Genomic DNA, 121,896 nt, shown 5'->3' on the forward strand with positions numbered 1-121,896 from the left:
TTCATAAGATGGGGACGGAGCAGATAGAAGATTAGTATTAGGAAGAGAAGAATTAAGAAGCCTCTTGGGTTGCTTAAGACCTCACTTCTCTCATCCAAGAGGATCCCAGCATCTGAAGTTTCCGAACAAGGTGTTACGTCCCACCCATCGACGTGCATAAGAATCATCTATTTTAGACGTATCACATTTCGTCCTCACTTTTCCATTTAAGAAATTTTATATTTACTTTCCTCAGGTGAGAACTGCCCATGCTTTAGCTCTTAGATAGACTTTTTAAATACCCTACTAATGCTTATCAAATGTTTATATACCTTAACAGAGATTTTGTTAAAAGGTGGGTGCTGATTCAGTAGTCCTGGTTTGGGGCCTGAGATTCCCAATTTCTAACAATTTCCAATGCTGCCAATCCACAGACCACATTTTGAATTGCAAGCCCCTAGAGTGATCTTTTTTTTTTTTTTTTTTTTTATTTTTTTTAAAGATTTATTTTTATTTATTTATTTCCCCTCCCCTCCCCCGGTTGTCTGTTTTCTGTGTCTTTTTGCTGCGTCTTGTTTCTTGTTTCTTTGTCCGCAGCAGCACGGGAAGTGTGGGCGGCGCCATTCCTGGGCAGGCTGCTCCCTCCTTCGCGCTGGGCGGCTCTCCTTATGGGTGCACTCCTTGCGCGTGGGGCTCCCCTACGCGGGGGACACCCTGCGTGGCGCGGCACTCCTTGCGCGCATCAGCACTGCGCATGGGCCAGCTCCACACGGGTCAAGGAGGCCCGGGGCTTGAACCGCGGGCCTCCCATGTGGTAGACGGACGCCCTAACCACTGGGCCAAAGTCCGTTTCCCGTGATCTTAATGTTAAAAAAGAGAACCTGCACCACACAGCACTGTTATGGGTATGTGCAAACATGTTTATGGATATTGAAAATAAAAGGGTAGGCTAGCTGCCATAGAATAAAAAGTTTTGTAGAACTGTACTTGCAGAAGCAGAAGGGCGTTTTGGTTAAGACATGAGATCCTGAAATCTGACAAAATTTATTTCAACCCACCAGTGTCAATACCGATGATCTACATAACCTTGGAAAAGTAACATAACCATTCTAAGTATTTGTTCTTTCAGCTGCTATGGGTAATAATATTAGGTTGAGCCATATGAAATTGACATTTTCAGTAAGTCTGAAATGGTAAGATATGACCAATTTCATGAGGCTCAACCTAATGTCACCACCTCAAAGAGTGGTTGTGAATTTTAAAATGGATAGCATATGCAATATGGCACTGGGACACAGAATAAGAACACAATAACTTCTAATACTTATTAGCTTATTCTTTATTCATATCATGTTTGTGTGCATACATGCATTTTTTGTCTTTTACCATCTGGAAGTTTCTCATGTTTTTCTTTCATTCCTTGTTTTTCTTCCATTCCTTGTTTTTCCTAATTGTATAGGATTGTGGCTAAAATCACTTGCCATGGAGTCAGACTGCTTGAGTTTGAATCCATCACTTACTATCTGTGTGACCTTTGGAAATTTAGTTGACATCTCTGTGCCTCATAGGATTGTTGTGGTATTAAATGAGCAAAGTAATAAGTGCTTAGAACAATGCCTGACACATAGTTAATTTTATACAAGTATTTAGAGAGAATGATAGAAAGTTTAGAAAGAGACAGAGAGTTAAGTAGATTAGAGAGATAATAGATAGCTAGATATAGAGATTTCTGCCTCTGACTGTCTGCCTACTCTTCCTCTAATTACCCATTGATAAATGAATAATTCTATTAGCCATTAAAAGCAAGTCAGTAAAAGTTGAATGTTTTCCCCTTTTCTCTCATTCATTTTAACATTGATGGAGAAAGAAACCATAGAAATGTAGAATCTAAAATCCAAAAGGGAGCATAGCTATAATCTAATTAAATTCCTTCATTTAATTGTTTAGAAATTAGATATATAACAAAATGAAACTTCTTTCCAAATATGGACATAAATGACTTGGAAGAGAGGTCCATGAACTCTCCCTGAACCATCTCGCCTCTCTTTAGCTATACCCTAAACTTCCTACCAGGTACAATCAGTGACAGAATTTCCTGGTTTCAATTTATTTTCTCTATACTTGTAATCACCACTCTCTGGGTAAACAGCAGATTAGCCAGTGCACCTTTTAATAAAGCATTGCCTGGGAAGTGGATGTGGCTCAAGTAATTGGGCTCCTGTCTACCATATGAGATGACCAGGATTCGATGCCCAGGGCCTCCTGGTGAAGGCAAGCTGGCTCATATGGTGAGCTGGCCCATACGGAGTGCTGGCCTGTGCAAAGTACTGCCCCTCTTAGGAGTGCCACCCCACGCAGGTGTGCTGGTCCATGTGAAGAGCTGGGCACAGCAAGATGACACAGCAAAAGGAGACACAGAGGACAGACAGACAATAAGAGATGGGGCGGATCAGGTTGCTGAGGAGGCGCAAGAGAATGATTGCCTCTCTCCCACTCCAGAACGTCCCAGGATTGGTTCCTGAAGCTGACCAATGAGAGTACAAGCAGACACAGAAGAACACACTGCAAATGGACACAGAAAGCAGACATGGACACAGAAAGCTGACAATGGGGGTGGGTGGAGGGGGTGGGGGGAGTGGGAGGGGAGAGAAATAAATAAAATGAATAAATCTTTTTTTTAAAAAAAGCATTACCTGTAGTTATATTTCAGGGCCTGCACAATTTATACTCATGGATGGCCCCAAAAACTCAGGATCAATCCAGGCAGATTTTAGGAATGTACTTACTTGTTGCAGCTTATAACTGCTGCAAAGAGACTGTCTGGACTGGAGCCCATGTTGAAATGGCAGACAGAGTCCCAGTAATTCAGAACTAGGACAGTTTAAGGCATGGGTAGGAAATATTATCTCTTCTTAATAATTTTGTAAGAGACAAATATGGCTCAGAGAATAGTAAATTGAGGGACTATTAATGGATAGGCAGTAATAGTTGAAACTGAGGAGGAAAATTATATTTGGCTACCTTGGGTGGGAGTTAATTCTATAAATAAAACACATTCCACAAAATTATATCAAAACATATCTTACTTGTATTACTTACTTTAGAGCTAGAGGATTTATCCTGGACTTTTACTCTAGGTAGAATACTAGAGTAGTCTCAGCTGCTGGACAGAGATCTTTAGCTTTAAAAGGGCAAAGAATTTCTTCCACATAACAGAATATAACATGCCTAGCTGCAAGGAGAGCTGGGAAATGGGTCTCTAGCTGGACAATCACTTTCCAGTCAAAATTCTATTAATGTCAAGAAGAAGAGGACACATAGTGAAGGATAGTGCATATAAGGTTAATGGAAGAATACCCCAGTGAATCACAATGAGATTTTTTTTAATTGGGGAGTAAAAAACAGTGAAATTAGTTCTTCCAATCCCACCATTCCACTATTATGGTTTTTAATGAGTGTTTCTAACACACATTGACCTTCAGTGTTTCTTATATCCCATAATATTTATTCCTACCAGTCTCTTCAGTGATTTATTATTATTGATGTCTTGTGAACACTTCTTAAAGATACTCAATTGTTCTGAGTATAATGCAAAACTTGAAAGATAATTAATAAATATTTATTGATATGAAGCAAATGCTTTTGAGCCAGAATCCATCCACTATGAACAAGATGGAAGAGCAGCTAATATGCCAATAGATACTAGATTTTAATAATTTACAAGTAGTACTGTACTAAATAGGAGCGAAAAGAAAATTAAAATCAGTAGCAATTTGGACCACAGCGTGAGTTGGTCCAGGAAAGTAGCAAAAGCAAAAGAGAACTGAAACTGTAAAACTCCTAGAAGAAAACATAAGGAAGTATCTTCAGACCCTTGTTTTAGACAATTGTTTCTTAGACATTACACCAAAAACTCAAGCATCAAAAGTAAAAATAGAAGTGTCAACACAGTGACATAAATCCCAATTCCCTGAAAAAGCCTCCCCAGAAATTTAGCAAATAAAATGACAATTCCCATTTACTCAAGAACTCTGGAGGACATTAGAGACTGGAGAAGGACTCCATAAACTCTGAGTGGAAGAAACAGAAAAATCTCAGGTAGGAAAGTTCTATCCCAGACTGCTGGTTGGTTCCCATTTGCCTCCCCCTCACTAGGTCCTGCACAGTTTGGAAATCACACAGAGGTAGCACAGCCCAGGTACCTCCAACTGCAGAGCGAGATTTAAAGGTACTCACATTAGGGAGTTGAAGCTCCATGGAATCCAGGCACAGCGACCTAAGCCCTCAGAGAACAGGACTGAACACTAACTGCTGAGGAGTGCTGCATACAAGAGGCGCACCTATTGCAAAGGCAATTCTGAGGGGGAAACTTTAGCCCTAAATTCTTATATTAAAGAAAAAAGAAAGAGCTAAAACCAAAGACCTAAGTTCACATCTGGAGGAACTAGAAAAAGAACAGCAAACTGACCCCAAATTAAGCACAAGGAAAAAAATAGCAACAACTACAGAAGAAAACAATAAAATTAAGAATTAAAAAATAGAGAGAATTAATAAAACCAAAAGTTGGTTCTTTGAGAAGATCAATAAAATTGACAAACCCTTAGCTAGACTGACAAAAAAAAAAGGAAAGATGCAAATAAATAAAATCAGAAATGAGCAGGAAAACATTACTACTGACCTCACAGAAATAAAAAGGATTGTAAGAGGATACTAGGAACAGCTATATGCCAACAAAGTGGACAACCTAGATGAAATGGACAAATCACTAGAAACACATTATATTACAGTTCTCTAGGGAAACAGAATTGATAGGAGAATATCTGTGAATATTATGAGATTTTATAAAAATTGTCTCATGCGACCACAGGAGTGCAGGAATCCAAATTGCATGAGGCAGGCTGCAAGGCAGGGACCACCACGATGAAGGTTCTTGATGAGATCCCCAGGAGAAGGTAGTTATCTGAAGTAGAGATGGGAATTCCTTTCTGAATACTGAAATTACTTCTCCTTTTAAGGACTTCAACAGATTGCAAGAGACATCTCATTGCTAAAAGCCAACTCATCAGTTGATTGTAGATGTAATCAGCCATAGTTGCAATTGACTCACTGATGGTTTAAGTTCATGAAATATCTTTGCACTACAATTAGTCTAGTACCCTTGCTTGACCAAACAGCTGGGCACAATTACCTGCCAAGTTGACACATTAGCCTAACCATCACACAACTGAGCCATCTATACTGACTCTAGAAGAAAATAGAAGATATCAGTAGACCAATTATAAGTAAAAAGATTGAATCAGACATCAAAAACCTCCCAACAGGAAAAAGTCCCAGTACCAGACGAATTAACAAGTGAATTAACAAGATCATTCCAAGAACAATTAATACCAATCCGGCTCAAACACTTCCAAAAAATGGAGAAGTAAACACTACCTAACTCATTCTATGAGACCAACATCACCCTAATATCAAAGCCAAATAAGGTACCATGAGAAAAGAACATTACAGACCAAATTCTTTTCTTAATTTAGTTTGCCAAAGGACTGACAATGCCAGAATATGTTGACTTTTATAAAGCGGACTTATTTGGGGTAAAAGCTGATCGTTTCAAGCCTATGAAAAGTCCAAACCAAGGCACCATCAAAGATGCTTTCTCACTAAAATCAGCAGCCATGTGTTGAAGCAAGACGGCTGCTAATCTCTGCCCAGGGCAGTATATACCCAGGAGACTTGAATCTCTGGACTGTCCATGTGCCATCTGGGCCCTGAGCTTCCCCAGAGCTGCAACTCCTACTATCCGGTTCGTTGGACTTACCCAGGTCAGCTAACAGGGAGGTGAGGATGGCCAACCACCATACCAGGAAACTGAGAGTGCCTACAACTGCAAACAGAAGAACCACATCCATCAACCATATGGAATCTAATTCCTTTCTCGATATAGAGGTGGAGTGGACATCACCATCCCAGGGTCCACAGGATGGAGGAATAAAATATGGATTAGAGTGGACTTACTGGTATTTTACTATAGAACTATTATAATTAGTAATATAAGAAATTGAAGCACTGATATGAAGAAAGTGCCCATGGTAGTTTTTGAGGGCAGGGAGAGGGAAGAAAAGATGTGATGTGGGGGCATTTCGGGACTTGGAGTTGTCCTAAATTATATTGCAGGGACAGATACTAGATATTATATATCGTGCCATAACCCACTGAATGGACTGGCGGAGAGTGTAAATCACAATGTAAAGTATTTTCTATGCAGTTCCACGGTGCTCCAAAATGTATTCACCAAATTCAATGAATGTGCCACAATGATGAAAGAGGTTATTGGAGGAGTGGGTGGGCTGGGGTGTGAAGTATATGGGAACCTCTTATATTTTTTAATGTAACATTTTTTGTGATCTATGTATCTTAAAAAAAAATACAATTTAAATAAATAAATAAAAAGAAAGAAAGAAAGGAAAAACTTAAATTGAAGAACATTTTGTGTTCATGGATTAGAAGACTAAATATCAGTTATATGTCAATTGCACTGAAAATGTTTTGACAGTGTCAATGCAGTCTCAATCAAAATTCCAACAGCTTATTTTGCAGAAATGGAAAAGTCAATCATCACATTTATTTGGACATGTAAAGGGCCCTGAATAGCCAATAATACATTGAAAAAGAAGAACAAAATTGAAGGACTCACACCTCCTGACTTTAAAATGTATTACAATTTTATGTAACATTTATGTAATCTAAATAATTTTTAAAAATAAAAAAAAAAATTTTTAATGTATTGCAAGTTACAGTGATCAAAATAGCATGATGCTGGCATAAGGATAGATATATTGACCAATGGAATTGAATTTAGAGTTCATAAATAGATCCTCACATCTATGGCCAATTGATTTTTTACAAGGCTGCCAAGTCCAGTCAACTGGGAAAGAATAGTTTTTTTCAACAAATGGTGCTAGGGGAACTGGATATCCATATACAAAAGAATGACAGAGAACCCCTATCTCATACCATATACAAAAATGAACTCAAAATGTACAAAGACCTAAATATAAGAACCAAGACTATAAAACTTCTAGAGGGAAATGTAGGAAAACAACTATAGGATCTGGTGTTAGACAATGTTTTCTTTTTCTTTATACCCAAAGTACATGCAACAAAAGAAAAAAATAGATAAATGGGACTTCCTCAAAATTAAAAACTTTTGTGCATCAAAGGACTTTGTCACAAAGGTAAAAAGACAGCCTACTCATTGTGAGAAAATATTTGAACAGCATATATCCAATAAAGGTTTAATATCCAGAATACAGAAAAAATCCTACAACTCAACAACAAAAAGTCAAACAATCCAAAAATGGGCAAATGACTTGAATAGATATTTCTCTAAAGAGGATAAACAAATATCAAAAAGCACATGAAAAGATGTTTAACATCGCTAGTTACCAGGTAAATGCAAATTAAAACCACAATGAGATATTTCATACCTATCAGAATGGCTACAGTTAAGAAATCAGAAAATTAAAAGTGTTGGAGAGGATATGCAGAAATAGGAATACTCATTCATTGCTTATGGGAATGGAAAATGGTGCAGCTGCTGTGGAAGAGTGTTTAGCAGTTCATCAGGAAGCTAAACGTAGAATTACCATACGACCCAGGAAGCTTGCTACTAGGTATATAACCCAGTAGAACTGAAAGCAGTGACTCGAACAAATATTTGCACATGAATTTTTTTAGATGAATCCTATTTTTTCTTTTTTTTTCATTTGTTATCCTTTTTTTTTAAGATACATAGATTGCACATGAACCTTTATAGTAGCATTATTTATAACTGCCAAAAGATGGCAGCAACTCAATGCCCATCAACCAATGAATGGATAAGAAAGTATAGTAAATACATACAATGGAATATTAATAACTAAAAAGGAACGAAGCTCAGATAAATGCAACAACATGGATGAACCTTGAAGAAACATGTTGAGTGAAATGAGTCACATACAATAGGAGAAATATTATATCACTTATATGAAATAATAACATGCAAATTCATAGAGTCAGAAACTACATACACGTCACCAGAGGCCAGAGTGGGAATAGAGAATGGGGACTTAATGCATAATTGGTGCAGAGTTTCTGTTCTGGTGATGAAAAAGTTTTGGTAATGGATGATAGTGATCTACCCACTGTGAATGTAGTTAACACCACTGAATTGTGATCTGGAAGTGGTAAAATTAGAAATTTTAGGTTGTATGCATGTGAGCAGAATAAACATTTTTTAAAAACCATAGGATTATACATCACAAACAGTGAATGCTAATGGAAATTAGGGACTATTGCTTCATCAATTGTAACAAAAGTACCACATTAATGCTAACAATATGGAAAACTGTGGGGGGGGGGAGATAGGAATCCTATGATAATCTATAATAATTACAGCTTATTCTGTAATTCTACAAATTTCTTAATTAAAAAAAAGCAAAAGAGAAATGGTAGCCAAATACAACATAAGAAAACAGATGTGGAATTGAAGAAGTAAAATGCAAATAGCAAAACAAATAGCAAAGCAAAAATTCACTTCAATGTGAAACTTGAGTAATACAAAATTAATAGTTGCCAAACCCTAAATCAAACAAAATCCCAAGTGGATAAACCACGTTTCAAGAAAGAAAAGGCAGATTTTGGATAGATTGCCCACTTTGATACTAACTTGCCATATCACTCCTTTTCTATCCACTGCTGATTTTCTGGCAATAATGTCCCTTGGAGTCCCCCAGTAAGAGTAAACTGAAACAGAGAAAGGGTGATTATAACCAAGAAACCATAGATGGAGGTAAATAAGGTAAAAGGATGAAGGGAAAGGATAAAGTAACATACACTAGAGCAGTTTAAAACCAGAATGACAACCAAACCAAAGAAATCTTCATGAAACAATGGCTGAAACAGTGTTTGCCTATAGTGAAAACAGATTGTCAGACAACATTTGAATTAATTAAATGAAACGAAGTGAAATGGAGTGAAGTGAAGTGAAGTGAAGTGAAATAAAGCAAAGTTAGAAAAGGAGCTGGAACATGGGAACAAAACAAATGGCAATGGCTCAACATTCAATGTTGGAATGAAAAACAAACTGATTTCAGAAGAGAAACATTCACAGTCAAATAAAATAAGAAAATAAAACAGCCATAATAGCAAATTTCTGATTCCAAACATGGTAAAATAACCAAAGTTGCAATGACAAGGGTGACATGAAACCAAGCTAAGGCTTTTTTAAAATATACTATTATGAGGGATGATTTGAGAAAAAAATTATTCAGATATTTTTAAGCAGAAAGTATACCTACTTCCTCTTGTTGGACTGCATGGAGTTGTGGAACGATAACTGAATCCTAGCTTCAGTTCTGACAATGACAATTTTTGGCTAACAGCAAGTAAGTTAATCTCCCTCACATACAGAAAAAAATTTTAATGTGAAAAATATATGAAACAATAGAAACACTCAATGTAAAATGAGAAGTTGCAATAAGATTCAATGAATCTTCAAATAAAAAAATGACTTTCATGTTGGCACATCTTTGGCAAGAAGCTGATTTGGAAGGCAATAATCTTGTCCTGTTTATTTAATCAACTCCAGATTTTCTTTTTCTGACAAATATTATTTCCAACTACGTGAATAGTGTGTTTCATTTTATTAATAACATTCTATTGATATTATTCAGTATTTCTGTTTACTTTACAGTGATATCCAAAACTTAACATGAGCCAGGAATTATGCTATGCCAGGAACACTTATCTTTTCAACTACCCCACACAGTCATCATCATTATTATTAATCCCATTCTTCACATGAATTGTTATTATTCCCACTTTATTAATGAGACCCTAAGGTTAGAAATTTAAGTGATTTGACCAAAATCACATAGCTAGTCACTGGAGTGATGGAATTAAAACACAATTTCATGACACTATTCTGTCTCCTCAAATTATCAGGATTATTTTTTAATTTAGAAAAAAAAATTACTGTGCAAATGACTAACAAAAAATTAATAGTTATATAGTTAAAAAGACAACAAAACCAATAGAAAAAAAATGGATAGAGTATATGAAGAGGCTAAAAGTATATGAAGAGCAAATCCAATGGCTTGGAAACATATGAAAGGTTCTCAAATTCACTAGTAGACAAGGAAATTCAAATTAAAGTAACAATCAGATTTACCCAACACCCATCAGATATGCAAAAATAAAGAATAACATTCATTGCTGGTGGGGATTGGAGGACAGGGAAAGGTGTTGTCACATATTGCTGGAGAAAGTGTAAATTGTCTTAAGATTTTGGGACATAATCAACAGCATTTAATAAAGCTTTGTTTTAAGTTTCCCAGCAGCTAAAACAAATGCCATATAATTGGTTGGCTTAAATAATGGAGATTTATTGGCTCACAGTTTTGAAGCTAGAAGAAGTTAAAAATTGAGGTGTCAGCAAGGTGATGCTTTCTCCCCAAAGACTGTGGCTGCCTGCCAGCTATCCTTGAGCTCCTTGACTTTTACATTACAGGACAATGCATATGATTACATTTTCTCCTTTCCAATCCTGCTCTGTTGTCTTCTAGCTTCTTGGTTCCCTTGGTTTTCTCTCTCTATGCCTGAATTTCATTCTGTTTATAAAGGATTCCAATAATCCAGATTAAATCTCAACCTGATTCAGCTGGACCACACCTTAACTGATCCTATTTACAATAGGGTCCCGCCAGAATGTGGATCAAAACCAAGAACATATCCATACTGGAGGGCGCAATTAAACACATCACAGTCTGCCCTCTGTACACTAAAATGACATGCTCTTCCCATTTGCAAAATGCATTCATTCCATCACTACATCCCGAAAGCATTAAGCCAGTTAAAACAATGCTAAGCACATGGTAATAGTCTGTCCTGGGGCAAAATTCCTGTTTTGATAGATCTGAGGACCATAGGAAACATGTTATCTGCTTCTAGCATATAGTAGTGTGCCAGGAATAGGATAAACATTGCCATTCCAGGAGGGAAGAATTGGAAGGAACACAGGAGTCCTGTGTCTGGAATAATTCTGAAACCAAACATGACAAACTCCATTAGATTGCAAAGTCTGAGAGTCATCTGTGGCTTGGTGCTCTGTCCTCTGGGCCTGATGCAGTGGCAGCCCAAACCCTTCCAAGCACTTGCACAGCAGCCATGCTCTACCAAACACTGGGATTTAAGTCCCAGGCTCTCTGAGCATTAGGGTAGTGGTACTTTCCCAGAACAATGGAACACAAGGCCCACCCTCTCTAAGCCCTGGAGCCTGTCCCCTCCAAGTACAGGGTGGAACTGACCTTTCCACACACACAGATGGACATGCACTCTTGGCCCGAGGAGATCTTTCTGGTCCAGATGTTTACTTCCATGGTTCTGCCTTCAAAGTCATTCTTCCTTCAATTCATCTCTTCTCTGTCCCTTTCAGTCCAGGCCAGCAGTGGTTCTGCTCATACATATTTTGCAAAAACTCTTGACGTTACATGAAGTTCAATGGGGTCAAAACCATTGAATAAAGAAATTTCTTCGGATTCTTCCTGGGTAACTGCACTTCCAATCCTGACTTCAACTGAAATGCCTTACTGGATCCATGTTCAGCCACACCCTCTATAGCAAATGAAGCTCAGTTAAACCCTCCCATAGGGCCCTGTCCTCTGGGAACTCACTTCCTGAAAGTTCAGGGAGTTGCTGATAGAATCACTTTTAGCCCTAGTCTCAGAACACTTCTTGGGAAAATTTTCAAAATCATCAATTTCTGGTTTCTTTGTGCTTTAGAATGTAATTCTCAGCTTATTCCTTTCCTCTCACATTTTACTATAAGCTGCAAGGAGAAACTAGGCTTCTCCTTCTATACCTAGTTTAAAAATCTCCTAAGCTAAGTATCCAAGTTTCTCACCTTGAAATTCAGTTTTCATTGAACATTACAACACCATTTCACCAAGTTCTCTGCCACTTTACAAGGATCACTCTTTTTATTCCAATTTCCAAAGATGCATTCATTATTTCCTTCTAAGCCCTTTTTAAAAGCACCTTTGAACATCCATTTTCCACTAACAATCTCTTTAAAATGGTCTAGGCTTTTTCTAACAAGCTCCTCACAATTCTTCCAGCCTCTACCCATTACCCAATTCCAAAGCCAATTACATATTTTCGGTAATTTGTAATAGCAGCACACCAGTTTCTGATACTAAAAACCACTTTAGTTTCCTAGCTTCTAAAACAAATACCATACAATGAGTTGGTTCAAACAGTGGGAATTTATTGGTTCACAGGTTAGGAGGCTTGTTTCTTACTGGGACCAGTAGCATTTTGTCTGACCAGCAATCCCTGAGTTCTATGGCTTTCCCATCACATGGTGATATCCTCTCCTTTCTTTTCTGGGCTTCCTCCATTCTGTTGACTTCTAGCTTCTTGTCTCTGGATGCCTGTGACAGTTTGAGTCAATTTTATGAATCCCAAAAAGAGAAAAATTATGTTTGTAAACTAATTTGTTCTTCTGGATGTGATACCCTTTGATTGTATTAAATTCAGTGAGGGGTCTCTGATTAAGTTTAATTGATAAATTCAGGGCTTCTGATTGAGCTATGTCAGTAAGGCATAACTCAGATTGAGTCCCCATACCCTTAGTGGGTTAATATAAACAGACATTCACTCAAGAAGACACATGGGAAGAAAGTGAGCTCTGTCATTTTTGATCCTGGTGTCCCAGGGAGAAATGAGCCATTCACCTGATAGCTTATAGCTGATCTTGGGAAGAGAGCCAAGACTGAAATAGGAAACCCTGAGAGTAAAGCCCTATGCCTGCCTACAGCTGAGATTCGGGATCTGGGCCCATGGAGCCTCAAGAGGAAGAGGAAACCCAGAGACGAAGGCTGAAAACCCAGCAGAGGTCAGCAACCATCCTGCTTCAACATTTGGCAACTGACTGTGAGAAAAGGCTAGACTCTGTAGGGCCTTGTAACTGTAAGTTTTTACCCCAAATAAATACCTTTTAGAAAAGCCAACAGATTTCTGGTACTTTGCATCAGCACTCTTTTGGCAGACTAATACAAACTACCATAACTTTTTCTCACTATTTCTGAATTTTTTCTCTTTCTAAAGGTCTGCAGTAATTTAGATTAAGATTCAACGTCATTTAATGGGCTCACACCTTACTCAAAATAACATCATCAAGAGATCTTATTTGCAATGGGTTCACACCCATAAGCACGTGAATCAAGAGCCAGAACATGTCTAAATTGGGGTACATAATCTAATCCACCATAAAATCCAAGAATTAAATCATATTTAATGCTTTTCAATAGAAGAAAGGTCAAATATATGATGCTACCTCCACACGTTTTTAAAAAGTGAAGTGGAGCTATACTAGAAATGTTGGAAATATTTCCACAGGTATCATGTTTATCTAATAAAATCCCATTAAAAAATCATTTTCCTGGGAAGCGGATTTGGCCCAACAGACAAGGTGTCTGTCCACCACATGGAAGGTCCAAGGTTCAAACCCATGTCCTCCTGACCTGTGTGATGACCTGGCCCACGTGCAGTGCTGATGCATGCAATGAGTGCTTTGCCACACAGGAGAGTCCCCGCGTAGGGGAGCCCCACATGCAAGGAGTGCACCCCGTCGGAGAGCTTCCCCACATCAAAAAAAAAGTGCAGCCTGCCCAGGAATGGCACCGCACATATGGAGATCTGATGCAGCAAGATGACACAACAAAAAGAGACACAGATTCCAGGTGCCACTGACAAGAATACAAGTGGACACAGAAAGACACACAGTGAATGGACATAGAGAGCAAACAATCGGGGGGCGGGGCAGGGAATGGGAGAGAAATTTTTTAAAAAATCATTGTCCCAAAAAAAGGGTTTTGGCATTTTGAAACTTTTGTGGACCCTAGAAATATTGTTCTTAAAACTAACCCATTCCAGTGCATGTGAACTTCTTGTAAGTGGGAACATTGAATTAAATTACTTTAGTTAAAGGCCTTTGATTAGACTGCAGGACCCAGGGTAGGTCTTAATCTTCTTACTGAAGTTCTTTATAAGTGGAAGTATAAAAAGCCACAGAGAGAAAAAAACCTGCAGAGACAGAAAGAAAGCCTCCAGAAATTGAAAACAATGAACCTAGGAGACAGAGAAAATCCACAGAGAGAGGAACCCAGAAGCTGAAGGCAATGAGGCTCAGAGGAGAGAAGAGTGGATGCTGCCATGTGCTTGATCTCCCACAGCTTCAACTTGGGGAGAAAGGGTCTCCTGATGATGCCTTGATTTCCACACTTGATTTCCATGGCCTCAGAACTGTAAGCTTTTAACTTATTAAATTCCTGTTGTAAAAGCCAATGCATTTCTGGTATATTGCTCCCAGAAGCTTTTAGCAAGCTAAAACAAGGGCTCTCTGTGTAAAAAGGAAGAGCATGAAGAAAGAAAGGAAGAAAAGAAGGTAAAGGAAAATGGGACTAGAAAAAAATGAAGCCACTGTAATTTTTCACACTAAAAAATAATCTCTGGTCCATTACTAGTAGTGGAACTAGTAGTCAGGAAAACACTGTGGCAAGAACAAGCTCAGGGTGGGAGATAAGGAAATAAGTTTTAGACATGTTAGTATTGAGATGTCAATTACATACTGAAAAGGCAGATGAACATAAAAATCTGATGTTCATTGGAAGTGCTGGCTGAAAATGTACATTTGAGAGATGTAATTTACAGATGGCATATAAAATCATGAGACTGGATGATGTCACCAATGGAGTGAGTTTAGATAGACAAGATGAAAATTTAAAGTTGAGGTTGGAGTGTTGAGAAAGAACGATTGAAAAACTTAAAAGGTGTGGCCAGTGATGTGGGAGGGAAACCAGAAGAGTTCATATTCTGGAAGTCAAGAGAAGAGAAAGTCAAGAGAAATTTCCATAGCATATTTGTTTGTAGCTCTTGATTTTTTAGTATTTAGACAGTCCTTCCTTTTCTGAGGCTATAAAAAGAATTATTCAAAATACTTAGTAGTGTTACTATTTTATTATTCACAGTCATATTTTTATAATACTTTGGAATTCATCATGGTGTGTGCATTATGACATATGGATATATATATATATATTCAAATGAAATATATATATGTAGTTTTCAAATGATTACTATCTTATGTTCCTTCTTTTCCCCACAGATTTGAAAAACCATCATTATCATATTCTAAAGTTCTATATATAAAGTTCCATGGACCTCCTATTCTGTTAAGTAACTTTCTTTCATACAGGAGCATCACATTTTATAAATAATTATAGCTTTAAATTATGTTTTACATTTGGCAATAGCAGTCTCAAGTGATCTTCCTTTTCAGTTGTTCTTGGTTATTTATTTTTCCACATGAACTATGGAATCATCTTATCTAGTTCTTGAAACAAAGGCTAAAAAACATTGAGATAATGTTAAATTAATAAACTAATTAAGAAGGATTGACATATTTACAACTTTGATATTCATAGCAAAAAAATATGATGCCTTTCCATTTGTTCATTTGAACTTTTATGTCCTTCAGAAGAATTACAATCTTCTTCATATAGGTCTCAGACATCATTATTAAGTGTATTTAGAGATGTTTTTACCTTTTTCACTACTATTATAAGTAGGATCTCTTCATACCTTTCAACTAATTTCTCCTTGTCAATATAAAGGTGATTGATTTCTAAAGACTAATATTGTTCTGGAGAAGAAATTAGCTCTAGACTATAGGCTGTTCTAATTCTGCCTAACAAAGCTAATAAAGGAAACCTAAAAAGAATCAAACTTTCCAATTAACTTAATTGGAAACTTAACTAGTTCCAAACAATGCTCAAGAATATTAATACAGGGAAACGGACTTGGCCCAGTGGTTAGGGCGTCCGTCTACCACATGGGAGGTCTACGGTTTAAACCCCGGGCCTCCTTGACCTGTGTGGAGCTGGCCCATGCGCAATGCTGATGCACGCAAGGAGTGCCGAGCCTTGCGAGGGTGTCCCCCGTGTAGGGGAGCCCCACACGCAAGGAGTGCGCCCGGAAGGAGAGCCGCCCAGCGTGAAAGAAAGTGCAGCCTGCCCAGGAATGGCGCCGCCCACACTTCCTGTGCCGCTGACAACAACAGAAGCAGACAAAGAAACAAGACGCAGCAAAGAAACAAGACGCAGCAAGAACAGAAAACGGGGGGAGAGGGGGAAATTAAATAAATAAATAAATAAATCTTAAAAAAAAAAAAAAGAATATTAATACAAAAATACCAACTCCTAAAATTAAAATCAACAATATGTCACATTTAAAAACAGTTACTAAGCATGCAAGAAAGAAGGAAAATACCATCTATAATAACAAGAAAATTTGACCAAAAGGCATAAATCCAGAAATGACAGAGATGATAAAATTAGTAGAAATGACAACAGTTACTATAACTGCATTCCATATGTTTAATAAGAAAAAGAAAAGATTGAGTTTAACAGAAACATATAAGATATAAAATAAATTCCCAAACTTCCAGAGATGAAAAATGCAACATCTAAACTTAAAAAAAATAAAACCGACTGTATGGTAATAGCAACATATTAGACACTGCAGAAGAAAAGAATGGTGAACTTGAGGAACTAGTAATAGAAACTGTTCAAAACTAAACGCAGAAAAAGAAAACACTGGGGAAAAAAAAGAAAATAGATGGTCTCATCACAATGGTAATGTAAGATATCCCCTGAAAGAGCTTTCCCAGAAATTTAGTGAAAAAAAATGATAAATCTCACTTGTTTATAAGTCTGGAAGAGACTGGAGAAGGAGTCTACAAATGTTAAATCGAAGAAACAAAAAATCTCAGGTAGGAGACATCCATCCCAGATGCCAGTTGATTAATGATCCCCTCCCCCTCATTTGGTCCCACACAGTTTGTGAATCACTCAGAAGTATCTTGGCACCACTCAGCAGTGATTTAGAACTCCATGTATATCCAGGCACAGGGATACAAGTATGCAGAGACCTGGGGCTAAAAGCAAGTTTCCAGGAAGTTCCACATATGAAAGGACCCCCAAGTTTGGGGGCAGGCTATGATAAAAAGGCTAGTAAGAACTGCTGTGCTTTACTCAAACCAGCTTCATTGGTTGGACCACCTAAAGGAAAATGGACTTTTCTGAAGTGACACACCTGTCTGGAATGACCCATCTGGCTCTCTGGGGTAGGATACCTTAATGAGGGATAAACTAGAGACTGAAAAGCCTCACAGAAGGAAAAAAGGGTTTCAACAGAACTGCTGTAAGATAGGACAGGTCCCAGAACTGAAAAGTATAAGGAAAATGAGGCACTAACTGAGAGAATTTAAACAAATCATCAGAGCTGTGGAGAAAAGTCTGCAAAAAAAAAACAGAAAAAATGAAGATTCCCAGAAAAGGAACAGAAGGAAAGAGAGCTCTCCCCTAGAGCTGAAGCAATTGCACAAAGAGCAGACTCTTGGAAACAGGTGTAGCTCAGTGGTTGACTGCCTGCTTCACCTGTACATGGTCCCAGGTTTCAATCCCAGTTACCTCCTAAAGAAAAAGAAAAAGTGCAATCTTAAATTTGCACTCTATATCCAGGGCAAAAAAATAGATGAAGAGCTGAGAAAATCGAATGGTTAAACGTGGGGTATTCTAAAAGTCTAGAATAAGATAGACCAATCATCAAAAAAGAGCTTTGACACAAAGCCAGACAATAATAAAATCCTAGACAAGACGAAAAAATGGACCTTCAGAGTTAATTCATCAAGGTAATCAGACGCCTAGATATTAGCAAAAATTACAAGCCATACTAAGAAACAGTAAATATGATTCAGTCAAGGGAACAAATTAAAATTTCAGAAGAAAAGAAGAATATAAAAATAAATTTCAAACCCATTTCCCTAATGAATATAGATGCAACAAATATATAGATGAATGAATATAGATGCAACAAATGAATATAGATTCCAACAAAATACCTGCAAATCAAATCCAACAGCATATCAAAAGAATTATACATCATGATAAAGTAGATTTCATCCCAGTTATGCAAGGGTAGGAAACAAGGAAATCAACACATCGACAAAATGAAAGAAAACAAAAACATGTTCATTCAATGGAAATGGAGAAGAAATATGACAAAATTAAGCATCCATTCTTGGTAAAAACACTTAGAAAAACAAGAGTAGAAGGAAACTTCCTCAACACGATAGAACCCATAGCTAACACCATACTCAATGGTGGAAGACTGAAAACTTTCCTGCTAAGATTTGGAACAACACAAGGATGCCCAGTCCATGCTGCTGTTGTTGTTGTTGTTTTAATTTATTTAAAAAGCATGGTAGAAAGCAAAGGCAGTCCCCCACTACCACAAATTATGGAGTAGAGTTTCTTGCATCTGGGGCTATCGCAGGCGTCAACACGTCCAGAGTGCAATAGATAAGCTTTGCCCTGGGGAATACCACCTTTGTGATTATGGTATCTTCCCTGCCAGGAATTATGTTATTGTTTTTTTAAAACTGTACTGGAAGTTCTAGACAGAAATTTTAAGCAAAAATAAATAAATAAAAGTAATCCAAATTGAAAAGGAAGAAATAAAACCTTCCTATTTGCAGATGCCATGATCCTCTATATAGACAGTGCCAAAAAATCAGCAACAAAGCTACTAGAGTTAAGAAACAAATTCAGCAAAGTGGCAGGATAAATATCAACATGCCAAAATCATTGTGTTTCTATACACTAGTATTGAATGATCAGAAGAAGAAATTTTAAAATTCTAATTACAATAGAAAGTAATAGAATCAAACATTCAGGAATACATTTTTAAAAGAATGTAAAGGATTTATACATAGCAAACTACAAAACATTGCTAAAAGAAATTAAAGAAGACCTAAAGAAATGGAAAGACATTCTGTGTCAATGATTGGAAAACTATGCATATTTTTTATTGTTCTTTTATTTTTATTATATTTTTTGTTTATTTTTAAAAGATACTTAGACTACACAAAATGTTACATAAGAAATATAAGAGATTCCCATATGCCAACACCTCCCTCTTTTCCCCACATTAACAAATTCTTTCATTAGTGTGGTACATTCATTGCAACTGATGAACACAGTTTGGAGCATTGCCACTAAACGTGGATGATAGTTTACATTGTAGTTTACACTCTCTCCTACTCAATTCTGTAGGTCATGGCAAAATATATAATGGCCTGTATCTGTTATTGCAATGTCATTCAAGACAATTGCAAGTCCTGAGAATGTCCCCATATAACACCTCTTTTTCCCTCTCCCTGACTTCAGCACCTCCAGTGACCACTGTCTCCACATCAATGATCTAATTTCTTCCATTCCTAGAATCACAATAAGTCTATAGTAGAATACCAGTAAGTCCACTCTAGTCCTCATTTTATTCCCCAATTCTGAGGATTCTGTGATGGTGATGCCCACTCCAACTCTAATTGAGAGGGGGTTTCAATCCCATATGGCTGATGGATGGGACTCTCTTGCTTGCAGTTGTAGATTCTCTTGGTTCCTTGGTGTGGTGGTTGTCCATCCTCGCCTCCTTGTTAATTGTCCTGGGTAAGTCCAATGAACTGGAGAGTAGGTGTTGCATTTCCACTGAGGTTCAGAGCCAGCAGGCACATGGGCAACCCAGAGATTCAAGTACACCTTGGATGTACACCTACCAACTCCAGCACCAACTATAGGTTCAAATAAAAGGGACAGAGGAGGCATGGGTAGAAAAGGCACATCTGAGTCCAATTCAGTTACACTCAGGAGCACAAACTGCAAAGTAGGGTCCACTGGCAAGGCACCAAACTCTAGAGTTATCTGCCATGACTGTAGGACCTGGGTGTCCTGAGAGCCCTTCAGGACCCCCACTATTTGGGATAGTATCTATTTTGGCAGTCTATGAGATCCTGCTGAGACATGCATAAACATTACCTCTCTGATGACCTTCTGACTCACTTTGAAGTCTCTTAGCTATATAAACTCATTTGTCTATACCATTTCCCCCTTTTATTCAAGGTCTTTTTCCAGTTGCGTCACCAACCAGTGCTTCACCAACCAGTAATCCCTTGGTGCCAGGGAGGCTCATCCCCAGGAGTCATGCCCCATGCTGGGGGGAAAGTAATGCATTTATGTGCTGAGTTTGGCTTAGAGAGAGGCCATATTTAAGCAACATGGAGGCTCTCAGGAGGTAACTCTTAGGACCTTACTGCACTAAGCTGAGTTGCAATTTCAAGAGCAAAGGCTCATAAGCATAGTCATCATATCAAGGGCCCATCAATGAACTACCCTTCTCCACTATTCATTACCTCTGTATTTGGGGGATTGTTACTATTCCATTAGAGAAATGTAGCAGAGCTCCCCAGGATGGGAATTCAATATTCTTTCAGTTGTTGTGTGAATCTTTACCCATTGTGGCAGTACCCCACGAACATTTGAACATATTTATATACCTTATATATATGCCCAGGTGAACTTCCTTTTATGTATCCCCCATCACTGACACCCCACACCAAAGATCTTCCCCTGCCATAGCTGTAACCCTTCTATGATTCAAAATTTTTCCAAAAATGAAGCCAAGAATATCACCAAATACAATTAATAGGAAAATGAAATAATAATGATAGATTTAAACATAAGAAATAAAATATATAATAATTTAGAAAAACTGAAACTAAAATAAAGTTTTTAAAAATTGTGTTATAAAAAATAAACAAAATAATTTAAAAAAAATTTTTTGTGGTTTTGCCTGTCATCATTGTAATATCTGTTGTCCTGTATGTACAGTGGCATTTTCTTCCATTTCTTCCCCAGCATCTTACTTTTTTTCATTTTGTCTTCAAAGAAGTTTTAGGTCACAGTAAAGTCACATACAGAATATAGGGGACTCCCATATACACAACATCCTACCCTTTTCCTCCTTCCCATATTATTAACCTTTTTACCTGTAGATAGTACATTTGTTACAACATATGAATAAATATTGACGCATAGCTACTAACCATGGTCAATTGTTTACATTATGGTTTACATTTTAGACGATAGACTTTTATAAATTTTTGATGGCCTGTATCCATCATCGCAAGATCACACAGAACACTTCTCTTGCCCCCTATTACCCCATTTTCCATCTATTCTATTCCTCCCTCCCTCTCCCCTCAGGGTCCACAGCAACCACCAAGCTTCACTCCTTAAAGGACAAGATTCATAGATACTTACAACAATGTTGAGGGCTTGACACACTTGTCTGTCCTACCATATTAGGAACTACCCATGCTCCTGAAAGACTCCCTCCCCTATGTTTGAGAACATATCCGGCCTCCCCAGGATGAGAACCCAACTCCTTCCTATTCATTATGTGGGTCTCCACCCACTGATACAACACACTATGACAAAATGATCATTCACACATTCTCTAGAAGACTGCATCAGGTGCACCCAGTCTCAAATGCCCCCCCCCATCCAACACCCTATACTAGTAACCCTTCCTTGTCATATTGCCAAAAGCACTTTCTCAACGTTGTAATTTCAGCCATGTACCCACCAATCCCCAGTATGCACCTGCTCTCTCCCCCAACCCTCTCCCCAATTCCATAGAAAACTATGTATCGTTAAGGTGTCAATTCTACCCAAAGTGATTTACAATTTTAACACAATCCCAATCAAAATTCTCACAGTCTAGTGTTGGAAAAATTAATTATCAAATTTATTTAAAGGGTAAGGGGCTTAAAATAACCAAAACCATCCCCGAAAAAAAAAAGAATGAAGTTTGAGGACTCAAACTTTCTGACTTTAAATGTATTACAATCTACAGTAGTCAAAACAGCATGGAAGGGAAAGGGGCAAGATGGCGGCAGAGTAAGGAACTCCAAGAGCCAGTTCATCCTACAGGGTAGTTTGTAATCAGCCAGAGCTATCTAAATCACTGGTTTGGGGGCCAGGAGACCAGAAGAACATCCTGCAACATCCTTGGAAGAATGAAAGGAGGAGACTACACATCTGCAGTGAAGATTGGTGAGTAGAACCCTCTGTACTGTGGAGGCTGGTGACCATTCTCTGCTGGTGGCACAAACCACCATAGGAACTATTCCCTGGCTGGAGTTGAAAGCTCCATTTCCTAAGAGGAGAAGGTGATCAGGCACCAATTTCAGCTACTGATTAGTAAATTCGGCTGGCTAAAGTTCAATCATAAAAACAGCTAACATTTAACCTGACCAAGTTGGAAAGAGGCCAGTAATCTCCATTTTAACTCTGCCCCTGCATGAGGGAAAGCAGAGCTGATTGAAAATCACAGTGAAAGTAGGAACCAGTTTCCTTCCACCCAAGTCAGTTTGCAGCCCTAGCCCACCTCCAACAGGAAGGAAGCTGGAGTATCTTCACTAGTCTCTCTGAGCAACTGCAGGTGCTTTCAGCATGCACAAACTAGACTGGACATATCTCTGCCTCCAGTAGGATAGGAGGGAAGTGGTGTTTCCTTAACCTTTCTGAGCAACTGCAGGCACATTAAGCCCACACAAACTAGAGTGTTGGGTACTATGTAGTTCCATGACAAAGCAGAATTAGCAGTGCTCCCTCATACTCTCCAGTCAACTGAAGGCACTTTTGCCCCAGATGAACTGGAGTGTTGGACACATCTCTGATTCCACCTCTGCCCCTGACAGTGCAGAAGGAGGGATAGTGAACCTTCAGCCTCTCCAGGCAACTTCAGTCACTTTTGGCTTGCATGGACTAGATTGCTGGGTGTAATGGAGGCTCCATTCCCACAACTGGAAGAGAAGGAGGAGGGGCAATGCTTCTTCAGACTACCTGGGCAACAGTGGTCAGTTTTGACTCATGCGACTTAGTTGCTGTCCACAGTTGCAGCTCCATCCCCACCCCAGGTGGGGAGGAAGGGGCATGGAGCTTCATTGGGTTCTCCAGGCAACTACAGATAGTCTCAGTCTGCATGGCTTGGATTACTGGACAAGGTTGAGGCTCTCTTCCTACCCCCAGCAGGGGATAATGGTAGGAGAAGCTTCATCATTCCTGGGGCAATGTAGGTAGCTTCAGCCTCCACGGCTAACCACATCCGGAGCTCCAAATCCTCAACCAGCAAGGGAAAATGGGCAAGAAACAGATAAAAAAGAGCTGAAAAAATTCAAATTGGCTAAACATGAGCCACTAGAAAGTTCCAAATTAATTTGAGCCAAGTACCAAAGAGGGATTGTAACACAAAACCAATCAAATAGAAAATCCTAGACCAAAGAAAGAAAAGCTGCCAAGAATAAATAAATCTAGTAAATTAGATGTCAAGAAAACAACAAAAAATTACCACACATACCAAGAAACAGGAAGATATGGCCCAGTCAAAGGAACAAACTTAGCTTCCAGATGACATAATGGAGTTTAGATAGCTAATCATAGATGTTCAAATAAATCTTCTTATTAAATTCAATGAGATGGCTGGAGAGATTAAGGACATCAAGAAGACACTGGATGAGCATAAAGATGAATTTGAAGGCATACATAGAAAAATAGCAGATCTTATAGGAATGAAAAGCACAGTAAATGAAATAAAAAATACACTGGAAAAAGAAAAAGAAAAGAAAAGAAAAAAACAAGCTGAAGGCATATAACACCAGATTTGAAGACAGGGCCTCTGAAAGCAAACATACAAAAGAACAGATAAAGAAAAGAATGTAAAAAATGAACAGGGTCCATGGGACTAAATGATGGCAAAAGACACACAAACATACATGTCATGTGTGTCCCAGAAAGAGAAGAGAAGGGAAAAGGGGCAAAAGGAATATTTTAGGAAATAATGGTAGCAAATTTCCCAACCCTACTGGAAGACATAGATATCTGTGTCTATGTCATATCTGACCTATCCTATCTGTGTCCATACTCCTATCTGAATAAATCTGAATAGGCTACTCCAAGACACAAACTAATCCGAATGTCAAATGCCAAAGATAAAGAGTGAATACTAAGAGCACCAAGAGAAAAGCAATTCATCACATTCAAGGGATGCTCAATAAGATTAAGTACTGCTATCTCATCAGAAACCATGGAGACAAGAAGGCGTGATATAATATAGTTAAGATACTGCAATAGAAGAACTTCCAGCCAAGAATCTTATATCTGGCAAGATTGTCTTTCAAAAATGAAGGTGAGTTTAGAATAGTCACAGATAAACAGAAACTGAGAGAGTTTTTAACCAAGAGACTGACTTTGCAGGAAATACTGAAGGGAGTGATATAGCCTGAAAAGAAAAGACATGAGAAGGAGGTTTGGAAGAGAGTCTAAAAATGAAGATCATATCACTAAAAGGAACTAAAATTATAAAAAGAGTGGTGAAAACAAGATATGACAGATAAAACTCAAAAAATTAAAGTGGGTGAAGTAAGAAATGCCTTTAAAGTAATAACACTGAATGATAATGGAATAAATTATCCAATCAAAAGATACAGACTAGAGGAACAGATTCAACTCAGTGGTTGAGTACCTGCTTCCCATGTACAAAGTCCTAGGTTCAATCCCCAGTACCCTCAAAAAAACAAACAAGCAAACAAACAAAGGAAAAACAAAACAAAAGACACAGACTGGCAAAATGGATAAGTAAATATAAGCTATCTATATGCTGTCTGCAAGAGACTCACTTAAAACTGAAGGATACAAATACATTGAAAATGAAAGGCTGGAAAAAGATATTCAATGCATGTAGTGATCAAAAAAAAGTTGGAGTAGCTATGACAATGTAGATGAAAGGGAAAAATTCCTAGGAACATATGAACAACCTACACTGATCCCAGAAGAAATAGAAGACCTCAGAAAACCAGTCACAAGCAAGAAAATTAAAACAGTCATCAAACAACCGCCCAAAATGAAAAGCCCAGAAGTTTTCACAGGTGAATTCTACCAAGTATTCAAAGAACGTTTTATATCAATCTTACTCAAACTCTTCTAAAAAATTGAACAGAATGGAATGCAACCAAACTCATTCTATGCAGCCAATATTACCCTAATACCAAAGCAAGATAAAAATATTATAACAAAAGAAAATTACAGACACATTTCTATAATGCATATGGATGCAAAAATCCTCAACAAAATACTCACTACTTGAATCCAAAAACAGATTAAAAGAATTATTTGTCATGATCAAGTGGGTTTTATTCCAGGCATGCAAGGGGGCTCAACACAAGAAAATCAATCAATGTAATACATCACATTAATAATTCAAAGAAGAAAATCACATGATTATCTCAATTGTCATGGAAAAGGCATTTGACAAAATTCAGCATCATTTCTTTTTTTTTTCATTTTTTCATCATCTTTTTTTAAGATACACAGATCAGACAAAATGTTACATTAAAATATATAAGAGGTTCCCGTATACCCCACTCCCCACACACCTCCGCTCCTCCTACATCGACAACTTCTTTCATTAGTGTAGTACATTCATTGCATCTGATGAGTACATTTTGGAGCATTGCTACACAGCATGGATTATAGTTTATGTTGTAGTTTCTACTCTCTCCCAGTCCATTCTGTGGGTTATGGCAGGGTATATAATGTCCTCCATCTTCCTATGCAATATAATTGAGGACAATTCCAAGTCCTGTAAATGCCCCAATATCACACCTCTTTTTCCTTCTCCCTGCCTTCAGCACTTTCATGGCCACTGTTTCCACATCAATGATATAGTTTCTTCCATTGTTAGAGTCACAATAATTCTATAATAGAATACCAGTAAGTCCACTCTAATCCATATTTTATTCCTCCATCCTTAGTACCCTGGGATGGCGATGCCCAATCTACCTCTAAATCTAGAGGGGCCTTACATCCCACATAGCTGATGGATGGGATTCTCCTGCTGCCAGCTATAAACTCTCTCAGTTCCCTGGTGTGGTGGCTGACCATCCTCACCTCCCTGTTAGCTGACCTGGGTAAGTCCTACAAACCAAATAGTAGGTGTTACAACTCTGCCAAGGCTCAGGGCCCAGATGGCACATAGACAGTCCAGAGATTCAAGTCTCCTGAGCATATGCCAACCCAAGCACCAATCACAGGTTCTGTAAAAGTGACAGAAGAGGCATGCATAGAGAGAACACAACTGAGTCCAACTCTACAGCATCCTTTCTTGATAAAAACACTCCAAAAATAGGTATGGGAGGAACTTCTCAACATGCTAAAGGGCATATATGAAAAACCACAGCTAACACTGCGCTCAATGGAGAAAGATTGAAAGTGTTCCTGTTGAGATCAAGAGCAAGACAAGGATGCACACTGTCACCACTGTGGTGTAACATAGTGCTAAAAGTTCTAACTAGAGCAATTAAGTGAGAAAAAGATACAAGAGGTTTCAAAATTGGAAAGGAAGTAAAACTTTTGTTATTTCAGATAATATCTTCCTATACCTAGAACATCCTAAAGAGTCTAAACAACGCTACTAAAACTAATAAATGAATTTCAACAGAGTGGCAGGATATAAGATTAATATGAAAAATTCAGTAGTGTTTCTATACACTAGTAATGAATAATCTGAGGAGGAAGTCAGGAAAAAAATTCTACTTACAATAGTAAGAAAAATAATCAAGTATTTAGGAATAAACTTAGCCAAGGATGCAAAGCAGTTGTATTCAGAAAACTGCAATGAATCGCTAAAATAAATCAAAGAAGACCTAAATAAATGGAAGAACATTCTGTGTTCATGGATTGGAAGACTAAATATCATTAAGATGTCAATTCTACCCAAAATAACACACAAATTCAACAGCATTTTTTAAAAAGAAATTGAAAACCTAATTATCAAATTTATTTTTAAGGGTAAGAGGCCCTGAATAGCCAGAAACATCTTAAATAAGTTGGAGGACTCTCACTTTTGGGCTTAAACATATTGCCTAGCTACTATGGTAAAAGCAGTATGGTACTGGCATAAAGATGGACATATAGAAGTTTTGATCCTAGAGCCTGGGAAGCAAGCACCCAGAGGAGCTTGGTCATGAGGAAAGAGAGAAGACCCCATTAGACACAGCAGAGGCTCCTGGAAGAGAAATGATCTGTTCACCTTATAGTTTGCATGCAGAGACCAAAGCCCTGAGCAGCTGAGCCCAGAGAGAATCAAGCCCCAGGAGAGATATGACACTTAACCTAGCCTACAGCTGATATTAGAAGAAGCTTGGACTTAACCTAGCCTACAGCTGATGTTAAAGAACCTTCTTCTTCTTAAGAAGAGGAAGGCTGAACACCAGCAGCCATCTTGCTCTAACATGTGGCAACAGACTTTACTGAGGGAAGTAACTTATGCTTTATGGCCTGGTAACTATGGACTTCTACCCCAAATAAATATCCTTAACAAAAGAAAAAAAATAGACCTATAGACCAATGGAATGAAATTGATGATTCAGAAACAGACCCTCACATCTACGGCCAAGTGATTTTTGACAAGGCCGTCATACACACCCAGCTGGGGCAGAACAGTCAATTCAACAAGCGTTCTTTCATCAATGTCAAAGAAGGTACTATATCAATGAATAGGTTCAATAATAAAGGAGTATAGGATTTTTTCTTTTGGACTAAGGAAAATGTTCAAAGGTTTACTGGAGGCAATGACTGCACAACTTTGTGATAAAAGTGAGAGCCACTGAGTGAATTCTTTTGATAGAAGGTGCAAGGTATTGGACTGTATAATACAGTGAGCCATGTGATGGAAGATGGACTGTGGCTAAGAGTACAAATATGAAAGTGTTCTCTCATGATCTATAACAAATGTACACTACTAATACATAGTGTTAATAGTAGGGCGTGTATGGAAAAAATATGCCAATTGTAGACCATGGAACATAGTTAGTGGTAATGGTCTGATCATGTTCTTTCATAATCTGTGGCAGGTGTTCTGCAACAATGCAGAGTGTTGATGGCGGGATGGTGTGCAGAAATTCTGCACATTGTGCATGATTGTTTTGTAGGTTTACAGCTTCTCTAATAAAAAAATGAAAAAAAAAAACAACCCAGCATGGTACTTGCATAAGGATAGATATATTGCCCAATGGAATTGAATTGGGAGTTCATAAATAGACCCTTACATCTATTGCCAATTAATTTTTAAAGATTTATTTTTTATTTATTTCTCTCCCCTTCCCCATTCTCTCCCCATCCCCTGTTGTCTGCTCTCTGTGTCCATTCGCTGTGTGTTCTGTGTCTGCTTATATTCTTGTCAGTAGCACCAGAAATCTTTTTGTTGTGTCATCTTGCTGCATCAGCTCTCCCTGTGTGCAGTGCCACTCCTGGTCAGGCTGCACTTTTTCACACTGGGCAGCTCTCCTTTCGGGGTACATTCCTTGTGCGTGGGGCTCCCCTACGCAGGGAACACCCATGTGGCACAGTAGTCCTTGCATGCATCAGCACCGCACATGGGCCAGTTCATCACACGGGTCAGGAGGCCCTGGGTTTAAACCCTGGACCTCCCATGTGGTAGGTGGATGCTCTATCCATTGAGCCAAATCTGCTTCACCAAATAAGAATTTGATGTCTTCTTCTTCCAAGGTCACTCTTCTAGATGACCAGAGGTTCATTCAAGTCCTGGCTGTACTCCTGACTTGCAAACTGAGCAAACTGATCCCTTTTTGCTGTCCTTCATTTTCTCACTGAATAATGAGGGTTGATCTTTGTGCTACAGTTCTCACAGTATCTCTTAGTATTGTCTTCAAAGCTTACCAGAATAAAATGAAGGCTGATTAAGGGCTGACCACAAGCCCCTGCTGTGGTGGTCTCCAGCCTACCTTTACATACCCTACTCCAATCTCCAGTTCTGCATATGCTTGTGTGCACACACACATACACGTAATGAAACTGAGCTATCAGAATTTTTCATGATGGACATCTGGAAACCAGGTTCTCTTGAAGCTTCCTCCCTTCCTCTGTACCTGCTATGTCCAACTTCTCCATAATCATTCCTTAATTTACTGCATTCCCGAGAGCCATCACTGAGCTCCTTGTTCTTATATCCAAAGGCCATTTCTCTGACTTTTATCCTACCTCATCTCTCAGCCACATCTAACATGGCTGACTATGCTCTTCTCCCTGACACTTACCCTTCCCTTGGTTTTCATGCCACCGCATCCTTTTAATTTGCCTTCTACCTCTCTGGCTGCTCTTTCTTTCTCAGTCTCTATTGATGGCATTTCATCTTCTCTCCAGCCCTTAACCATTGGTCTTCCTTAGGGATCTATGTTGGTCCCTCTTTTTCACTCCATATACTCTTGCTCAGCCATCTCAATTTTTCTCAGTTTTGACTGCCATTTACGTCCTGATGACACCCAGATCCCTACTTTGTATCTACATTGGACTCATCTCTTCCTGCCTACTGGGCATCTGTAAAGACATCTCAAACTCACCATGTCCAAATTTAAACTCATCACCTCTCTCTGATATACCCGCTCCCCCTTCCTCCCAGCCTTCATGAACCTCCCCATGTCTTCCTTTTCACATGCCACTCACTCACTTACCACCCTCTACTCTCATTATTTATGGAACAGCCTCCTCCCCCTCCCCTAACCCTAGCACAGTACCTGGACCTTAGCAGATTAAGTTGAATTTTGAGGAAAGCCTTTTCTTTTTTTTAGCTTAAACATCAGGAATTTATTGGGTCATAGTTGGTTTATATATATATATATATATATTAGATATATATTTTTTATTATATATTTTTATTGAAGTATATCATTCATACATGAACACATATAAACAATAAGTGTATAGTAAAGATTGCAAACTTAACAAAATAAACATACATAACATCACACAGGAGTCTCATACATCACCCCTCCACCAACTCTTTGCATTGGTGTGAAACATTTGTTACAAACTATACAAGAGCATTGTCAAAATATTACTACCAACTATATCCCTTATCTTACATTTGGTGTATTTTTGCCAGTTGATTTTTGACAAGGCTGCCAAGTTCACTCAACTAGGAAAGAATAGTCTTTTCAACAAATGGTGCTGGGAGAACTGGATATCCATTTGTGAAACAATGGAAGAGGACCCCTATCTCACAACATATATGAAAATTAACTTAAAATGGATCATTTTGTTTATTACTATTATTATCAAAAATGAAAATGCTATAATGATGACTGAGGTGATGAATGCACAACTATGTGATTATACTAAATATCATAGATTGTTCACTTTGGACAAATTGTATGCTTCACTAATATGTACATGAAACTGATTTCTTTAAAAAATGGGTCGATGACTAAATATAAACGGTAGGGCAATAAAATTCCTAGAGAAAATGTAGGAAAGCATCATCAGGGTTTTGTGTTCAGCAATGGTTTTATAGACTTTACACCCAAAACACAAGCAACAAAAGAAAAAACAGACAAATAGGGCCATCTCATACTTTAAAACTTTTGTGCATCAAAGAACTTTGTCAAGAAAGTGAAAAGACAACCTACTCAATTGGAGGAAATATTTGGAAACCACATATCAGATAAGGATTTATTGTCCAGAATATGTATTTCATATGTATATGTATATGTATATGTATCAGATAAGGATTTATTGTCCAGACATCTCACAACTCAACAATAAAAAGACAAAATATCCAATGAAAAAATGGGCAAATACTCAAATAGATATTTCTCCAAAGAGGCTACACTAATGGCTAAAAGGCACATGAGAAAATGCTCAACATCACTAGGGAAATGCAAATCAAAAGTACAGTGAGATATCTTCTCACCCCTCCTAGACTGTCTGCTATTAAAAAACCAGAAAACTGCAAGTGTTGGAGAGGATATGGAGAAATAGAAACACTCATTCATTGTTGGTGGGAAAGTGAAATAGTGCAATTGCTGTGGACAATAGTTTGGCAGTTATTCAGGAAACTAAATATAGAATTACCATATGACCCAGCAATCCTACTACTAGGTACATACTCAAAAGAATTGAAAGCAGGGACTTGACAGATATTTGCAAACTGATGTTCATGGTGGCATTATTTACAATTGCCAAAAGATGGAAGCAACCTAATGCTCATCAATGGATGAATAGCAACAAAAATCATAAAAGAGCTCTTTATGAAACAGCATGGAAATATAGCTAAGATATAGTGCTAGTAGACTAAAAGTGGGCTCACAATATTGCATAACAATGTTGCCATTTGAGTCAAAATAGGATATTGATCTATACATACACATATATGTCATTTGTTCATATGTATAAACATAGATAAGTGAGTATATTTGCATACATAAATATGTATATATCTGGAAGAAAACACAAAGGATAACATTTAAATAAAGGTTTATAAAGAGTTATATTGTTTTGAATGCATATCTTTGAAAAAAAAGATACGAATGGAAGTGATAACACCAAATTGATAATAACAACTACAACTACCTTTGGGGAGGAAAGTTAATAATAGGATTAAGGAATAATACATGGGGACATCAACTGTATCTGAAATTCCTTTGTAGGTTTTTATTTTGATATAATTTCAAACTTACTTAATAATTGCAAGCCTAGAACAAAGACAAATATATGTCTGTTTTATAATTTCACCTATATTTTTTTTATTTTTCAATTGCTTCATCGTTTTTTTCTCTCCCCTTCTCTCTGTATAAACACACACAAAACACACACCCATATACAAATATATATATATATATATTTCTGAGTCATTTGAGGGCAGGTTGGGCACATGGTACTGCCCCTATAGTCCTAAATAATAACTACAGTACAAAAATCAAAATCAGGAGACTTAATATTGATGGGGAAAAAATTTGCTAGGCTACAGCCATTGCATTTGTAATATATTTCTTTTTTAAAAATCTAAAGAGAACATGGCAAAATGTTAAAGTATTGGTTGGCAGCAGAGATACAGATATTACTCTCTACAATTTCTTTGTATATGTTAAATAGTTCCTATTTTCTACAGTATGAAACATAAAGATATTTGAGTGCATCTAATAATTTCTTCTGGCCCATTTATTCAACAGTCATTAATAAATATATATTACCTATCAACAATGGAGACCAAAAAAATTGTAGAAGACAAAATTTCTGGCATTCGGGAACTTGACAGGCTTCATTTTTGCACCTTGTAAGATACTTAACCTCACTCTGCATCTGGAAAGTATGACTCATGAGGACTACTATTCCAAGCCCTTTGCAAAAGCACATAAAATTGCCTGAGGCTGCTCATTACTTAATTGCTCTGGAATATTATTTCTCAGGTGTATTTGATGTTGCACACTCCCACTGAGACACCTAGTGGTGGGCAGTTTTCTCTATCTGAGAATGAAAGAAGACCTGTAAACTCAGCGTTTGCTTTTTAACTCAGAAAATTCACAGCGGGTCTCTCCCCAAAGACTCAAGGGCTCTTGTATAGCTCAATTGCTCTTTAAATCATCCTAGTGAGGTATAAAGAGGAATCAGAACGTGTAAGCAAATCGCCCTGGGTGAAAGTCAGAATTATTTGCCCTCATTTCCTGAATCCTTGGTTTTATTTCACTGTAACTAATATTTGCTCAATACATATTAAATAGAACCAAGTTAAATCAAGATATGACTATAGGCAGTGTAGTAGTCCTTAAATAGAATGCAGATACAAACATTGCAATAAGAAATTTAATGCATAGATCTGAAATCCTCAAAATTATTTTTTTAAAAACTATTGTGCCCTAGAAGAAATCCCTTAAGAAAAACTCAGCAATAAAAAAGCTCTGACAGGGGAGCAGATGTGGCTCAAGCCGCTGAGTATCCACTTCCCACATGGGAGATCCCAGGTGCAGTTCTTGGTGCCTCCTAAAGAAGACAATCAAACAATGAGCAGACAACGAGCAGACATCGAGCAAAAACAGGTTGCACTTCCGCACGTCTCAACAGGAGCTCAGAGATAGCCAAAGTAGATACAACCCAGGTAGTGGTGCTCCTGAGGGCTATGGAGACAGGCAGGTCCTACAGTCATGACAAATGGCTCTGGAGTTCAGTGCCTTGCCAGTAGGCCCTATTTTGGAATTTGTTCTCTTGTGTGTGATAGAGTTGGACGCAGATGTGATCTCTCTACACATGCCTCTTCTGTCACTTTTACTGAACCTGGGTTGGTGCTGAGGTGGGTGCATGCTCAGGAGACTTGGATTTCTGGACTGTCCCTGTGCCGGATGGGCACTGAGCCTCAGCAGAGTTGCAACACCTACTCTCTGATTCGTTGGCCTTACCCAGGTCAGCTAACAGGAAGGTGAGGATGGTCAACCACCACCCCAGGGAAATATGAGTGCCTACAACTGCAAGCAGGAGAATCTCATCCATCAGCCATGTAGGATCTAAGCCTCCTCTCAATTTAGAGGTGGAGTGGACATCACCATCCCAGGGTGCACAGGATGGAGGAATAAAATATTGATTAGAGTGGACTTACTGGTATTCTATTATAGAATTATTGTGACTCTAGCAATGGAAGAAACTACATGAACGTGGAGACAGTGGCCACGAGAGTTTCTGAGGGCAGGGAGAGGGAACAAGAGGTGTGATATAGGGGCATTTTCAGGACTTGGAATTGTCCTGAGTGATATTGCAGGACATTATATATCCTGCCATAACCCACTGAATGGAGTAGGAGAGAATGTAGAACTATTATGTAAGCCTTAACCCATGCTGTGTAGCAGTGCTCCAAAATGTATTCATCAAATGCAATAACTGTGCCACACTGATGAAAGAGGTTATTGATGTGGGAGGAGTGTGGGGGGGGGAGTGGGGGTATATGGGAACCTTTTATATTTTTTATTGAAACATTTTGTGTGATCTACGTATCTTTTTAAAAAAGATAATAAAAAATAAATAAAAGCATTTCCAAATTGACAAAAAACAAAAACAATGAGCAGACAACAAGCATACAAAGCAAAAACAAATAACAAGCAATGAGCAAAAACAAACGAGCAGCGAGGGGATGTGACCCTAGCAGTTGAGTGCCTGCCTCCCACATGAGAGGACCTGGGTTCAGTTCCCATGCCACCTAAAGAAAAAATGAACAGACAACAAGCAATGAACAAAAACAACAAGCTATCTCAGTGAGAGGAAAAGAAGTTCTGGCATTTTTTGAGTATATATGGGAAAACTAATGTAATTCATTGTATCAAAGAAGTTTTAGGGGTTTAGAAAAAAAGAAAATATTCTTCACTAAATTAAATTACAATGAAGATTAAATTGCTACACCTTTCTAATAGGAAAAATACCCATGCTACAATTATATGTATCTATTTTCCTTCAAACAGGTAATAGTAGCCTATATTATCTGAGATTAGGAGATATTGAGGTACTTTCCTAGTTTTGTAAAATAATAAAGTACAAAGCATTTATTTTTATCTTTATTTAAAAAGACAGTATCTACATTTCAAAGGTATTTTTATTAGAGAAGTTGTGGGTTTACAGAATCTTCATGCATAAAATACAGGATTCCCATGTACCATCCTATTACTAACACCTTACATTAGTGTCGTTCGTTTGTTCCAATTGAGAAAAGTACATTTTTATAATTTTACTATTAACTATAGGTGAGGGTTCTTGGTTTGTGTTGTGCATTTCTGTGGATTTTTTAAAAATTCATGCCAGTAACATACCTACAACCTAAAATTTCCCCCCTTTTAACCACATTCAAATATATAAGTTTGTACTAACAATTACATTCACGATATTGTGCTACCATCATCACCATCCATTACCAAAACATATCCATTGTCCCAAATAGAAACTCTGTACATTTTAAGCCTTAATTCCCCATACCCTACTCCCACCTTTTGCCATGGTAAGTGATATTCTAGATTCTTTCTGACTCTAAGAGTTTGTGATTCTAATTATTTCTTATCATTGAGATAAAACAGTATTTGTGCTTTTGTGTCTGGCTTATTTCACTCCACATGATATATTCAGGATTCCTCTATGAGGTCACATGTATCAGAACTTCATTCCTTTTTAAAAGGGTTGACTCTTATTCCACTGTGTGTATGTGCCACATATTGTTTATCCATTCATTGGTTGGTAGAAATTTAGGTTACTTCCATTGTTTGGCAATTGTGAATAATGCCACTATGAACATCAATGTGCAAATATTTGTTCAAGTCCCTGTTTTCCATTCCTCTGGATATATAATCTACAAGGGGAATTGCTGGGTTATATGGAAATTCTATATTTAATTTTCTGAAGAAATGCCAAAGTGTCTTCCACCACAGCTGCACCATTTTCCATTCCCACCAGCAATGAATGAGCATTCCTATTTCTTCACATCATCTCTAACATTTGGAATATTTTTGTTGTTTTTTTAAAAACAGTAGCCATAGTAGTGGGTATGAAATTGTATCTCATTGTTACTTTGATTTGCATTTTCCTAATGACTAATGATGTTGAGCATCTTTTCATGTGCTTTTTGGCCATTTGTATATCTTCTTTGGAGAAATTTCTATTCAAGTCTTTTGCCCATTTTTAGTTAGGTTGTAAGTCTTTTTGTTGTTGAGTTCAAGGATATTTTTTGTATATTCTGAATATTAAATCCCTAACGGATACATGGTGTACAAATCAAAAGACAAAATACGTCGTCATTTTACTCTCATGATAAAGTCCTTTGATACACAAAAGTTTTAATCCTGATGAAATCCCAATTACCTATTTTTATTGTTATTGTTGCTTGAGCTTTTAGTGTAAGGTCTAAGAAATCATTGCCTAACACAAGTTCCTGAAAATGCTTACCAACACTTTCTTTTAGGGGTTTTATAGTTTTGGCTATTACATTTAGGCTTTTGATACATTTTGAGTTGATTTTTATATGAGGTCTGTGGTAGGAGTCCACCTTCATTATTTTTCAAATTAATGTCCAATTTTCCCAACACCATTTGTTCTACTTCTGCAATTGAGTGGTCTTTGTACCCTTGCCACAAATCAGTTTGCCATAAATGTGAGGGTTGATTTCTGAGTTCTCAATTCAATTTCATTGGTTGATATATCTGTCCTTGTGCCACTACTATGTTGTTTTGATTACTGTGAATGTCATAAATTTTAAGATTGGGAAGTGTGAGTTCAACTTTGTTGTTCTTTTTTTAGATGGCTTTGGCAATTCAGGGTTTTCACAAACTTCCAGAGAATATGATGGTTAACTTTTCCATTTCTGCAAAGGTTGATGGAATTTTTCTTGGGAATACATTGGATCCGTAAATTGCTTTGGGTAAAACTGACTTAACAATATACAGTCTTCCAATTCATTACCATGGAATGTTCTTCCTTTTATTTAGGTCTAATTTGATTACTCTTAGCAATGATTTATGTTTTCTGTGTATGAGTTATTTACATCCTTCCTTAGAGTTAATCTTAGATATTTGATTCTTCTAGTTGTTATTGTAAACAGAATTTCATCTTGATTTCTTCTTTCAATAGTTCATTACTAGTTAGAAATACTGCTGGTCTTTGTGTGTTAATATTGTAACCTCCATGTTGCTAAATTCATTTATTAGCTCTAGGAGCTTTATTATAGTTTTTCAGGATTTTTTGTATATAGGCTCATGTCATCTGCAATCAGGAAGGTTTTATTTTTTATTTTCCAATTTGGGTTCCTTTTATTTCTTTCTGGCTTGATTTCTCTGGCTAGAACTTCCAGTTCAATAGTAAATAATAGTCCTGACAGTAGACATCTTTTTCTTGTTCTTGAATTTAGAGGGAAAGCTTTCAGTCTTTCACCAATTGTGTATGATGTTAGCTGTGGGTTTTTCATATATGCCCTTTAACATGTTGAGGAAGTTTCCTTCTATTCCTAGTTTTCTATGTGTTTCTTATCATGTAGATTTTTTAAAATGTCTTTTCTTGAAGGAATCATGTGCATTTTTTCCCTTTCATTCTGTTAATGTGGTATATTACATTAATTGATTTTCTTGCATACCTGGAATAAATCCCACCTAGTCATGGTTTATAATTCATTAATGTGCTGTTAGATTCAGTTTGTAGTATTTTGTTAGGGATATTTGCATCTATATTCATAAGAGAGGTTGAACTGTAATTTTCTTTTCTTCTTGTAATTTGCTTTCTTTCTGGTGATGCTGGCCTCATAGAATGATTTAGGGATTGTTCCTCCTCTTCAATTTTTTGGAAGAGTTTGAGCAGGATTTGTATTCATTCTTCTTGGAATGTTTGGTAAAAATCTCCTGTGAAGCCATCTAGTCCTGGGATTTTCTTTGTTAGTTTTAGATCACTGAGTCAATATCTTTACTAGTTATTGGTTGTTGAGATCTTGTATTTCCTCTTAAGTCAGTTTAAGTAGATTGTACCAAAAAATACAATACAATAGTACTGCCACATATAATTACCCAAATGGTTACTTTTATCAGAGGATTTTATTATTTTATGTCCCTTTGAACCACAGTTTAGTGTTCCTTCCTTTTAGTCTGAAGTACTCCCTTAACATTGGTTGTAGGGCAGGTCTAGTCATGATGCACTCCATCAGCTTTTGTTCATCTGGGAATGTCTTAATCTCCCCCTCATGTTTGAAAGATAGTCTCATCAAGTATAAAATTCTTGGTTGACATTTGTTTTCTTTTTGCACTTTAAGTATTTCAATCCACTCCTTTCTTGCCTACATGACTTCTAATGGGAAACTGGCACATAATGTAATTGGGACTCCCCTGTACATAACATTGATTTCTTATTGCAGCTTTCTGAACTCTCTCTTTGTCCTTTGCATTCAACAGTTTGATCAGTATGTGACCGGGCATATTCTCTTCAAGTTGATACTGTTTAGTGTTGTCTGGGCTTCTTGGATGTGCATATTCATGTCTTTTGCTAAATTTGGGAAGTTTTCTATCATTATTTCTTTGAATAGTCCTTCTTCTCCTTTCTCTCTTTCTCCTCCATCTGAGGCATCCATAATTCATATATTGGTATGCTTGATGTTATCCCATATATCTCTTAGGCTATTTTTGCTTTATATAATTTTTTTTCCTGCTCTTTAGCCTGACTCATCTCAATTGTCTTGTTTTCAAGTTCATGTTTTTTCTTCTGCAAGCTTCAACATGCTGTTGAAACCCTCCTGAGAATTTTTCTTTTTAGTTATTGTGGTCTTCAACTCGAGTAGTTTTGCTTGATTCCTTTTCAAAATTTCTCTCTCTTTACTGAGCTCCTCATATTGCTCATTGTTTTCCTGATATCCTTTAGTTTTTTTCTCTGCATCTTCTTACATCTCCATGAGCAATTTTAAGAACTTTTTTTTAAGTTTTTGCCTGAGATGTCCACAGTCTGTTCTCCTTCTTGATGTTTTCTGGATTTTTGGCCTCTTCCCTTAAATAGGCCATTATTTCCTGTTTCTTTGTTTGTCTTGTAATCTTTTGTTGCACACTGTTCATTTTAATATTTTAGCAAGCTAACTTTGGGATTTATTCCCTGATATGTCTGTTTCTTAAGTTTGTAACCAGGTGATTATATGACAGAGATTTTCTTGAGCGTCAGCCCTCCTATCAGGAAGGTCCCTCCAAGGAAAATGCAAAGTGCAGGGACCTTCCAGTCTTTTCAGGGCCTGCCTGGGTTTATGCTTGCTGTTGGCTTTAGGAGTTCCTCCTGTTTACAGGAGTTTCAATGCCCCTTCTACTTCTCAGGAGACAGAACTTCTCCCTGTCAGGGTGTTCCATGCAGGACTTAATTCAAGTAAGCCTTTGCCCTGGGCCACCTGCCTCAATTGTTTCTTACACTGCCTTTGTTGTCTCAAGTTACTTTTGCCTGAAGGGCAAATATGGGCCAGTGGGTGGGCAACGGAGATGTTGAAAAGGAGTTTCTGAAGCCAGTCTTACCCATCTGGAACCAAGATCAGGAACCCACAAAGGGATGTGTTGGCTGGCTCCAAACTTCCCTGGAAAAGGGATGAAGGAGAGGCTAAGAGCACCAAGAACTTTCTCTGCGGCTCCCCAAATCTTCACTTTAATGACCTGCCCAGCAAATGCAGTCCTTCAAAAGTCCTCTGAAGCTCTGAGGAAATATACTGTGTTCAAGTCTCCCAGCTACCTTTATCCAGGGTGGACTGGAACAATGTCGCACTCAGGGCCAGGCCTCCAGTGATTCACAGTAGCTAATCAAAAGTGATCAGCATTTTCCCATACCCACCCAGAATCATAGGGAAAGGGAATTTTATGTGCCCTTCTGGCACCAACAAGCTATGCCACACAGACTTCAGTGGGGGCTGGGCACAGTAACAATCCAATGACCGGTATTTACCATCATTAGCCAGCTTCTTCCTCCCATTCTTCCCTGGATGCTGTACAGTGTTCTACCGGTTTCCAGAATTTTCAAAGTAGTTAACTCAGACAGAACTGATTCCTGGAACTTCTTACTCTGCCATCTTCCCCCCTCAAATGCATTTTCAAAAAACTGTTCCTACAAGAGACTTAGGAACTCTTGGGATTTTGCATGTAAAATTAAACAATATTCTTTAGTACCTGGTACAAATTAGGAGTTCATACTTTGTGCATGACCAAGGAGCTTATAACATATTGATGAAGAAGGGTGAGAAGTCAGAATAAAAGGGAAAAAAATACCTGATTGAAAATCATGTTGGAATTACAAATTTGGGGTCATGGGGTCCTTATACACTGTTGATGATTTTCTTTCTGGATAAAGTGAATAAAGTGTAAACATTATAGAAACAGTGATGACCAAACCTATTATAAGGTTTAGTGGTGTGATTCTCTAAACTGGGAATCTATGAACTTTTTCTATAAAGGGCCAGATAGTAAATAAAAATTTTAAGTTTTGTAGATCAGATGGTTTCATTCACAACTATTCATATTCATCTTCATAGTGCTAAAGCAGCTGGAAGCAATACTGTAAATTAATGTAATTGGCTGTGTTCCAATAAAATTTTATTTACAAATACAAGCAGGTGGGAAGGCTTTGGCTGACTGTCTGTTCTAAACTTCCAACATCTTTTTCTAGGTGATAGTCCCACCTGAAGACAGTCTCCCCATATTTCTTTGTTCAACTCTTCCTAACTTTCCACAGTCTCCTCCTTTTCTGGTTCTTTTTCCCTCTGCCAACAGCATGAATTTAGAATTTTCTGACAGCTCTTTCTCAGAAGCTCTGACTGGCTCTATGTGAAGAAATAGATCTTAATGAGACACAATTACAAAACTGTTATTAGGGACTTATGTTTAAAACAAGACGTTCTTAGGGTGGTTGCTTAATCCAGAGGTCATTATTGACTATAACAAGATTCACCATATGTGTGATCCCAGGAGGGCCTCAAACACACAATAAGAAATAAGCTAATGGCCACCACTTGACTCACATAATAGTCACTTTTCTTAAGGCCCTTCTAGACATGAGCAATAACATTTCAACTATTAAACAAATTACACAATAGAATCCAGTAGGTGCATAACTTTCTTGCAAATCCTGGCTGATAATATTACTAGGAAGAGTGCCCTTGAAAAAGAGGAAAGAGTTGCAGAATTTCCTATAACTCATATTTTTTGCAGTTAAGGCAAAAGCAGTCTACATTTCTCTAAAAATTAGAATTTAATCTTATACCAGGAACCACCATTTCCTGTGCAAAATTTACAGTTTTGCACATAGTGTGAAGACACAAGGTGGACACAAAATGTGAGCAAAATGTGAGCAAGGAAATATTAGCTGCTGGTTTCATATGATTACATGCCTGTGACTAATTGTAGGTAAATGTATAAGAAAGAAGACCCAAAGGTAACAAATAACACACTCAAGCTGGGCAATTTTAGGAAAGTTTAATAAAGGGATTGTTTACAAAGGGTATAAGTAGGGAAATCAGCAGTCATAATATAATTCATTATTTAACTTGTAACATTTTTGAGGGTAAAAATAAACTTTATGAATAATTTATGCCAGGACAAAGAATATAAACTGGGTCTGGCCCAGTCAAACTCTAACATTCGTAATATTGCAGTAGTACCCCAAACTAGCAAAAATAAGGAGATGTTTTGTCATCCTCAGACCTGAAGAGGCAAATGGAGAGCATCGTTAACAGAACCCAGAAAGTAGCATGATAGAAAGGCCAACGAACAGAAGCTGGGACCCTCAGTAAAGGAACACATCCAGTCTATGGTGAATCAACAGAGAGAGAGTCAGTGAATTCAAATTCCAATGTCACTGGGCTCCTACCTTCACTGGTGAATCCAAGCAGAAGCTGGAGGGCAAGGGAGCTTGTTGATGCAGTCCTTGTGGGTCAGCTTCTGGGGGTATAAAGTAGAATCAGGAGGGAGGAGAGTTTATCTGGAGGGGAAAACAGAAGAAATTCAGCATAGTAGATACCCTTGCAGAGGTACCCCCAAATGAAACTCTCCTTCAGCTCTGACCTCTTCTGCAAATCTTTTAAAGCAGTCTAAAAAAACCCAATTCCTATTTTTTCTCGAACTATCTTCTCCCTATTCGTTTCCTATTAGGTTGTAGAAAACCAGTAAAGTAAGCAAGAGTCCTCTTTTATCCTCTGCTGGCTGAGGGTAAGAATATCTTTACAGAGGAATAGGTGCAAGCACTAGATTTCCATGCTTATATCTAACTTCCTTCACTCTCTAATTAAAAAAAGATTTAGCAACATTTCTGGGAATAGAACAGAATTAAAGGGATATTTTTCACATTTGTCATAGGAAACGCCTTCACCCCACCTTCAAGCCACAAATGTGCCCAGAAGATCTTCGAGAAATTGTTTGCTTGAGTACAAATACATAATGCAGAAGAAAGGGCCAAAATGGATAAGTAAGGCACTCTTCACAAACCATAACTGGCCATTTCTTAGACCATAAATACTATGCCCAACTATGAACAAGGTGGGCAGAATATCAAAAAATAATGTCTACCTCTACAAAGTATGGCACTTCCTTTCTGCAGGAGTAGAAAGCGTAACTTTCTTTCTGCATGAAAACCAAAAGGTGGATTCTAAGGAAATCTACTTTACTTCCAGGCCCCATTGAACCCCCTTCTGCTGAGGAAAGTCCATGGTCATACTCACTCAGATATAACCAAACTAATATTGTACCATTGTCTTTTCTTTCTCCATAGAGAGAGCTCTCCCCCATTCCATTGATAACCACCTACACATCCTCTGATATCCCTTCCAGTTTTTAATTTCCATTGATCCTATTATTTAATCTGGTAAACATAGAAAACTTTTTTTTCTGGTTACCTGGATCTATTTCTTCAAACCCAAACAGAGTTTTGAATGGGAGCTAAGCTGCTTTAAGTATTCAGGACAGTTAAAAGAAGAGGAGGAAATGAACAAATTTTTCATTAAAGGGAAAAGAAAGTAATACAAAAGAAAGGGACCTAAAAATAAAGAATTATATTAAAAGGTTAAGAAAATTAATGAATTACAGTTATTTTCAGTGAGGAGAAGAGAAGAGAGAGCTGTGTAATGGGTCATTTTATGGCCCATCTCATGTGTGAGATTATCACTTAAGCTCCCTGAGTAATCACAGAGTACAAATGATCTCACTTCTATTTCCTACAATTTGGAAGATACACTCTTCTTGACCTAAACAAGTAGTTCCCAACCTGTGCATGCAGATACCGGTCATACCTGTGACATTTAAATAGATGGAAAGAGAAAAAAAGAAGTCCTTAAGACTATCAGGAATTTTCACAGCGATTCTCTGAACTGAATGTTGCCCCAGGAGATGCATAGGTGTATTCCAGGAGGACGGTAGAGAAGAGCTAGAACAAGAGATCTTTACGGAGAGATTCTTAAAATAGGGAATAATGTGCTCCCTGACAAAGATCTTCATAGAAAGTTGAAGATGTCATCAACTACAATGTGAACTATAATCCATACTAAGTGGCAATGCTCCAATATGTGTTCATCAACTGTAGCAAATGTACCACATTAATGAAGGATGTTGTTAATTTGGGAAAGTGAGGAGGGTTAGAGAGTGGGGCATATAGAATCCCCTATATTTTTTATGTATCATTTATGTAATCTAAGTATTTTTTTAGAAAATTTTAAAAGTATATATATATATACATATGTATATAGACGATGCTTTAACCTATTGAAGATTTCTTGAGTATATGTTACATATAGCACATAATACTGAGCTCTTTGGTAGTTATCAAGATGACCACAGGCCTAGAAAAATAATGCCTTCTCCTAATGAACTGGTATGCTGCAGAACCCACCCTATTCTCCCATTTGTCATGTCTGTTTAGAGGCTCAAAAGTAACATTGAGCTCAATTGTCCAGTTCTTAATGTTTTTCTCTACCCTTCCTTGCCCCTGATCTTTACCTTCTTTATCGCCTAGTTCCTTTCTTTTACCTTATGGCATCAATGTACTTATTGCCAGTCACTTCAAATGTTTTGAGTGAAAAAAGGAAATGGATACTTGACAAATCAATTTTTACAAAACATTTTCTGCTTCTAGAGAACTTGCTGTCTGATTTTTTTAAAGGGTCAAAAACATTATTGAAGTATTACATTATGTATGGAAACCCTCAGAGGGAAACCCAAAGCATAGTAAAAAGGAGAGAGAGAAGGGGAAAGAAAAGGAGAAGGGAGATCACATCCAACCAGGATTCCACTTTTTGGAGATGTGAGATATATATTGAATGACAGGAGAATGCCAACATGTGCCAGATTAAGAAGAAAGTTGAGGACATACTTGGTATTAAGTTCAGATACTGTTTGGTAGAAGTCTAGGAGAATGGAGGAGGGAAGGCTGAAAAGACAGCTTCTGGGTAGTGGGCTATAAAGGTTAAGTCAACTGGGATCTGCCATAAATCTTTAAGCAGAGACATATTATAATTGAAGTGATCTAAGAGGTCACATAATTACAGATGAGGAAACTGGGAGCCACAGAGACAAGTGGTTAGCAGTGTGTTTAACAGGCAGAGGCCTTCCGGGATGCCTGAGGGAGGACAAGCACTCTGAATGCCTCATCTCTACAAAGGGTGGCATAGATCACAGCCATTGCAATGTTTTCAAGAAGGGAGGCAGCCAGTTTTACAAGTCCTTAAAATGTGAGAGAAACCTCAGTGCGGGTCCGTTTTCTCCCACCCCTGCTCTCATCAGCAGTCAAGAGATGTACGTGGTAGTTCTAGTGCAGATGTCTCATGCTCTGACCCTGCAGCAAGACTTAGTCTGCAGAGGGCGAGTGAGGTGATGGCAACAGAAGCAACCACCTTGCCCCTTACTTTGTCCTCCCCCACACCTCCCAGGAGCTATTCAACCCAGGGAGGAAATCTGTGTCTTTAGCATATATTTTGCCTATTCAATACCCAGCTGTCGACCAAAATCACCTCAGATGTCACAGCAGATGAATCAGGCTCTGGCGTCATCCCGCAGCACGCCGGGAAGTTCGGGGGGATGATATGGAAGGGGAAGAGGACTCTTTTCCGAAGGATGCTGCCATGACATAAGCCTGAGACTTTGTCGGTTCCGGAGAAGTTTCTCTCCGAAGCCAACGGTGAATCAGCGGCTTTCCAACACTCCTGGTATCTCGAAGACATTTTATCCAGTCTCCAGTCCTAACACCAGCGCATTGGGTCCAGCTGTTCTTATGCAGCTGTTGAGAACATTCTAAGAACAAAAGTTCATCCCTGACTCGAGATTTCCGCTGAGTCTGTGTCTTTCCCGCTTCCCTCCCATTCCCCACCCCCCATCCCCTACCCCCGTCGGGTGTCCAGGCTTCGCGGGGCCTGTGACATTTGCTAGGGCTCAAGCGGGGCGCCTGCCCTAGCGGCTCCGGGACATGACTCCTAGGAACTTCCCGAGGACCAGGGCACTGCAGGATCTGACAAGCTGACGGGGAAGCAAGAGGAGGGAGTGAGGGGGGCTGAGTGTCTAGAGGGCCGAGGAAGCGTGGGCCAAGCTCGGGCGGAGCAGGGTTAACCCCACCCCACCCCAGCATCCGGGTGGAGGTGTGCCTTTCCTCCCTTCAACTCTCTAAGGGCGCTGCTGGAGTCCAGAAGCCGCCTGAGACATCCTTTGGGGCGCTCTCGCGACCTCACTTAGCGCTCTTAAACTCCCTCTTCTGGGTCAAAAACAGGTTTACGAGTACAAATCCAAGCCTGTCACCCCGCTGCTTCTTGCTCCTAAAACTGGTGCGGGCGATCAGGCCCAAGGTGACAAGTCGTTTAGACTGCGCAGCGCCGGGCTGGATGCCTGGATGCCGCGCGCACTGAATGGTGCGCCGCGTCGGGACTGGCTGCGCGCTGGACAGCACCTCCGTTGCGCGCTCCCGGCTGTAAAACGCACCGAGCGCTCTAGCCCCTATCCTGGAGCCTGGCATCCGCGCCCTTAGGCTGGTCTTAAGAATGGAACTGTGAAGAGGCTGACCGCTCGATGACGTAGTTTCCGAAATTTCTTAACACCTTTAGAACTTGCTAAAGAGGTCCGCGGCCTCAAGACACTCCCAGTCCCTGGAGTGGCTTTCCCAAAATTGAGAAGGCGCTTTGGAAAGTAGGATTTTTGAGGGTGAGGCCCATCAGACCTTTATTAATTCCTTTCAACCTCCTACTGTTCTGGCCGGTATTGCACTTTTAATGCCTTCACCTGTGCTCACCCTGAAACCCTGAGTCTGCCTCACCCTCCAAAGTATCCAAAGTAAACACTGAGGTTTCTCAGTAGCCAAGAAGGATAAAAAGTACTAATTGAAAGTGCTCAAAGGAAGTGCTCAGAGAAGTTGTATAGGACACTGTAAGAAAAGGGCAGGCCATGGAAACTGCCTTTTAGGACAAATATGCATCTTTGGAAGGTGAGGGAATCCTTTTAGGAGAACACAATGAGGCAAATATCAAGACTTCGCATCAAAAAGGGGGAAGGTGAGGGAAATTCCTGATGATTTTACTAAGTTTAAAATTTCATAGATTTAGCTGACCATACTTTTTCATTCATGTCATCAATTCAGAATTCTATAAAGGGAGAGAGTGACATGGAAGAAAATCATTGGCCTAGGAGAAAAGAGCCCGTAGGCGTTGAGGTATTATATATGTGGAGACAGAAAGCTCTGGAGCATTAGGGAGACACTTCAACTTAAATCAACAGCATGGGTGAATATGGACCTCAAGTGGACTGGGAATGTGAGGCAGAGAGTGCTCCCTGGGCAACAGCCCCTAAGGCAGGCCTTCCGGATCTAAACAATTCTGTCTTGGAGGAGAGAGTTTAGTGTAAAACTGGGGTGGATGTGTGTTTCCAAGTACCTTGCCTGTTTTTTACTGTTTTTTCTGTCAGTTTTTTTCAGGGAGATCTTCATCTTGCAAGTGGCAGGGCTGGTGCTAACCTACAACTTCTCTGATTGTGACTTTGAAGAGATTAGAAAGGAATATGACAAAGTCATTTATCCAGTCCTGGATGTATATATAAAACAGGTAAGTGAAGAAATGTTTGTTTTTAACAAATGTATTCCCATTGAAGGTATAGGCATACAGACACACAAACTACAACTTAAATTTTATGGAAAGAAAACTAATTTTGGAAAAAAATCATGGCCCAGCATTTTGTCAAGATGTGTTATAAGTGATATCCAAATATACTGGTTTCTATAATAACCTTCTAGAAATTGGCATGTTCCAAGTGTGCAGATGCTAATGGGGAGCAAGTAATGATAAGTATCACATCATCCATCAGGGGTGGCTACTGTCTTCTAAAGTGCTGATCTGACTGTGCAGTAAAAAGACAGAGTGGGTAAGGGATTAAGAAAGAAAAAAGGAGTAAAAGAGAGGGAATTCTTGTGAGCTAGGCACTAAGGAGTGAAGACAACTCAGGGCAAGCTGCACTTCAGATTTTCCTGTAGTGTTCTAGATGTTTCAAGATGCTATTATGGAACTCGGTGTGCTTAGGATTTTTAAATATGCAGTAATTATCATTTTCCTGATTATTCTAATTTCTGGGTAGAGTGTGCATGTGTGAAATGCATGGATGGCAAGTATGGGAATCTGAAGAATGGCATCATTGCTACATGTGTAGCCCTACAGGTGTGCCTACTTGGAGGGCAGGAATCTCCATTTGGGACCAGGACCCTTTGATGTCCAGTTTTCAAACACCAGCCAGCACCATCTGTAGACTCTAAACATTTCACTAGTTTGTCAAGGCGCAAGGACGAGCGAGATGCATAGGAAACAAGTACCTAAGAGAAACGGCTTTCAGAGACCCTCCAAAGTCTTCGTATTTAGAAGCCTTTATCCTTGCCATTAAACCTGTAATTTATCTTCTCTTCCAGATCGAAAGTACCAAGTTCAGCAAGCCCGACTACTGTAAAGACTGGGTGAGTAGGGTGCTCAGTGCTGCTGGCTTTCTCCAGAGAGTTGCCAGGAGATCGGGGAGGAAGGGTTGGGGGGGATCCAGCCGTGTGTAGAGCCGGGCTGGGTGTGTGAGCTCCGCGCCAACGCCGGCGGGCTAGGGGCGACTGGACTGTCAGCACTGGTTGCCAGAAATCTCCAGAGCTGTGCCCGCCAGCTTCGGAAGCCGCTTGTGTCGAATTTAAGGGGAGGAAATCTTTCCCGGATGGAGCGGGATTCCAGGAGAGCCTGTCCTCCCAGGAAGAAAGGCAAATCGAGAACTGGGACTAGGGGCGACGTCAGGGACGCCCGGGCCTCGAGCCTACGCGCTGGGCGCCGCCTCCTGGCCGCCGCCTCCGCCCCGAGGCTTGGAGGAGCGCCCCCGATCTCTGCTTAACAGTGTCTGCTTTTTCCTCCCCGCCTCTTTCCGACTACGCGACGATACTCTCGCAACGCCCTTCCTTCCTTCTTCCGTTGATCTTTCCCTTTCCTCAACCATAACCTCTGCCTGCCCTTTTACTCAAATGGTTTTTGTTGTGTCTCTCATCTCTTCTTTAATTCTTGCCAACTCTTTCTCCCCCTTTTCTCCCCCCCCCCCCCGTTTTTTTCTCCTTTTTTCGTAATCTTTGCTTCCCTTGAACAGCTGGATTGCCTCACTAAAATCGTAAGCGTTACCTTCAATCCTACCCACGGCTGCACGTCACTCGCCAAGGAAATTTCTTTTACAACTAATGCCACCCTAACTCAGCACTGCCCAGACTACGCTAGAAGTCAGGTAAGCCCGACGCGCCCGACGCTCTCCTTTTACTGTCTTAGAGCTAACCTTAAATTAAGCTGGAGCTTGCTGCAGAAGACATTCTATGATTTTTATTCGGGTTTTATCCTGTGAAGAGCAAATGAGCTGGGCAAAAGTCCTAAGTCATCAATTAGTCCCATATGGATGCCTAGACAGAACCCCACCTATTTTTAGGGTTCTGATTTTGTTTTGGCTGAATTATGGTTCTAAACTTAAGGGCAGTGTTTCAGGGTATACTCAGGGAGACTATATTAGAATATTCTGTCTCCCGGAGCATGGAAGGATGTTTATCCAAAATGCAGATTTCCAGGGACCCATCTCAGACTTTCAAAATCACAATCCCTGGATATGGGGCTCCTTAAGAGATTCTTATCCATTCCAAAGTTTGAGCAGTACTTCTTGGGTTTAATGATTGTGTGCTCCTTTCTTAAAATGTTAAATTAGACATTGTTTCTACCCTATATTTCCTTTTTTGCTTGTGTGGGTAGTATGGCTGACCCTTTTCATAATGGAGTTTTGCACATGCAGTTACATGCATTTGAATAAATGTGTAACTTTAAATATGGAGATGGTATAGTGAAGACTTAGGGGCAGGAACTCTGGAGGCAGCCTGCCTGACATTAAATCCTAGTACCATCACTTCTAACTGTGAAAACTTGGATAAATTTACTTAGCAAATGTATGCCTCAGTTTCAGCTGCAAAATGAGGATTATATTTGTAAGACCCATATGGGGCATTGATGAGAAAGAATGAGTCAATATATGTAAAAGCATTTGTAAGAGTGCCTTGCGCATACAAGTACTCAATAAATATTTCTTTCAGCAGGCAAGTAAAGCAAGGAATTTGTCTTCATGATGAAAATTTTAGAAGGACAAAGGGAGACAAGTGTAGATATGTATGGCTGCTGCTTATTAATCTTTTGTACTCTAAGTCTGAACACTCTGTGTCTGTGTGACCAACGCTGCCAATTTTTATGGGTCAGAGACTGAGGCCATAGGGTGACTTGGACTGAACATGGGTTGAAATTCAATACCAGGCAGCCATGTGAGAAACCTCTTTGGCTATATGCCATCTTATCAAGGAGGCCCGAGCATATCTACAGATAGAGTTCTTCTATATAAGAAGAGCACAGGAAGCTGGCTAAATCATGTTCACGAACAACTTGTGAGAAAGGGAGAGTCTGGGGTCATGGATTAAGGCCCACTCCCAAGCTCAAAGGAGGGGTATGAGAATAATACTTACCTTATTCAACAGATTTTAGACTAATATTTTTGCTTAGTAACGTGGCGGACCCTAACAGTTTGAAGACTGTTGTCTAGGAGGTCCAGGCTGTCACTACTCAAGGTTAATTCAGGCAAAGTAATACACCAGAGTGTATTGGAATCTTTTTTTAAGTTTAGACTCCTCTTTAGAATAAGCTTCAAGTGTCATTTAGGCAGTAGTTTTGCTTATGGGGGGGCACTTTTGGTTCAATTAATAGAAGAGGTTTCTTTAATGATGTCTTTGAGGAGTTCTAAGATTGACAGGAAGTTCTTATTCTTGAGGAACATGTGATCTTATCAGAGAGATAATGAAATCATCAATTTTTCATTTGTTTAGTTATTCAATAAATATTCAGTGCTTCTTATATATGATACTATGCTCAGTGGTATAGGGAATATTTATGGTAGAGTAATAATTTTTTAAAAAGTGCCAAATTAAGTAATACACACTTGTAAGCACTAGAGGAGTTTCCAGAAGAAAGGTCTGAGAAATTAGGATGGGTTTTGTGAAGGAGGTGATGCTTGGCCTTGTAGCAAGAGTAGGTGGGTAGAGAAGTGGGAGTGCAATTCTTGTGGTGAAACACATACAGGTGTACAGTAAGCAGGTGTGTTGGAGGCACATGAGAGGTGAATTGGCATAGAGAAGACAACATAATCTGCAACTCAACAGCTGTTAAAGATAGTAAATATTAATTTTGACAATTTATTCTCTTATTCTGCAGACAAATAATACCCAGACAGTGAAGAGGAGAAAAAAAGAAGTCACAACAAATAAATGCCTGGAACAAGTCTTTAACTTACTAGGATGGTGGCGTCGTTTCAGTCGCATTTCACCAAAACAAAATAAATCATCTTTAATACAGTAGTATTTCACAGCAAGAGAATAAATTATCTTTATTGGCTAAATAGAATATTAAATATAACTGTGGCATTTTAAATACCACAAATAGCTACTTTTTAATTATTGAAGAGTTTCTTAACTTATTTTTGTAAGCTTTTGTTAATGGTGGTTTATAATACAAGGGAGTACTATGCCTCAAGAGTTGGGGGAATCTTCTATAATATTGATAACTGGGCCACTGGCTTCCTTTCAATAATTTTCAGCTGGAATTACCATAAGGGAAGAATCTAAAGGTGTACTAGAAATAGAATTTTTTCCCTGGTAAAAGGAAAAATGTTGAACTCAGTGATAGCATCTAAACCTCTATCTGCTTAAAAGACAGGCTTTTCGTTCACTTGCAATGATACTTCTTTTGTTCTCATACTAAAAATTTTCAAAGGAAGAAAATAAAAGCAAAAGAGGGTGCACATACAGTTTTAAATGTGATTAACCAATCTGCAAGAATTTTGAAGCAAAATATTGTGAAAGTATTCTAAGTCAAGTTTTAAAAATTATCTACCTGATAGAATGGAATATGCCAGTAAATCCTGAAGAAGTACCTTTGTTATAGCTAAAATGTATGTATTTTTTAAATTCATGAAAAATAACTTATTTTGTTAGCACTTTTTAAAATGTTTGCAATGGACACTATATATTTCTTAATAAAATTTTTTCATAAAAAATTACTTTCTTATGAATGGTCTTTTCAGTTTAGTTAGTAGACAATTTTCACAACATACCTTCTGAGGGATGTCACTTTTCTTCAGGTCATTTCCTCCACTCATTCTTGGAGACTGTTGGTCACTTCACCCTCCCTTGTATTGTACCTGTTGGCTGTGCCTGTGGGAGAGAATATTTGGGGGTGGGTAGCTTCAGGATGCATTCCAATAATAGTTTTCTTAAATTCTGTCTTCCATCTTTGATTCTCCCAGAAGAGAGCAAGGGGAACAAAGAGGTCAAATCCTCCTATTCTTGAGTGCTTACTTCAGGCTAGAGTAACAGGTACCCTCTCACTTACCCTACACTCAGAATCCTTCTGGACACCAGTGGGAGAGGCAACACTAGCCACAGAGCCAGGCCAAAACAGAGTAGATGGGAATACATGTATTATTTCTAGAAGTGAAAATGTTTCCTAGACCACTGCTCAGAGGACTGGGCCTGAGCTATACGAGAAGAGATGTTCAGTATCCCTAAATTCATCTTACATTCCAAAAGGTAAGAGGAAGCTTGCATTTAGTATTCAGTAAGCATATAAGGAACACATATTGTAGGCTAAGCCTTCTGCTGACTACTGAGGTTATAACAGCAAACAGGCACGGTTCTTATCCAGGAGATCTTCAGAATAGAGGAATAAATCTAGCCAAGGATGTAAAGAACTTGTACACAGAAAACTACATTACTAAAATAAATTAAAGAAGACCTAAATAAGTCAAAGGACATTCCATGTTCATGGATCAGAAGGCTAAGTATCATTAAGGTGTAAATTCCATAAAAAAGATTTATAGATCCAACACATTTCCCATGAAAATCCACCAATCTTTGCAGTAATGTAAAAGACAATCATCACATTTCTATGGAAGGTGGGGGAGAGGATCTGGCTCAGGCAGGTGGTTACCTGCCTCCCATATGAGGGGTCCCAGGTTCAGTTTCTGGTGCCTCCTAAAGAAGACAGGCAAACAGTGAGCAGGCATTGAGGGGGAAAAATGAGCAGACAATGAGAAAAAAAAAAACCAATGGGCAAGACAGCAAGCAAACAATGAACAATGAGCAGACAGCAAGGAAAAAAAAAAAAAACAAGCAGGGAGTGGATGTGGCTCAAGCAGTTGGGAATTCGCCTCCCACACTGGAGGTCCTGGATTTAGTTCCGGATGCCTCCTAAAGAAGAAGCAAACAGACAATGAGTAGACAATGAGCAAGAACAATGAACAGATAACTAGCAAAAACAGAAAGCAAACAGACAACGGAGCCATCCTGGGGTGGGGGTAAAAAAAAAAAATTATATGGAAGGGTAAGGTAATTAAATAAAGCCAATTACCCAATTAGGTAAAACCACCTTAAAAAATAAGAATGAAGTTGGAGGACTCACACTTCCTAAACTTAAAATTTATTACAAAGCCACAGTAATCAAAACAGCATGGTACTAGCACAAGGACAGACATATAGACCAGTTGAATTGAATTAAGAGCTCAGAAATTAACCCTCACATTTTGGCCAACTGATTTTTTACAAGAGAGCAAAGACCACTCAATTAGGAAAGAATGGTCTCTTCAACAAATGGTGCTGAGAAAACTGGATCTCTATTTTCAAAAAAAAAATTTAATTTAAAAATAAAGATAAAAAGGATGACCCATACTTCATTCGCCACACAACTCAAAATGCTTAAATACCTAAATATAAGAGCTGGAACTATCAAACTCCTAGCAGAAAATGTAGGGAGGCTTCTTCAAGACCTTGTGTTCGGCGATGGTTTCTTAGACTTTACATACAAAGCATAAGCAACAAAAGAAAAAAATTGATAAATGGGGCCTCATCAAAATTAAAAACTTTTATGTACCACAGGATTATATCATGAAAGTAAAACAACAACCTATACAATGCCAAGAAAATATTTGGAAACCACATAGTTGATAAAGGTTTACTATCCAGAATACATAAAGAAATCCTTCAACTTAACAACAAAAAGATGACAAGCCAATGAAAAAATGGCAAAAAGCTTGAATCAACATCTCTCCAAAGAAATATACTAATGGTCAGAAAGCACATGAAAAGATGCTCAGCATCATTAGTCATCAGGGAATGCAAATCAAAACAACAATGAAGGACCAGGAAGGAATGAGGGTCCAACAGTGAGCCCCTGATACTAATGACTATGCTTGTGAGCCTATACACCTGAAATAAGAACAAGACCTACAGCAGCACTGTGCCTACGAGTTCGCTCCTGAAAGCCTCCGTGTTACTCAAATGTGGCCAGTCTTGAAGCCAAACTCAGCATGTAAATGCACTGCCTTCCTCCCAGCGTGGGGCATGACTCCCGGGGATGAGCCCTCCCTGGCGCTAGGGATCACTACCAAGTACCAGCTGATGACGTAACTAGAAAATGACCTTGAATAAAAGGTTCAACTCAGACCAGTAGAATATCCCTGTCTACATATAATAACAGGAGTTAAAAATGCTTTTTGACCTAAATCAAGGGGGAAATGGAAAGGACAAATGAGTTTATATGGCTATGAGTCTCTAAAAAAGAGTCTAGAGGTTATCAAAAGGGTTGCCCTTATGCACACCTGAGCAGAGTCTCAGAGACAGATAAAGTAGATTCAACCCCAGGTATTGGTTCTTCTGAGGGCTAAAGAGACCCACAGGTTTTATGGTCATAGCAGATGGAGTTCACTGCCATGTCAGTTGGCCCTTCTTTGGAGTTGGTGTTTCTGCATGATGGAGCTGGACTCAGATGTGATCTCTTTTCACAAGCCTTTCCTGTTACTTTACCAGAATTGTAGTTGGTGCTGGGGTTTAAGATATATCTAGGGGATCTGAATCTCTGGGCTGACCATATGCTAGCCAGGCCCTGAGCCTCAACAGACTTCAGCTCCTACACTCTGGTTTATTGGACTTACCCCACTCAGCTAACATGGAGTTGAAGAATGTCAACCACCATACCATGGAGCCAAGAGTGCCTACAACTGAAAGCAGGAGGATTGCATCCAGTATCCATGTGGAATCTAAGCCCCCTCTTGACATAGATGTGGAATGGACACAACCAATCCAAGGTCCACAGGATGGAGGAATACAGTAAGGATTAGAGTGGACTTAGCGATATTCTATTCATGAACTATTGTGGTTAGTAATCAAGAAAATGTGGCATTGGTGTGGGAAAAGTGGCCATGGTGGCTGCTGAGTGTGGGGAATGGGAGAAGAGATGAGATGTGGAGGCGTTTTCGGGATTTGGAGTTGTCCTGGTGGTGCTGCAGGGACAATTACCGGGCATTGTAGATCCTCCCATGACCCACTGGATGGAACGTGGAAGAGTGTGGACTATGATGTGGACCTTTGACCATGAGGTGCAGCGATGCCCAGAGATGTATTCACCAAATGCAATGGATGTGCCATGATGATGGGGGAGAGTGTTGCTGTGGGGGAAGTGGTGGGGTGGGGGCGGTGGGGGGTGAATGGGGACCTCATATTTTTTGAATGTAATATTTTTTAAAAATGAATTTAAAATTTTTTAAGTTAAATTTTTAAAAAAACAACAACGAGATACCATTTCGTACTCATTAGAATTGGTGTTATTAAGAAAATGGAATCTAACAAGTGTCGGAGAGGATGCAGAGAAATAGGAACACTCATTCACTGCAAGGTAAAATGGGGCAGCTGCTGTGGAAGACAGTTTGGTGGTTCCTCATAAAGCCATGTAAAAAACTACCATATGGCCCCGCAATCCCACTACTAGGTACATACTCAAAAGAATTGAAAGCAGGGACCCCAACAGATATTTGCACATCAATATTCATTGGCATTATTCAGAATTGCCAAAAGATGGAAGCAACCCAATTGTCCATCAACCTATGAATGGATACATAAAATGTGGTATATACATACAACGGAATATTATTCAGTTGTAAAAGGAATAAAGGTCTGATACATGCAACAACATGGATAAACCTCAAAGACATCATGTTGAGTGAAATAAGCCAGACACAAAAGGACAATTATTGTATGATCTTACTGATTTGAAATAATTAGAGCAAGCAAACTCATAAGAGTAGGAATCTAAAATACAGGTTAGCAGGGAATGGGGAGGAAATAGAGAATGGGAAGTTAATGCTTGAAACGTATAGGGTTTGGAATGATGGAATTGTTTTGGTAATGGATGATGGTTATGGTTAACAGTTAATTTGAGTGACAGCACTGATATCTGAAAGTGATTTAAAGGGGAAATATTTTATTGTATATATGTTAACAGAATAAAATTTTTTAAAAACTCAACAGATCTACACTACACAGTGAATCCTAAGTTAAATCATGGTCGATGGTTAATTGTACAATTATGAAAGTGTGCTATCATCAATTATAGCAATGTTCTATACCAAAAGTAGAGGGTTAATAATAGGTTGGCTTATGGGAATACTATATTTTATGAACAATTTTTTTCTGTAAACACACAACTTCTCTAAGAAAGAAAAAAACATAACATGAAATTTTTTTAAAAAAGAAGTAATGGTGGTTTTTGGGAATCCTGTATCATATGCATGATGGTTCTATCTGACTTCTCTAATAAAGAAGAAAATATGTGCTCATGGATGTAATGTGTTTTTGCCTCTGCTCCCTTTTCTCTCATCCTCCCTCCCATAAGCTATGCTTCTTCTGGGGATGGATTACAAAATATTTCAACTTGTATCGTGGATGAGTGTAGATGGTATTTGCAACAGATAGCTTGTACATGAAAATTGGAATGTTAAGTAGAGCAAATGGATATGGAGTGTGAGGAAGATCTGGTGAAATCTTATTTAACTCATCCTATTACTTTATTTAACACATAGCAGATTTTCAATAAATATAACTGAGGAAATGAATTAAAATGAAATGGAAAGTTAAATACTTGTTTCCCAAGAATAAACAATTCCTTAAAGGCCATGAGACAGAAATTGAATTGGCAGTAATAACTATCAGGTAAGCTTTCTGATGTCAGTCATACCTGCTGTTCCTCCACATCCCCTCTCCCATTACTTCTAGATAAATGTAAATATATAATAAGCATTTTTGTTCCAAGGCCTGTCAATATTCCCTACAGGCTTCTTTTCCAACAACCCCGCCCCCCCCCATCACCACCACCAAAACAAAATAAACCAGAAAAAGGCAAAATAAAAATTAAATTTGCATCTATTTAAAGATTAAGCATCCACTGAGCCTTCATTCTGTATCATCCCTGGCCACACAAATGAGAACATGAATAATTTGAAAATCTTAAAATTATACCATAGGATATTTATCATTTGAGAACCTTGTAGCTCAATCCTCACTTTCCATAATGCAACTTTAATAACTTAACTCATAAATATAAAATGTCATTTTACTGTGCTAGCTTTCATATATTTCTCCAGAATTTATATGTAATTAGCTTTCTCTAGGTTATAGTGAGACAACAAACCACCCCAAAATCTCATTGGCTTCCAGGAACAGTTACTTTCCACACATGCTACAAATTGGCAATTGCAAATCACCTACAGCTATTTTTCACACATCTTCTCATTCTGGTAGCCAGGGTTAAAAAGCAGCTCCCATATAGGACAGCCTTTCTCAAGGCAGAGGAAAAGAGAAATAAATTTGGCAAAAACATATAGTGACTCTTAAAGCTTTTGCTGAGATATGGTGTACATTTCATTTGTTTGTACGCCACTGACCAAAATAAAGGCTCCCCCCATCCCCACCACCAAAGATTTACTACAGTTCTTGGCCAAAGGACAGGAATATACACCTTACAGGGAGGGGGCAAAAATGTTGTGAATGTCAATATAATGTACACAACTCACCACTCTGGAAGGAAATATGACTAATATGAAATGGAAAGAACTTTTTACACTTTTAGTATGCTATATATTTAAATATAGTTTTGTTCATTAAACAAATAATTACTGAGTTACTCTTTTGTCCCATGCACTATTCTGGGTGCTTGGTATGTATCAATGAACAAAACAGAAAACAAAAAAAAATTCTGCCTTCATGGAGCTTACCCCCTGAAGTATTAACTTATAATAAAATAAACCTAATAAGTTACTTATGTAGTAAGAATCTCTACTGACTTTTTGAATTTCAGTAAAAAGTTCCATTAGCATCTTGTTCACTTTCAAGGCACACATGGATAGAATTGTGCACTGCTCTTGAGAAATCTAGAGTAAAAATGAAAGTACAAGTAAGTATACAGGTCAAGAACCAAATAACAAGCTATCATTCTGTTAGTTTCTGCTCTTTAAATTGCCTAAAGATTTCAAGTATTCACAACTTTTTTGCCAAGTACTGTAAAATAAATCATGATTGTCTTGCTCAGGGACATTTGGGCCAAATTTTCACATTAGCCAGTGAGTTACTCTCATTTTTGTAATAAACTAATTAAATTATAGAAGTGTAAGAAACCTAAGAGACTATCTACTTGGACCCTTATTCGTTTTGTAAATGAGACATAATTGGTAAGACTCTTTTCATCATTGTCAGGTATAAATATGGTCATGTACATTTTTATTTATTAATCGCTTAAGTCCAATCTTATTAGGGAACCAATTTTTTTCCATAAATTGAATGCATACAGAAAAAAACACAGCAAAAGATCAAAAGTTATTCCATGATGACCTTTGGTCCTAGGTTCCAGGGTCACAGCTCATGTGCACACCCTCATGGTTGGGTTCCCCAAACCTATATCAAGCCAGGGTAGCTGGCTCCTGAAGGGTGCAGACTCTGCTATTCATTCCTCCATAATTAGCCTTCTCCAGGATTTCAAGGCTCTTCTTCCCTCTAATCATCCACCCAGACTCCCCTTTCCACTATGGTAAGTTCCTCTTTACAACCCCTACTCTCTGCTTTTGACAACAGACCTCAGAGAATACTCTGTCAATCCAGGGATTCTATGAGCATCTAAACTTGACCTCTTTTTTGCCAGGAGGCATCTTCGTCCATCCACGTTGCCCAAGTAACCAGTTCCCTCCCCCAAGTAATCAGTTCTACTTACCAAGGGAACCTATAAGGGCTCCTCTTTGTTGAGTTTAAAAGACCCTAATGCAGCTTTAAATGGGGCAATGAAACATACTGGCCATTCTACTACATTATTGAGCAAGTCCACTGAAGTTATTTTTATCATAATGATGAAAATCTGCTCCAAGAATACCTGCTCTTTTCTGTGGAGAACACCAGTTAAAGAAGAAACTCAGGCCTAGAGAAGCTCAGGTGTCCTGGGTCAAAAGGTAGATAAAGGAGATCTGTTCACTATTCTATTTATATTACACTGCCTCTCTGGAGCCTGGGATGGTGACACTCTTCCTGAAAAATTCAAAATCAAATGCAAAATGTTTTGAAATGCTATGATTTGCTCCTCAGTTTTTCTGTGAATTCCTATCAGTTATTTACTTATTTTTTCCTGCCACTAAACACGTTTTTAGAAATTAAATTTTCACTTTAACCTCTGTGATAAGTATGAAACTGCTCTTTTTGTTTTATTAATTTCTGCTTTAAATTTTAATGTGGGTTTGCCTGTGACCTTTGCATGTGATCTACCTCCAGGAAATTGTATGTAGTTGGGGTTTGGCCTTTGACCCAAGTTAAGTCTATTATTATTGTTGGTGGTGTCTTGTAACTGCACTTTAACACATTGACGGTCATTGTCATAAAAGCAGGCTTGGCCTGTTAATATCTTCTTTTATATTTATTTATTCATAATTCATACATTCTTGTTCTTCCTAACTTCCTCCCAAGCATTTTAGCTCTTATTTTCCCCTCTCTCTAGTGCAGGGGTTCTTAACGTTTTTGTTCCACGGACCCCTTATTAAGTCCACGCTATACTGTGTATTATTTAATAAATATATCACACCCACACCAACACGTCCCCACAAGAATAACGTTATTTTGAATTTAAATTCAAGCTTATGGACCCCTTGTTAAGAACCCTTGCTGTAGTGCTTAGGAAACAGTTGACTATTTCTCTTTTATCTTGGAATTAGCTATTGACAGGACTTCAGGTACCAGTGAATGGCCAGGAATGGGTACTACTATTACAGTCTTGATTGGCACCTATTTGACAGCAACTTGCTGTGATCAGGGAGATGTGATTGTAACTATCATCGAAAGAAGAAGAAAACTAGAACAAGGTATTTCATTTCTTTGTCTTTTGTTAAGAAGCTCTTCCAAGTATCTTTGGATTGAGGACCAGTGTATTTTTCTGAAACCACTTATTAAGTCAAAGAGTAGGATGATGTACCATTGTGGGCATGCAAAACATCAGGTGTCAAACTTGATCAGGTATTTATCATTTGACACATGCCTTTCCTCAATTCTCTGTAAGGTACAATATTTCTTTCCTTCAGAATTGGCATAAAGAAAAAAGTTGGAAAATTGTATAGATGGCCATTGTAAGAAGTGCTTTTAAATGTGTTGCCCTTGTGTCAAAAAAGATATGTTTTATTTAAATTCAAATATTAGAATATGGAGCTGAAAGTGCTTAAGAGTTTCCCTATAGTTTCTCCAAGCCTGAAATTTAAATTCATTGTTTGTGTTAGTGACCAAAAGATAGAAATGAGAGTGAAATTTTGAGGATACGAATATTTTCACCTTAGTAGGTAATGATGCTGGCTGATGCTGAGTCAGAACACACCACATCTGCAAAATAGAATAATGTCCTTTTCTTAACTGGTGTGAAAAAGAATCCTAACTGCAAAGGTATCTTTCACTTTTTCATAAGTAATATTAACATTGCATCCTCCCCCTCCCCCTCCTCCTCTCCTTCCCCTTCCTCCTCTTCTTCTTCATTGGACATTTTGTTTCTACATACAGTGCTTAGAACAGATGCAGCCATTGTGCAACCATATGGGGAAGATATCACTGAATCACTGACAATGACCAAGTAGAAAGTTAGAAAGTATCTAGGTCCATGATGGTATTTGTTGAGCTAGCAAACCACCTTTGGAACCCTCTTGCCCCTCTGAATGTCTTGAAACATGAGATAATAAATACTGTTATTGTTTAAACCATATTTAATTGGATATATTAGTACTTTCAGCACAAAGCAGAATCCATCTCTGTGTGTAACAGAGACTCTCTAATCAGCTTGCTTGTTAATAATAAAATGCTTTCTCACATAATGATAGGAGAGAAAGGATGGTTTCAGGGTTCAGTAATTTGGCTAGCTCAAAGACAACATCAAGGACCCAGATTCTTTTTGTCTTTCTGCTCTGCTTTCTCAGTGTGTTGTATTTTCCTCAGGCTTTTCTCTTCATGTTTGAAAGGTGGCCGCAGCAATTCAAGGTGTTATATGTGGATATGATAACTTCAAGCAGAGGACCATTTCCAATTATGTACCTGTTCAGGCAACAAGGTAGACCTTTCCAGAAACCTCTCAAAATCCTCTCAAGCCACCTCAATACTTGGAGACATAAAATAAACATTGTACTGTGCTTTGGGTCAGAAATTCTGAATGGGCACAGTAGGAATGAAGTCTCAGTTAGGCGAATTAAAGTCTAAGAGTGATTTAATGGCTATTAAAGGCATGTTGGTTAAATGCAGACTGTAAGCTGAGACCTCACCTTGGTGACAGCCTAAAACATCTATACAAGGCCTCTCCACATGAGCTAGTTTCAGCTTCCTCACTGCATGGTTGCACATTTCAAGAGGGGGCAATTCAAGATATTTTTATTATCTGTCTCAGAAGTTATAAAATAGCATTTTAACCACACATTATTGGTTGAAGCCGCCAAAAAGATTCACTCATGTTCAAAGAAAGAGAAATAGACACCAAGATTTGATGGTGGTAATGTCAAGATCACACTATAAGAAGAACATGTGGGATGTGTGGTATTGTTTGTGATCATTGTTGGAAAAATCAATCTGCTACAGAAAAAAAACACTTTTTTCTAAGTTTCAAAATTCAGAGGTGGGATGGTCTCAAGGTGAGTCATTAACTCAACAAATATCAACATGGACCCATAAACTTTCCACCCTTCTTCTTTGTCATGGTCAGTGAGTCAGCAATATCTTCTCCTTACAGTTGCATTAAAATAATATTTTCAATTTTTAATTATAGTAGACAATAATCACAATATAATGTATATAGGATAAAAATTATATATGTTGTGATCCCACTTACGTCGCTCAAATGTCACCTTCTCAGTGAGAATTTCCCTGACCACTCTATTTAAAATTGTAGCCCTGATACTTCCTATGCCACGCCATGCCTTTTTTAAAATAACACTTATTAATGTCCTTCAAAATTGCAGTTTGTTTGTTTATTGTGTCTTTTTAAATGTAAACTCTATAAGGGAACATTTTTGTATGTCTGGGTTGATCACAGAAGCATGAAGAAGTATCTGACATTTAATAGATGCTCAGTAAATATTTCTTGAATGAAATGTAGGTTATTCAGATGGCAAAAGACATTTTCACTGGGGGATGACCAAATGGAAATACCTATAGGTCTTTGATCTGGGACTGTTTAGTTTTCCCTGAGATGTTTCCTGCATTCTCCTGTCTAGGGGTATATTAGGACTGGTGGTTGGTATTCTGGGAACATGGTGGGAAGAAACTGGAGAATCCACTGGTCAGTGTGTAGACTTTCACTTTCTCCCCGATTTTAACCTCAACACCCTTCTGTACCTGCTGTCCAAATCTGGATTACGAAAGGTTAACTTCTCTAGAAAATAAAACATAATCTCCAGAAGAGTAAATAACAGCCTCTCTATTCTTATTTTAAAGGGCTGAAAAGAATTCTTAAGTGAGATTCCTTTCCGTAAAACTTATTGAAGACTCCAGAATGAATCGAATGAGTTTCAGGGCCATAAATGATTGAGGTTTTCCATCATGCAAGACTGAGCTGCTACAACAGAGCCCTTGCTCAACTGGTGCCAGAAGATGGCAAGCCCTGATAACATGTTCCAGCAACACATATTCCTTCATCTCATCTATTTCCAGTTTGCAACAGCATCACTGTCCCAGCCATTTCTCAATAACCAAGAGATCTCAAGGTATGGGTTGTAGACCACCAGCAACAGAATTATTTGGGATGCTTGTTTAAATGCAGATTCCTGGAGTCAATTCTTCTGAATTAGAATACTGGGCTGTAATGCACTAGCGATTCCTTTGTGCATCCACCACTGACATTGACAAAAATGTAGTCAGACATCTAGCCACATATTCAGCTATTTGGAATTCTGAAATGACCGATAAATTTAGTTTTACATGATCTTTTGGGGGCTTATAGCAAGGCAAGTCAAAAAGAGGTGAGAAAGAGAACTACAAGAACCCATTATTCCTCCAATTTTTTATTTTTTGAAAATAGAAATATCTTTGATGATCAGGGTGTTGCTTGAGAAAAGACCATTTTTGGGATAGTAGACGCTAATTTTCTATAAGTGCTTCTGTACACTTATAGAGGTAAGCATGTGAAATTATGCCTTCACAACAACTCCTAATGATTCTCCAGATTAATAAACACTTATAGTCTAAACATCCTCATTTTGTGCATATTATACACCTAAAATGTGCTTGAATTGTATTGATGACAAGACATACACCAACACTGCCCTCTAGATAATTCTATCATGAAGAACTAATACAACGTGAGAACCTTTAGGGCAATTTTCAGATTAAACTATTTCCTTTTCCTTTCTCCTCCCTGTCCTTCTCTCTGTCTCTGGCAATGAATGGAGAAAAAAGTCTCAATTATTGTTATTAATATAGCATAGGATTGTTGTTATTGTTAGCTTTATTTAGGTATATGTTATATACCATAAAATTCACTTGTTTTACGTGTACAATTTCAGATTTAGTCAATTTACAGATGTGCAACCATGACCACAATCCCATTGTACCCCAAAGATCCCTTATGCCCATCTGTTACCACTCGGTACCCACCCGCAGCCCCAGGTAGTAACCTTGTTTCAGCTATACTCCATCGTCATTCCCGACTATTTTGAAGGATATCCTCACACATCATTTCAACCGTAAATACGTCAAGGATTTAAAAATACATAACTACAATACTACTATCACGTAAAAAAATTAAGCATAATTTCTTAATATCATCAAATAGCTAATCAGTGTTCAAACTTTCCCGATAGTCTCTATTTTTATAGAGGGGCGCTAACACGTTTGACCTGATTCAATGTATTAGGACATCAGCTTAGCACCTAGTGTCCCCAGGGTCACAATTCGGAGAACTGTGGTCTGCGGAACCGAAGTCTCACGTCCTTTGAGATTTCCGGACGGAATTCTTTTTTAAATGCATTAGGAGTACGCTCCGCACATGCGATTGGCTGCCGGTAGCGGAACCGCTGGTGCGTCACCGGCTTTCGCACAGGCTTTCGCCGCGAGGCGCAGTAAAGCGCCGGGTGTGTATTCTCTCTCAGGACCAAAGCCGCTAGTGTGGCGGCGATGGAGCGCGGCACAGAAGGACGTACAGCCAGCGCGCTGTTCGCTGGGTTCCGGGCCTTGGGGCTTTTTAGTACCGATATTCCACATGTGGTGCGGTTTAGTGCACTGAAGCGCCGGTTCTATGTGACGACCTGCGTGGGCAAGAGCTTCCATACTTACGACGTGAGTGATCCCTCCATCTTCCGCCTCCCAGGAAGACCCTTCCCAGGCCTCCTACTAGGTCCTGGGGGCGTTCTCGCTCTCTTTTCCCACCTGCCTAGGGCTTTCCTTCCTGACCTATTTCCCCTGCCTGATCTCATCCACGTGCTAATCTGGCCCTCGCGATCATCTGGGGACGAGTTTCGGAGGCAGCCTCGCTAAGAAGAAAGCACTTAGAACGTTTTAGTTCTGTGTTACTATGTTTGTTTAATAGGTAATATTGATTGCCTTCTCTTGAAGATGTATACGTGATTAAGACAAGCCCTCCTTCCCTCGCATTTTCATGAGAAAGATATACAAGCAACTTTATTGTGTAATTCGTGGATACCAGCTGGGTTTCACACTAAGTCTTTAAGGGGTTCTGGGGAGGGTGAGATTAGTTAAGGGACTCTCCACGTTTAATGGCAACCCAACCTCTTTCTCTAAGCTTCCTTGAGAACCTTTTTTTTAAAAAACAAACAAACAAACAAACAAAAACAGTATCGAATCTCTGGCTCGGTGCCCTTTCCTCAGCCTTGCAGCATTTTCTTTGCAAGGCCTCATCATTCCGTAGCACCATAATGTAACTAGTAAATTAAATCTCTGAACAATTAAATTACTTGCCCAAGGGCTTCCTGCTTGTAAGTGGTTTTTCTCCTTTAATATCTCATTCCTTGACATAGTCTTTAATTGTTGTTGTTTTTTAAACATGTTTTACTTCTTTCGTCTTCTCTGAGAGAGTGTAATCTCTGAAAAGAGGAACCTTTTCTTGAGGATGAGAATGATACTAGCTAGTGTTAATTAAGCTCTTTTCTGGTCATCATGCTATAAAGTTGTCTTCCTTGAAAAATTGTAAAACTAAATGAATTATTAGCGAGAAGACCTGGGAGTTGGGAGTGGAAGAAGAAAGGTGGGGAAAGGAAGGTTAGGCTTCCCAAACCCTGGTTGGTAATGGAGAAAGGGTGGGTTAAAGTGACATGATTATTGTCACCATTCTGCTCACTTGTTCCTTGCTTGATAACTTTTGGTTTTGCCGATCGAAGTTTCTTCCCTGAAATACTGCATTTCTAACTGTCATACTTCGAAAGGTCTTGAAATCCTATTTTTGACATGGTGTCCTTCCTGACAAATAACACACACATATTTTTCCCTATTCTCTGCTTCCAGAGAGACCCTCTGGTTTGGAGAGTAACAGGTTTGTATGTTTTATAAAAATTTAACGTTTATTTATGTATGCACTGGAATTGTCATTGTAATAAAGATGATTTTTAAGTCCCTTCTGGTTCTAACACTGGTAGTGCATTTTTAAATTTATTTTCATCATAACGTCATAGTATGGAAGTGTTGTTACCTAAGGACTTTATATGGCTAGGATGAACCAGTGCCTTAGGCTATGACTGTTTTTTTAAGATTTATTTTTATTTATTTCTCTCCTCTTCCTAACCGCCCCCCCCTCCCCCAATGCTCTCTGTGTCCATTTCGTGTGTTCTTCTGTGTCCGCTTGCATTCTTGTCAGGCGGCACCAGGAATCTGTGTCTCTTTTTGTTACATCATCTTGCTGCATCAGTTCTCCCTGTGTGTGGCGCCACTCCTGGGTGGGCTGCGCTTTTTTTTTCCAGCACAGGGCGGCTCTCCTTACCGGGGGCACTCCTTGCGCGGGGGGGGGGGGGGGGCACCCCTGCATGGCATGGCACTCCTTGACCTGCTTACCACACGGGTGAGGAGGCCCTGAGTACTGAACCCTGAATCTCCTATATGGTAAGCGGAGGCTCTTATCATTGAGTCACATCCGCTTGCCTAGGCTATGATTTTTGAAACTGAAACTAACATGGGAGTAAAAAATGGCACTGATGAACGTAAATCACTAGTTTGGACCTCAAGCCCATGCCATGGCTATATGACTCTTCCCATACTTCTGTGGATTGCCATGGCTATATGACTCTTCCGGTACCTCTGTAGATAAGCTTTTCCCAGAGGGGAAACTAGACAAGTTCTGAGTTAAGGATGATGGCAGCGAAAATTCCAAAATTTATTAAGTGTTTGCGCTTTTATTGACTCCATTCTAAGTGTTTGCACAAATGTATTCATTGAACTTTCACAACAATCCCATAAAGTAGGTAACTAATCTCTAAAAATGGATGAGGAATTCAAAGAACAGGAAGGTTAAGTAACTTTCTCAAGGTCATACAGCTGGTTCAGTAATTCCAGATCCCTCCTGAACTACACTCTGCAAGCCAATCCTGCCCAGCACCACTTGTTTTCATATAACCCAGGTACTATGGTGGTTTTTACATCTTTAAATGGGTGGAAGAAATCAAAAAAATATTTCATAACCTGTGAAAATTGTATGGAAAATCTGATCTGGTGTTCATAAAGTTTTATAGAAACAGAGCCGCACACATTTGTTTGTGTTGTCTATGGCTATGTTTGTCCTGCAGTGGCAGAATTAGGTAGTTGCAGAAGAGATCATAAGACTCATAGTCTAAATATTTACTATCTGGCCCTTTACAGAAAAAGTGTGCCCACTCCTGCTATCACCACTCCTGATGTAAGAGTTGAGAATATAAGGTTTCCTAACCCTAAAAATTGGGGTTAGTAGTGTCTTTTTAAAAGAAGGACAGCATAGCTAATTTATGTATGAAGTTGAATCTTAATCTTCAAGTGCTAGGTAATTTTCTTAATTGTCTTGATTAATGAAAATATATTTAATCTTTTTTTTTTTAACAGGTTCAAAAACTTAGTCTGGTCGCAGTAAGTAAGTATGGAATTTATTCTGAATTCATACATGTTTAGTTAGTATCTCTTCTTTTAAAATTTTTTGAAAAAAATTTTTATGTAAATTTAAGACAGAAAAGTTGCAAGAATAATACAAAGAATTCCTGTATACTGCTTACCCAAATTCCCCAGATGTTAACATTTTACTGCATTTACTTCCTTCTGCTGTCTTCTTCTCCCCCATTTCTTCCTATATATATACACACGCAAACTAGCATTTTTCTAAAATATTTGTGAATAAGTTGCAGACATGATGTCTCTTTACTCCAAAATGTGTCTTTCCTAAAAACAAGAATTTCCCTTATATAAACACAGTAATTTTGTCAAAATGAGGCACTAAACGGTTATACGATATTTTTATCTAATCTATAAACTTGATTCAGATTTTGCTAATTGTTTCAATGAAGTTCTTTAGTCTCCTTTAATTATGAATAGTGCTTCAGACTTTCTTCGTATTTCATGATTTTTTTTTTTTTTTTGAAGAGTACAAGCTACTTCTTTTTTAGAAAGTTCTTTATTTTGTTTGTTTCTGATGTTTCTCCCTGACTAGATGCAGGCTATATGCTTTTGGCAGGAATAACACAGAAATGATCTCAAAATTGATGCTTCATATCAGCAGGCACATGCTGTTGGTTAGTCCTATATTGGCAGTGATAATGCTTATCATTTGGTAGGGTGCCATAGTATCACAGTTACCAAACAGTGATTTCTTGATTCCATCATTCCTTCTACTGTAAGAGTTTCCCTTACCCCCACATTCTGGTATTTCTTCCAATAGAAGGAATATATATATTTTTTAACTGCTTAATGTAATGAAGAGCTTGTCCTAAAATGAACAATTCTAGTTTCACCATCAAATATAATCCTTGTGAGAAAAACAGAGGGAATGTATAAGATATCCAGTGTGTATGTCTGATAAACTCACTTTTTTTTTAAAGGAGGTACCAGAGATTGCACCCAGGACCCTGTATGTGGGATGCAGGTGCTCAACTACTGTGCAACATCTCCTCCCCTAAGCTCACATTTTTAAGATTAGAAGGCAGAAGAAAAGTACTTTAACTTATAAATTGGATACAAATTGAGTAATAAACTTATAAGAATAGTATTAGGGAAATGAAATCCCAAAATAGAATGTACAATGTGAAAAATGTTTTTTGTTTTTTTTTTTGTATTTTTGAGAGTTTATTGCATTCATATATACTAAGGCAGAGATTCATTAGCCTCCCACACATTTCTCTTGCAAATGTTCACACCACAGTGGAAGGCAATGATTTTTTTTTATGGATATTCACTTACAAAAGTGGAAATTCTTTTAAAAAAAAATAAAAAGCAAATAACTTCAACCATGGAATTTTTTTCCCTCACCAGTATATGGCATGATCAAAAGAAAAGGAAGCCGCCTTCCAAGAGGTGGTAAATTTGGATTTTTCCCCACACCTGGTAGTAGATCAGTCACAGTTGATTGAATTTCCATTGTTCATTGATTGTGCCATTTGCCAGGCAATCCTTCCTTGCTTATGTAATTGCAGCATTCCTGTAGTTCACTCTGCTCTGTCCTGAAGGTTCAGCAGCATGACAGGCTGAGAAAATTAGATATGGAGCTGCTGACCTTCCGAATATAAAATAAGGCCCATCTTTTAAAACTGGCTATTTTGATGAGGTTATTTTGAGGGACTACATTTCTAACGGGTGATTTTTCATGGTGACCATGTACCATCTTAAAATGTTTTCTTTTAATTTATAAAAATTGATCATTTTAAATTTAAAATAAACTGGTACCATGAACAATATTATGAATAAATTCACTTCATTTAGAGTTTTTCTAAAGGGGACAAATTTTTCATTGTTAGATAAAACTCCTGCTTTCAAACCAGAGTTATATAATATAACTTTTATAAAATCTGAGAAATATGATGGAAATTTCACAAAATCTTAATAAGAAAAAAAAACAAAAAACCGAGATTGAATTTCCTAAACAGTTCAGGGCATTTGTTTGACAAAGAAATAAAGCTCATTAGGGAAATTAAGTTGCTTCCTGGCTACAAAAAAATCCGTATTGTATTTTCCTTATTTTTTTCCTTGGAAAACAATCTCAAACCCACAGAAAATCTGGAAGTAAAAGAAAGAAGTTTTTTTTACCCTGAACCACTGGCTGAGATGATGCCCCATTACCCCATGATATGTCAGCATGTAATCACTAAACAAGGGCATTTTGGGGGGAATCATAACACAGTGATCAAATTTAGGAAGTTAAAATTTAATTTACTAACTAATCCTCAAACCCTATTCCAGATTTACTAATTGTCTTCAAAAATGTCAAATACAGCAGCAACAAGACCAAAAAAAGCCTGACATAGAATCACCTGTTGACTTTAGTTCACTTTGGTCTCCTTCAATTTGGAACAACCATTCATTCAGAATTCACTTTAAATGAATCAGTATTTGGCCACCGGGTTTGGAAATAGTTGCCAGGGCCACTGAAGTTATTGTTACTAGTCCAATTCCAAAGCATACTAACCAGATGTGTATCCTTGAAATTCCCTCATATGTAGAACGCAGGATAATACTAAGTGAGAAATACACGAGATACCTCATACAGCTCAGACAAATATTAATTTCTTCATCCCTTTTCTACTGTTACACTATCTTCACTGTCAAATTCACAACCAAACGTTTAGATAACTCACTAACCAGAATCATCACAGTATATAACAAGAATACATTGTTCTGCTGAGTAGCTCTTTATTCCATCTTTTAGACTTTTCCACGCTTTTCCTACCCTGAACTTCTAGAACCTTCATTATTCTTTTTGTGCTGATGAGGATATTGAAACTTGTCAGAGGTATGTGACAGAATTGTGGTTGAACTTGAGCCTTTTTAGTTGTAAGTACAGAAAGAAGGGTAGGATATCCATGTTTTGGTTACCACTATGTGTGAGGCATTATGTGCAAAGATAAAAATACAATCTCTAGCTTGATTCACGAGACTGTTCAAAATCCAGCTCTCTCCTTTCATCTTTTGATAATTTTCCTGTCATTTCTTAACCTCCAGCCACACAAGTCTTCTTTCAGTTTCTAGGACTTACTTAGCTGCTTCATACCTATGTACCCTATCATGTACCCTAACAAGCACGCTCTTACTCTTAAACTAAGAAGACTTCTTGACGGTGTTATTTTTAGTTAAGGTGTGGCCCAGATGAATGAGAATGGGCCTTAATCTTGATTATTGAAGACTTTATAAGGAGAGGGTCACAGGGGAAAGCCAGAAGTCAGCAGAAACCAACTGGTGGAAGGCGGGTGTCTGTTCTCTAAAGTTTTGGTCCAGGGCTTGTACCAGCTGATCTGCTCCGCGGCTTTGCCCCAGAACCTCTCCGGGTCAGCCACCGAGGCCGCGAAGTGGGTCTTGTATTCGCCTCCGCCGCCCGAGGACAGCGCCCGGCAGCTCCGGACCCCGAGACTGCCCCGCAGGCCCGGGGCTAAGTAAGCCCTGCGGGCCAGGCCGGCGCCCCTGGCCGGAGAGGATCCGGGCAGGGGCCCCCAAGTCCTCCGGTGCCGGTGACCTTGCGACGCTGCAGCCAAGACGGCTTCATCGCCGCTGGCTGCACCCCCGCAGGCTGCGCTGTCGGAGGTCTCCTAGTGCACTGCACTAGAGACTGACGCTCGGGACTTATAGGGGCCCGAAGGGAGCGGGCGAGAGATGGGGACAAATTCCGTGGAGAGACCGAAAAATGCTTAAGACATTCCTCATGTCTTACCAGAGGAAATAATAATAATAAAGGCCCATGTGACAAGATAGAAATGTAGAATTTATGTCCTGTGAGAAATGGTTAGAAGTGATAGGCATATTTACCTTGGAGAAGACCACATGGAAACCATATTAATTAATTAAATTGCCTTTAGTTAATAAGGGCTGATATGTAGAGTACCATATGGAGTTGTTTTGGGTTGGTGCAAATGGTAGAATTGGGTAGGCATCTAGGTTTTGATTTGTTAAGATTTTCCTGGAGTTCTCAGTGAACTTGGTTCCCAAAGATGTTCATGTGGAAGATTATGTTTTAAGTCTGCAAATACTAGACATTTAGTCTCTTAGGGAAGGGCAAGGTAATTTCAAATTCTCAGCCTTACAGTTATTTGGTACCTAAAATAACATTAGGGTCAAAATTTATAGTCTAATTCTCAGCTCTCACTTTTATCTATATACTTTTAAAAAATTATAGCCTTGAAAGTTATGCTTATACTTGAAGTTTCTGTTTTGTTCCAAGATCTTAAAAATCTTTTTTTCTTTTATTTTTCTATTTCTTTTTACCTAGGTAACTCTGTTCCACAGGATATCTGCTGCATGGCAGCTGATGGGAGGCTAGTCTTTGCCGCGTATGGAAATATTTTCTCTGCATTTGCCCGTAATAAAGAGGTTTGTATCACTGTTTTAACTTGTTTGTCTTATGTAGTCAGTAATTGATTGTCATAATGGAGGGAGCTTTAATATTGCCATTATTTCCCTGAACACTATTGAAATGTCCACAGTTGTTTTTTCAAGGGAGAGAACATTGATTTTACTAGTTCGTGAAAGGATTAGTTAAAAACCGATGTTTAATTCAGTTTTCTTATCAGGGATAAATGGCAGAATTTCTTGGGCAGCTTCTTCAAAATTTTCACATCCAAAAAGATCTCATTTCTGGAGCTTGCTTCTTTGTGGAGTTAGTGGTTAAGGACTTAGGTATGTATATTTTGAAGAAGCTGTTCTGGGGGATATATATTTGCTTTATGACTTCTTCATTGTGAGCAACTCGGCCCGTGACTAATTTTCTAAGAACCTGGTGCTTGCTCCCTTTTTAGAGAAAGCTAGAATCTCTCTTTTCTCCACTCTTACGGAAGGATCTTTTGGGTCAAAATCTAGTATTTGGTTTCTAAGTGTGTCCTGGGACAAACTTAAGAGATGACCTAGCTCTAGTGGTTTAGAATGAAAGGGAGGTGGCAGTGGAATGACCAGATAGCCAAGTATACTTGCTGGGCTTGACCTTCTGAGGTTTGTTCCCAGAGCCCACTTTCATCACTACTTATAGTAGAGTTCTTTAATAGGAGTTATTCGGATTTTTTTAGAGTCAGTAAAAATGTCAGCTTTTTAGCCAAGTATTTTCACTAGGCTATGTAGGTTTTCCAACATGTTAGGGAAATACCAGAAAATCAGTTACTAGTCTTGCCTTGTATTAGGGTCTGAACAGGAATTGACTGTACTCTAGAGGGTTCAGGTAAAAAGATTTTAATGGAAAAACTATATGTAGGGGTAGAGAGGTATTAGATATTTCAGCTGTGGGAAGCTGTTACCACCCCTAGGGCAAAAAGGACCAGAAGAACTAGTGTTACTGGAGTATGGTGAGAACTGAAACCGTGGAGAATGAGTTACGGGGGATGCAGTTACTGAAGGGTAAGAGTCTCTGCATCAAAGCAGAAAGGTTGACGAAAAATGTATCCTGACATCTCTCTCCCGCAGCTCATTTGGAAGCTAGTTGGCAGGGGTCTGTAGAGTTCAGCCTCCTAGAGCAGCCCATTTAGGAGCTGCATGGAGTTAACTTGGTTGAATTGGGTGAGGGACTCACCTGTGTCTGCATGCCTCCTCATTAACCTCAGGTGGGAAGTGGCTGATCCCAAGAGGTCACACACCTTTTTTCTTAAACCATGCTAAGTCTAAGCATTTCCTTAATGAACTGGCTGAGGGAGCACATGTAAACATGAATGATTCCTTGTTTGTTAATGTAACCCTGGATAATCAGACATTGAGTGCAGTTCTTAAAGCTAGCATCTCCAGGATTAGGAGGCTTTTTTAACGTGAATAATATTACACGATGAATGAATAATACTCTGAAATTCTTTTAAACTTTAACATTGTAGGTCGTACATACTTTTAAGGGCCATAAGGCAGAAATCCATCTTTTGCAGCCCTTTGGGGATCATGTTATCTCTGTTGATACTGACAGCGTCCTTATTATTTGGCACGTATATTCAGGAGGTAAGAATTAACTAATTTATTTGCTTTTTATCTTGGGATAGTATATATAGATAAAATTTTAAACCTGTGTAAGCATAACTTCTATACCAGAGGTCCTTAATAAAAGACTGTGGATTTGTCTTGAATTAAAGCTTTTAACTTCTTCTTTAACCTATTTACATCTTTAGCTTATATCACCCCTTGATTAACTCATTGTTTAATGCAATATGTTCATTTTTAGTAAAAATCCTAGAGGCTCCCCTCTTGGGAATTATTTCATTCTCTTTTGCAAATTGGTCACTCTTTTACTTGTTTTGTATTTGTTCAAGTGCAGTGAACTAAATTCTGAAATATTCCCTGTGTGAATACTCGTTAGGGGGCCTATTATAGGATTTAAGAATACAGTCTTCCAGTTAAGGAGGCTTTCTTTAAAGCTGATGCCCAGTTTTTTTTCGTGGTTATAGCACTGCATTGAACCAATGTTTTCAGGGAGCATCATAGTCACTTTAAATAAAACTACAAGTCACACATAGGGATTCGATCTTTTAAAATACCATTTAAAGTAAAGTTTAAAATTTTCGCCTGTATCTATGCTTCTTAAACTGTAATACACGTATCCCTGGGGGTATGTAGCAATGTACTAGACTGTGTGTGAAATAAAAGTTTAAATGAAGTATATCTTTGATATGCAAATATATTGGAACATTTGTGTGTGGGAGGGATTGTTTCAATCATGGTTGAATTATAAAGTGGAAAATAAAATTTGCACATAGAAATTTTTGATATAACCTGTAAGATTACAAAGGATACTTTGATTTTGTAACACGTTACTACAGATTCCCCCCACCCCAGTAATGAGTTCTTTCCCTCTGATCTATTAGAGGTTCTTCTGTGGAAATGTGTAAGAAACACTGTTGGGTTTTTTTTCTTTCTTTTTTTTTTTTTCAAGATTTATTTATTTATTTATTTAATTCCCCCCCTCCCCCAGTTGTCTGTTCTCTGTGTCTATTTGCTGCATCTTGTTTCTTTGTCCGCTTCTGTTGTTGTCAGCGGCAGGGAAGTGTGGGCGGTGCCATTCCTGGGCAGGCTGCACTTTCTTATGTGCTGGGTGGCTCTCCTTATGGGTGCACTCCTTGCGCATGGGGCTCCCCCTGTGTGGCGTGGCACTCCTTGCGCATATCAGCACTGCGCATGGGCCAGCTCCACACAGGTCAAGGAGGCCCGGGGTTTGAACCGTGGACCTCCCATGTGGTAAACGGACGCCCTAACCACTGGGCCAAGTCCATTTCCCTCTTTTTGTTTTTAAATTTCCTTTAAGTTTACATAAAAATCATTTAGAAAATACAAAATTCCCAGATACTTTGCATCAAATACGCAGTTTTCCCTATTATTAACACTTTACATTAGTGTGATACCTTTATTACAGTTCATGAAATAATATTATAATTATACTATTAACTAGCCCATAATTTACTTTAGGGTTCACTGTTTCGTACAGTCTTACATTATTTATTTTTCACTTTTATTCTGGTAATATATATACAACTTAAAATACTCCTTAACCACATTGAAATATATAATTAGGTGGTATAAATTACATTCATAATGTTGTACTACCATCACCACTATCCCTTCCCAAATTTTTCCATCACCCCAAACAGAAACTGTACCAATTAAGCATTAACTCCCCTATCCCTACCTCCACCTAGGCCTCTGGTACCTATATTCTAGTTTCTGACTCTACGAATTTGCATATTCTGGTTATATCATTGAGATTATATATTATGTACCTTTTGTATCTGGCTTATTTCACTCAACATGAAGTCATTAAAGTTCATCAGTTCTTTTGGATATATACTTAGAAGTAGGATTGCTGGGTCATATGGTAATTCTATATTCAACTTTCTAAGAACTGCCAGACTTTTCCACAGTGGCTATAACATTTTACATTCCCAAAAGGGAACAAGTTTCTTATTTTTTCATATCCTTTTCCACGCTTGTTATTTTTATTTTTGTGAAATGGCATGTTATTATCCTTTGATTTGTATTTTTCTTAATGTTGAGCATCTTATATGCTTTCTGGCATTTGTTTAACTTTGTAGAAATTCTATTCAGGTCTTTGCCCATTAAATTAGATTGTCTTTTTGTTGAATAGTAGCATTTTAGAATTATATTCTGGCTATTAAACCTTTATCAGATATGTGATTTGCAGATATTATCTCCCATTGTGCAGGTTGTCTTGTCCTTCAGTGCACAAAGTTTTTAATTTTGATGAAGTTTCATTTACCTGTTTTTTCTTGTGTTGGCTTGTGTTTTAGGTGTGGATCTAAGAAACCATTGCCTAACATAACGTCTTTGAAGTAGTAGTTTTCTAGTCTTGGTTTTTATTTTTAGGTCTTGGATCACTTTTGAGTTAATTTTTGAATATCTTGTAAGGTAGGGGTTCACCTTCTTTTTCCTGCATGTAGATGTCCAGTTCTCCCAGTACCATTTGTCAAAGAGGTTATTCTTTACCCATTGAGTGAACTTTGCACTCTTGTTAAAGATCAGTTTGCTATATAGGAGAGTTTATTTCTGAACTCTCAATTTTTTCCCATTAGCCTATATCTCTTTTGTTGTACCAGTATCATGCTATTTTGATTATTGTGGGCTTTGCAATAATTTTTATAATAGGTAAGTATGAGTCCTCCAACTTTGTTCTTCTTTTGCGAGGTTGTTTTGACTGTCCATGGCCACTTACCCTTCCATATAAATTTGGTGATTGTCTTTCCATTTCTGCAAAGAAGTCTTTTGGAATTTTTATTGGACTTGCCTTGAATCTGTAAATCACTTTGCAGAGAACTGACATCAATTAAATTTAGTTTTCCAATCCGTGAATATGGACTATCCTTCTGTTTACTTAGGTCTTTGATTTCTTTTAGCAGTGTCTTGTAGTTTTCTGTGTACAAGCCCTTTATATACTTGGTTAGATTTTTTTCCTAGTTATTTGATTCTTGTAGTTGTCATTGGTAACTAAATTTCTTTCTTGATTTCCAATTCAGATTGCTCATTTCTAGTGCATAGAAAAAACTACTGATTATTGTGTGTTGTTCTTTCCCCAGCACTGCTGAGTTCATTTTTATTATCTTTAATAGCTTTGTTGTGGATGTTTCAGAATTTTCTGTATATAGATCATGTCATCTGCTTATATTCAAAGTTTAACTTCTTCCTTTCCAGTTTAGATTCCTTTTATTTCTTTTTCTTCCCTAATTGCTCTGGCTAGAACTTCCAGTAAAATGTTCAGTGGTGACAGTGGGAACTGTTCTTGTTCCTGATGTTTGAGAAAGAGATTTCAGTCTTTCACCATTCACCAAGTTTGATGTTAGCAAAAAAAAAAAGGGGGGGGGAGGGGGAGGAGTGGAAGTGGCTCAGGCAACTGAGCTGCCACCTACCACATGGGAGGTTTGTAGTTCAGTTCCCAGTGCCTCCTAAAGAAAACAGTGAGCTGGCGAGACAGGCAGGCATGACAAGTTGACACAACAAGATACCTTAACAAGAGACACAAGAAGAACATAATGAGAGACATAACAAAGCAGGGAGCAGATGTTCCCAGTCCCTCCAAAGAAAAAAAACGAGCAAGACTGAGCTGACGTGATGGGCAGGCATGGCAGGCTGATGCACTGAGAGGCACAAGAAGAAAAAACGTAATGAGAAGCCCAACAAAGCAGGGAACAAAGGTGGCTTAGCGATTAGGCACCTCCCTCCCATACTGGAGGTCCCAGGTTCAATTCCTCGTGCCTCCTAAAGACACAGCAAGTGTAAACAACAAGGGGGTGGGGAGAAATACATAAAAAAATAAAAAGTTTGTTGTTAGCTATGGGTTTTTCATACATGCTCTTTTATCATGTTGAAGAAGTTTCCTTTTATTCCTACTTTCCTAAATGTTTTTATCAAGAAGTTGTGGATTTTGTCAAATTCCTTTTTGCATCTATTGGAGGATCACATAGTTTTTTGCCTTCATTCTCTTGATGTGCTGTATTACATTAATTGATTTTCTTATGTTGTATCACACTTAAATAACTGGGATAAATCCCACTTAATCATGGTTTATAATTCCTTTAATTGTTGGAGTCAGTTAAACCATATTTGTTGAGGATTCTTACATCGAGACTCATAAGGGATTTGTAATTTTCTTTTCTTGTGGTATCTTTATCTCACTTTGGTATTTGGGTCTTGTTTGCCTCATACAATGAGTTTTGAAAGTATATCTTCCTTTTTACTTTTTTGGAAGAATTTGAGAAGAATTGATTGTAATTCTCCTTGGAATATTTGGTAAAATTCACCAGTAGAGCCTGGGCTTTTTTCTTGGAAGTTTTTGATGATTGATTTAATCTCTTGTTATTGGTCTCTTGAAATCATCTGTTTCATCTTGGGACAGTGTAGGTAGTTTGGGTGTTTTTAAGAATTTGCCGATTTCATCTAGGTTTTCTAGTATGTTGGATACAGTATTTGCTAGTATTCTCTTAAAATCCTTTTTATTTCTATGGATTCAGAGTATTGTCCACTCTCCCACTTCTTATTTTAGTCATTTCCATCCTTTGTCTTTTTTTTCTTTTTCAACCAAACTAAAGATTTGTTGATTGTAGTGATCTTTTCAAAGAACCAACTTTTGGCTTTGTTGATTCTAATTTTTTTTTTTTATCCTGTATTTCTTTTATCTCTGCCCTAACCTTTATTTCCTTCCTTCTGCTCACTTTGGGCTTAGTTTGCTCTTCTTTTCCTAGTTCTTCAAGTTTTGAAGCTAGGTTTCTGATTTGAGATCTTTTTTATGTTAGCATTTAGAGCAATAAATTTCCTTTTAGCATTGTGTTTACTGAAGTCTGTGTTGTGGTTTGTTGCATTTTTTGTTTTCATTTCTCCAAGATATTTATTTCCTTTGTAATTTCTTCTTTGACTCATTGGTTGCTTAAGAGTGCATTGTTTAATTTCTACATATTTGTGAATTTTTGTCTTTCTCCCTCTCATTTTGCTGTCTTCATTCCTTTGTTATCCAAGAAGATACTTTGTATTTCTGTATTTCTGCAACTTATTGAGACTTAACTTGACCTAACATTGTCTATCCTGAGGAATGATACATATGCTTCTCAGCAGGTGTGTGATTCTGCTTTTGGTTGAAGTTTTCTGTGTGGAAGTGTTCTGTGTGTGTCTGTTAGGTCTCGTTGGTTTATAGTGTTGTTCACCAGATCTGTTTTTTATTGATCTTCTGTCTAGATGTTCTGTCCATTATTATTAGTGGTGTATCACAGCCTCCTACTATTACTGTAGAACTATTTTTTCCTTTAATTCTTTTGGTATTTGCTTCATATATTTCAGGACTCTGCCAAGAGGTGCATATCTATTTATCATTTTTATGTCTTGTTGAATTCTCACCTTTATCAATGTCATTATACAGTGACCTTTTTGTCTTGTAACAGTTTTTGACTTAAAGTCCATTTTTAAAATCTGGTATTACTATAGCTATCCCAGCTCTCTTGGTTACTATTTGCTTGGTATATATTTTTTATCCTTTCACTTTGAATCTACTTATGTCTTTGAATTTAAGGAGACTCTCTTGTAGATGGCATATTGTTGGCTCATGCTTTTTAGCTACTCTTCCAGTCTCAGCTGTATTAGTCAGCCAAAGAGGTGCTAATGCAAAATGCCAGAAATCTGCTGTCTTTTTGTAAAGGGTGTTTATTTGGATTAGAATCTTACAGTTACCAAGACATAAAGCATAAGTTATTTCCCTCATCAAAGTCTATTACCACATGTTGGGGCAATATGGCTGCCCATGGCTGCCAAGAGTCAGGCTTCTTGGGTTTCAATCTTCCTGGAGCTCTGTTTCTCTCCAGGCTCAGCTGCTGTGCTCTCTCCATAAAGCCAGCCTAGACTATCAGGCAAACAGCTCTCTCCCTCCCCCCAAGCTTCTGCTATGTCTAAGGAGCCGTCTCTATTTCTCTGTGTTCTCCTGTGTGTTCACTTCCTGGGCTCCAGCTCAAAACTTCAACTCTGTCCTTTGCCATGTCTTTTATCTGTGAATCCCCACCCACCAAGGGGCTGGGACTCAAGGCCCTACTGGATGGCCCAATCAAAGCCCTAATTTTAATTTAATTAAGTAAAAGTGAAACTTCCGACAGACCGTTTTACAAACATAATCCAATATCTATTTTTGGAATTCATAATATCAAACTGCTATATCTGCCTTTTGACTAGAGAGTTTAACCGTTTCCATTCAAAGTCAACTACTGATAATGTGGGACTTTGTTCTGTCATTTGCTATTTGGTCTTTGTAAGTCTTATTCCTTTTGTCCCTCAGTTCTTCTTTTAGTTCCTATTTTCATATTCATTTGATTTTTTCTTGTATAGCGTTTTGAACCTTTCTTTCTTTCTGAGTTTTTTTTCCATATATTTTATTTGTGATTACCATGACGCATCAATGAAACATGCTAAATCTGTAACAGTTCTGTTTGATTTGTTACCAACTTGACTTCAACAGCATCACTGTTCCTATACCCTTCTGTCTCTGTACCTTTTTCTTGTACTTGTTACTAATTATTTATCTCTGGACATGGTTTGTCCAAAACTGTAGATTTATCATTACTTTTTAAGGTATTTGCATTTTAGAACCTGTAAGAAGTAAAAAGTGAGCTGCAAAGCAAAAAATACGATATGGTAGCACTGGCATTTATAGTTATCCATATGGCTAGTTTTATGCTGTTTCAGTCCACTTTCTTGTGTCCTCTTCTTTCAGTTTAAAGATCTCCATTTAGCATTGCTTGTAGGGCAGGTCTAAGCTTTTGTTTATCTGGTAAGTCTTAATCTCCCCCTCATTTTGAAGTACAGGGTACTCTTTGTCTTATCTGAGACTATGTGAAGCCTTTGTCTTGTCCTGGACTTGTGCCTGCTGGTAATCTTAGGAATTTCCAGGATTTCAGAAATTCTAACGTCTCCTCTACTCCCTTTGAAATAAACTTTCTTCCGCTCTAGGTGCTCTGTTGTATTTCTTAAACCAGGTTATCCTTTGCCCCAGGCTGCTTTGACATAATTGTTTCTTACACTGCTTTAGGTGTCAGCAAACTCCTTTGGGAGGGTGAGCCAGAGAGGAGTTTCCTGGTTCAGTCTTTCAAGTTGCCACCAACTAGATTGGCACTGACATACAGATAACCCAGTATGTTAATAGGGGCTACTCTGTTCCCTTAATAACAGGACCAGGGAACCATAATGACAGTACAGGCTGCCTCTACACAATGCAGGGGAGAGGACAAGAGAGGAATCAGGAGCTTCTACTACTACTTTTTAAAGCTGCATTTTCTTGATTCAGCACTTACCCAGTTATTTCAACCTTATAACTATTTTCTAGAGTTCTTAGACATGTTATTTTACCAGTTTTTGCTAATTGTTCAAAGAGTCTGTGGGGATGTAGCACCCTGGAACGTCTTATACCACCATCCTGGTTGACTAGGATTTGTCTCCAGAAGTACTTTTTTTAATTTCATTAAGACCTTGACTGTTGCTTTTTATATCCTTGGATGACTCTTTAAATTTTGCAGGTATTTTTTTTTACTCCCTGAAAGAGTTTAGTTTAAGCACTTGACATGGAATACTGTCTGTCTTCTGATCAAATTGTAAAAATATTAAGGCCGATCCCTAAGATAGTTCTTTAATCCTTATTTTTCTTTTTTATAAACTTTTAATTGTATTTTTTTCAGAACTTTTGGAAATTTTTGACAGTCTAGGTTATATTAACTAGTTGCCATTCATTACATTTATTTAATTAAGGAATATTTGTAAGTTAGTTTATAAATGGTTTATATTAGTATGTAAATTTTGGTAGGATAGATATAGGAGTATATGAAAAATATTCTTAACTATTTTACAAGAAATTAATATGTATTATTTATATAACTTTTGCTTTTGTAGAAGAATACCTACAATTGGCTTTTGATAAATCTGTATTTAAAATTTCTGCAATTTTGCATCCAAGTACCTACTTGAATAAAATACTTCTTGGCAGTGAACAAGGAAGCCTGCAGTTGTGGAATATAAAATCCAAGTAAGCATTTTATTTTGAAAATAGCATCAGTAGTAGTTCCTCCTTTGTCCTCATCTATGACTTCCTAATGCATACTTATGTCTCAGTTCTCCTTACCCTAATGTATTTATTTGGAGTACTCTCAATAAATGTACCTATTTTTGGAGCTCTTGCTAATGGGGTCATATATATGAACAGGTGACATGTGATCCTGGCACATGTAGTCAGTTTCATAAATGCTAGTTGAAAAGTGTGTGAAGAATTCATGAAACTGCAGAGAAAGCTATAGCCATCAGAAAAGAGTGAATAATTCTATGATTGTCACTGAGTGGCTTTTGGTTTTCAATAAATTAATACTAGCATTTATAAATAGTTAATAGGTAAAATACCTTTTTTTAAAGATACGTAGATCACACAAAATGTTACAGTAAAAAATATAAGAGGTTCCCATATACCCCATTCCACACCCACACTCCCCACTCCTCTCACATCAACAACCTCTTTCATCAGTGTGGCACATTCATTGTATTTGATTAATACATTTTGGAGCACTGCTATACAGCATGGATTATAGCTTACATTGTAGTTGACACTCTTATACTTTTATCATCAACCCTGAGCATGATGAACATCTACAATAGTGTTATTGTATAACTGGAGGGCTAGACAATTGATTTTAAATTCTCTTACCTGTTATTTGAACATTAATCCAGAAAAAAAGGCAGCAGCTCAGGTCTCCTTACTTGGCATTAAAGAAACCAAACAAACAAAACATTGGACTAGATTAAACTTTCCAAAGCCCTGATAAATTCAGAAAGGGAAATAAGATTATCAAAGATTTAATTTGTATCCTAGTCCTTTGTTTTAAATCAGTGTTTCAGTTCAATTTAACAGCATCATTGACTACCTGCTGTGTGCTAGGCTCAGGGATAGTGTCTAAGATATTGTCTCTGCCCTTAAAATAGTCTACTTAGGTTCTTAATGTTATGTTTACATTCTTTATTGTATGTTGAATATACCTTGTATGATCATTGACTGTATTAATATTTATCTGTGCCCATTTACAGAAATGATTTAATACTACTATCATTACAAAGATTCCAGAGATCTCTGTTTGCTCCATGGATTTATTTTTTTATCATTCATGGCTCAATACTATAGAATAGTTTACTATTCTATTTACTATTGCTTTGTAACAATTATGTAATGTAAGATTAGTATTGTAGTTAAAACATAATATATTCCCTTTTTAGGATGTTATTTCTAAAAACATATTGCTGTTAGAGTTCTTCTTAAAATAAACTTGAATTCCTTTATCTATCTATCTATCTATTGTAGTCTATAATATAAAATGGTTTTTACTCACGTGTATTTTTCCTACTTGGGCATTTAATTTCCTAAAGATAGGACATAGCATTAACAGTTAACAGCTTGGAATCTGGAATAAATCTGTCTAGGGTCTACCACTTATTAACCGTGTGTTCTTAGCCTAATTATTTCACATCCCTGCCTCAGTTTCTTATCTGGAAAACAGTGGTAATACATACGTCATGAGATTGTTTTGCGTATTAAATAAGTTAATACATGTACTTAGAATAGTATCTGGCAGACTAAGGACTTAATAGATATGTTATTATTGCACTTTTTAATATGTAATCAGTTTCGTTTTTCTCAAAAAACAAAAAAACAACTTTCCAACTATTTTTCTTTTTGTAGTAAACTTCTGTATACATTTCCAGGATGGAAGGTTGGAGTGACAACTCTTCAGCAGGTTAGTATTTTCTGTTAAGTAAAAGAAGAAACTAATTTGGTTTTGGAAAGATCTTCTAGTTACAGAGGGTCAATCATATTTTTAGACTTTAATGGCCAAATAATAAAACTTAATCTTTTATAACTCATACCCTGAAGAAATAGCATCATGGAAATATAATTGAAAATGAATGATGTCTTTGCCTTTAGATTTTTGTGAAAATTTTAGTACTTGGAATTAGCCTCAAGACCTGTGGTTGCTAGGGAACCTTTGTTTACAATAATTTTATAAGCATGTATTCCAGTGCATGCTTGTGGATAGTGGAGATGAGTTGTTCAATGAAGCAAGGGAGATTGTAGGTTATACAAAAAAATTTGTCATGATGAGATTTTTGTTTTAAAATAATGGGGTCAAAACCTGAATGTTTGGTTCAATACTAACCTCTTCCAGAAAGAACTGCTTTATGTTTTCATGACTCTGCAAAAGATACAGGACTGAATGAATCAAGAGAATTACGTATTTATATTAGACACATACAGCCAGTGTTCTCTTGTCTTTCTGAATACCCATTACTTATGGCTGTCCAGTTTATTTGCATTCCCATGTCCTCTTTGACTTCTGTCAACCTAGCTTAGCTTTCCCCTACCCGAAAGACCCCCAGAGGTATCACATGGTTAGTACTCTTGAGGGATGTACATGGCTTCTACAGAGTGTCTGTTACACAGTGGGCACTTGATGGCAAATCAATAAAGTAGCCTGAAACCATTTTATAATGTTAATTGACTTCTGTCCTAAAATAGAGAAACTTACAGCATAGCCAAAGTAAGACCATTCATTATATAAAATGAAGTTTGCGGTCATAGAATATTGGAGCTGGAAGACTAATTACAAAATTTATTTTGCCCTTTTGATTATTTTAGGTTTTTTTTTCTATTTTGCTTGAATAAAAAAATTCACTTTCTTTGTAGTTGGCCTCTTGTGTTGATGTGGCAAGCCATTATATGTTTTCTAGGAATTGTCTCCCTTTTCTGTGTCCATCTAGTTGATGAGCTATAGTGATTGTACATATGAACTTCTTTTTCTATTATGGTTGTTTTCTTCCCAAGTCAGCTATATTTTGATTTTGAGGAAGGGATGGTGACTGGCAGATTTGCAGCTGGGAAGTAACTTTGAAAAATTATTCCTAAATACTTCTGTGCTAAATAGCAATTAAGGTATGATGTGACTTTCATAAAGACACTCCAGATTTTCTTTTGAAAACACAAATAATGGCAAATACCTTCAGAATTATTAAAATTACTTTGGTTAAGAATATAATAAATTTTGTAATTTAATTTTTAGGCACCAGCTGTGGACGTTGTTGCAGTTGGTCTTGTGTCGGGTCAGGTTATCATTCACAACATTAAGTTTGATGAAACGTTAATGAAGTTTCGTCAAGACTGGGGACCCATTACTTCAATTTCATTTCGTACAGGTATCTTTTAACTTATTTTTTTATGAGAGTAAAGAACACTTAAATTGCATTACTTTGAAGATGTAGAATTTTGCTTAACAGATGTTTTCTTGTAATTTAATCTAACAGAAATTAATGAAATACTGATAGAGAGGGAGCCAAAGGAATATGGATAGGTTATTGGTGCATATCTTTCATGTATCTTCTTAGTCTTTTCTAACTTTGTAGATTAAAAAGATGCATAGATGAATTGTCATGTTCAGTTGTTTTGGTGTATTAAAGTATTTTATTACTGTATCTCATTTTCATAAACAGATGGTCATCCAATAATGGCAGCTGGAAGCCCATGTGGCCATATTGGACTCTGGGATCTAGAAGACAAAAAATTAATCAATCAAATGAGAAATGCACATTCTACAGCAATTGCTGGACTGACATTTCTTCATAGAGAGCCACTTCTTGTCACAAATGGTGCCGACAATGCTCTCAGGGTATTAATGATTATTGTTGTTTTATAAGTAGCTCATCTGGCCTACCCTTTGGGTTGTTACAAGCTTGCTTTAATGTGTCAGCCTTGAACCTAGAAGTTGGAAAGAATATGGAATAAGATATTGGTATTGATGAAACAAAAAGAGCAGCATGCAGCATGACTGCCACAAAGTAAGAAAAGAGTGACACTTTATCCACCACTACCTCTCGTCACCCCTTTCCCATAGTTCCAGGAGTAAGGGCCTGGCAATTATGTAGTGCTAGTTGATTTATGTAGGACGTGATTTGACTGCTTACATATAGTATATTAGTGCATCATGGAAGTACCTTACCTTTTTATTTCTTGGCAGATATGGATATTTGATGGTCCTGCAGGTGAAGGCCGACTATTAAGATTCAGAATGGGTCATAGTGCTCCTCTCACCAAAATTGGATATTATGGACAAAATGGACAACAGATTCTTAGCGCAAGTGAGTTTCTTCTTTGTGCTATTAGTTTATTCCAGCAAGTATTTATTGAGAGGTGGGTGTTTAATATATGTCTTTTTTATTAAAGAAGCTTTAGATTACATAAATGTTGTTACAGCAGAAATACAGGAAAATCCCATGTAACCCACCTCCCCCTCCCACACTTTTCTTCATTAACAACATCTTTCGTTAGTGTGGTATGTTTGTTACAATTGATGAACACATTGAATATTGCTACTAACCATGGTCCATAGTTTACATTATGGTTTATACTTTGCCATTTCATAGGTTTTGACAAAATGTATAATGGCTTGTATCCATCAGTGCAGTGTCATGCAGAACAATTCCAGCGTGTCAAAAATGCCCTATTTTTCCATCTCCCTCCCCTCAGAACCTCTGGTGACCACTGCTTTTATATTAGTGTTGCAAGTTCTTTCATTACTAGAATAATAATAAGTCTACTTTAGTCCATATTTGCATTCCTCTGTTACATTTGTTCGTTCTTAATGGTGATGCCCACTCTGTTTCCACTTGAGAGGGGGCTTGTTCAGTATTTAGTAGGCTTGGTGTTCATACGTTTTTGGGTTCAAATATCACTTCAAGTGACTTGGAAATGCGAGTAAAACTGAGGCAGTTCTTTTTGACTACTTCAGGAAGTGCTTGGAGTATCATTTTATTTATTATTCCTCAGAATTATGTGGTCAGACTTGGAAAATTTGGCCATTGCCTCTTCCACTAATAATTTGTTAAAAATTTTAAGTTCCTCATCTTATCCTTTATTCTTACTGAATTACATTGTTTGCGCAGTTAGACATTCTGATGAAGTAGTTGCTTTAGAGTCCTCCAAACTGTAATTTAGAGGTTTTTTAAAATTTAACTTATAAGATCTGTGATTCAAATGGTCCGTTGTTTTGGTGAAGTGTGATTAGGAATTTTCTCTATATATCAATAGGTCAAGATGGAACTCTTCAGTCATTTTCCACGATACATGAAAAATTCAATAAGAGTTTGGGCCATGGTAAGTCATTTACAAGATGGAAAAAAAGTTTGTCACTAAAGAAACATTTCAAGATTTTGTGAGACAGTTGGACAAGGTTTCATCAGTTTCCTCTTCTTGGGTAGAATAAAAATGTATATGGAGAGGTAGTAGTGAGAGTCCTAAGATCAAAATTGCTAAGACAGCAATTTAGTTGCTATAAGGCTATTGAGAACAGACATCTTGGCTGGTACAGACATACTGCTCCCACCCAAAAGACATTGATATTAACCCAACTTGAGACGTCTGAAGAGTGTAGAATTTTTAAAATGCAAGGGAGGTTAGAGCATCAAAACAAGTATTGTCCTATCTTTTTGCTGTAAGGGGCTCATTTTATATTCCCTTCCCATGGTTTCAAAATCTTTCTTTTGAAAGATTTTGTTAATGAAACAAAGTGTTTTTCAGTTTTATTAATAATTACTCTTTTTAATGATTATCCTGGCTATTCATGTATATGGAAGTTTCCAGGTGAATTTGAGGGTCTTTTTTAGATCAAAATCCAAAGGAATTCCTCTTCGAATTAAATTTGGGAGATTTGATATCTATAAGAATCTTTTCATGTGGGAACATGATATATTCTCTTTGAAGTTGTCTTTCCTTTTCCTCCTCTGTGAATGTTTTTAGTTTTCTTCATGTTGGTCCTACATATTTAAGTTTGTTTCTTTGTTTTTTTCTCTCTCTCTCTGCTGTTATTATAAATGTGATCTTTGTTTCCATCATAATTCTAACTGGTTATTGCTGCATGATAGGGAACTTACTGATTTTTTTTTTTGTATTCTGTATCTGGCCTCGGTGAAACTTACTACTAATGATAATTATTTCATTGATTCTGTTGCTTGATGTTACTGTGTGACAGTCATATTTTGCAAATAACCATTATGAAATTATCATTTCATTTTCTTATGATACTGGCTAACTTTCACAAATGATTAAATAGTAGTCGTGAAAAGTTCATTTTGCTTCTGAGTTAAGCAGGAATGTCTTGAACTTTATAGTTACATGACAATGAATAGCTCTTTCTTAAGTCCATTTTTCAGTAAGAAGAATTCATATCTATGTTCCTCTCTCTCCCAACCACAGGATTAATAAATAAAAAGAGAGTCAAACGTAAAGGACTTCAGAATACCATGTCAGTGAGACTTCCACCCATAACAAAGTTTGCAGCAGGTATGTAAGTTCATACTGTGTCCTGAGACATCCTGCTTTATCATTTATATTCTGTTGTATATTGCTTTGTTTCCTCAATTTTCATAAATGATTTTGCAAATATTAGTAAGTGTCCAGAAGAGAGTGCATGCTAATATTGTATGTAGATTAAAAATGAGTTCTTTATAATGTAAACTTGTTATATAATAGTTTGACTTTTCTCCTCTGTAAGAGTGATTAAATAAACAGTTTTTGCTTTTATAACCTTTTTTTGTCATATGCCTGATGTAATAAAAGTTGCTGATGTAAAAAAAAAAAAGGTAAGAACTGGAAGAGCAAAGTATGATCACAGAACTCTGGCTAATTTTATCAAGGTCTAGGTATATTGTGGCCTTAGTATACTATGCTGTTTGAGCAATGCTTCATTCAAAAGAAGTGATTTTAAGAAAAATGTAGTTTGAGGGTGGGTTTGCTGAATGAAAACTATAGTAGGAAATAACTGTAGACACCATGTCAATTTCAAAGATTACTGTAGACACCATGTCAATTTCAAGGTTACTGAAATCTTATCACTGGTATTTCTTTCACCTTTATTGCCCTCCTGCCTGTTTTTTGCCTTCGAACCTGAGTGATCTTTATAAAATGCACATCTAATCATGTGCATTAAAAATGTGCTTAAAAATCTTTCAGTGGCTTCTTGTTTCTTTTTTAAGGTAGAATTCTCTCTCCTTAACATGGCTTGCAAGATCCTTTGTAGTTTGGTCACAGGTTCCTTAATCTACTCCCACACCTCTCCCCAAAATACTTCACTTACTTGCTATGCTTGCTTTTGTTCGGTTTCTTGAGTGTCTCCATTCCTTCTTCCCCACCCCACCCCAGTTAATTTCTACTTGTTTTACCACTTCTTGCAGGGAGCCATTTAATACTCTCCAAATCTCTTAGTAAAACTCTTCAACTCTTCCTGAGTGCTCATAAAAGATATTATCATATTTTATTATAATTCTTCTAATCAATATCTTTCCTTAGATTGGAAGCTTATTGGTATCAGGATGACCTGCTTGCTTTATCATTGTATCTCTAGTGCCTGATGATAACATGGAGTATTAGATGCTGAATAAATAAGTGAAGGAATGAGGGAATGACAAGCAATTTGATTTATGAATTTAATTGTTTTAGAGGAAGCTCGTGAAGGTGACTGGGATGGTATTATTGCTTGCCATCAAGGTAAGCTATCTTGTTCAACCTGGAACTATCAAAGATCTACAATAGGTGCTTACTTTCTCAAGCCAAAGGAGTTGAAGAAAGATGACATAACTGCAACAGTAAGTAAGCTTGTTTATGAAAACATTTTCTCCTTAGCTCTGTCTTATGGTATTCTTGCTATACTCGTTTACTAATAATAAATTGGTTGAAAGAATGTATGTAACAGTATGAAATTATCTAATAATGTTCAGTTTTCCAGTTTGCAGAAAATTTTTATTTAATATTGAAATTAAGCTTTATATGTAATCAGATGTGATATTTGTTTACTTTAATTTTCGAATTAATATAGGATTACCTAGAATGCCCTTAGAAGTTGACATCTTCATTTATCTGCATACTTTCTTTACTTGAATGTTTAGTATGCAGTATTATGTTCAGTGAATATGGATCTTAAAATCCTTCTTCCTCCCTTCTTCCCCTCCTTCTGCCTTTGTTTCTTACTCCTTCTCTTGCTTTTTTCTCTTTCTAAAATAAGATTTAGCTAATTCTGTGATAAGTTACAGGTGTAGAAGTTTTTTAAAATCTTGTTTGCTTATATTTGTCTCTTGTATAAAGCACATTTGACAGAGGAAATTCTGAAATTCTGTATGTTATGGCTAATGCTTTTTTTAAAAATTAGAACTTTGAAATGCCAATGTTTATTTTATAAATTCTTATTCTTTTGAAATTTTATTTTCCCTTGCTTTCCTTAGTGTACAAGTCTTCGCATAGGTTCAGATTTTAAGATATATAGAAATGGTATCAAATTTGAATTGTATAACTGTTGCCTCTGCTTTCTTTTTTTTAAGGTTCACTGAGATAAAATTTCCACATCAAAAAATTCTCCCATTTAAACTGTACAATTCAGTGGTTTTTAGTATACTCAGAGTTGTGCAACCATCACCACAATCTAATTTTAGAACATTTTCTTCATCCCAAAAAGAAACCCTGTACTCATTAGCATTCTTTATCCAGTAACTCACCCACCTTTCTCCCCCTAGGCAACTATAGTCTGCTTTTTACTTCTGTAGACTTGCCTATTCTGGAGATTTCATATTAATGGAATTATGCAATATGTGGTCTTTGTGACTGGATTCTTTCACTTAGTAAAATGTTTTAAAGATTCATGTTATTATAGCAGTTGTTATTCATTTATTCCACTTTATGAATACTCTTTATCCATCTGTTGATGGATATTTGGGTAGTTTTTTATTTTTTGACTGTTTTAAATACTGCATGACCATTAATGTACAAGTTTCTGTGTGGACATACGTTTTTATTTCTTTTGGATTTTTACCTAGGAGTGGAATTGTTGGATCATAACGTAAAATCACATTTGACATTTTTGAGCAACAGCTACCCTCTTTTCCAAAAAGCTGCACCATTTTCCGTTCCCATCGACAATGTATGAGGGTTTCAGTTTCTCCACGTCCTTGCCAATGCTTGTTATTACCTGTCTTTGATTATTGCCCTCATGGTGGGTGGGAAATGATATCTCACTGTGGTTTTGATTTGCATTTCCCTATGATGTTGCACATCTTTCCATGTACTTATTTGCTTTTTGTGTATCTCCTGTTCAAATCCTTTGCCTATTTTTTGGTGGTGGTGTTTTTTTTTAATCTTTTTATTATTTAGTTATAAGAACTCTTTATATATTCTGAATACAAGTTCCTTATCAGATATATGAATTTCATTGTAGGCTGTCTTTTTATTTTTTTTTTCGTATTCTTAGCACAGGAATGTTTAATTTTTATAAAATCCAATTTAACTATTTTTCTTTTATCTCTTGGGCTTTTTTGAGAAACACTTGACTAACTCAAGGTCATAAAGATTCATTTCTGTGATTTCTGCAAAGAGTCTTATAGTTTAAGTGCTTAAATTTAGGTCTTTGCTTTATTTTTACAGATGATGTGAGGTAAGGATTCACCTTCATTCTTTTACTTTTAAATATGGCTATCCAGCACCATTTGTTGAAAAGACTATTCTTTCCCCATTGAATGTCTTAATACCTTTGCTTTTTTTTTTTTTTTTTTTTAAAGATTTATTTTTTTATTTAATTTCCTCCCCTCCCCTGGTTGTCTGTTCTTGGTGTCTATTTGTTGCGTCTTGTTTCTTTGTTTGCTTTTGTTTCTTTGTCCGCTTCTGTTGTCGTCAGCGGCACAGGAAGTGTGGGCGGCGCCATTCCTGGGCAGGCTGCACTTCCTTTTCACGCTGGGCGGCTTTCCTCACGGCGCACTCCTTGCGCGTGGGGGCTCCCCCACGCGGGGGACACCCTTGCGTGGCACGGCACTCCTTGCGCGCATCAGCACTGCGCATGGCCAGCTCCACACCGGTCGAGGAGGCCCAGGGTTTGAACCGCGGACCTCCCATATGGTAGCCGGACGCCCTAACCACTGGGCCAAAGTCCGTTTCCCATACCTTTGCTTTTTAAAATCAATTGATTGTAAATGTAAACATTTATTTCTGAACTGTTGATTCTATTCCATTTGTCTATATATCTATCCTAATGCCAGTATCACACTGTCTTTATTAGTGTAACTTTGTTGTAAGTTTTAAAATTAAGAAGTATGAATCCTCCAAGTTTATTCTTCTTTTTCAAGACTGTTTTAGCAATTCTTGGTCCCTAGCATTTACATGTGAATTGTAGGACAAGCTTGCCAGTTTTCTGCAAAAAAGGCAGCAAGCTTTTGATAGGGGTTGTATCGATTCTGTAAATTAAATTTGGGGAGTATTGACACCTTAACAATGTCGCCTTCTGATCCATGAACATGGTTTGTCTTTCCATTTATTTAGATCTCCTATTATTTCTTTCAACAGTGTTTTAGTTGTCAGTGTTTTAGTTGTCAGTCTTGTACTTCTTTAGTTAAGTTTTTCCTAGGTGTTTTATTCTTTTCAATGCTATTATAGATGGAATTTTTTTCTTATTTCAGTTTTAGATTGGTCATTGCTAGTGTATCAAAATACAGTTGAGTTTTGTATACTGCTCTTATATCTGCTCACCATGCTGAATGTGTTTATTAGTTCAGATAGGTTTTTATTGGATGCTTCTGTTTTTTAAAGTGTTTATTAAAATTTGGTCCTATTTTGTACAAATGACTTTGTAGGTATGTATGCTCTATTCTCTATGCTACCAAAATCCAGTGTTAAGATCTGTTAGTATTTTCTGTCTTAAGCTTCTTTAAAAACTTTACCCCATATATAGTTAAGTGGTAATTGTGGTAGTCGTAATGATAATTAAGCTCACATTTTGTGTGTGCTTCCTGTGCCAGGTCCTCTACCTATCATTTATTATTAGTCCTCACAACAATCCTATGGTGTGTTCTATTGTTCGCCTCTTTTTCTAGAGATAAAACTGAGGCTTAATGTAATGCCTAAGGTCAGTAAAGCTAGTACGTGGCAGAGCTGGGATTTGAACTGAGGATGTTTCATTCTGGAACCTACAGCCTGCAGTGTTGGGATAGTTAGTGTTTGTACATGTGGTAATACTTAACTGCTACTGAGTCTTTTGTGTGGTGAACTAAGCTACCTGGAATAAAGCTAGAAGTCACCAGTAAGGAATAAACAAAAGTAATTATTACAGAGCCCATACACTAAAGTACAATTCATTATTCAAAAGTAATTAAATGTTTTCTAGTCAGTGCCTCTATATTTCCTTCCAGATAAGTCATAATTATAAAACGGTGAGCTTTTTGGGTTTTAATTGAGTATTCTAGCAGATGGTTTGTTTTAACTTTATATCAGATGTGGAAGCAATTACAGAACTACAGTTGTTTAGTTTCCTTGGCTGCTCAAGAAAATAACCATGCAATGGGTTGACTTAACAGAAATTTGTTAGCTCACAATGTAAAGCTTTCTTCCTGAAGACTGTACTTCTGGGGCTGGTTGCCAAATTATCCTTTGTTCATCTGTCACATAACAATGCAATGAAAGCATCTCCTGGCCTCTGCTCTGCCTTCTCTTCTGGGTTCCCTTGACCTTCAGTTTCTGGCTGCTCCCTCTGACTTTCTCTGTCTGAATTTCATTCTGCTTATAAAAGATTCCAGTAATAGGATTGAGACACCTCCTGATTGGTTTGGGCCACACACCTTAACTGAAGTAACCTCATTAAAAGGTCCTACTTACAATGGGTTTACACCCACAGGAATGGCTTAACTTTAAAGTGCATGTTTTTCTGGAGTACATAGCTCCTATCCACCGCATAAGTAAAGAGAAATTGGGCAGTAGAATGCTTTGACAATTGCTCTGTTGTGAATAAATTAAAAAATCAAAGACCAGCAGATAGCACAGTTCTCTTGACTTTGTAAATTTCAGTTAACTTTGGTTATGTTTTTTTTTTAAAGATTTATTTATTTATTTATTTCTCTCCCTCCCCCCCCCACCCGCCCTAGTTGTCTGTTCTCTGTGTCTGTCTGCTGCGTCTTTCTTTGTCTGCTTCTGTTGTTGTCAGCAGCATGGGAATCTGTGTTTCTTTTTGTTGCATCATCTTGTGTCAACTCTCCGTGTGTGTGGCACCATTCTTGTGCAGGCTGCACTTTCTTTAGTGCTGGGCAGCTCTCCTTACGGGGCGCACCCCTTGTGCGTGGGGCTCCCCTATGCGGGGACACCCCTGACTGGCAGGACACTCCTTGCACGCATCAGCACTGCACATGGGCCAGCTCCACATGGGTCAAGGAGGCCCAGGGTTTGAACTGCGGACCACCCATGTGGTAGACAGACAGACATCCTAACCACTGGGCCAAGTCTGCTTCCAATTTTGGTTTGGTTTTGTTGTCTTGGATAATAATGTCTTCATACTTCTTAGGGGATGGAAATAGAATTAAGCATTTTTATCTTTATACCTCTAAAAAATGACAGGAGTAAATATTAAATGTTTTTAAAAAATCAAGGAAGCGGTTCATTTATCATGCTTTTTTAAAATAATGAGATAAGTAGATAAAAAATACTTTGCAAACGTAAAGTACAATAAAAGTTGTTTTGTGTTTATATTCTCTTCTTTTAAAGGCAATAGATCTAACATCTTGTGGAAACTTTGCTGTAATCGGCCTCTCATCAGGAGCAGTAGATGTATATAACATGCAGTCTGGTATACATCGAGGGAGTTTTGGCAAGGATCAAGGTACTGAAGTTTGTTTGTTTTATTTTTTTGTCGTCCTTTCTACCCTACCCCCATACAGATGAATACAAGGCTAATCATGATAGTTGGCATTTATTAATCTTTAAATGCTAAGAGTTTTAGATGGGTTATCTTCAGCCCTGCTGTTAATACCATTATAGCCATTATAAGTACCATGTTGAAATACCTAAAGAGAATAAAATCTTTGATACATAGGGAAAAAAGCAGATGTTACACAAATTAAACTAACCATCGCTTGGAATCTTCTTTATGACATCAACCTGATGGATTTTCTGTTGTTTACCTGAGCATTAAAATAATTAAGAATCCTTTCCCTATTCCCCAATGTCCATATTAATTTCAAGATTTTCGAGGCTATAAATAGTGAGCACTTACATGTTTAAATGGAGTCTCCCTTCGTGCAGTACTCAGAGAGGTGCTGTTCATTTGATTTTTTCTTTCATGCTTTCTTTTAACATATGCTGTAAAGCTCATAAAGGATCTGTTAGAGGTGTTGCAGTGGATGGATTAAACCAGTTGACCATTACAACTGGTAGTGAAGGATTACTCAAATTCTGGAACTTTAAAAATAAAATTTTGATCCATTCTTTGAGCCTCGATTCATCTCCAAATATGATGCTGCTGCATAGGGACAGGTAAAATTTTTATTTTAAAGATAATGATAGATTTTCCTCTTAATGCTTTTGGTAAAAGTTCTTAAGTAAACCACATAATTTATCAACTGGGAAAAAAGTCTGACTTAATAAAGAACAGCAATTTACTTAATTTTCCCAAAGATGTACTTGATTAACAAAATGAAAGTGTGTGAGAGATATTAGTTCAGGTTTTTGTTTGTTTATAAAAAGTGATGCATTTATTTTGCTAGTGGCATTCTGGGAGTCGCCTTGGATGACTTCTCCATCACTGTTCTGGACGTAGAAACTAGAAAGATTGTCAGAGAGTTTTCTGGACACCAAGGCCAAATAAATGACATGGTAAAACAAACATTAGAAATTTAAACATTAACAACTCATTTCTAATTTTATTTAAAATTTTTCAGATAATTAAAAACTTATTTTTTTTTAAAGATTTATTTATTTATTTCTCTCCCCCCCCCCCCCTGCCCCAGTTGTCTGTTCTCTGTGTCTATTTGCTGAATGTTCTTCTTTGTCCGCTTCTGTTATTGTCAGCGGCACGGGAATCTGTGTTTGTTTTTGTCACGTCATCTTGTTGTGTCAGCTCTCCATGTGTGCAATGCCATTCATGGGCAGGCTGAACTTTTCTTTCGCACTGGACAGCTCTCCTTACAGGGTGCACTCCTTGTGAGTGGGGCTCCCCTACGCGGGGGCACCCCAGCGTGGCAGGGCACTCCTTGCGCGCATCAGCACTGCACGTGGGCCAGCTCCACATGGGTCAAGGAGGCCCGGGGTTTGAACCGCGAACCTCCCATGTGGTAGACGGACGCCCTAACTACTGGGCCAAGTCCACTTCCCAAAACTGTTATTTAATAGCCTTTAAACATGTATGATTTGAGGAGGTTTTCAAAATAAATAATCTGAGGCTAATTTTAAAGGAAGATAATTTTAAGAAAAATTTAGAAAGAAAAGAATAATATTTCTCAGGGAATTTATGCCATCAGATTAATGATATGGTAGGAGACCATTTACCTGAAATATCTGTTACCAAGTTTATTCTAGTTTATTGCTGTTTCTAGAATTTGTGTATCTTAACTCCCAAGGTGTTGTATTAATAAAAATATATTTTAGCTTACTATTATGTTCTTATGGTGGAATATATGATATGATAAGAAATAAGCTAATTTAAAAATTCTGTGTTTCATTTTTAAAAATGGTTTTAGAATGAACTTGTCAGTTGAGGACTTTATTAAGTATCTGTTGTCATTTTGTGTCAATTGCATATGTCTTGATTTATTTGAGAACAGAAAAAAAAGTTCCTAAACTACTTAGTGACAAACCTGAGAGCTACATTTAATATATCAGCTAAAATCCTCAATCCTTATGTGATCCAAAATTTGTACTGCCAACCCTTTTTCTTAAAAATGAAAAAAGTAAATTGGTCATGAACTCCTATTCTGCAGATAGGACACTGGCACAATTACTGTCCATCAACAAGGTTTGTTCTAATAGCCTCTGTAGAAAAGTGGGTGGGTATTGTGATGAAGTGGCATTTTTTAAAATATTTCAAACTTTACTTGCAACATGTGCATCTGGTGTCTCTCCTACTCAGTAATTACTCCAGTTTGATTAAACCTATGGGCATTTATAATGTTTTTAACCTCTCAGTTATTTTTCTCCTTCACTATCTGTACCACACTTCTGTAAATTGAGCTATCTATACCTTGAGGTTTGAGTTTCCTTCATAATCATCACAGCCTGATGAACAAAATAGCATTCACTTATTCCAGTGTGATTGCTAATATGGATGGTCATAATCCCTACGCTATGTTTAGACTTTTGGATAAGCAGCAGTCACTTTAACATTCAGGACCATAAAGTTTTTACTTTGGGGACTTCTTTCGGTCTAATCTGATTTAAGCCTCACAACAACACTTATGTGCTGCAAGGAAGAAGCTATTTAGCCATTTTTATAAATTTTAAAAAAGAACTTTTTTAGGTGGTATGAATTGTTCCTTTTTAAAATTTATTTTGACAGATTGTGATTTTAAATTATATTTTGGAAATAAAGCATCATTATGAAAGTAATTTTAACTGAAGCTGGAAATAATTTTGAGTAAATTTAATATTTTAAGAATAATATATTCAATAATATTGATTCGCATTAATTCTTAGAAGCCAGTCTAAATATATATCGTTTTAACAAAATGTAGCTTTTGTTGTTTTCACAAATACTTTATTAGGTTAACAAAATGTTTCTATTTGAATGTTTTCAGAATAACATTTTAATGTTAAAAACGATTTTTTAACATTAGTAGTGAAATACAGTTTGTGTATAAGTGACTCTGAGATAAAAATTGAAAATTGGGGTGATACTGTTAGCGCGTTAAACTTTTATAGTTCATATAAAAGCCTAATCCTTATCCAAATTCCAAATCAGTGGCATATAAGATATCCTATTCTCTTTTATATAAAGTAAGGCATTCTAGTATGTGTTATACACAATTTATATGTAATTTTTACATATATTTTTGTTTTCGTTTTCATTTTAAGGCTTTCAGTCCTGATGGTCGTTGGTTAATAAGTGCTTCAATGGATTGTTCTATTAGGACTTGGGACCTTCCCTCTGGGTGGTGAGTTTATTTTTAAATCCATAACCTCTATCAGAAGACACTTCAGGGGAGCAGACATAGCTCAGTGATGGAGCGCTTGCTTCCTCTCTATAAGGTCCTGAGTTCAATCCACAGTACCTCCTAAAACAAACAAAAAAGATATTTACGTTAATATCTTTACATGTGACTTTTATCTATAGTTAGTAGATTACGTGCTTTTTGAATGTGAATGTATTTTGGGATTTTTGTAACCTGCCTTTATTTTTATCCTTGGAGTGTTCTTGATCTCTAAATAGTAAGGGGTAGTGACATAAAAGATAACAGTGAGAAAAATGCAATTTCTCTTAAGGTTTCTATTCCTGCAGATTTCTTTTCCTGCAGTTGAAATACAGAAGGGAGTAACATCAAACTTTTGATACTCCAAATAAAGCTAAGACTTGAGAATTGCAGGCTTTTATTTTGGATTTTTTAAGTTCATAGTAATTGAATCTAGTTAAAAGGTCAAAATCCCTAACTTCCTTTTTTTTATATATTATGTCTTCTCTGTAACAATTTTTGTAAGAGATTTTAGACATCTTAGAATGGTAAAAATGAGTGTTTTAGGATTTGGGTAGAGGCTTGCAGTTTTCAGAAATCTGTTTCATGGGTTGTTATGCTAAACCAGCCCTTGAATGAAACATTATCTAATTCTGCAAAGGTAATTTGAACAACGGAGACCTATAGTTTGTGTGTGTGTGCTTTGTTGTCAGATATTTAGGAATGAAAAATGTTTTAAAATCATCGCACTTAACATAGAATTGCTTAGCTTGAGTCTAAAAGAAGGAAGAGTGGTGGGAATAACAAAGCATCTAATTTAATAGGAACATATCATGAGAAAAAAGGTGAAAAAAATAAGAAGGAAGATGGTATTTTTTAATCCTCTGATGACCTAAATTAAACTCTGCCCAACTCTACTTCCTCTTCTCTCTCAGGAATAGGATAAGCTCATACCTGAAAGTATTCTGACCTTAAGGAAGGAAAACCCTCTGACGTCCTCATCTTCCTTCAAGTTTGAATAGGAATGGGACACACCTACCACATACACACAGGATTTGAAATATGCACAATGAAAGGGTGTTGCTGTAATAACTAGGGACTGTTTTCCACAGTTAGGTCTTTTTTTTTCACTTAAAATAGGGTAAAGCAGAAAACTAACTAGTTGGTTGTATCCTCTTCCACCTTCAGAGTTCACCTAAAGTTGGTACTTTGCTGACTTTAAAAAGTAAAAATCTTTTTAAAGGCATCATTAGAAAATAGGCTTTTGCTATTTTCTGAAAGTGAAAATTCTGATTTGAGTTGCTTTATTTACAGTAGGAAAACTGTGCAAGTAATAGATTTTCCATAAAATTCTCTTTATTTTCCCTGTTAGTAGTTTCAGTTCACATTGATGGGAGAGATCAGTTAATACTCAGTAGTACTAAATTTGAAAAATATTTTTAGAAAGTGGTAAATTATCTTTGGAATGGAAGAAATAGGACGTGAAAGTAGCATTTAATGCTGCCAACCTTTGACTCAGCATTAACTTTTTTGCTGAATTTCTTATTTCAGTAAAGAATTGAACAGATTCAATTCTTTTCAACTCTTGTATCTTATTTTTAGATGAACACTGAAGCAATTTTAGGTGAATACAGAGTCATGAAGCTAAGCATTTTTGAAATGCAAGAGAAAGAATAAGCCACAGATGGACCATGAAAAGAAAACCTAATAAAATCTATACTGATTGGACAAAAATATTTTTTCACTGAAGAAAAAAAATTAAACTGTTGCTTTTCTACCAGTTGTGATAAGTTGTATGTTCTAAGGATGGATTGACTTTTTTTGATGCAGCAGGTGGATTGAAAAGAACAAGAGTCAGTTTTATCAATGGTGGAAACTTTTAGATTATATAAACCTCACAGATTTAGATAATGTCCCTATGGACATAGAAGTAATTGTGTCCTTAGGATATGGTAGTTTATCATGCAACCTTCCCCTGCCTGTTTTTTAAATGTAATTAGTATGGCAATGTTTGGCATTCCTAGTTCTTTGTTCAGTAAGTAGTATCATTTTTAGTGTAACATGTTAATTATTTAAAGAATGAATGTCCTTACATTGCCTGGAAAGTGTAGCTGTCTATGACTAAACTTGTGAGTGTGGTGACATACAGGTGTGCTAATTTTGCATTGCACCTATCTAAAACAAATTGCATGGGTGCTGGGCTATTTTCTGTAAAGTTTTTTAAAAGAGCTGAAAAGATTTTTGTGTTTGTGGGATAATCAGAAAAAGTTGAAAATTTTTTATTCATGATATTAGCTGTCATTTCTTTACCACCACCACCCCTTTATTTCTGGGGTTTTTGTTTTTTGCCTTATGAGAAAAATATAAAATTAAATACAAAAATTAGAATTTTTATTTTATTCTATCCCCAGCACCTGCTTTCTGAGGGGTGTCATTTGAGCATAATTGGAATAGAATATTTTTTTGTTCATTTTTCATGGAGACAAAACCTTCCCTTTGTCCTTCTCTTTAAAGATACCTGTAGAAGGCATTTTCATTGCTTTAGAGATAGAGCATCTAGGCATTATCTGTATTTGTTTAGAATAATAATCAGAAAAGATTTATTGAATGTTAGTGTCTGTGCAGAACTCTGTGCTCTAAAATCTGGTTCTTTAGAGTAGAAATTGTATTATTCTTTCAGAAAAAATATGTTCCCAGGACTTTCATTTTGTGGGATTAACAGGAGATTATGATAATTTTCCGTCTGGGATTAAGCCTGAACACTTATGTGTAATATACTAATGTGGCAGTGTAAAAATGCTGTGTATGGACAAATCTCCTTCCTCAATTTGGTGCTTTTACATAATGGAAGGTCCATCTACCCACTCAGAACAGCTGTGAAAATGAAGTTGCACAATGACTTTGACAAAATGTTTATAGCATCAAGTAAAATAAGTGCTCAAACGGCAAATTTTCTTTTTTAACAATAGATTACAAACATGTTAAAACTTTTGATTAATATACTGATGTAGAAGCAACAAGGTGACATTTGAAATTGCTGTCTTAGGTTTATCTTCATCAGTATATATCGGGGTAATGATATCTTCTGTCCTGAATTGTTTGGATTAGATAAATTAACATAAGTAATTTTTTTTTTCTGAAGTAAGCCATTCTTAGTAATTACATTAAATGTAAATGATTAAGCTCTAATTTCATAAATAATTTTACATAGTTCCTTTCTCCTAATTCACTTGATCACCAAGAGAAGCAGTTCTTGTTAGTTTCTGTATTAGGTTTAAGCAGAAATCAGGCAGGTTACTCCTCTATTTTTCCCTATAACTGAGAATTAAACAGCATCGTTGTTGAGAACCTACTGTGTTGTTTCCAGTGCTTCTAATTTTAGTCTTTTCCCATGTTACCTTCATTATTTAAGGTTTATATTGTTAATGGCTCTCAGCAAATCAAGAGAAGTATTTTGCCATGGCAAGTCATTTAATGTCTCCACTGGAGTATCTTCATTTACATTCGAGCTACCCAGAGCGTGGTCCATGAATAAGCATACCCTGGGTGTGTACATGCTATCAGGTTCTTTGTTGTACATTTGGTTTCAGTAGTTGTTTTACAGAGTTAGTAATGTCTTTAGAGAACCAGGCTACTTAGGTGAACATCCTGGCTTGTTTGCTTTTTACCTTGAGCAAGTTTTCAGTCTCCCTAGGCCTCAACTTTCTAATCTGTGTAGTATGGATCTGCTGCATAGGGTTGTAAAGATTAAATCAGGTAGTACCCTGAAGTATCAAGATATTTCCTATCATAGATCACTAAAAAGATGGTAGTGCTGCTGTTTTTTCCTTGACAGAATTTGTTTTATTTGATGTAGATCTTGAATTTAAGTCATTTTGTTTTACCTTCCCAGAAACTATATTGGCTTTAGGCAATAAAGAGATTTTTGAACCTACTGTGATTAAAACCAGTATCTTTAATCCAAGAATACCTTCCCTTTACCCCTTAAGTCTACCTATTTTCATTACTTGCATCACTATCCTAATTCAGATCTTCATTGTTTGTTAGATGGCTGCTACCGTAATCCACTATTCTTCAGATATATTCTGCGTTCTGATGGCAGATTTTTTTAAAATGAAAATGAAGATTACCTCACTGCTCACAAGTGTTGAGTGACTTTCCATTGATGCTTGGTATTCAAGACTTTATACCATATATAATGGTCCCACCAAATTGCAGTCCTCATTAAACCCAATTGTATTTATCCTCTCATTGCCCTGCACATTTCCCTCAGCCAGGAACGCTTTCTTTACTAGCCACATCGTTGAAATCCTTTCCATTTGATGGTTTCATCTCACCACCAGCTCTCTGGATAGCCTATTTTGAATTCCCTAGCAGAGTGTGATTTCCCCCACCCATCCCATCCTTTTAACCCCGCCAGCATTTTTAAACTGTGGCATTTATTTCCATAGGCTGCTTTAAAGGTAAGTTCTGTAGACAGAATGTTCGTGTTTCATGTATAACATGGTTACCTGTTTCTTAAGTAGAATTGCTCTAGTTTTTTCCAGTAACAACCTTTTATTCTTTCTTATAATCATTTTGTTTTATTACTTTCTTCTTAGGCTAAACCTATTATTATTTTTCAAAGGAATAACAAATACCAGGAATGTACTAATCTTACATTTATTTTAAATAATTGTCTTCATGTCCATCTGTCAAAAATGTGGCATTCCAGAAAATCAGAACATATCTTTCTCTATTCTTCCTGTTGTTGAAAACCCTCTAGTTTATTGATTGGCTTACAATTCTGAGTCTTTCTCATTAAGAGGGTTGATTTTCACATAGCAACTTAGTTGCCAAAGTTGTATATTAGTGATAACTTAATGATGACTGTGATTTAAACAAAAATGAAAATTTTCTCCTCCTCCTGTCCCTTGTGTTTTAAATATGTGTGTGTGTTGTATATTTTTTTCTGCCCAATTGTATTATTTTTGGTAGAAGCCAAATGCTTTAACATCTTAATTCTTTTTAATAGCCTTATAGACTGCTTTTTGTTGGACTCAGTGCCTCTCAATGTTACCATGTCCCCTACTGGAGACTTTCTGGCCACTTCCCATGTGGACCACCTTGGAATTTATTTATGGTAAGTTCCTTCAACAGGCCTATTGTTGGGGGATGAGGAGGAAGAGGAAGATGATATTGTCAGAGATACATAGTTGCTTAAAATTACCATTTAGGTTTTTTAATTTACATAATGTCAATGTAACACAGTTAACGGATAGTAAATCCACCTTAAGTCTATGATCAATTCAACATCTTGATAATTTAGACAGCTTTTCTTATGTATGTATTCTAAACCATGGCTGGATTTCTGTGTTATAATTGATTTTCATTTGAAGAAAGAATAGGTAGATTTTTTTTTTTTAAGTTAGAAAACCGGTGATAATGGAACAGTGGCCAGCAAGTCCCCAGCCAAGCCATGACCTTCCTGGCAATCTTCCTGCCATTGCCTCACCGCTGCTGTATGAACTTGTCCACACATTTCTGAAATATGGCTCAAATGTGATCAAATGCTCTCTAGGATTTATTCCAGCTGTCTCACTCTTCATAACCATGTAAAGATATTTATGGTGGTCTTTAAATTCCACTATGATGAATTTTTAGAGTCTTAACCTGGTACTCAAAAAAAAAAAAAAGGGGGGGTGTCATCTGGGTCTAGAAAAATTTTTGTCCACTTCTTGGGTTTATATGTCTAATTCATTTAACTCTTATTATTGGGAAAGAGAGAAAAATTGATTTTTTCTGATTTTCATTCTAAAATTTTATAATTAAAATTCTCAGATAAAGAAGTAAACTCTTTATATAATAGAAATAAACTCATTCGCCTTAATAAGAAAAATTGGGGTAGCTTCTGGAATCCGTGAGGCTAGAACAATCAAAATAAGAGAAAAATAGTGATTATGGGATCTCAACAACTGTGGTATAGGCTGTCTCTGTTTAGAGCTGCCATTAATATAACTCAGAACCTGAGATTCCCAATTTTTATTTTCCATTCCATTTTCACAGTGTTCTGGAAAAGAGAATCTGATTAGCCCACTTTGAGATAGGTAGTAGTACATCTTGATAAGTCATTCGTAGTCATGGTGCAGGATCGAGTAGCAGAAACATGGCTTCTCTAGAGGAACATTCTAGAGAAGGGGAAATCCATGACTGGTTAGCTAGCCCAAGAATATTATTTAGTATATTCTCTCTGACTTACTCAGTGAATTCATCTTTTCTTCATTTATAATTTCTGTATGTGAATGTTAATGTTTATAAAGCAATATATGAAGGTTATTTTACTTTATAAAAATGCTATTTACCATTAGTCCCTCTTGAACAAACACATTTTTGTACTAGAGTAAACAAAAAGATTCCATTCATCATAAGTGTATGCACAACTTTCTTGCAATTGCATATATGACATAAATCAAGGCATTTTCAAATTAATAAATCTGTCTTTAATGTCTTTAAGTCTCTAGCCAAACAAGATTATAGAGATTATTACCAGTAAAATTATTCTGAGAAACGTTCTTTAAGTTTTAAAATATTTGCTTATGTGTGTTTGATTTCTCAGGTCCAATATTTCCCTGTATTCAGTTGTTTCATTACGGCCACTTCCCACAGATTATGTTCCTTCAGTAGTGATGCTTCCTGGTACTTGTCAAACCCAAGGTAATGCAAAATAGTAACATAACTTTTGAGGTGTAATTTTATAAATTTAATAAAAGTGCTGATGCTGCTGAGGGCAAAGTTTAGAGTATTCAACCGACGTATTTTTAATGGATATGAATTATTCTTAATGACTCGATAAATTCATGCAAAAATGTAATTGATGTGGTTTCGATAAAATAGGACAATGGAGAAGTGTTTTGAGTCTGGTGATGGGAGTTGTGGTTAATTTGAGAAAATAAGGAAAAGAGAAGATTAAGAAAATGAAATAAATGGAAATTGTTTATAAGGCTATACTGAGTAAATATGTTATGAAATATAAATGGATTTGGAATGGATTAAGTAGTTTTTTAAAAATTTAAGATTTAAAGAAATCTGAGATTTAAAAAAATCTCATTCACATTCATCTGTTTTGTCTGAAAACTTTTTGTTTTAAGATGTAGAATTATCAGAAGAAACCACAGAACCAAGTGATGAAATGATAGAGTATGATTCACCAGAACAGTTGAATGATGAATTGGTGACTCTGTCACTCCTCCCTGAATCACGGTGGAAAAATCTTCTTAATCTTGATATAATTAAGGTAATATTATGGAATCACTTATATTGTGTCTGTGTCTTAGTTGCTGATCTGAAGTACCAAAAACGAATTGGCTTTTATAATGGGGATTTTATTTAGGATAAAAGCTTATAATTCCAAGACTGTCAAATATCCTTATTAAAGCACCATCAAAGATGTTTTCTCACCACAGTCAGCTACTGATGATCCTGGTGTCCTGCCATGTGGTGAAGATGGTGGCCAATCTCTGCCTAGGTCCCTTCCTTCCCCTCCAGAATCTGCCGTCTCCTAGAGCTCAGCTCTGGGCAGCCAGGCATAGGGCTTGTCTATTGCTGGGCTGCTTCTCTCAGTCTCGACTGCTCTGCTTCCTTCCCAGAGTTCAGCTGTGGGCAATCATGCATCCAGCTTGTCTCCTCAGCCTTGAGCTGCTCTGTGGGCGCAGGCCATTAGGGACTTCTTTCTGTGCCTCTATTCTCTACTGTTTCCAAGCTCTGGGAACTCTCTCAGATTCTCAGGACTTCTCTGCCTTTCTGCAGCTGTAGGCAAATCTGAAGTCCTTTCTATGTTTATATAAAACCCAGCAAGAGGGCAGAAATTCCATCTGAATCATGCCTCACCAACTTGGTCCAATCAGAAGCAATCTAATCAAGCAATCTTAAGTGAATCTAATATGATCAAAGGATGCCACACCCAAAGGGATAGAGTGATTTAAAAGATAATCTTTGGGGATTCAAAAAGAACTTCAAACTGTCACAGTCCCCAAAAACATAAAAGTAGGAATATCACACCTTAAGGTAGCATTTTTTTTATCTTGTTTGAGAAGCTAGAAAAGTAATCTTTTAGGCTAGATTTAAATAACATGGAATTTCTGATAGCATTGTCGTTTCAGGGTGAACTCTTTCCACATCCAAAGGTCTGCTGCGTGTGGTCAAAACCAATATATCTAGAATTTGGTGATACACTGAATTAAATAGCATTGAATTAAATTGGCTTTTTCTTTGCTACCTTACGCATTACCACTTCTCTTAAAGACCTCCAAGTAGAGGAAACTATCTCTGCTAAGGCATTACTGTTGATAATATAAGTGCTTACTAGTCTTTTTCCCTTTCTCATTTTCTCTTTACCAGAAAAAGAATAAACCAAAGGAACCACCCAAAATACCCAAATCAGCACCATTTTTTATTCCAACAATTCCTGGTCTTGTACCTAGATATGCTGCACCTGAACAAAATAATGACCCCCAGCAGGTAAAAACCAGATTGCTCAAGCATTCTAAGTATATAGTGTGTTTTTTGGTGTGTGTTGTACTTTTATAGTTTTTTACCAATACTTGATTTAACAGATATAAATTAAAAGATATAAATTAATGATTGCTTTTAGTTTTGAACTATAAGTTTTTTTCTTATACTTGTGTTCTTTGAATAATGTTATTTGTTTTTGTTTAAGTCTAAAGTGGTAAATCTTGGAATTTTGGCTCAAAAATCTAATTTCTACTTGAAACTTGAAGAAGGACTAGAAAATAATAAATGTAAGTTAAATTTAAAAATTTGAACAAGTATCTTAAACTCATTTTGCTTTATATGAAGAGAAATTCTCTGAATGAAATATGACCTGATTTGTCAGTAGTCGAAAAAAGGTAGTAAAGACCAAAAACTTTGAAATTTTGGTCCTAATCTAAAGTAATTTTAGCTTTTATTTTGTTATATTAAAGGAGATTGACTCTAAATTTTTATGATATCGATAACAGTCTGCTGAAAACCTTTCACATTTATGTATGGAAAATTAGATTTTTTGGTATTCGGAGTTGACCACATTTATTGGCAACATTTATGTACAATAAAGTGGTCTTTCTGTTGTCGATTTTGTAGCAAGTAATTTGCAAGCTCTTTGTTTTATATACGAATACAAATTGCAGTACTGGGAAGACTTTTGTGTTAGACTTTTATCTTATTTCAAATATTCTCAAATTACCCCCCAGAAAAGGAAATTTTAAATTAATTGATTGAGCTAATAGATCTAAAGTTTGAAGGGTATAATCTATAGCTAATAAAGATGAACAGTAATAATTGGAAGCAATTAAGGAAATCACAAATACCTTTGTTTCCTTACTTGAGTCTACATTGCAGAAAATCAAGGAATGATACTGTAAATGTTGAAAGAATAGAAGGATCATAAAAGGAAGTAATTTGTTATATTTATGGGGGACAAAGAAGGAACACACTATTGTTTATATTGAGGGATAAAAAATCAATGTGTTAGGCTTTTGGTATTGGCATTGTAGTTTTTCAAAAAGGTACAAGCATAGCATTGCCATTGTAAAATTGAATGTCTTATATTTTAAAATGTCTTAAAGTGTACTGAATGTAATTTCGTAAGATGTGTATGATCCAATAGTGCTTGCTTCTAGGGCGAAGTAGGTTTGGGGTGGGTAACAATAAGGAATGTGGTTTTCCCCTTTAATTTTATATTTATTTTTTTATTGTTATAACAGCCTTTGGAGCAGGGGGGAAAAGTTTAAATTGCTGCAAGTGAAAAAAAGTCCTTTGAGTATTTTCATTATTGTGGTCAGCATTTGTACTGATTTTCACTTATTTTGTTATTCATTTTACTACTTAACATGAAAAAGCTAATCCACAGAAATAATTTTCTGTGCCATTTGGATATATGTTGCTTAGGGTATAAATGAATGAAGACTGCAGTTTACTAAGTACAGTGATTTTAAGTAATAACTGGATCTTTTTAAAACTTAATACAGATGAGTCTGCTCTCAACCTTCTGAAAGAATTAGGCCCATCAGGAATTGAAACGGAGCTGCGAAGCTTATCTCCTGATTTTGGTGGATCTGTAGAAGTCATGCAGAGCTTTTTGAAAATGATTGGGATGATGTTAGATAGAAAGCGTGATTTTGAGATAGCCCAAGCATACCTTGCATTGTTCCTAAAAGTAAGTCTAATGTAAGACAATACTTTCCAATTAGCCTTCCTTTAGAGCAGTCTTGTCTAATGGAACTTTCTGTGAAGATAAAAATGGTTTTTATCTGCACTGTCCAACATGATGGCCACTAGTCAATGTGGCTGTTAAGCACTTGAAATATGGCTAGTATTTAACTGAGAAGCTGAATTAATTTTATTGAATTTTAATTAATTTAAATAGCCACATGTGACTAGTACTACCATATTAGACAGTGCACCTTTTAGGTTTTTTGGTTTGTTTGTTTTTTTTGCTTAGCACAGCAGCTCTGATTCCAAATCTGACTTTTCTGTATCATCCATTTGATCCAATATGTTGAACCTTAACTCTTTTTTAAAAAAAGTTACATTTTGGAAGTGTTTCTGTGATCATGAAGAGTCAGATTTTATGTTTTATGAAATCAAAATACTTGCCTCTACCCTGGTTGAAGGAGTTTCAAGTGATTTGGCAATAACTCAGTTGCCAGATTTAAGCTTATTATCACAAAATAGAGAATTTGTATTTTGTATTTTGAGGGTCCACTTTAGTGGTGTAATGTGTTTAAGTATGAAGATGATGCTGAAAAATTATGTGGATTTTCAGTGATAACAGAGAAGATTCTTCATCTAACCATTAATTATGTAAAATGAGTTTTTACTTCATTATTAAAAAAGAAGATATTTGGATGTCAGCCTGTAGGATTGAAAAACAGAAATGCCGCAGATTGTTTCTGTATCATTACTAAATTTCCCAAGTTTCAGTTCCTGAATATGAATTTACTTAAATCTTTAGCAAGTACAATAAAAAACCTATCTGCTATTCAGTGTTAGAACTAAGACCTTATTTCTGAATCTACATCAGGCATGTCCTTAGGTGGAGGACAGCAAAATCCCTTCAGTACTACTGAGAGGGTGACAGTACAATAAGAGAGCTCATGATAAAAATGTTTAATAGAGGAGTGGGAAAAAGAAGTTGGTAATAAACAAGTGTTTAAGAAAAAATATTCGGAGAGTATCTTCTGAAGTTCCTTGGTAAAAAAAAAAAAGTTGAAGCCAGAGTAGACAAAATTAAAATTTTCTTAAATGCTAACAATCATATTTTTCTTTTCAGTTACACCTTAAAATGCTGCCTTCAGAGCCTCTGCTCCTAGAAGAAATGACAAAGTTGTCATCACAGGTGGATGAAAATTGGATCCATTTACAATCACTTTTCAATCAAAGCATGTGTGTTTTAAATTATATAAAAAGTGCTTTGTTATAAAAATAAGTTTAAGTAAATAAGTCAGAGACTTTACTCTTAAACAGGTTCAATTGAATATAAAAAACTTAGTTTGTTTTCCAAGTTTCAATGTGAAGAGAAAATAAATGCTTGCACTATTTAGTCAGTAATTCTTCACCTTAAATAATAAATACTTCCTTGAAATAGGATTGTATCTACCTTTTGTTTTGAAGACTTAGTCTACTTAAATGATTTATTATCTGTGCCTCTTCCCATCAACTACTTCTATAAGACTTTTTTGAATTGTCATCACCAGCTCATGTTTTTTGAAAATCTGTTAAATGTAAGAGATTCTGGGTGTTTAGTATAAAGTATTGTTAAATTAAATTAAAAGTGTCAGATAAAATTGATAAGTAATATAAAAAAGTGCTTCCATGATACAAAGAAAATGGAATGTTTCCTTCCTTAATGGTCTTTGATGAAAACATGACTCTGACTCTTAGGCATCTTCTGGTAGAACCATCTCATGTTGCAGAAAAGAATCCAGGCTAAGGACTGCCTGGAATCTCAGTGACAGATCCTTGTACGAACCTAGTGCTTTCTCCATTGTAGTCTTTCTAAAGGAAATTGTTCTTGGATCCAGGAATGTAGGAGACACTTAACCCAAGGTTTGTTTTTTCAGGTTGAACAGATATCTGGGATAGGTAAGGGAAATTCCAAATTCCATTGATGGTTGTCCTTCATGAGTGTTCGTCCTCACAGATGAACTTTTATTTGGAAAGAAATTGCTGTCCAGCCTTTTCTCTCATAGCCCTTGCAAAACCAGATAGCTGTGGTAGTTTGTCTTATCTCATAATCATTGTTTTGTTTTCATTCTTCAGAACTTTAACAATACTGCTTTGAAAATAAGCAGTTCTTAAAAGTGCAGTGCCCTAGAAACAATGTTTAGTTTATATACCCAAAAGCAGTGTCATCCATGAAATACAGGCTTGTTGGATTTGAACACTAGTACCATTCTGGTTCAACATTAGGGGAAAGAAGTTTTACAGAATAAGCTCAAAAAGGATCAGTCTTCACATTGAGTTGACCAGTAATAATTTTTTAATATTAAAATATATTTGAATGTATGAGGTTGATTTAGTAAACTGCTAAGGAAAGAAGTAATGGCATATTCTAAAGATTGCAGTATACAATCATACACCATGTAAAAACGTAAATTGCTAAAACTAAATAAGAGCTCTAAACTGAAATTATATTGCTTTTATAAATCATGAACTAAATTTTCTTTTTCGAATGAGAATACAGGAGTTGAGTATAAAGATATCTTTAAGTTGTATTACAGCATCATTTTAACAGGTAATCTTTAAAGAGTAAGCTCTCCTTTTAAATCTTTTTCTTTGGATGTTTATGTATGCTTTATATAGCCACAGGAAATGAAATATAGTGTTTTTTTTACATAAATATGTGTATATCATTATGCAACTTTTTCTACATGGATTTATTTCAGTACATTCACATTTACCTAATGTCTCTATTTTTATAGTATTCCATGGATATGGTGGACATTTAGTGTAGTTTCCATGTTTTTTCCAGTTATAAGCAATTTTGAAATTGAACATCATCCCATGTGTCTCTTTATACAACAATAAGGATTTCTCTGTGGTTTGTGCTTAGGAGTCAAATTGCTGGACCAGAATATTAAGCATTTTTTAATTTTAAAAAGATGCTAATAATTAGCTTCCAAAATGGCTATATCAATATGCATTTCCCTTTAGCAGTGAATGAGTATCTGCATCCCCATATCATTGACTTTTTTGGTGGTGGTTTTTTTTTTTAATTATTTCTCTTCCCTTCCTCCACCCCCCTCCCCAGTTGTCTGTTCTCTGTGTCCATTTGCTGCGTGTTCTTTGTCCACTTCTGTTGTCAGCGTCACAGGAATCTGTGTCTCTCTTTGTTGCGTCATCTTGCTATGTCAGCTCTCCATGTGTGCGGCACCATTCTTGGGCAGTCTGAACTTTCTTTTGCGCTGGGAGGCTCTCCTAATGGGGTGCACTCCTTGCGTGTGGGGCTCCCCTACATGGGGGACACCCCTGTGTGGCACGGCACTCCTTCCACACATCAGCACTACGCGTGGGCCAGCTCCACACTGGTCGAGGAGGCCCGGGGCTTGAACTACGGACCTCCCATATGGTAGACAGACGCCCTATCCATTGGGCCAAGTTTGTTTCCCATGGTTGACTTTTAAATTTGTTTTTAATCTAATGTGTGAAATTTTTTTTTGCTTTATTGTTTTAATTCTCAACTCCCTGATACTTGTGAGGATGGACATCTTTTCATATTTTTATTTTATGGGACATCTTTTTATATTTTTATTTTACAGCATTCAACTATTTTGTGTGAATGAAATATTCCCTCCACTGCTTATTTTTCTGCTGAATGATTTGTCTTTCTATCCATGGATTTATTAGGAGTTTTTCCTGTAGTTTAGATTTTAATCTTTTATGTGTGTTTCCAGCGTTTTGCCCCAGGAAGTCACTTGTCTTTAACTTTCTTATAGTGTCGCTTTTTTATAGATCTTTGTATTTACAGTCAAATTTATAATTTTCATGGTTTTTATTCCAGAATACAAAACATTCTGTATTTTCTTCTAAGACTTTTGTAATGTATACCTCTCTGTTTAGATATTTACTTGGAATTGATTTTTGTGATTAATGTAAGGTATAGGACTGTCTGTTATTCAGATGCCTGTTCAGCCTCCTGGTGAAAAAGAAGAGGAGAAAGCATGCCTGTGCGGTGAACCAGTACCCTCGTGAGTGCCTGCACCAATGCCCATGCAAGTGCCAGCCTGGTGAGCATGAGTGCCCATGTCATGAGTGAGTGCCCACTTGGTGAGTCAGTACCCGCGCAGGTGAGTCATGCAGCAAGATGATGACACATCAGAAGAGAGATGAGGGGAGAGTCAAGGTGAAGTGCAACAGAAACCAGGAACTGAGGTGATGCATTTGACAGGGAACCTCTCTCCACATCAGGGGTCTCTAGGATCAAATCCCAGTGAATCCTAGAGTTGAGAAAATGAGAAGAGAAGACAACACAGGAAGCAAAAACAGCAGTGTCGAAGGAGGGGAAGGGAGGAAAATACATAAATAAGTTTTTTTAAGAAAAACATCTTTTGAAAAACTCTTTTCTCACTGATTTGACATGATGCTTCTATTATATGCTAAATCTTTGAGTATTTGATATTCCTAATAAATAAAGCGTTACTTCGAGTAGTTTTATAGTCTGGTTTTCAGATTTGTGAGGTAAAGGCTTCCTAATTGTTTTTGCAAAATTTCTTGGGTATTGGTGAGTGTATCTTCTTCTGGAGGTTTCATTTGGGTTGCACTAAATTTTAGGGAGTTAATTTAGAGAGAAATATAATATTGAATCTTTTTCTTTTCAGGATATCTTCTTTTAGTTAGATCTTCTTTCTGCTGCTTTTAATTTCATAGATTTCTTTATATAATGTTTCTTTACATGTTTACCTGGGGTTTTAATTTTTGCTATAGTGAAATATATCGTTTTTTCCTATAACATATATAATATAATATATTATTGCAGTCATTTGATAAAATCTCTGATTTTTATATGCCTGTCTGTTATCATGGCACCATGCACAATTCGTACTTAGTTATAAAAGATTGTTAATATATTCTTATTTCGAAAATCCAAGAGAATCCCATCTTTTTGCTGTTGATCAGATTTTATTTCCTATCTATTTTCATATTTAATTTTTCTTAGTTGAGATTGCATTAACTATGATCTGATGCAAAATGTTGGATACTAGCAATGCTTGGCAAAAGATTTTGTCTTATACTTTAGTAGAAATGCCTTTAAAAAAAAAAGGTTTATTTCCCCCCTTCCCCTTCCCCTCCCCCTGCCCTGCTGTTTTTGCTGTCTGTATCCATTTGCTGTGTGATCTTCTATATCTATTTCTCTTTTTGTCTTCTCTTCTCATTTTTTCTCCTCTGGGATTCACTGGGATTCAGTCCTCGGGAACCCTGATATGGGGAGAGGTTCTCTGATAGCTACGCCACCTCAGTTCCTGGTTTCTGCTGTGTTTCACCTTGACTCTCCCCTTTGCCTCTCATTTGTTGCATCATCATCTTGCTGCATGACTCACTTGCACCATTACTGGCTCACTGCATGGGCCTTTGGCTCACTGCATGGGCACTCGGTTTGCCACACAGGCACTTGGCTCGCCACATCGGCATTTGGCTCACCATGTGGGCACTTGGCTCACCACACAGGCAGTTGGCTCACCACGCAGGCACTGGCACGCCATACAGGCACCTTTCTCTTCTTTTTCACCAGGAGGCCCCAGGGATCGAACCTGGGTCCTCCCGTATTTAAGCAGAAGCTCTCTCACTTGAGCCACATCCACTTCCCTGGAAATGCTTTTAATGTTCCATCATGGCCATGGGGATTCAGTGCTTTGGTCAGTCATGCTTAACAGCACATGTTCACTCCTGAAAAAGGCAATGAAGACAACCTGCCAGAACCCAAGGAAATAGAGGTTCTGTGATTAGTTGAAAGGGGAAAACAAGCAAAAACAACCATTATGCTGATGCTGTACCTGACAGTGGGTACTTCCTGAAAAATCAACTTTATACAAGGATTAGGGAAAGCATTTTTAGTTTTTGTGCCCTTCAAAGTTTTGTTTATATATGGATCTTTTTTTATATATAAAAGTATTTAGGGTAGAAAATAGTGAATGAAATATGTACATTTTTGTATTAAGGGGTAGGGTTAGCATTGTAGTCAAGTCAGAGAATATAAAGAGAGCCAGGATCTTGAGAGGTGATTTTGTTTTGTTTTGTTTTGTTTTGTGCTTTTTAATCGATGCATGTGCCTGCAAGACTAAAGTTAACTTTTAAAATACAGGGGCATATATCCAGGGTACATAAAAATGTTTGGATATTTTTATACTGGTTACAATTAAAAACAACAACTGAGGGAGTGCTGAGTTCCTAGCCAGTAGAGCTCTATCACAGTCCCTAAAGGAACAGCAACAATCCCCCAAGTGCAATGGCAAAGACCAAAAAAGAAGGAAGGTCCAACAATGAGCCCTTGATACTAACGACTATGCTTGTGAGCCTGTTCACCTGAAATAAGAACAAAGCCTAGAGCTGCAGGGTGCATAAGAGTTACCTCCTGAGAGCCTCTGTTGCTCAAATGTGGCCAGTCTCGAAGCCAAACTCAGCATGTAAATGTGTTTCCTTCCCCCTAGCATGGGACATGACTCCTGGGGATGAGCCTCCCTGGCACTGAGGGATTACTACCAAGTACCAGCTGATGATGTAACTAGAAAATGACCTTGAATAAAAGGGTCAACTTGGACCAGCAGAATATCTCAGTCTACATACAATACCAGGAGTTAAAAATGCTTTTTGACCTGAATAAAAGGGGGAAATGGAAAGGACAAATGAGTTTATATGGCTATGAGTCTCCAAAAAGAGCCAGGAGGTTATCAGAGGGGTTGCCCTTATGCACACCTCAGCAGAGTCCCAGAGACAGATAAAGTAGATACAACCCTACGTATTGGTTCTGCTGAGGGCTACAGAGACCCACAGGTTCTATGGTCATGGCAGATGGAGTTCAGTGCCATCTCAGTTGGTCCTACTTTGGAGTTTGTGCTTCTGTGTGATGGAGCTGGACTTAGATGTGATCTTTGTCCACAAGTCTCTCCTTTTACCGGAACTGTAGTTGGTGCTGGGGTGTAATGTATATCCAGGGGACCTCAATCTCTGGACTGACCGTGAGATAGCCAGGCCCTGAGCCTCGACAGACTTGCGACTCCTACACTCTGGTTTATTGGACTTACCCCACTCATCTAACATGGAGGTGAAGAAGGTCAACTGCGGTCACCCCTCGGGCTGAAGTGTGGTTTGCTGGCCTGGCGGGGGAGCAGCCGCAGCAGGCCAAGCCGCTGCCCCCATAATAGGGTGGCTGGTCGGACTCACCGCCACCCCTGAAGGGAGCTCGGCATGGGCGCAGAGTGCCCTCGGGTCTCCCCTTCTCAGCAGCCATGCTTCCGCGGCCGCCTCTCCTCCCGGATGGCGCCACACGATGCCTTGTGGGGCGGCACCCTTCTTCTTCTTTCTCCCTGCGCAGGCGCAGGGCGGAAAATTCCAGTCTGCCCTTTTCCCCTCCCCCGACAGCAGCAACAGCCAGGCGTGGGCAGGAAACTCAAGTCTGCCCTCCACCCCAGCAACAGCAGCCACCAATCCCTAAACCCTGCCCCTTCCCCCAGCAACAGCGACAGCCAATCCCTAATCACCACCCCTCCCCCGTCCAGTACCGCCCACTGACCTTTCTCCGGCAACCAATCAGAACAGGGCGAGGCTTCGACCAATCAGCCTTCCCCAGCCCCTATAAAACTGTTGCCTCTCCCTCAATAAAGTTGGACTTGCGTGTTTACCTTGTCTCCACAGTAGTTCTTCTGCCGTGCGCCCTCCAGTCCTGAGAGCCCCCGACAAGGGCCTGGCCTCCCTTGTCCCCAGTTCGTCGCCTGCTTCTCCGGGCGACCCCTTCGTCGCCGGCTTCGCCAGGCAACCCCGTCAGCCGAACTGCGCAACCCCTGTGAGACCGACCCCTCGTCTGCTGCCGGACTGACCGCTCGTCCCAAGTGGGACCGACCCCTCGTCCGCAGCCAGACCCCACCTCTACCGACCGAGCAAACCGTCGCAGTCAACCATCACACCAGGGAGCCAAGACTGCCTGCAACTGAAAGCAGGAGAATTGCATCCAGCATCCTTGTGGAATCTAAGCCCCCTCTTGATATAGATGTGGAGTGGACACAACCATTCTAAGGTCCACAGGATGGAGGAATAGAGTATGGATTAGAGTGGACTTACTGATATTCTATTCATGAGCCATTGTGATTAGTAATCGAAGAAAATGTGGCATTGGTGTGGAGAAAGTGGCCATGGTGGCTGCTGGAGGTACGGAGTGGGAGGAAGAGATGTGATGTGGGGGTATTTTTAGGGTTTGGAGTTGTCCTGGGTGGTGTTGCAGGGACAGTTACCGGACATTGTATGTCCTCCCATGGCCCACTGTAGACTGTGGGGGAGTGTGGGCTATGGTGTGGACCATTGACCATGAGATACAGCAGGGCTCAGAGATGTATTCACTAAGTGCAGTGAATGTCTCATGATGATGGAAGAGGTTGTTGTTATAGGGGGAGGAGTGGGGTGAGGGGTTGGGGGGTATATGGGGACCTCATATTTTTTTAATGTAATATTAAAAAAGTAAAGACCAAAAAAAGTTTTAAAAAAACTATTTTCTATCCTGTTATTTAGGACTGTTGTTTGCAAAATTACAGAAACCTTTGGTGTTTGTTTAATCAGAAATGTGGATTTATTGTAAGAATACCGCGATACTAAATTATTTCATAAGGGTTAGTTCACATTTTGGACTTAGGAATTTTTTTTGTAACCAAGGGCTGAAACAATGTGAGAAAGTTGGAAGTCTCAATTCTGCTTTTCTTTGCATGCTGCCTTGCTTCATTCCATTCATTGAAGATGGATTTCCATGTAGTGCAGAATGTAGTCATTACAGTTCACAGATTTTACATATTACAGCCAGCCCAGCAATGCATAGGGAGATTGCTATCACTTGGCTCTATTATGAAATTCTTAGGAAATAGTAGGATATTGTATGGGCTCATATTAGATTGGATGATAACCCCTGGACAAGTTAGCCATGCCCAGGAGAGGGAGAGTCCTGTGGCAGTTCCTATTGCAAGTACATGGATGGAGAGTAGGTAAGGCCATTTCTAGTAAAGAGCTATCACACAGATAATCCAATCATTGTCCATTTAAGAGAAACTAGCCTATATTTAAAAACAGTTTTACATGTGAGTCTGAACTGTTAATCACAGGCCAGGTAGTGAGGTAATGAAAAATCATAAGAATCTGAAATGCGTTATGATAGAAATAGCCTTGTCAACTTGGATTACCCACAGTATGAGTGCCTCTCTGGAGATGCATACAGTGGGGTAGCCTGTAGCTAAGGGACTGGTATGCTTCAAATCTGTTGGTCCACGTTGCCCAAGTCTCTGTGACCCAGCTCTCATTGGTCTGCTTTTTCAATAGAGCCACATCCACCTCTCTACCAGCACCCCTGGAAGCTCTCAGTTAACTTTTCAGCCACTCTGGGTCTGGACTCCTCAATACTCAAGCCTGGAAACCCAGTATGTTAAGATTTCCCACAGCTGAACCATGTTGCTGGACCTACCTGGTGTATAGTCCCTTCCTGGTCTTTGAGATGTGGTATTGGGGTCTATGGACCCTCACTGCCAGATCCTCAGCCTCCCTTATTTCACTCACTTCCCTCCCTCTGGAGCAGAGTGGGGGATGAATCCCTTTACCTTTTTTCTCTGTCATTTTTCCATCTCCCAGGGAAAAAGTGACAGGGGGGGCTTTCCACTGCCATTCCCTGATTTTACCTCACATATCCCCATTATGCCAAAGAGAGAAAATGTAGACACTATAGAGCTATTGTCTCACTGAAGAAATGCCATTTTTAATGTCAGAATGTGAGTATTGCCATAGTATTTCACTTTGCCATAGTATTTCTTCCAAAGGGACAGTTGCCTGAAGCAATCCACCGCAAATGACATGCTTGAAAAGGCAAAGGAAGAGACATTAAAAGTCTTACAGTTACTGTATTCTTGTACATTTCTGTCATTGTTATACTATATGGCCTCTCTTGTTTGCTGCTATTTATAGTTTGAGATCTAGAAAGGCTCAAGCAAAAGTATCTGATTCCTCTTCAAAAGAGTTTAAGCACATAGCTTTGGATATCACATATTCGACACAATATAACCCAAGTCCCTCTCAGCTTTTCCTATGTTGAGGCAAAACCACAATGCTTATTGCAAAGGGGAAGGAGCAATGGTATCAGAGGTGACAGAATAGGTCAGTGACTTAAAGTGGTCTCCTATTCAGAGTCACCTGGAAATTTGTTAGAAATGCACATCCTCAGTTCCCACTGAAGACTCCTGAAATAGAAATTCTTTGGGTAGGGCCCAGCAACCTCTGTTTAACAGGCCTTCCAGGTAATTCAAATGTGCCCAAAGTTTGAGAACCCCAGGAGTAGGAGTAGGAAAGCTGAAGAAGTTAGGAACAGGGCTAGAGATGGGACTTTAACTCCTAGTCCCTCCATCTAGGACTAAATGGGAATGGGGGGTTGAGTTCTACTTTGATAGATTTGATGGAATACCAGAGATGTGGCACTTGACCTGCCTCCTCTGGAGAAGACTTCCAGTGTTCTGTCTTGACATAGGGTGGCCAGAGCTGAGGGCTGCTGCTGTGGGATATTTAGGCAGAGGGAGAAGACTGACAGTTCATGGATTCCCATGAATACAGGTGACTTAGAGAGCTCTGGAAGTTTCCACTTGCTCCTAGAGGAAGGAGGGAGTCTGGAATAGAGAACCAACAGGTTGACAAAGAGTCACTGTGGCAATGTGGGCAAGGACTTCATAGCAGAGTGCCCTGTGGCGGCCATCCTAGCCCAAGGCCCAGTTAGAAGGAGGCAGACTTCAGGGGAGAGCCTAAGAGGGGCCATGGCAGTGGGTAGAAGGAGTATATGGGTAAGAGCTGGCAACATAGAAGTTTCTCCTGTTACCCATGTGTCATCTTGGAGAGAAAAGAATAGCCCTAGTAGGGAATATAAACCTAGAACTTTTCCAAATACATATCCACTAGAGCCTAAGCAAGTGTAAAAGAGACTGATACACCTATTAATTGGAAATTTGGTCTTCTCCAAGAAATCCAGGGATACTGCGGTGAATAACAAAATTTAATGTTATAATAAAATAAAGACTTCTGTTTTTTTAATCAAGAGTTTTTATACTATATATTGAATTCCAGTCTTGTACATAACATGTTCAATACTTAAGTTTTCCAATCTGGTCTTTAAAACAAAAAAGTGACATATCTATACCACAGACATGTAGATAACAATGGTTTAATGTTCACGTAAACAAAAAATAAGAATGGCATAATCCTACACACAGTAATTTTTAGCCGTAGTATTCGTTGCTGCATCCAGGAATGGATATTTCAAAAACTTTTTTTTTTTTTTTTGGTACCTTTTTTAATGTTTTCCAGTATCTCTGATGAAATTCCAGTAATTTGTCTTGGCTCTTTTTTTCTCAGCTGAATTTTCCAAGGCTGGCCTCTGTGCCATAACTCCTACCCTTGTTTCCTCACTCCCAGGCGCGCCCTCTTCTCTTGAGTAAGCATTATGCAAGCCAAGTGGGCCAGTGAGTTGCCCAACCTGGATTCACCTTACCATGGGGTTTGAGTCTTCAAGAACTATAGTAGTAAAAGATGGTTCACAGGCTCTCTTGCTGCAGTCTCCCCATCCAGCAAGCAGTGCCATGCTGCCTCCTTCTTGAAATACTTCAGAAAGCAAAATATACAAAGACCTTGGTCCTTGTGAGCTTACATTTTAATCCATCATTTTACTATATTGTTTTGCTTGGCAAAAGAGAGTGACGATGACAGAGAAGTTGTTTCTAAGCCTTCACACTTGGAAAAACATTGCCAGGAGTATCTCTGATTTAAAATTGTTGCTTATATGTGAGTACATGTATATTCCCCTTGAAATATACATGTGTACCTGCCTGGAACAAAGTACAATAGGACAAAATACCTGCATTTGGTTTCATTGTCTTTGTGTTAACAATAGGTGTAATCCACACGTAGGAAGCAATGCATATGAAGAAACAAAATAAGGAGAACAAAATCTTAACTTTATTCTCTTGGAAGACTTCACATCTCCATTCTGCTGGGTGAAATGGGTTGGGAATACATAATCAGATTTGGAGGCAAGTAATCGACCTTGCCCTATTTTTTAGTTTCCTGGGTTGCTTAAGCAAATGCCATGAAATGGACAGGTTAAACAGTGGGAATTGCTTTTCCCATGGTTTGAGGCTGGGGAAAAGTCCAGATCAAGGTGTCAGCAAGATGTGCTTTCTTCCCTAAGATTGTGGTGTTCTGGGGCTGACTCCTGGCAACCCTTGGTCCTTAGCTTCTCACATAGCAAGGGACATTGCTGCCTCTCCTGGCCTCTCCATTTTTTTCTGACTTCCACTAAATTTCAGTTTCTTGCCTCCATGGGCCTCCTCCCTTTGAATTTCATTCCACTTATAAAGGACTCCAATGATAGGATTAAGACCCATCCTGACTGAGGTGGCCCACACCTTAACTGAAGTAACCTCATAGAAAGATCCTACTTACAGTGGGTTCACACCCACAGGAATGGATTGAATTTAAGAACGTGTTTTTTCTGGTGTAGGTAGAGTTTCAAACCACCACACCCTACTTATTAGATATGTCTCATTAGCCAAAGGACTCTTCTCAGTGGGCTGGGTGCCAGCTTAGCTCTTGACACATAGGACACATTAGGACCACGTGGGGAGGTGGAGGCAGGAGGGCAGAGATGATTTTGTTGCCATGAGAATAGCTATTTCCAATAGAAGGGCCTGTGCAATCTGTGCTACCAAGGAGAAACACTTCAGTGAGAAGGCGATTTATTGCAGCCTGTGCAATCTGTGCTACAAAGGAGAAACACTTCAGTGAGAAGGTGATTTATTGCAAATGCACAAGCAAGAAACTGAGGGAATCTTCCTAAAACCAGTTCAAAGAATGGCAGCTAGGGTTTTTTTTAGGCGAAAGAGAGCAATAGGGAAGAAGAAAAACAAGTGATGCTAGGGGTCTTGTATGGAGGGTATGTGCAACGTCTTCATAACTCCTTTCTCAGCCAACCACATTCAAGGATATCAGTCTTTTTGTCTCAGAAAAGGTACAGATTGACACCATTCTGTCTGGTTTTGCTTTGAAACATTATCTTATTCCGGTAAGCAAAACTGAGATGGTCTGTTTAAAGTTCTGCTTCTCTTATACTTTCAATAGCAGAATTTTCAACCATTTAGTAAAGTTTAAGAGATAATATCCTTCAGGGAACATAGTACAAAGAGTAAACTTCTAAAATTAGAGTAATAGAAAGCCAGTTCAAATAGTGTATTCGAATTTTCAGAGCTGCTTAAGTGAAGACATTTTTAGTAAGCACTTTTTCCAGCCATCAAGTCATTCATTGATGTGTCTGCAGCAACCAGGATATGAGGTGAAGGGCACTTCATAAGTAAGAGACCACAACAGGTGAGGATGGAGACCATGTGCTTCTCCAAGGCCATTCCATTCTCTCTCTTCAGTGGTTCATTCAGTAACCCCACATGGGGTGCCATAAGATGTTGAAGATAGCAACACAAACTGACAAGGTACCTGGCCCCCAACTCCAGGAGACAATCTGTTGGAAGGCATCTATCTATCTATCTATCTATCTATCTATCTATCTATCTATCTATCTATCATCTATCTATCCATTCATCCCTCTATATGTAAATACATCCTACATGGCTGGCCAAAAAGTGACCCTGGAAATCACAACTATGTTTGTGGCCAAAGCCACTGGACCTTCCCCAAAACCTCCAGGCCACAGCTTGACCTGGCCATGCTGACAAGCAGGCACGTCTCTGACATTGGATCTTTGAGAGAAGCAGGGCATCATTAGGTCAGCACTTAGCTCTGTCTCCTCTCCATGCCCAACTAGTATGAGTGACGGGGCGAGAAGATATGTGAAAGTCGCTATGAATCACCAGGCAATTTACTGAGACTGGAACTCCTCCAGGAACTGGTGGGAAGGGTGGCTTTTGGCAAAAGAGATCCTCACCTTATTGGTGTGGTAAAGGCCTGAGATTTCCCAAAAAGCATGAGAAACATCAGGGTGGAAAGTTTCAGTCTCCTGCAACAATAAAGAGAAATAATACATTTGATTCCACATGAACTCAATGGCAAAGGAGGACAGTCTCACTTTAGCTTATCTCTACCTTTTACCAGAACCAAACAAGGAAATTATCCTTCCCATTCTTTCTGGGATATGACAATCCCTCAACTAATATACCACCCCTTGCTTCACTTGAAATCAATGTTATCTTTAAAAAAATGCTGATCCTTAGAAATGTTATTATTTTTGAAGTCAAAGCCCTTTTTCTTATGCTATTTTATGTAGCAAAACCCTGAACAAAAAGCATCCATCCTGGAAGGTGGCTCATTTTCTCACAGCATCCTGTGCACTCCAGCCCAGCTAATTTCCTCCTGTTCAACCAATATGGAATTCTCATTCCCATGGCTCTGCTTCTGTTTGTGCTGTTCACCCTCTGCTGATCTTCCTGATTTGCTATAGGGTCCATTTCAACACATGCACACAAGAGGTGTTCAATAAATACCTATTTCAGTAGTTGGCAGAGTGGTCCAGTGTTCCCTGGGGGTGGGGGGGGGGTTGGGGAGTTGTGGCTTAAACTCTTTCAGAAGACTTTTTTCACTCTCAGTATTTCAAATACAGGAAATATCAAAAGATACAATCCATATAACCAAAGTTTTGAGACATCTTCGATAATGTTTAAAGAGTTTGAAGGGGGAAAACGGACTTGGCCCAGTGGTTAGGGCATCCGTCTACCACATGGGAGGTCCTAGGTTCAAACCCCGGGCCTCCTTGACCTGTGTGGAGCTGGCCCATGCGCAGTGCTGATGCGCGCAAGGAGTGCCCTGCCACGCAGGGGTGTCCCCCCCAAAGGGGAGCCCCACGCGCAAGGAGTGCCCCCGCAAGGAGAGCCGCCCAGCGTGAAAGAAAGTGCAGCCTGCCCAGGAATGGTGCCGCATACACTTCCCTTCCCGCTGACGACAACAGAAGCGGACAAAGAAACAAGACGCAGCAAAAAGACACAGAGAACAGACAACTGGGGGGGGTGGCGTGGGATTAAATAAATAAATAAATCTTTAAAAAAAAAAGAGTTTGAAGGGGTCCCTTTGAAGAGGTCCCAAGGTCAAAAATGTTGAAAACCACTTGAGTGCCCCCTTCCCATGTAGGAGGGCCCAGGTTCAATACCCTGTACCTACGATAAAAAAAAAAAGAGAAATGCATGGCCTCAGCAAGACGTGCTAACATATACCAGGCAATACTCAATGCTCACTTCTGAAAATGCCTTAAACTCCATGTCCCAAGACATGGAAAAGGAATCAGTACTACTCTCAGAACTTCTGAGAGGCCAGTGTTCTCAGGTTTGAGATCCCATTCAATCTTAGATTT

The 121,896-nt window shown here is 37.8% G+C and overlaps 2 protein-coding genes and 1 non-coding gene across 4 annotated transcripts; 2 read left to right on the top strand and 1 right to left on the bottom strand.

Annotated features, from left to right (window-relative positions):
• Positions 1 to 18,337: 18,337 nt before the first annotated feature.
• Positions 18,338 to 18,499, bottom strand: LOC111766166 (U1 spliceosomal RNA). The gene has a single exon (XR_002798280.1). It is a non-coding gene; the product is annotated as a U1 spliceosomal RNA (small nuclear RNA).
• A 27,665-nt stretch (positions 18,500 to 46,164) lies between these two features.
• TSLP (thymic stromal lymphopoietin) lies at positions 46,165 to 50,869 on the top strand. The gene is made up of 4 exons (XM_071218574.1): positions 46,165 to 46,350; positions 47,202 to 47,246; positions 47,738 to 48,034; positions 50,041 to 50,869. Exons 1-4 carry the CDS (start codon positions 46,165 to 46,167, stop codon positions 50,182 to 50,184), a joined length of 672 nt encoding a protein of 223 aa, XP_071074675.1. The 3' UTR covers positions 50,185 to 50,869.
• Positions 50,870 to 63,200: 12,331 nt separating this feature from the next.
• WDR36 (WD repeat domain 36) lies at positions 63,201 to 108,152 on the top strand. Of its 2 annotated transcripts, XM_058277028.2 has the most exons (24): positions 63,201 to 63,482; positions 64,665 to 64,692; positions 66,225 to 66,252; positions 70,582 to 70,682; positions 72,161 to 72,278; positions 80,196 to 80,328; positions 82,024 to 82,078; positions 83,399 to 83,531; positions 83,826 to 84,001; positions 84,350 to 84,470; positions 85,420 to 85,485; positions 86,584 to 86,670; positions 87,826 to 87,971; positions 92,893 to 93,007; positions 93,495 to 93,660; positions 93,891 to 93,999; positions 96,193 to 96,272; positions 101,302 to 101,409; positions 102,883 to 102,980; positions 103,415 to 103,560; positions 104,664 to 104,783; positions 104,983 to 105,064; positions 106,292 to 106,479; positions 107,596 to 108,152. In XM_058277028.2, exons 4-24 carry the CDS (start codon positions 70,611 to 70,613, stop codon positions 107,743 to 107,745), a joined length of 2,469 nt encoding a protein of 822 aa, XP_058133011.1. In that variant the 5' UTR covers positions 63,201 to 63,482; positions 64,665 to 64,692; positions 66,225 to 66,252; positions 70,582 to 70,610; the 3' UTR covers positions 107,746 to 108,152. The 2 variants fall into 2 exon arrangements, with proteins under 2 accessions (XP_058133011.1, XP_004466916.2); XM_004466859.3 differs by lacking the exon at positions 64,665 to 64,692 and having other exon boundaries at positions 63,214 to 63,482.
• Positions 108,153 to 121,896: the final 13,744 nt, after the last annotated feature.

The sequence above is a fragment of the Dasypus novemcinctus genome, chromosome 2 (assembly GCF_030445035.2).
Source record: "Dasypus novemcinctus isolate mDasNov1 chromosome 2, mDasNov1.1.hap2, whole genome shotgun sequence".
Classification (NCBI taxonomy): domain Eukaryota; kingdom Metazoa; phylum Chordata; class Mammalia; order Cingulata; family Dasypodidae; genus Dasypus; species Dasypus novemcinctus.

Excerpts from the sequence above, each read along its gene's own strand:
- TSLP (XM_071218574.1), top strand. The coding sequence starts at position 46,165 with ATGTGTGTTTCCAAGTACCTTGCCTGTTTTTTACTGTTTTTTCTGTCA. Across the intron at positions 46,351-47,201 it reads TGGATGTATATATAAAACAG|ATCGAAAGTACCAAGTTCAG; the intron begins GTAAGTGAAGAA and ends CTTCTCTTCCAG. Across the intron at positions 48,035-50,040 it reads CAGACTACGCTAGAAGTCAG|ACAAATAATACCCAGACAGT; the intron begins GTAAGCCCGACG and ends CTTATTCTGCAG.
- WDR36 (XM_004466859.3), top strand. The coding sequence starts at position 63,321 with ATGGAGCGCGGCACAGAAGGACGTACAGCCAGCGCGCTGTTCGCTGGG. Across the intron at positions 93,008-93,494 it reads GAGTTTTGGCAAGGATCAAG|CTCATAAAGGATCTGTTAGA; the intron begins GTACTGAAGTTT and ends TATGCTGTAAAG. Across the intron at positions 101,410-102,882 it reads CACCTTGGAATTTATTTATG|GTCCAATATTTCCCTGTATT; the intron begins GTAAGTTCCTTC and ends TTGATTTCTCAG.